The 144179-nt window shown below is 36.5% G+C and overlaps 12 protein-coding genes and 1 non-coding gene across 20 annotated transcripts in view; 7 read left to right on the forward strand and 6 right to left on the reverse strand.

The window, feature by feature from the left end:
• LOC131946627 (ribonuclease P protein subunit p40) overlaps positions 1–375 on the reverse strand; it is a 4148-nt gene extending 3773 nt beyond the window's left edge. The window contains exon 1 of the mRNA XM_059307556.1: positions 225–375. Within this exon, the coding sequence (XP_059163539.1) occupies positions 225–338 (114 nt within the window). The 5' untranslated portion in view covers positions 339–375. The remainder of the gene's footprint in view (positions 1–224) is intronic.
• A 1909-nt stretch (positions 376–2284) lies between these two features.
• On the reverse strand, positions 2285–9362 carry LOC131946638 (DNA-directed RNA polymerase II subunit RPB3). The gene is made up of 8 exons (XM_059307578.1): positions 9123–9362; positions 7458–7507; positions 7160–7281; positions 6674–6802; positions 3403–3451; positions 3045–3213; positions 2857–2894; positions 2285–2569 (listed from the first exon to the last, which is right to left on the reverse strand). Exons 1-8 carry the CDS (start codon positions 9206–9208, stop codon positions 2388–2390), a joined length of 825 nt encoding a protein of 274 aa, XP_059163561.1. The 5' UTR covers positions 9209–9362; the 3' UTR covers positions 2285–2387.
• A 462-nt stretch (positions 9363–9824) lies between these two features.
• On the forward strand, positions 9825–13952 carry LOC131946614 (regulation of nuclear pre-mRNA domain-containing protein 1B). Of its 2 annotated transcripts, none has more exons than XM_059307524.1 (8): positions 9825–10039; positions 10893–11022; positions 11243–11355; positions 11574–11657; positions 11971–12059; positions 12176–12302; positions 12860–13035; positions 13501–13621. In XM_059307524.1, the coding sequence occupies exons 1-8, from the start codon at positions 9889–9891 to the stop codon at positions 13510–13512; spliced, it is 882 nt and encodes a 293-aa protein (XP_059163507.1). In that variant the 5' UTR covers positions 9825–9888; the 3' UTR covers positions 13513–13621. The 2 variants fall into 2 exon arrangements, with proteins under 2 accessions (XP_059163507.1, XP_059163506.1); XM_059307523.1 differs by having other exon boundaries at positions 9826–10039; positions 13558–13952.
• A 2350-nt stretch (positions 13953–16302) lies between these two features.
• LOC131946643 (U1 spliceosomal RNA) lies at positions 16303–16466 on the reverse strand. The gene has a single exon (XR_009387734.1). It is a non-coding gene; the product is annotated as a U1 spliceosomal RNA (small nuclear RNA).
• Positions 16467–17167: 701 nt separating this feature from the next.
• Positions 17168–31721, forward strand: LOC131946618 (NEDD4-binding protein 1). 4 transcript variants are annotated; one of them, XM_059307531.1, is made up of 10 exons: positions 17168–17186; positions 22878–23168; positions 23495–23683; positions 25122–25278; positions 25862–26353; positions 27440–27659; positions 28668–28901; positions 29259–29366; positions 29610–29735; positions 29876–31721. In XM_059307531.1, the coding sequence occupies exons 2-10, from the start codon at positions 22980–22982 to the stop codon at positions 30135–30137; spliced, it is 1977 nt and encodes a 658-aa protein (XP_059163514.1). In that variant the 5' UTR covers positions 17168–17186; positions 22878–22979; the 3' UTR covers positions 30138–31721. The 4 variants fall into 4 exon arrangements, with proteins under 4 accessions (XP_059163514.1, XP_059163513.1, XP_059163512.1 ...); XM_059307530.1 differs by lacking the exon at positions 17168–17186 and adding an exon at positions 19157–19255; XM_059307529.1 differs by lacking the exon at positions 17168–17186 and adding an exon at positions 20870–20969.
• A 1475-nt stretch (positions 31722–33196) lies between these two features.
• LOC131946619 (solute carrier family 35 member C2) lies at positions 33197–44543 on the reverse strand. Of its 3 annotated transcripts, none has more exons than XM_059307535.1 (11): positions 44494–44543; positions 41799–41912; positions 38405–38603; positions 37740–37890; positions 37142–37205; positions 36926–36998; positions 36415–36583; positions 35501–35584; positions 34480–34655; positions 33970–34093; positions 33197–33764 (listed from the first exon to the last, which is right to left on the reverse strand). In XM_059307535.1, the coding sequence occupies exons 2-11, from the start codon at positions 41888–41890 to the stop codon at positions 33646–33648; spliced, it is 1251 nt and encodes a 416-aa protein (XP_059163518.1). In that variant the 5' UTR covers positions 41891–41912; positions 44494–44543; the 3' UTR covers positions 33197–33645. The 3 variants fall into 3 exon arrangements, with proteins under 3 accessions (XP_059163518.1, XP_059163519.1, XP_059163517.1); XM_059307536.1 differs by having other exon boundaries at positions 41799–41896; positions 44363–44526; XM_059307534.1 differs by having other exon boundaries at positions 44363–44526.
• Positions 44544–44825: 282 nt separating this feature from the next.
• Positions 44826–50781, forward strand: LOC131946613 (uncharacterized). Its single transcript, XM_059307522.1, has 8 exons — positions 44826–44941; positions 47434–47568; positions 47889–47972; positions 48246–48375; positions 48783–48972; positions 49231–49279; positions 49396–49598; positions 50296–50781. Exons 1-8 carry the CDS (start codon positions 44843–44845, stop codon positions 50603–50605), a joined length of 1200 nt encoding a protein of 399 aa, XP_059163505.1. The 5' UTR covers positions 44826–44842; the 3' UTR covers positions 50606–50781.
• Positions 50782–51613: 832 nt separating this feature from the next.
• Positions 51614–66336, reverse strand: LOC131946637 (integrator complex subunit 8). Its single transcript, XM_059307577.1, has 20 exons — positions 66242–66336; positions 62945–63094; positions 62597–62710; positions 62363–62465; positions 61788–61934; positions 61225–61290; positions 60900–60960; positions 60414–60590; positions 60004–60096; positions 59041–59187; positions 58769–58860; positions 58416–58548; positions 58164–58228; positions 56502–56695; positions 55473–55609; positions 54897–55019; positions 54268–54469; positions 53766–53875; positions 52957–53062; positions 51614–52567 (listed from the first exon to the last, which is right to left on the reverse strand). Exons 2-20 carry the CDS (start codon positions 63066–63068, stop codon positions 51798–51800), a joined length of 2964 nt encoding a protein of 987 aa, XP_059163560.1. The 5' UTR covers positions 63069–63094; positions 66242–66336; the 3' UTR covers positions 51614–51797.
• Positions 66337–75501: 9165 nt separating this feature from the next.
• On the forward strand, positions 75502–82413 carry LOC131946634 (neuroguidin-A). Its single transcript, XM_059307570.1, has 12 exons — positions 75502–75717; positions 79222–79359; positions 79594–79678; positions 79894–79946; positions 80413–80506; positions 80961–81085; positions 81364–81419; positions 81529–81577; positions 81739–81819; positions 81955–81993; positions 82182–82200; positions 82300–82413. Exons 1-12 carry the CDS (start codon positions 75538–75540, stop codon positions 82323–82325), a joined length of 945 nt encoding a protein of 314 aa, XP_059163553.1. The 5' UTR covers positions 75502–75537; the 3' UTR covers positions 82326–82413.
• Positions 82414–82608: 195 nt separating this feature from the next.
• Positions 82609–122818, reverse strand: LOC131946632 (protein spire homolog 1). The gene is made up of 15 exons (XM_059307568.1): positions 122425–122818; positions 119200–119285; positions 104198–104407; positions 102617–102742; positions 102169–102231; positions 101106–101264; positions 100282–100371; positions 93992–94109; positions 93371–93468; positions 91824–91923; positions 87773–88902; positions 86211–86348; positions 85779–85880; positions 85231–85331; positions 82609–84696 (listed from the first exon to the last, which is right to left on the reverse strand). The coding sequence occupies exons 1-15, from the start codon at positions 122666–122668 to the stop codon at positions 84357–84359; spliced, it is 3105 nt and encodes a 1034-aa protein (XP_059163551.1). The 5' UTR covers positions 122669–122818; the 3' UTR covers positions 82609–84356.
• Positions 122819–122936: 118 nt separating this feature from the next.
• Positions 122937–131733, forward strand: LOC131946616 (beta-1,3-galactosyltransferase 5-like). 2 transcript variants are annotated; one of them, XM_059307527.1, is made up of 3 exons: positions 122937–123083; positions 124238–125185; positions 131348–131733. In XM_059307527.1, exons 2-3 carry the CDS (start codon positions 124240–124242, stop codon positions 131728–131730), a joined length of 1329 nt encoding a protein of 442 aa, XP_059163510.1. In that variant the 5' UTR covers positions 122937–123083; positions 124238–124239; the 3' UTR covers positions 131731–131733. The 2 variants fall into 2 exon arrangements, with proteins under 2 accessions (XP_059163510.1, XP_059163511.1); XM_059307528.1 differs by lacking the exon at positions 131348–131733 and adding an exon at positions 127364–127757.
• A 1637-nt stretch (positions 131734–133370) lies between these two features.
• LOC131946639 (beta-1,3-galactosyltransferase 5-like) lies at positions 133371–136602 on the forward strand. Its single transcript, XM_059307579.1, has 4 exons — positions 133371–133700; positions 134352–135210; positions 135933–136242; positions 136368–136602. The coding sequence occupies exons 1-4, from the start codon at positions 133695–133697 to the stop codon at positions 136600–136602; spliced, it is 1410 nt and encodes a 469-aa protein (XP_059163562.1). The 5' UTR covers positions 133371–133694.
• A 2006-nt stretch (positions 136603–138608) lies between these two features.
• Positions 138609–144179, forward strand: part of LOC131946640 (beta-1,3-glucan-binding protein-like) — a 9281-nt gene continuing 3710 nt past the window's right edge. The window contains exons 1-7 of the mRNA XM_059307580.1: positions 138609–138729; positions 140518–140647; positions 141127–141207; positions 142014–142142; positions 142730–142854; positions 143381–143455; positions 143706–143772. Coding sequence (XP_059163563.1) covers positions 140536–140647; positions 141127–141207; positions 142014–142142; positions 142730–142854; positions 143381–143455; positions 143706–143772 — 589 coding nt within the window. The 5' untranslated portion in view covers positions 138609–138729; positions 140518–140535. The remainder of the gene's footprint in view (positions 138730–140517; positions 140648–141126; positions 141208–142013; positions 142143–142729; positions 142855–143380; positions 143456–143705; positions 143773–144179) is intronic.

The following is a 144179-nucleotide window of genomic DNA, read 5'->3' on the forward strand; positions in this document are numbered from 1 at the left end:
CTACTGTCAAAACAATGTTTTATCCTAGTATTATTAAAAATAAAGATAACAAAATAATATTGAAAATATACTATATATATATATAACAATAATTAATCTAAATTGGGGTGACACCAAACAAAAAATGCTTAATTGTTGGAGGGGGTTGGATGACACTAACTTTATAGCCAGTTCTTAGTACATTTTTAACAGATTTTAGTGATCATAACATAATCAACACTTACAGCGTGATTAAAATAATGTTTTCGAATTTTCGAAACATCTTTTTGTTTCTCTGAAGCTTTGCTTAGTGTGTGTGATTCGAAAACGAAAGGAGAACTGAGCGGAGCCAATGCCATTTTTGTTTTTCCCGGAAAATAGTTTGCTAGATTTCTAGTTTTTCTTTGATCATGCTATTTATCGAATTCAACAGTTTACTTTCGTGTTACATTGCCCGGAAAATGTGCGCTAGGTACCTCATTATAACGATTCGGTAAAAAGATGATAAAAAAGATTGAAAGCAGGCACTCTTAATTTATAAGTCTAGATGTATTGACCTCTTGAACTGATAATCTTTTAGGTAGTAGTGCGATGTCTTAAAGTTTAGCAGAGTCTCAGAAACTAAAAACAGATCAAGAAATGGTCTGCAAAAGAATAATTACAACCCATTAAAGCACAAGGACTGCCCAACCCCATTTTTACGCTCCTGAGTCGCCCTGTATTTTAAAAAAATGTCAGTGGATCGAATTTCGGTTGTCATTTGGGGTCAATGCGTGTTTCTTGAGTTCTTGTTGTGTCACAAACGGGTTAGACCGGGATTCTTAGCAAGTCATTAAAGATTTATTTATTTTAAATCACGAGTGGTCTTTTTGACCAACAGCCACCATACTTTCTGCCCAACGCCATCTTCAATGCCTCATCTAGTGTTAAACCCGTTCATTCTTTTCTTCCTACAGCCTGGGCTTTTGTTTTCTTTTTAACGATCGTCAGGAGTTCAGTTTTAAATTATACAGGCTTTAAACCATTCAAAAGAATATTTATTAAAATAAAATGTAATTATTTTTTCAAAAGCTGTATGACGTAATCAACTAAGGTAGCTACTCTCTAAACTTAACAGAATTTAATTTTTTTGTGTGCTGTCAAAATATTTTTAAAATCGTAGTTTTAAAACTAATATGAGTGAAACATATTAAAAAGAAAACATTAATTATTGTATTGTGGAACCACTTTTAGACTTAGATCTAGACGTCATGAATATAGAAAATGAGGTAATGCTTTACCTTTTTCTATTTTTTTTTAAATTGCTTTTTTTTCTCTACATTTTAATTTATGATTGCATTTACAACACAGGTCTCAATAAAATACTCGATCTCTATGATGACAGAGTTCAGACAAGATTTTGGAAAAACATCGATGTTTTGAGAAAAATTCAACTGCAATTTCGAAGGGAGTCGTAGACTGAGGTGTTACGTCATTTTAGGGGGGGGGGGTTGTCTGGCTATTAGTGACGATGTGTGTTCGGAGGGGATGGGGGGAGGTAACAGTCGTCAAAAAAAAGCGTGACGTCATTTATGGATGACCCTAAGTTTTTTTTTCTATTTCAGTTTTTGGGGTTCTAAATTTCAAAAACAAGAGTTAATTTGGGGTTTTGTTTAAGGGAGATACAACGACAGAAAATTTGGAAACTGCTTGCTTAGAATTTTTTTTTAGGCATGTATTCGACTAAGCAGAAATAAGCCTAACAGTTCTTACACCCTCCTTCACTGCACTGCTAGTTATAAGTTAATACAAGTCAGTTATGTACTATGTAGTACTATAGTTATAACTTATAAAAAAGATTATACACATGAAATGCAACAACACATTGATACTTTTTCAAAAATGTATATCAAAAGATTTAATTGACCAGAACCATCTAGATTCTAGTCTAAATCTTGTGTCAAGCAATTCAAAATTAACTAGCAAATCATTTGGAAAATTTTAATCTAGTATTTACTAAGTAACAAGGAATACCCATCATTTTGGATAACTGATTTGGCCAGATTTCTCAAAATGGCACACAAATACACGTGACCAAATTTCTCTTTAAGTAAACAATAACTTTGGTTTCAATGAAGATTGCTGATGAACATCACTTTGAAAGAGCTTATGAAGGCTTTAAAAAAATATAATTAGAATCCAGGGTAGTACAATTATGTAAAACTTGTCAAATTCATAAATAAGGAATGTTGTGTTTTAGTTTTAATTGTTTTGCATTTGCTTAGGTCTTTCAAAAATGATTTTTTAAAATAAAGTTTAACTTTGAAAACACTTATGTACAAAAAAACAACACCTTTGTTGGATGAATATACATTTAATGACCATAAAACATAAAAAACAAGCTGGCTTAATGAGGTGAAGATGTGTAACTATGGGATAGCCAAAGCATCAGAGCTGATTTCATGACTGAGATGCGTTTGTAAGTCACTGAGTTTCTTCTTTAAGATGCTTAGGCTGGAGAACAGGATGGTCTCTGGTTTCAGAGTTCCAATGGACTCAATGTTAAAGAAAAACTTGTTTGGTTTGCCGTTCAGGTCAAAAGGTGCTTCAGCTGAAACAAATGGGACACTGCTGGGTTAGACAAACAGCTTTACTCTAAACATGATTTTTATAATTGATATTAAAAGTCGTAATTTTATTAAATTGTTATTTAAAACCAAATATAATGCAATTTTTTTTAATCAACAAAATTTTAATGGTCCAAAGTAGGTGTAAATACTGTTCTGGCATGTTGAATGATAAAAAAAAAACACTGATGTTTATGAAGCGTTTATTTACAAAAAATTAATGTTAATAAGTAATAATTATTTAAGATTTAGAATTTAAAAAATTATTTACTCTGATCTTCTGATAGTTCTGTAAATTCACTTTTTGGCCTGTGGAAAAGGAATAAAAAATTAATGAGAAAATATTAGTGAGTTATAAAAAGCTCTAAAAATGTAATATTGCTATGACATTATCAGCAATGCTTGCAAAAGTTACAACAGCAGTTTAGAACATACAAGTTTACTTGTAATACAACTGACCATTCTTCTGGCTTAGGATATGTGGTGTGCCTGAGTGCATTGTCTGGGTCATATTCAAATGAGACACCTGCAGTTGGGTTCCACTTAGCATGTTCCTTAGCAAACCCCTTTCTGGCATATGCTTTTATTTTTAGCTCCTGACCCTTCCGCAGTTTGGCAATAAGAATATCTAAAAAAATAGCAAACATGAAATCAAATAGTTGCTCATAATTTTAATATACATTAGTAACAGGAACAGAAAAATTAAAATACTTACTAGGCAGTTTTTTTCTACAACATGTAGAATACAAACGCTTTGGTAATGTTTTTAAAACATTTTAACATATGTAAACTCATTTAATAATATTCCAATACTTACCATCTGTTTCTTCATATTCATTGGCTTCTTGGCGAGATCTTGAAGTCACCTAGAAGAAATGACATAAAAAAATGTTTAACATCAGAAAGATCCAACATTACAATTTTAATGTTTTAATTCTGTTGATTCTAAGCTCGTAAAATACTACAAACATAACATTTAGTTTTTAAAATACTAATCGTTTAACTCATTCACGATCTTCACATTTAAAAAACTATTTAGAAACAAACATTTTAATGATGTGAATACTTAACTTAAGTGATTAAAAATACATAAATCAAATATTTACAAAAGGTTAGTAAGTATTAATTGAAACATCAATTTTAAATGAATTTTAAACTGAAATATAATAATCAGCAGCGTAATGACTCTGCATCACTGATCAATCGCATACAAAGAAGAAAGCCAGGCTGTTTTAGAAGATTTGACCCTATCAGTAAACAAGAAGTTTTCAGCTTCAGCCATGTATGCCCCTCACTGATGGAACTCTGTAGAAAAACCATCTTACAACATATCCCAATGTCTCAGATTCACCAGGTAAACTGTTGGCATAACCATGTCACAGAAAAAAAATTATTCACACACTACCTAAGTCTGGGGCGAGGGGGGGGGGGGAACATAAGTGAGGTTAGTAAGTAAGTGTGACATCCCACTTTTTAAACAAGTAATATTTTAAAACTGAATATTACCAGTACTTATTATTACTTATTATGCACTTTCTAGACAAAGCTACTCTTTCAAGTGTTGTAGCTAGAAGTAGCAAAAAATTATTTTATTCTTTACACAACTATTATCTGAGACCTGATTTAGAGAAGAAATTAGTAAAATACTGAATCTAAATTAAATCATCAACAAGAACTTCCCAGATTAGTGGGTGTAGGTAGTTGGAATAAGAAGGTCATAACATTATGTATTCCTTTTGACATTGTAAGAACAAAGTAGTTTATCATAGAATTGGGTAAACAGTAACAGATAAAAACCACTGGATTAAACTTCATGTAAAATAGTATGCAAGCTTTTATAAAACTTTCATACATTTTATAAATCTCATTCACAGGCAAGCACAATGATCAACCTTCCCCCACTTTTGGCAAAGAATACTTGTTCTTTAAAGATAGATGATTTTATCATAAATCCCCTGAAAGTTGATAAGGATGACATGAAGAATGATTGCTACAAAGCTTGTGCTGTATTTTCAAGATCTGAAGTTTTATTGCTTATAAAGACAGGTAAGGACTAGATTTTTACCATGGTAGAAAAGTTTAATATAAAATGTAAGTTCATAGCCTTGAAGCTAACTAAACAATCTAAAAAAATTAATACTATGTTATTTTAAAGAAGCTAGTAAATTGTGTTTAATCTTATTAACTCATTTGTAATTTTTTAAAAATACAAACTTGCTTGTCCGTAACATTTTTACTTCAGAAACATTAACAGAAACTCCTGTGAATTTGTTAACAAGTTTCCAAGACCATGGATTCATGTGTTATGTATTGGACCCTGTTATATCACTTGATAAGATGTTGAATGAAATAAAAAAGTTAAATGGTGTACAAATCAGCCCTATGTTTGCTTGGCAGGTAAGAATGGCAGGTTGATCATTAAGTCATTTGGGATCCACAGTCTAAAACCGTGGCCTAGAGGTAGAGCGCTAGACTGCTAAATCAAAAGTCTCAAGTTCGAATCCGGGTTCAAGTCTGTGGAATGTCCCTGAGTCCAAAAGGCTCTGATGGTTACCTTACTCACTTTAGGTTAAGTAGTGCTGACCATATTATCCTTTCATATGCCGAGGTCAAGAAACATTTGGACTCTTCTTCATAGGCCTAAAGGATCACTAAGTATAAAACATCTAAAAGTCTAGAATAAGTTGATTCAAAACATTTTATGAAAGTAAAGCTCAGTTCTTCACATAACTTTAAGTTAAATTTCTTCATGCAATTTTAAAATTTATCTAAAAAAAACATTGCTTTTTTCTATTAGATTATTAGCACAGTCACCCACCATATTTTGACAAATGTTCAAGAGACCAACTGGCACCTCAAAATGAACACGATTAAAGTATCCACAGAAATATCCAAAATTTACATGGATATTCAACATGCAGGGAGCAGCCCTATTGGATGCTCAGCTCCTCCAGAGTTGAGCAGCTCACAGCAGATAATACCAGAAAAACTACATATCTGGCAACTAGGTGAGCAAGGCTATTGGAGCTAGTTTTCAGACGTTGCTTGTTAAATAAGGAACACTTTTAGTTGAAAAGCAATCTTCTTCTTCTTCTTCGTTCTTAATTTTAAGTGTTGGAAGGGGTCGAGCCTTATCTGCCAGAGGGGTTGAACTCGAGACTTTTTCGAATTTATCAACCATGAGCTTTTGCCGACTCGACCACGCCGCCATCACAATTAAGGATACGTGTCAACTGGTTATGCGCCATTGACTCCAATTTCAGCCTGCTTTTCTTTTTGGATTTGCTTCCATAGCCTTTGTCCAACCAACCAAGAACAAACTACAAGCCAGCAGTTGTTTGGTTTTGGAGTTGTCTCTCCTAGAAGAGTGGCTGTCCCCAGCTAACGAGCCTCATCTGCCCAAGGGTTTGAACTCGAGACTTTTCGCTTTAGCAACCATGAGCTTTACCGACTCGACCATGCCGACCCCCAGAAAGCAATCAAAACACAATCATTGGATTATAAAGTTGACTTGAGTGAATGTGATAATTTATAGATACAGCATCTTTTTCTTAAATAAGAGAATATAATACATTTTATCACAGTGCCAGTAGGACAATGCAGCATCATTTCTATTTTCGTCTATTTTTCCCTGTAGTGTTTTTTACAAGTACCAGATATTGAAATCTGTGACAGATATGCTATCTGTAATCATTTAATGTAGATGTTATATCTTATATTTCAGGAACTCTCTTACAAGAAATGTTACCAATTCTATCAAACAGACTCTATCCACGTGGGTCAGAGAATGAGGGATGTGAAAGGAAGTTACTATCAACCATAATACAAGACTGCTTAAATCCTAATCCTAACTTAAGACCTTCAGCAAAAACTGTTTATAAACTTGCAAAGGAAAAACTGTGTTTGCATAGCCCAAATAGCCAAGGCACCTAATGAACCTAAAAACAATTTTAATTATTTATGCAAACTTGACTAAACTATTTATATTACTGAAATAATGAAAACACATTTTTTTAAAAATGATTTAAGCTTTCACCCACAGCACATTTTGTTCTGTTACATCTGATTCACCAATGTGATTTACTTACTGGGATGACCTTGGGGTTACTAGGGAGAAGATCAGCACTAGTAACATGACGCGTCTGGTCATCTGTACATTTGACATCCAATGAAAACTCTACTGCACAGTCTGAGCAAAACTCTTCACAGGTGCAGTCCTATTGGATGAGAATGGATAATATATCTATACATATTTAATACAAAAAAAACCCCCTATGCTTGAGAGATGATTATAAGCTGTAACTGGATTTGAAAATCATTAGGAATATTTTGCAATAAGGGACTTTAATGTATGTCATTGTTTTGTTTATACAGCCAAAAAGTTAGACAGCATGTTTACATTTACAATGTTGTGATTATTATCTTTACAAATGTAAGTTAAGTTTACCATTTCAATTTGGGTTATAAAAAATATGATGTTAATAAGATATTGAGATATATGAGTAATAATTATTTTCATGTGTTTTTTTTTTTTTGAGTTTGTACAGTTATGAAATGTTTAGAAAATAACTTACTCTTGAATAATTCAACTTTTCCACAACCTCTTCACTGGTAAGAGGAATAAGACCTAATCTATGGGAAATAAACTCATCAAAAAGTACTGTTGAGTTAGCCTCAATTTGAACCCAATCAATTGCTGTAAAGGAAATAAAAGTAGGTCCATTATATAATTTGAATAACATATTAATAATAAACTACACAATAAATTAAAAATGTAAGAATTGTGATTAGAATAATTAGATTTAAAAAAAACACCTTTCCTTATGCCTGGCCTACATAATGAAAAAAGGTATTTTTGTAACAATACAATACCTATGGTTGGAACTTCAGATATGCAAACTCTTCTTACAGCATTAGCTACGCTGGAAATAAAACAGGAAAAAAATTAAAAGCCAGCAAAAGTTATTAGGCCTACAATGAATGAAAATTATGCTAAGTTTAAATATTATGCAATCACGGTTAGCAAGAACTAATTAAGAGACATGAAACTGAAACATCAAAACTACCAATACCAAATCAAAACATTAAGGCCTAATACTAATTGATATTTATGTAAACAATTTTATCACAATAAATCACTATAGGCCTAACTCTAGATACTAGATACTGTAGTATTGCTCGCTGACCAAACTGAAAGCGGGATGGTTGCTAACAAACAACATTATCATTATGAGAAGTTGTTATTCAGATATTTTAAAGAGGGTTCCTACAACAGAGTGAATCTATAATTCCAGGAGTTTTTCAGCAGAAAAACAGAAATTCTAGGACAATTTTAAATCGCAACAACAACTCACCACCCGTACTGAACGGAATGAAATCTCAGAAAAAAGTAAAAGAAAGAATTTTATAAGTTTAAAGTTTAGGTTTTAACTTATAATCTAGAGTAAAGTTCCATGCGCTGTTAAAACACTGGTGTGGCCATCGCCTGTTTATCGCTTCGTATAATATTTGTTTGGATGTTTTATACGAAACTACCAATATCTGCTGTAAACATGTCCATTTCTAAATTTATCCAAGTCAAATTCTTTTGTTTTCTCCTTCTGGAAGTCAAAGTTTTTAATTCTTAAAGTTTCGAGGTATGACGTAGTAGGCGATTCTAGTTCCCCCTATGAAAAACACTAGGTCCCGGATGAGATGGATAAAACCAACCAATCAAAGCTTTTTATAACTAGGTTAACTATAAATAGTTTCTACAATATGTGCGGGACACTGTACATACGATAGATAAGGCTAATAAGCAACCTGTGAGGTGAATAGGGGTGGCCGATTAGGGTGGTTTCACATCGCTGCGTAACCAAGGACTTGAGCTAGACTTGCCTAGTTCTAGATGCTCTATATTTCAAGCTAAGCCTAGAATCTGTATAATTTCTATTTTTTTCTGTTGTTTTAAATTATGTCGATCATCTACTTCTTCTGAATCTAGTTTGTGTCTCTACATACAAACATATCTAAGCAAATGTTACATTATGTCTTGTTAGTGATTGTTACGTCCCTTTGTTATGATTATTATAGTTGCGTCCCTTGAGTCATCACTGGGTCAATTTTTAATGTGTCGTTAATAAATTTAATTAATATGTTTTTATTTGGTTTTGCAATCTATTAATTAATAATACAATCAACAACGCGTTTAAAAGTGTAAAATATTTATTTTAGTTATTACAATTGGATTAAAACGTATAAAATACGATCGTTATGCTAGCCGGTTCAGGTGTCCGCAGGGAAAAAAAAGGGGAAAAAAATATTGCAAGTAGAACGTCACTAAACCATTAATATCTCAAATTCTATGCGTAGGAATATAAAATGATTGATACATATTAAGAGTAGAATGGCAGAGGAATAATATTATAGTACTTTGGGTTTGTTTCTGTGTTAAACGGTTACAAAATAGCGCCCGATGAAAGTCGGGAGTTCGCTATGTGTGATCGGCTGTGGAACTTCACTCTAACTCTAGCTGAAGTAAGTTTTACCGACTTTTACCTCAAATCAGTGTCCTCAATTATAAATTTAATGTTTTCGTCCGTAAGTAGAGAAAGTGAAACAGTTGGCTGGTTAGCATAAGGCATACTGAAGTTGTTTTTTTTTTAGATCTAATCTAGATCTACAAGATTTTCAAAAATAAAACGTAAACAACTTGATCTAGGCCTAGGAATCTAGAAGTCAACAAGCATCAGATTTAAGTAAGAACCATCACTCTCTTGTTCATAAACCAAAGGTGTGTCGATTTTAAAAGAGCCATAATTATTTTACATTTTAAAATATTTTTTTCCATTTTATTGTACTTCAATTTTTTTCAAATTTTGTATTTTATATGTATGATGATTTTTCATAATAATTGTTTTAATTGTAAACAATCTAGATCTAGATCTACAGCTTAAAAATAATTATTATTCTGTTAGCTCCTAAAAAAAAACACCGCTTGAAGAAAACCGAATTTCTTTGAGGGATAAGAGCGTGCAATTACTGCGCAAAAAGATACACATTTCGAAAATAATGTCTATAAATTATAAGGCCTAACAAAGTAACGTGGTTGATAGATGAAATTTTTAAAATTAGAAACATTTCTATTGTGAAAATAATGCTATTAAATGTGTTTTTTTTAAATTAAAATTAGAACTGTTAATTAAAGAGAATTTTTTAAATGAACACATTCAAAATTATTATTAGTATGGCGTACTCGCTTTTCTCGATTTAATGATTAAGGGAAACTCGATCCCTGAAAAGATCAGTGCTGTATGTGACAGAGATGTCTTCGTTTTCTGATTCAAATTTAGCAAAAAAATTCAGTGAATTAAATAATACGCAGCAAAGCATCCAAACACTTTCTTTGTGGCTTATTCACCATAAAAAACATTCGAAAACTATAGTTCAAATATGGTACAGAGAGCTTGAAAAAGGTAGGCCTGAGACTGAGTCAAATTTAATTCTTGCTCGTGTGTAGTGGTAGTGTGTTACTCACTGTGACACTGTTGTGTAGAGTTATAAGAGTCCTAGCGCTAGTTTAGTTACAGTTAGTAGAATCTAGCTAGAGTCTAGTAGAATCTGATAGTAGATTTAGAATCTAGATTCTAGTAGCTAGATCTAGAAATAGAATTTATTTAAGATCTAGAACACTATTCACTCTAAGACTCTAAGTCAGTCTAAGTTAAAAAGTACTAAGTTAAGTAAGACTTTAGTAAGTACTCTAAGGCAAGGTCTAAGAGTAAGACCTAAGACACTAAGTCAACACAATCGAAAGAAGTTATCAGTTATTATGAGTTATCAGCATATTTTTATTTTGGTCGTAGTAAAAAGTAAAAATCTAGATTCTAGGCCTACTTGAAATAATATTTGTTTCAGTTCAGCACTTACAACCTAGAATCTACTACTAGTACTAGTACTAGTGCAGTTAATTTTTGCAGAAATAAACTATTTATTATATTATAATTATTAATTATCTGATGATTTACTCATTTAGTCATTAGTGCCTAGATAAATAGTATGAAAAGGATTTGGTTTGGTTACATGTAGATCTAGTTATCAGTAAATCCATTTTAAACATCTTTCAGTCAGTCATTCTTGTCATGTTTGAAAAAAATTTCATGGTTAATGCCTGTACTATTCTATGAGAACATCAAGAAAAATTTAAAACAGATCTGTGCTAAAGATGACATTACCATAATTTAATTAAATAGGCCTACTTGAATCGATGTATTAATTTGTGTTAATTGGCCTATCTCTGAAGATTTAAAAAAAAAATTGTTTCTACAGCAAAACCCAGCAAGCGTTTGACCTTTGTCTACCTTGCTAATGATGTCATACAGAATAGTAAAAGAAAAGGTCCAGAATTTACTAAAGACTTCGCTCACATACTACCTGATGCTTTCACCCAAGCTGCCAAGTAAGTTTTGATTTTAATAGGTTTTTAAAGCAGTTCATAACTGATACGTCAAACTAGTTTCTCTAACAATTTAATTGCTTTACTTTTCCATAATAATTAGATGACATTTAATTCTCAATATTTGAAGCTAATTTTAGGTATTTAAGCAAATATTAATGTTTGTTTAAACTTTGCCATTTATGATTTATCAGAGCAAAATTGTGTTGCTTTCTTTTTTAAGAGAGGCAGATGATAAAATGAAAGCTTCGCTTGTCAGAGTTATAAATATTTGGAAAGAAAGAGGAGTCTATGATAAATCATTTATCAAAAAGTTAAAGCAGTGTACAGCATCTGGTAAAAGGTTTTCTTATATTTGAGTTACATAATTAATTAACTCATTCCCTATGTTTACAAAATATGCTTGTCAAATTGTGTATGGACATGTAAATAACTTTAAAATATAACTCCAATTCTGGACATATATTATTGCCTACATAAAAAAATGGAAGATCTTGCAATTTTTAACATTGTTCTTCAGCTGATCAATATTCATTTTCATACATTTTCAACAGGAACATCAACTTCTAATGTACCCTCACAGCCAAGTTCAAGGCACCATCCAAAGCCTGTAAAACAAGAAACTCCAGCGAGGCAAGGTAAATGAAGCTACTGAAACATTGGAATTTAGTAAAAACAAATAGAAAATCTAGAGGTTGTTTTTTTTGTATGTGTCGATCTTTCATCATTGCACAGATTCCAACAAAACCATTTGTGTATCACTCAACCAGATCCCTTCCTGTATGTGTGGAAGTAACTCTACACTTGTAAAACATGTTTTTAAATCAACTCTATGTTGGTTTAAGTTGAATTCCATTGTAACTTTTAAAAGTGAACTTTACTGGGTTTGTTTCTTCCAAGATTTACTACTTTGGACTTGTTGGAGATTGTTTTCTTTTTTTTTTTTTTCAGAGCCAAAGAAGGTGAAAAAAAATGAGCCAGAGTTTTCTTTGAGACAAGAAGTCGAGGCTATGGGTGTCAAACTCCCAGAAAATGTTGATGTAAGTCATCTCCTCATGTTCATGTATCAAGCTTTCTTTATAAGTCAGCTGAAATAAATTGACACTGGATCAAAGTTGTTTAACAAAATATTCTATTTATCTCCTTTTTCCAACAGGCAGAAGATCTTGTTCAGAGATTGTCAGACCTGGAAAACTCCGCCTCCTGTGATGCCTCTGTTAGAGAAAGAATTGCTGCTCTACCACCTGAAGTTTCAGATATCAGCCATTTAGAAAAAGTGCAAGGTACTAGAATTCTTTCAAATATTGCTTTTACTTTTTAAAACTCACTCCAGACAAAAGCATCGTCTAGTATGGGATCCTGCAGGATAGGTCTATTTTATTAAAAATAAAAAATATTTTAAAACTTGAAGTATTATAAACAGTGGGCATTATTTTAGTTCTAATTGTAAATTACATGATGCTATTCTGGTAAAGATTTAGTTATATTTTCTATGCTGTTTTTACAATAAAATAATATCGAGGATATAGAGGACAAATGCAGTATGTCCAAATAAACAATCTCGATTAAAATGAGTTTATAAATCTCATTTCAATACTAAAATAGTGCAAAATATTATGTTTTAACATTCATAAAATATTAGCATTCTACTTTTCTGGCATTGTACATGAGTGTTCTGGTAGCTTGTATTATTTACGATATAAGTATAAATGTACATTAATTTCACAAAAAAAGTGGACATGCTGCGTTTGTCCTCTATACCCTCGATATGTGCAATACAAATTATATTTATATTTAATTATATATCAAATAAAAGTATTTATAAAACATTCTGTTACAGATCGTGAATCTGCTGACAGACTATCTGAAAAGGTGGATGAGGCAGCTTTGCTTCTTAATGAATATAACCGGAGACTTGTAGCAGAGCTGGAAGAAAGAAAAAAAGTAGCTCGCATGTTGCGGTCTTTTATCTTGTCTCAACAACAACAGGTGAAAGAAACAGAGAAAAATCTTCAGGTAATTTTTGTGGCAAATGCGATATATACCAGCATTTGTGATGTTTTAATTTTATTTTTATATAATTAATCCATTACTAGCCATTATTAAGGTTCTCCTTTAATATTTTTAAAATAGTTCATTAGTTTTTTTATAAATGTTTCAAATAGTAAGCATCATTTTTTTTTTTAAATTGTCTTGATTAATGCTAGTATTGCTAGGCAAAAATGGATGGTATATTATTTTGAAATCTGACTGTAAAGAGTTAAAATCATGTGATTTCCTGTTTCCAATCTCACTTTCTATATCTAATACATCTTTTCACTACCCTCTTCAAGGCATCATACATTACTAATGACTAACAACAAATATATTCATTTCTCATAATTACACTACTATTGTAGAAAAGTAAAGTAATTAACTAACTACAACACCCTTCTTACCTAGTCTTAAATATCTTCACATACCCTCCCCACCACCACATAGAAACTACAGTGACAGAAAACACCACCTTCTGATGTAATCCATGGTCTGAACTTGCAGGACTTTAAAGAGAAACTGGACAAAGTGACCAATGTCCGGCAAGAGCTTATGTCCCACATTCAAAACCTTCCAGACTTGACCCTGCTGCCTGATGTGACCGGAGGCCTGGCACCCCTACCCTCAGCCGGTGACCTGTTTTCTCTACAAAATTTATGAGCGGCACCCTGAGGCAGGGCCATGTGTTGTGTGAGGATGGGATTTGGATTTAAATTACCTCTGCGTGTTGAGCAAATCTGTTTGAGTAACACTCACAGTCATACTTTCAGTTTGTATGAGTTTGTTAAACAATTCTGATGATTGTTAGATGATTTGAATGTTTTAAAAGATTGTACATAGTAAAATTAGTATGTAACATGTGTTGACATTAAACATTGCAAGTTTTTTTTTTTCCCTTTGAAAAATGACTTGTTTTTATTGTACGAAGGTTGTGAGTCAGATGAAATGTAAACAAAACACAGCAGCTGCTGGTTGGTTTATATTTCATATCAAAAAGTATTAATTACTTCTTTTAGGAAAACCAGAAATAAATATTTGTTTAAAAAAAAATATATTGGTTAAGTGAAATCTCCTGATTACAAAAACTAGAAAAAAAAATTTAGTTGAAAAAGTATACTGGTTTGATCAAATTTGGTATTGCTCAAAACCAGGTTCACTAAAGAGATGTGGCTGTTGCACTCAGCTTACAAGATGACCAAATCTGTAACAAGAGATATAATTACAACATTGATGCCATCCCTCATTATTTCTGGAACTCCACACAGTTTTGTACTACAAAACATTTAGATGTATACAGTTATCCTAGAGCAAATCACAGCATTATTTATAAAATTGTTACATCGTTGTTTAAAATAATTGCAAAGCCGTAGTATATTAAGGTAGAAACGTCCTCGGTGTCAAAATATTCAGGATAAAATATTTTGTAAAAAGCTTCAATTTTGTTTAACTTTAATAGCTAATAGAAAATTAGTATTTATTCGCTTTTTTAGTGAAATTAACTAGTGAAACTAGTTCTTATAACTTAATAAAAAATGCTTGTATTTTCTACTTTTAGAAGGGCGTGTTGATGCTGTAGTTTCTTTCCAAGCACATTCTTCTTAAGTTGACATCAAATATTTTGTTTTATACCCTATTAATTTAAATTTGCTAAAATTCCAGTACAAAAATCATTCTACTTGAGTGTCATCTGCCCTAAATTATTAACTTTATTCTTTTATCCAATGTAGCTACCTAGTTAGCTCCCTTTTGTTGTGGACAAGGGTAAGGGGTCGTCCATAAATGACGTCACACTCGCAGGGGGGAGGTGGGTTCGTAATTTCGTGAAGGTGTGTGATGAAGGGGGGGGGGGGGGTCAGATGGTGCGACGTCACACTTTGGCACTATAAAAAAGCAATGTTAGAAAACGAATTTTAGACGTTATTTCGCGTTTTAGAAAACTGTTTTAATAAATTGTAATAGGAATTGATTAAAATACTCTATTTTGACAGAATTCAGACAAGATTTTGGAAAAATATCGATGTTTTAAAAAAATGTAACTGCAATTTTGAGGGAGGTTGTAGGCTGAGGTTGACGTCATTTTAGAGGGGGGGGGGGGGGGTCTGGCTTTTTGTGATGATGTGTGACGGAGGGGGGGGGGGGGGCGAGGTAAAAAATCGTTTTAAAAGCGTGACGTCAATTATGGATAACCCTTATATCAAATTTGTAGTGACGACTTTAGTTTTAATAATAATTATTATGCCTATAGAAATCTCCAAGGCTCCATTATTTAGAAACGCGCCATATGACAACGTTTACAGTTTATGTACTATTAATTTTTGTCTCAGACTGCCTTGGCCTTGACCATACACCTTTGCTTGTTTTATGGTATCGGTTTTTGTCTTGATCCCGTGCTTTTCTGATGCAGAGTAGCATATGTGGGTATTACTATTAGGCTAGGCTAAAAGTGTTGAGCTAGGAACATCCATTGATTTCTCCTTGCGCTATAAGTGACAGTCACGTGCCCTTTTCTTTCTTTATTCGACGGTAAAGGTAACAAGGACCGAATTCATTACTTCCCTTTATAATAAGTCTTTTATTATTTGTATTGACTCGCCTTAAATCCGCCAAAGGTCACGAATCGACCCACACATACATGCTTTAACCACCTTGGCTTGATCGATAACAGTCAGGGTAGGAAGCCCCCCCCCCCCCCCCCCACACACACACACACGTGCTTCTTTCATCTTGTAACTAAATCATGAGATAACCGAAGCCGATGACAGTTTTACGATAGAAGTTAATTCTTTATTTCTTATCGGTTGAGTTTGAGTATTTTTCGACTAGTCTTCTACGTGATATGTATTGAGAGTATTTATCTCACAGATAAGGGCACCCTGGTGGATTTTGGCAGGGGCCAGTGTCCTTCATAAATTAATTGTACGGCGTCACAAAGCTCCCATATTTTCCTTTAAATAACCGTAATTCTAACGAAAATTAATGTTTTAAAAATAATCGTTGGATCTTAAAAATACTAAATTTATGCTACGGCAAAGAAAACAACGCTTTGTCTCCGTTTCTGTTATATTTGTTGCCCTACACGTCCCAGAACCATGTAGTATCCTGGTATGCGTGGACTGCTTTTGCCGTCCAGACGATGGCTTGCTTAGAAATAGAAAGGGTCCGTAGTGCAGTGGGGAATACTGAGTACCTTACTGATAAATGAAGGAGCATAATGTTAACTCCGTTTCCCCAATCTTTTATTTTAAGAATCAGGGGATAGCGCGAACGCAGTCCCCCCTACGAAAAAATTACGCACCCGAGTCACCCACATTTGGGGTGATCGCAGGGGTCAACCCACACGAAGTGCAATGTGCAGGCCTCGCCCTGGGAGGACCTCCTTGCTGATCAAGGTGCCTCCTGTGCCAGGTAAGTATGCCTCAGCTCAGCACGATATCCTTCACTTCAAAAAGTTCTTTTTAAAAGATTAATGCGTGATATTTTATGCATATTTTAAAGTTAAATTAGAAGACAATAGCAAAGTAGTCATTGTTTCATTATTCTAAAAAGTGTATTATTTTAAAATTAGTTTTAGAAAAGAAAAGTACATTAATTTTGAAAAGCTAAAATAACTTTTAATATTTTATTACATGTAAGCTACTGCCATGAGTTGCTTCCTTTAGCTGCTAAATTCTAACTGTAATTACTTCCCTTTACAACATTAAGGTGTTTTTAAAATGTTTTACATTTTTATATTTATTTAAATTTCGAATAAACAAATGTAAACCTAATGCTTTCTTATTGTGTGTTTTTGTTCTAAAACGAGTAATTCGTGTATTTACGTTAAAGCATGTGCCACAGCGGGTTGGTAGACACTGGCAATGTTTGTACCGCCCGTGTCAGGCAACTCAGTTTGATATACCCCCCACCACCCCTCCCTTACCTTTCTTGTTCCGGCTTAGAAGTAAACAATACACAATACCTACGTGTTTGAGGTTAATACTATTAAAATATGTTGGATAATTATAACAAATTTTGCACATGTTTATATAATTAATAATTTTAATGCTATTTTACTTTTTTAAATAGGCTACTTTATATATGCAGGGTGAGCCGCGGTGAACCTAGGGGTGCGGTGATGGCTTATCACTTTATCAGTAGGTCTACCATTTTTCTTGTGTACATATAATTATAGACCTGCCTATGGGTGGGCACAAGTAGTCCACTACCTTCAGTCACTGCGGCCTTGGACTGGTCGGTCTGTTGTCCAAGTGTCCAGCTGGTGTGTAGTAGTGTGTAGTTGGGGCACTAGAGGTAGAAACTAGAAGTTCACCCGAGCTTGTTTACTAGTCTACCGTTTGTCAGATGAGATGTGTTATGAATATCTAAGGGAGATGAATTTTAGTTAACCTAGATATTTTCTAGCGTTATTTTTAGTTAAGGCTATACACAAATATTTCAATAACATACAATAAAAACATTTATACTAGACTCGTCGACTATAATAGACTACGTAAATAATAAAAACGTTATAGAAATGCTAATCTTATAATTATATAATTGTATTTTTTTTCCAAGCAAAATTGATTATCTTTAGACGATGACTAATTTTACACTCGCTTTGTGCCGTCGTTGATATAATAGTGTAGGATCGGCTGTTGTACCACACCCCTCGCGCGCCGTCTCCAAAGGCTATATATAATTTAATGTGAGACAGCTGTCATTGTGAGGGTCCATTGTGGTGTGTGTGTGGGGGGGGGGGGTAGGGGCAAAACATCCCCCTGTTTATGACACTGCCTATGACACTTAGTATGAATGCTGTGTTTATCAACGATGCCACATACGTTGTAGCAAGTTGTATCATAATAGGCCTACCGCGTTTGTCCGACTGTCAACAAAAGCAGTTAATTATTTTACGCGACAATTCACTAACATCGTTAAGAGTCAGGCATTATACACTGTCGTATTAGATTTTTAAAAAAAAAGCAGAATAAAAAAGACGTGAAGAACGATGGTAATGTTTTCCTAACTCGTACAGTTCTGTTTTCTCTCTAGCTAATGTTTTAAGAAATCATCACTGCAAAATTTAAAATTATTTTAAGTTTACAATACTGGAGCAGTTTGTAAATCACCAATTATTTTTTTATACATCCCCTACGTTAAAGTAGGTCTACAAAATGTAGGATAGGGCCTACCACCCGATGCCAAGTTACATTTCCAATTTCGTCGTCAGTGGCGTAGCCAGGATCGTCTCAAGGGGGGGGGGGGTCCAATTTTTACCCGGGGACAAACTTTCGATTTGCACCCCCCCCCCCCTCAAACTTTCGATTTGCACCCCCCCCCTCAAACTTTCGATGTGCACACCCCCCTCATACTTTTTCTATATACCGAGGGGTCTATGGGGGGGGGGGGGTTATGACCCCCCCTAACCCCACCCCCCCCTGCCTACGCCACTGTTCGTCGTTATGGACTTTCTTCGGGGGGGGGGGGGGTGGACACTGTTAAAAGTATATATTTTCTATATAAATTATATAAATTTCATATCGTTCGGGGGGGGGGGGGGGGGCGGTAGAATTTTTTCGGGGGCCTGGAAAAAACTCTGTGCCAGTGTCGTTTTCTCTCTTGTCGTGTGTCGATGTATGGTTAACTTAAGTCACACCGCTGGGAGTGAACATTATCGCTAGGTATATTACCGTAAATCGCCTAATCACTAAAATTGACTAATCCTACCCTGGGTTGGTTGCAGTTTCGCTATACAAACACACCCCGCGTTTCTAGGCTTAATCCCCCCCCCCCTTTCCCCCCTCGCTCACTTGACAGACTCTAGCCCCACCTACTAGCCTACACTGACACACTGGTCAGTGTGTGTTTGTGATGCGTTGTTTGATTGTTCAACACGACGTCACATTTTGACGTATCCTTGCGCTGAGTTTGTCCTTGGGTCAGTTTTGTGACCTAAATCCAAAGCTCCTGCCGTGGTCTTTTGGCGTTTAAATGGGACTGGTGTTACCAAAGCTCATAGGTATCCATTAGTTGAATCGGTGAAATCGTACTACAAATTAGTTGCTTATTTTACAACAGGAGTTTCCTTACTCATGAAGAGTAACTGTATGCTAGCCATCAGCTAAGATCAACTACTACTAGATTCTAGATCTAGACTAGATCTAATGCCTAAAAGAAACTATGAATGAGTGGAGACATTAGTCAACCTTCTGTGACATACGAGGTACAACTTGATTTAGTTTTACAATGCTAAAACGAGTAGGCTATATTTTATTTAATCAAAATGTTTCGAATTTATATTACAAGTATTAATAAGCCTACAGCTTTCAAAGTAGTGTGTGGGGCGTTTCTATGTGAGAGCTCTTTATACAAGGGAACAATTTTACTCAGTTACGTAAATTTATAAACTTGTAATAATTTTTTTTTTAAATGACCATCCATAAATGATGTGAGGCGGTGCAGTTTTTTTTTTTTTAAATTTTATTGAGGTGTCCACCCTTCTCAACACCCAACTAATCCATTTTCCAGTTCATTACTAATATGCCCTATAATTATAGTTTCTGTTACATCTCTTTGGTTTTGTTTTCTTAAGATTTTGTTTGATTTCTAAATTTATTTTTAGCCACTGTAAGGCCTGCACCAAAAGTTTATGAAGTTGGGAGTGGCAGGCATACCGACATTCTAACTTTCGAGGAAAAGGGTTGGGTGGAGGGGGTGTTTAAAAGTGAATAGGCCTAGATCAGGGGTCGGCAACCTTTTGAAGCGGAAGAGCCAAAAGTTACAATTTTCAAAATTTCCCTGGTTTTAAAGAGCCACTAATTTTTTTTTTTATTTAAAATATTTTTTTTTTATTAAGATTATTAGTATTTGTGCAAGGAGCTGGAGAGCCGCATCTTGATATCAAAAGAGCCGCATGCGGCTCGCGAGCCGCAGGTTGCCGACCCCTGGCCTAGATTCTAGTTATTTTTCTTTAAGCCCCTTCTACTTCTAAAAATTACTAGATCTAGTTCAAACAGTGGCGTAGCGAGGTCGGGTGTCACCCGGTGCGGCACTTAATGGTGTCACCCCCCCCCCCCAGAGGCATAGAGACCCTTCCCAGGGACAAACTTTCAAATTTTCGATTTGCACCCCCCCCCCCCCTCAAACTTTCGATTTGCACCCCCCCCCCCTCAAGTTTTCGATTTGCACCCCCCCCCCTCAAACTTTCGATTTGCACCCCCCCCCCTCGAGTTTTCGATTTGCACCCCCCCCCCCTCCTCAAACTTTCGATTTTGCACCCCCCCCCTCGAGTTTTTCTCTATATATTTTGCTATTTTTTACCTTGGTGTCACCCCCCTAAATGGTGTCACCCGGTGCGGTCCGCACCCCCCCGCCCCCCCCCTCGCTACGCCCCTGAGTTCAAATAATATAAATTGGAATACTAACTTGTAACGCTCTGGTTTAGTGGAGCATAAAATAAATAAGTATCTGAAAGTAGCAAATTGAATTATGTAGTTGATACTAAACGATATTTAGATAAGTTTCAAAGTTGTGTGGTGTCATTGTCATTGATTGATTGTGTTTCATTAATGATGACCTGCGTGGAAAAATGAAGCTGCCATACATTCATTTTTTAGTTTGCAAGATTTAGTTGGCAAGATTTTTGTTTCCTATTATGTTGTATATTTTATTATAGATTAAACGTACTTAAATGTGATACATTTTAGAATAATTTAATAAAATAAAAAGTTTATCAAGGCCTTTCAGAATAGTAAAATAATTCAGGATACTAGGCAACTAGAATCCGGAAACGGCTATTGTTAACCGGAACTAACCTTTAGGGAAATCCCCATTTTATCATCATGTTTACAACTCACTTTGACTTTTCTTACAAGGCCTGGTTATTTTTAAAATGATTACAACTGCTTAGCTCGAGTCCTACTGGTCTATTATAACTGGTAGGCTTATTTTGTTTTATTTGCAAAGTTTAGAAATTCATTATTAGATTAATCGAAACTTGAATCAAGCTTTACAACTGTAATTTATGCCTTCAGATTTCACTTTCCAGATATCGTTTTTTTAAAAACAAAAAGACATTAGTTTCAGTTTCAGTGAGTCAAACTGCTGTAGACTCAGTGTAGAGACAACTAATAATTAATAATTACTAGTAATTTCTACTAATTAGTGGAGTATTATATTAAATTATTCAATGTATAGGCCAATTGGTATGGTAGGCTTTTTGATGAGAATTACAGAATGATTTTTTTATTAAAAATGTATCAATAATAGCTAGAACACTAGTAAACTAAGCTAATTTAGCATATTTTAACTTTCTGTGCAAAGTCATTATTACTGAAAAAAATTCCAAAGTCAGGTCAGCCTGTGGCACCCTCCACTGAACGTGACAGAAGGAAAAAAAAACTTCACCCGTGACCTTCATTAAAACAGAATTTGCTTTTTTATTTTTTTTATTTTTGGTAAACATGTGCTTAATCTTACCCAATAAGTGATAAAAATTTGAAAATTAATTTTAATTACAGTTGTAAAGTAAGATAAACAGCTTAATAAACACATGCTTTCTTGAGGGGGTGTGGCCCGGGTGTGGCACATCGCAATTATAACTTTATATTTCTGTGTTTTATGACTATATTTGTTCACAATCAGCATGCTATGTTTTTAAAATTGATAAAGGGTAAGTATACCAAGTTACAAAATCTGCAATCTAACTAATAATTCATACTTTCAATTTAAAAAATAATAAAAACAATCATCAACGAAGAAAGCGTAAACATTCTATTTTTAGGTGTGACATAAAAAACAGTCATAAATCTAGCCAAATGATTGGATTCTTACGCGGCACACATTTTCCCGCGCCTCGTTTTCACCAAACAAGAATATAATAAAATGGCATTATTACTTACAGCATGAAAAACATTGTTGTCAGCCTAATTATATTAAACAATTCTATTTTTATTTGATAGTAAAGATGTTATAAAAATTGGGTCTAATAAAAAAGTTATTGGATAACGCACCTGCTTTAGTTTATTCGACTTGAAACGCAAGCTAAGTAAGCGTGACTTTCTCTCGACGGCCTCGTTAAATACAAATAAAGAAATTAGGTCAAAAGTACATCTGGGAATTCTTAAATAACAGACTGAAATAGAAACGGATAGTTCCGATGTCTAAAATTAACGATGGCCTCGTTATTATTAGTTTTATCCCTCTACCGTTTAGTGAAAGCGAAACTGGTCGCCATTTTGAGTAAGCGCATGAGCCGTGAGATGCCACAAAAATGACAAACCCGGAAGCGTTGAACCGAACGGCCTAGGTATGGTATTAATAATTAATTACTATTAGCCACTATTAGGTATATTATAAAATATTATAAATATAAGTAGGCCTACTGATGTCTGACAATAGTCAATAGAGTTTAATAGACTCTTCCTTTACTTGCCTTATCATTGATAAGTTATCAATGTAGGTAACAACTAATACTCTAATACTACCATGATACTAGTTACTAGGCTAGTTACTCAAAGTTACTGAGTAGTTAGTAAGTTACTAAACTTGCTAAACTAATATGACACTTTGACTAAAAGTGTTAGTAAAAGTTACTAGGCCTAATGTACTTAAATGTACTGTAATGTTTTCCTAAGGTTTTTGTTTTGGTAATATTTTAATAAAATATGCTCAACTGGATGTGAACATGAAGCATCAAATAAATTACACTAAAATGGAGTTTTACATTGTAGTCTGAGGTTCAGCTAATTTGTATATAGTATATAGTAAAATGCTAAATAGGCCTAATAAAAACTTAAAATTGTATACACTATTCATTAAATGTTGTTACATTTCTTTCTGTTCAGCTACAGATTGTGTGGAACATGTTTGACAAAGACCTAAGACATAAAAAATAATCTAAAGATTCAAATTTTGTTGACAACATAACGTGGTGTCACTTAAAAGAAATGCAAACAACAGTTGAATTTGTCATTGATGATGCAAAATCAGCACTGCTTGGAGAAAATAAGCAGAAAATTGAAGTTAAATTTAACGTCACTATTGTATTGAATAAGATCTTCAATGAAAGTAATGGTAAAGGTGCAAAACGATGGATTTGTATCAGTGGCTTAGAGGAAGACATCATCAATGCAAAAGTAAGTTTATAAACACAAATTTTGAGCTTAAAACCTCATTCCACTGCATAACTATATATTAATCCAAAGTAATTAAAAGAATATCAGCATTTAGTCTTAAAATGTAAGTATTAACATATGTAAATTTAGCATTAAAAATTAAAGTTAACATTTCATAATGGAATGAGCTTTACCTAAATGAACTGTGTAATCTATATTAAGTTAACTAGTTGTTATTTCTTGCCAACACTTTTCTTTTTTTTCCTGTTATTTTTTATCCTTTAGCATCCAGAAAGGGAAGAAAGCAAATTATCATTGCATTAACCCATTTTGGTTTACATTTTCAGGAGTATACACTCAACTTCATCTCACCAGGGGAAGTCATTCATCTAAAAAACATAATTGGCCACCCATTGTTCACTGCTACAAAAAGTAATGAAATTGAAAAAGTGTCATTAGCTGTTTTGAAAGAAAATAAGGATGGCAGTCTCACAATCAGTGGATCTGATATGGCCGTCACTGTAGCCCAGTCCTTAGTAAGCTTTTGGATTATTTTATTAGACAGTGCAGAGAATTATCCCCCTACCCCCTCTTGACTTACTTGACTTATTCCTCTTTGCTCCTTATGAAGCATAGGGCCTCCACCATTTCCTTCCATTTCTTCCTATCCTCGGCTACTAATTTTGACATCTCCCAAGACATCCCTGTTGGCTTCAGTTCTTCAAGAAGACTCCGCCTCCAGGTCTGTCTTGGGCGCCCTCTCTTCCGCTTTCCCTGGGGGTTCCACTCAAGCGCTTGGCGTGTAACATTTGTGTGAGCCTTTCGCAGTGTGTGACCCACCCAGCACCACTTCCTCCTTCTTATTTGCACACCTATAGGCTCCTGCCTAGCTTTCCTCCATAGTTCCAAGTTCGGCACTTTGTCCTGCCATCTCAGTTTCAGTATCTGTCTAAGGTATCTATTCATGAAGGTCTGTATCTTTGCTGTGCTTGCCTTGGAGACTCTCCATGTCTCTGCTCCATACAGCAGAACTGCCTTGACATTAGAGTTAAATATCCTAATTTTTGTGTTAATGGAGATGGCCGAACTTTTCCATATGGGTCGCAGGACTGTGAAAGCGCAGCGGGCTCTATTAACTCTAGCACGTATGTCCTCCTCTGTGCCTCCCGTTTTGCTGATCTTGCTGCCAAGGTAGACAAACTCTTGCACATCATTTACCTGTCTTCCGTCTATTGACACTGGAGCCTCCTGTTTATTGTTAATTCTCATCATTTCCGTCTTTTCTTTGTTGATCTTCAGACCTACGCGCTGCGAGATGGCTCCTAATGCATCAACTTTTTCTTGCATGTCCTGTAGCCTGTGCGAGAGTACCCTACCCCCTCAAAAGTTAATATTTTTGTACACAAAAATATTCAACCATTATTCTAAATTATTTAAAACTATCTTTTCTTTGAATAAACTTATTATAAAAAATACAATTTTAATTAGACAACTGCTTCTTCAAAACTTTGTGAAAATTAGCCTGTTAATTAAATACACCTTAAGGTTTCTATTTCACAAAAATATTAGTTGGGTTATATATACATTGCTCCAGTCAAATAAAAAAAATCACAACACAACACTGACTCTACAGCATAAAATGTTGCCCATTATATAATAGACCAAACAATTTAACATTAGCTTTTTGCTAATGAATTTTTGTCTTTATTTCTACCTCCACATATTAAATAAATGCGTAATGTATAAAAGAAATGAACTTAACTTCATCTGCCCCATGTGTCCTTGGCACAAAGGGGTAAAGATGATGATAAAATATGAAAGTAATTTCTACTAGACAACTAAACACAAAACAGAAAAATATTACGGAGGAGGACAGAAATTGTAATGTTAAAAAAGTATTTAAAAAACCTAACCATTTTACTTTATTTCCTAAAATTTTAAAAGCCTAACACTGAATTTTCTTTAATTTTTTAGATTGATGAAATGTTTAGTCAAGTTATAGATCCAGAAGCTGACTACCTACCAGATGAAACAGCTGATGACATAAACTTGCCCACAGATAAAAACAACTCATCCTTCATTGCAATAACAACGGGGACACCTACTAAAATTGATTGCTTTAAGTCATCAGGTAAGGGGATGCTACTAGTTTTCTTTAAATGTAAATGTGCTGTAAATTAATTTAAATTACTGTCAGTATTATTTTATGTAGATGTGCTAGCTGAAGAATTACTCTAGATAGCACCCATATTGTGATAACTTACCAAAGAAATATCACATAATAGTATATTTGGTCATGGTCCAAGCACACATTGACATCAGATGGTTCATAGTAATGCAAAGAAAAAACACAAGTTGTTGAACATGCTATTCTGTTTTTTCATTCTTGAGAAGGGATTTCCCATTTTATGAACCATATGGCCCATTAACTCTTACTTTTGCTTGTTTTTATTTCTTGATTTGCCCCCATAGCCTGTACTTCATCTGCCCTATGAGCTTACTTGTCTTAACCATTTGCTAATTTAAAAGCAAAATCTACTAGATATCAAATGTGCATTTAAAAAAAAATTAACTTTTGAAATTTTATTCCTGCTGAATATCATTCATTGGTAATCTAATAATTAACCTTAATTAATTGAGTAGCTTATCTAGTATGCCTAGATAAAAAAAAACCAAAATAACAATCTTGAAACCAAGAAGTATTTGTATTTCAGGACAACATGGTTGTGAAGACCTTGCACGATGTGTGTATGCCTCAGGCTCATCACTGCATCCATCTGGGTATGGAACCTCAAGTAAAACTTACGCCGCTAACCCTCAGATTTTAAACGATAAAGGAGATTGGACGCACACTGACCAGCAGGTGACTGGGGAGCTGTGGATGGACACATCAGACTCACAGCCGAGTTGTAAACAGAGGGAATATTTGATCAACCTGGCGACCACGATACATTACTCACCTCAAGACATTGAAATGGCCTTGGCCAAATACAACATGGACGATGTTATTCGACCTGCTGACTTTTTAAAAACTGTGAGGGACATAAAAGCTAGCAGACATGGTGGAGGATACACACTGACGCAGCCCGCTGTTTCTAGTGACCCTGCCTTACCCGGGCAGGGAAATCAACCAATCCCAATTGACGCTGATGTCAGTACAATTATTATTTCTGATGATGAGCCTGAGGAGATTGAAGCTCCTAAAGGTACTTCAAGTTTTGTGTACCATTAGTACTCTCCACTGATGTAGTACTTTCCACTAGTGTAGTACTCTCCACTGATGTAGTACTTTCCACTAGTGTAGTACTCTCCACTGATGTAGTACTTTCCACTAGTGTAGTACTTTCCACTGGTGTAGTACTTTCCACTGGTGTAGTACTTTCCACTGGTGTAGTACTTTCCACTGGCGTAGTACTTTCCACTGGTATAGTACTTTCCACTGGCGTAGTACTTTCCACTGGTATAGTTCTTTCCACTAGTGTAGTACTTTCTACTGGTGTAGTACTTTCCACTGGTGTAGTACTTTCCACGGGCGTAGTACTTTCTACTGGTGTAGTACTTTCCACTGGTGTAGTTCTTTCCACTGGTGTAGTACTTTCCACTGGCGTAGTACTTTTCACTGGTGTAGTACTTTCCACTGGTGAAGTACTTTTCACTGGTGTAGTACTTTCCACTAATGTAGTACTTTCCACTGGTGTATTACTTTTCACTGGTGTATTACTTTTCACTGGTGTATTACTTTTCACTGGTGTATTACTTTTCACTGGTGTATTACTTTTCACTGGTGTATTACTTTTCACTGGTGTATTACTTTTCACTGGTGTATTACTTTTCACTGGTGTATTACTTTCCACTGGTTTAATACCATCGACTGTTGTTTTATACCATCGACTGTTGTTTTATACCATCCACTGTTGTAGTAGTACTTTCCACTGTTGCAGTACTTTCCAATGTTGCAGTACTTTCCACTGTTGCAGTACTTTCCACTGTTGCAGGACTTTCCACTGTTGCAGTACTTTCCACTGTTGCAGTTTCTAGACCTGTTCTGTGTCTTAACTGTAAGTCTATCAAGGACTGCCTGTTCCCCTGTGGAGGATCTTTCTGAAGTCATCCTATAAACATTGCTTTATTCATCATTCACTTCCTTTCTTTTTTAACTTTCATAGAAATTTTAATTTAGTTCTGTGATCTACAGCTGTTTATGCTTACTTAGTAATTTAACACAGGCATAAAACAATGTTAGTGTACAGAGTTTTTATTATGGTCCAATGTTGAAAATTATTTTTTTACAGTCTTTGCAAAAAATGTCGGAAACCCAATTCAGTTGAGCGCAGGAGACCAGGGCAGCAGTTCATCCAAGACGTTGGTCCCCAGAGTTGGTCCGGTGGATGCTCCAATGGAGATTGGGACATGGAATGCAGGGTTACTGCCACAGGACAGATCGGAGAATGCAGGAGCACAACATGATGACCTGAGATACATCGTCATTGATGGTAGCAATGTGGCCATGGCGTGAGTTGCACTTGTTTATGGTGTGGTTGAAGTTGTCATTTTTTTTAAGAAGGGGAGTCTTGTGATGTGAATGAATATGGTTTTTGTTTAGGAATCATTTTCCTTTAATACCTGTCTGCAAAGCCTTCAACTCTTTACTATCCTATACATAGGAGCCATTCCGGCTGGTCGGGGTGAATAATCAATTTTTGAGCCCACCCCTCATTTATATATAGTTATTCACATTGGCAAAAAAAGCTCTACCCCCATTTGAAAGGCCAGGGTCGCATTTTACCATTCACTGTTCCTTAAGAGATTTTTTTTTTGTTGACGCACAATTTGATGTAAAAAAAAAACAGTTAAATATGTCCATAAATATGCCCAGAGCCGCCTGCCACCAAATGTCACCTAGGGGTGGGTACTAGACCATGTTCACATAAATGCAGTGTATCTGACTTCACCCTGCAGGTGAAATCACTCCAGCTGCCTAAGGGAACCTTCAAAATTTACAACCAATTTAACTGTGACTCCCGTAATGTGGTTTATGTCATACAATGCAGGCAATGCTACATCTTTTATATTTGACTAACAGGGAAACAACTGTCTGACAGGGTCAAACAACACCTTATCATAGCGTAAAAAAACAACTGCTGCCTTGTAGTTTGTTCTTGGTTGGACAAAGGCTATGGAAGCAAATCCAAAAAGAAAAGCAGGCTGAAATCAAACTCAATGCTATTGTGTTGAAGGGAATCCCTTCCAAACACTAGAATTAAGAACGAAAAAGAAGATGAAATAAGAGTAAACATAATATTAAAACCGACTTTTTTGTGACCGCTGTTCATTTTTGCAATGTGGTCCATACCAAGTTTTGGCACTGGAACACTAGATGGTTTAAATGAGCAGGTATCTTTCATTTCACTAAAGGCCATTGTGATGATTGATATACCTGTTGTAGTCATGATAACAAAAATAATGCTTACTGTGCATGTTTCTGCCATAGTGACAAGATGTTAACAATTCTTGTTTCAGTCATGGCGACAATAAAAGATATTCCGTGCCAGGCCTTGAGATTTGCATAAACTATTTTAGAAAGAGAGGTCACACCAGAATTACAGCATTTGTGCCAGAGTCACGCCGCTATACTCAAAACCAGACAGAGATAATTGGGAAACAACTTTTAGAAAAATTAAACAGAGAAGGTTATGTAAAGTTTACTCCAAGTCGTCGTTTTAATGGACAAGTTATCAACAGTTATGACGACAGGTCAGTTAGTTTTTTGTACTTTATGCCCTGTCTGCTGAGAGAGTTAAAAGGAATTGAGTTATCCGTCATATTTATTTTAAATGGGACATTAAACTAGATCACAACATTAGAAAAAGCATACACAGTATTAAAAAGTTAGTTCTAGCATGGTAGACATTTAATTAGTAAACACCTTTTTTTTTCAAAAGAGCCAATGTTTTTGATAATTCAACTTTTTACCTACGGGTACACAAATGTAGTTTTTTATTGTTAAAACATTAATGAAATTTAAACTCGCCTGCAACACCCTAATACTGGTTTACATTTATTTCTGCATGCAGATAACATTTCATATCTTTTTGTTATTCTCATTCTTAGATATATTTTGAATCTTGCTGAAAAAGAGGATGGTATTGTTGTATCCAATGATCAATTCAGGGATTTGTGCCAGGAGCGGGAGAGTTATTATAATATAATAGCCAACAGGTTGACCATTTTTTCTCTTTACGAAGACAATTTTTCATATAACATTAAATTTAGAAATTGTAAAGAAGATTGCTATATAAATTCTTATTTTCAACCTTTGTCATATAGTTTATATTGAAGTTTGAAAAAAAAAATTTTTGTTGTACATAGTTCAATGATTTAGTGAGATTATGGATTAATTACATCTGTATTAACATAAGTTGACCGTACACTGTCCTAATGTTGAAACCATGTTTTTTGTAGGTTGCTGCCCTTTATGTTCGTGGGTGACCACTTCATGCCCCCAGATGACCCACTCGGCAAACATGGTCCAAATTTAGACCAGTTTTTAAGAATTTCCCATGAAACTGTACCATACTTTACAATGCAGTGAGTATTAGCCTCATCGCTATCTCTCTGAAATACTTTTTAAAATTAAATTGTTATACAAATACATTAGATAAAAATTATTTAGGCAAACATTAGCCATTTTATTATTTATTTTGTTTTGCAAACATTTTAATTCACAGATATCCTACCCATCCTCCTAATCGTGATAAAAAATTTGACAGATATAAAAGAAATGCAAGGCATAATGTAGGCAACAAAATGAGATGGCAGAGCCAAGACCATCCAGTCCGGAGTCACCTAGACACAGAGATCCTATACAGGAAACTTGTTGAGCTTTTCCCTGAACCATTCCAGAGGCCTCAGATTGAGACTATTTTGGCTAACCACAAGGATGAGACGGACTTGAATCGTCTGACAAACTATGTTATTAACAGTTTCTGATTTCAATTCTTACAGTGCAGAGATGTGACTCAGTTTTTTTAAAGACAATTTTTGAAGAAAAAAAGCCAAAATATGAAACATCCAATTTTAAAATAAAAGCAAGTTTACAACTTAGATAAATAAATGTATGCTAAATGAAGCAGGAAAATGCAGATGTGCATTAATTTTTAAAATCAAAATATTCATTTTCATTGACACTCTATGTTAACGCCCTTGAACTTATTACTTCATTCAAATACATTGTTTTACTGGTAAAAATTAAACTGAAACTACCACATAAAAGCATGAAAATTTAAATTTTACAATTTTTTTTAAAGGAATTAGGATATAGTCGTAAGAGTTAAATTGAATGGTACACTAAATTAGCAGTTTATTTTTATGCAAGTAAGTAAATAGGTAAGATTTTTATTAATGCACTATGATATACTAAAATTCTTGTTCTTCTTTTGGAAGACTTTTTACATCTCTGACAGTGAAACTGTTGTAAATAGTTGTATCACAGGGGTTTAATATGTATAAATTAACAAAGTATTTTCAAAAAATGTAAATTATCCAGATAATATGAAGCTATTTTGTAGCTTTTTAAAAAAAAACGTGTATGGTATTGAGTAGTTACACCATAAATGCAGTTAATTTAAAGAAACTTTTTCCTGCCCTACCATTACATATTGGTAGATGCTACATGGCACTGTGTTTTGTAGGTTGACATGTTATTCATCATCTAACAAAATTGTTACCATCTATGTGACATGTGGATCTTTTCTGTTGGTTAAAATTCTATTTTAATTAATAGATTAGAATAAGAAATAGCATTGTAAATCTGGTAGTCATATATTTTCTTTTTTTTTTTTTTGACAAGTTCTTGTCATGTCAGCGTGTGCGATGAAAAAAAAAACCTATTAATGTTGATTTTTTTTTGGCAGCTTTGGTCTATCTCTATATTTTTTTTAACTATGTTTTATACTTATCCTGTTTTATAAATATTCCTAACAAAATCTTTTTTGTCATGTCAAATGTGTGATCCTTTAATCTGAACAGAAAAAAAAAAAGTTTGTATTGGCTCAGTCATCTTTTCTACATCTTTGAAGCTGTAGTTGATCAACAATTGATTAGATATTTGATAAATAATAACAGTACATTAAACAAACACTATTTGAAATTATTTTTAAAAAATAATTACTTTATCCAGGTATCTTTAATAAAATTCTTGTGGATATATCATCACTATATATGGTTTGATATCAAACATCTTCAACCAAACCATGGCATTGGCTTTTTTTAAAAAGTCAAAGCCTGAATCATTTCTATATGAGTGACACAGAATTATGCTTTGGATATTGTTAAAATGATCACAATTAATCTAAAAAAAAGATCACACAAAGAAAACTAAAATGTACACTCAACGTATGTAATGTAAAAAAAAAAAACAACTAATATTTGTCAGTTTGAGATTTTATGTGTTATTAAAAAAAGTGTCCTAGTCGTATTAAAATGAAACAAATTTTTACAATGTACAAAGATTAAATTTTGTGACTTGGTTATAAGTGAATTAATTGGTTACAATAAAATATGTTGGATACTTTCTGTTCGTTTTTAAGAATTACTTTTTAAGCACAGTTGCTGGCATTTCTGACATTGTTAAATAAAATAAAAAGAAGTGATGTAGAACAAGTGTCATGATAGATCCAGTTGTGAGAACCACCAGCTACACAGGCTGGAGGTGTGTCAAGATATCAACTGAAAGATGTACCAGGGTAAAGTAAAAACTGTGATGAATATTTAAAAGATAAAATATGGGTGGTAGAAATAAACATTAATTTAAAATCCAAGGATGGTAGAAGAATTAAGTTGTATGACATCCAAACTGAAATGAGAGGATTTTTGTCACTTCCACCAAAGCAATGTGTAAAAAAAAAACGAAAGAAAATATATGCCATACAAAACTGTATACCATTCTTTTACAAAAACAAATCCATATAGGACAATAATGTTATTTACAATTACAACAAATTTTAGCAAAAAAAATTCAAACTAATGCATGACAGTAGTTGGAAGAGGAGTGGAGTTTACCATCACAATTTTAAGGCTTTAAATGTAAGTAAAAAAAAAACATTTTGGCATATCACAACACACATCATGTGGTGATAAAATATATTACAATAATGTACAGTCAAATTAGAACATAATCTGTTAATAATAAATTTATCAGCTCAGCTAATAATTATGACCATTTTGCAAAGGAGGAAACATGTTTTTTTTTATTTTTAAAAATTCTTTAGTCTTGTTTTTCATACATGTACACCACATACTCAGCATATTTTCTGGTACAGTAAAGATAGCTATAATTCATCAATTAGTATACAGATAGTATCATGAGTAGGCTGACTTTTTCTTAAAAAGAAAAATAGACGTGCTTTTTTCACAAATTAAAAAAAAAAACTCAAAAAAATATTCCTTTGAGGAGAGAGATAATACTGTCCATTTTGAACGTTAGGGAAATTAAATGCTAGGAATAAACACAAAGCATTCATTTGAAAACACACTCTCATTTCAATGCAAGCTTGGACATTTTGCTAGCCAATTTTGTATTAAAACTAAATGATCGCTTGTATTTGGCGCACCATCCAGAGAACAGTGGTCGTTTGGTAACATTACAATGAAATATGGGTTTTGGTTAGAGAATTATTACTTTAAGCAAGTTTCTCAACTTCTATTTAATTTGTGCTGTTGCTTATCACACTGAAGAGATGAGCAAACGAGGAATGCAAGGGTATATTGTGTTGCCAATAGTTCCCCTTAAGGGTTGAGTGGCTAGTACAATACTTAGTCTTACTTCCCCTGGTTGTAGTAGACACCTTAAGGTTGAGAGGCTTGTACTTTGTCTTACTTCCCCTTACTTAGAAATCAGACACCTTACAGGGTGGAATAGACACAGTTATGTCCTTCATATTCAATCAGGGAATCGAACCTAAGACACTCAGGTTAACAATAATTTATGTAACAACGCTATCACACCACATTGACTTTTACCCTTCCATCATACAGCACAGACTCTACTGTTATAAACGCTGAGCATTTATTTATGAAAGAAACAATATATTTATAAGCATCAATAAACTGTATCATACTTGTATAATTACAGGAATGTATTTGTTATATAAAAAAAACACATAATTTTAAGAATTTCTTATAAATTTCAAACATCTGTACATTTTAACTGAGCAAGCAATGATCAGTGGAACACATCAAAAATTCATTTTTCTTCACATGTTAATCATGTAATTAAAAGTCCTACAAAAAATATAATTCCTATTTTGTTGTAAGTATAAATACAAAATACTTTTTAAAAGGTATAGTTATTGTGGCGGGAGAAAGTCTTAACACATTCAAAGAATTTTCTGGTTATTTTCAACAGAACAGTTTTAAAAACTAAAAGACAGCGCAAGAAGGAAAAATGTGCATAGAACATTAACTAAATATCACAAGGCCCACAACCATACATTTATTTCTATCTTCCTCTTCGAAAGAGTTCCATTTCATCGCTGTCAGATACATCAACTGCCTCCCCTCCTTTGGACAACATTTTCATAGACTCAACAGTAACAGTTTTTTCTTTTTCTTCTTTAGCTGCAGATTATGTAAAACATATAATTATAGACAGAAAGTGTACATAAGTTGATGTTTATTTATGTATTTAGTCTCTCAGTAGAATATTTCTGAACAGCTTTAACACTAACAACATACTATATTGAAATGCATAACTAAATCCAAAAACTTCAAAGGTATAACGGAAGATTTTAACAGGTAAGTATTGAAGGAATATATTACTCACAAACAACAGCCTTGCTGATGACATGGACTGTAATCCCTGCTACACAAACAACAAGACCAACACCATTCAACAGAGTTATCTTATCATGCGTGATGAGTATGGCCAAACCCAAAATACAAATTTCCTAAAAAAAATATAAAACATTTTTCTGTAATAACAATTGCAAGTATAATAAAAACATTCACCAACTTTTGAGTTGGAATTGTTTTATATGTAGCATAACTAAGCTTAAAGTAATATAACCTACTTCAGATGATGGAAAATTATTGAGTACCTTATAAACAAACATGGAATGTGAACTGTTAATGATAAATATTATTTTTGGTCTTCCACATTTAAACTTTTCTGTAACATTAAATTTAAAAAATTTCTTTTTTCTTTTTTAAGAGTTTGTCAAATAAAACACTATCACTGAATTTGTAGTAAAAGTTTAAAAACACTAGCCTTGAAATGTGCATGGAATTGTCCTGTCCTTACCTTAAAAATTCCAGAAATTGATAACGTCCCTACCTTAAAAATTCCAGAAATTGATAACGTGAGGCTTGAGGTGTGGGCCAGCAACAGGAACTCACTGAACTCCAGCATGAAGCCCAATGTGGCCCCCACCAACACATAACCAACTGTAGACAGCAACACTGTCCACTGTGTGAACCTGAAGTAGTGCTCACTCGTGGATATCACCTGTACTGAGGAAATATAGTTTCAATGGTCAGTGGATATCACCTGTACTGAGGAAATATAGTTTCAATGGTCAGTGGATATCACCTGTACTGAGGAAATATAGTTTCAATGGTCAGTGGATATCACCTGTACTGAGGAAATATAGTTTCAATGGTCAGTGGATATCACCTGTACTGAGGAAATACAGCTTCGATGGTCAATTATGGCCATGGATAATATGAATTAAAAAAAATGAAATGATATGTAAGGGTTACATATTTTTAATTATGGACATGACTAATACTGACATAACATTTAATTAAGGACTTGGCCTCTACTTATGTAAGGGTGAATTTTGACATAAGGGGTCATCCATAAATGACGTCAAGCTTTTTTTGACAATTTTTACCTCCCCCCCTCCGTTACAAAAAGCCAGACCCCCCCCCTAAAATGACGTCACACCTCAGCCTACAACCCCCCTCAAAATTGCAGTTGAAATTTTTTTTAAACATCGATATTTTTCCAAAATCTTGTCTGAACTCTGTCAAAATAGAGTATTTTAATTAATTCCTATTACAATTTATTAAAACAGTTTTCTAAAGCGCAAAATAACGTCTAAAATTTGTTTTCTTACATTGCTTTTTGATAATGCAAAAGTGTGACGTCGCACCATCTGAACCCCCCCCCCCCCCATCACACACCATCACAAAATTCCGGACCCCCCCTCCCCCCTACGAGTGTGACGTCATTTATGGACGACCCCTAACCTGCTTAAAATTTAAAAAATAACAACATAAAACTATGTTTTTATTTCTACAAAGAAATATTACTACTATTTTTTTAAATTAAAAATTGGGGTTTTGTCCCTTACATTCAATCCCAGCAGAGAGTGGTAACAAGGTTAGCATCATCCAAGGCTGTATATGATACATCATGTCAATAGGATTGTGAAGTCCTACACAATATTAAAACACAAAAAAAACATTAACTCTATATGTAGAACATCACAGAAATATCATTCTTTTAAAAAAGTGCTAGTTAACATACATATTACAATGTAAGAAGGATAAATTAAGTTGGAAATTAACATATACGAGCCGACCCGCGGCATATCATACGCCACTATTTAGTTGTTTTATTTTCTACTTTTCAGTAATTCATAATTTGTGAATTCGACAGCACCAATGCTGCCACTGAAAATATTTGCTTTAAATCACTATCAGTAGGCCGTTAAGAACAATACTACCCCCACCCTACTTTCCCCCAACCCCTACCCTACACCCCACCGTGAAAGCACCCTCCTCTTAGTTACCTCCCCTAAGTTTAAAATCATTTCAAACTAAATTATCTGCCCCTAATAGCTGTCACTAAACCTGGCTCTACGATTGTAATGTAAACAGAGCTCACCAGACCATGTAGGGGTGGGGTGGTAGGGAGCGCGCTTACACCTTGTTTTCTAGCGTCTCCCAGAAGAGAATTATATATATAGATATTACAATATAATAAGGAAAAATTAAGGTGATTTGCTGACTGCTTTAAATAAAATCATTTTAACAATTCCAACATCAGGTACTGCAGTTAAATATATTTTCATTCATGCCAGAATTCTGACATGGATTATTAGGATGGCTAAGAGCCTAACCAGCTTTAAAGAGTACCCAACAAAAATTGAAAAAAAAAAAATTGTCCAGCGACACAATTCCTTAGCATGTATAGCCCTGATAATTAAAGGTATTTTTAAAAATACAAAGTAAAGAAAAATGCCACATCCACCCTTGACCTCACCCATTTCATGTTTCTGAAGTAACACCTGGGCTAAAGTCCACCTGAGCCCAGATAACACAGAGGCTGTCATGACCAGTATAAAACCTTGCAGGTTAAACTGCGTAGAGTGATAGGTAAAGAGGAAGAGCCCGGTGAAGATGAGCAGGACAACAACCACCAAACTGAACCTCTGGGGAATTTGAAATAGAGTTGTTAATAACATCTTGTATGTTTGCATTGTTATGTTCAACTATTTTTATAAAGAACATTGGTTATAAAAAAAATTATCCAATTATTATGTTACATATTTTTAATGGGAAGTAGCTTGTGAATATAAAAAAAAACCAAAGTTGCTTATTTTCAACTATTTGTTAAAAAAAATGTTAACATGAAAAATGCATGTTAATATAAATATACCATACATTAGTTTTATAATTTAAAATTTTTAAATTACTTTTATGCCAAAAAAAAACTAAACTAAGATAACACAATAAATTAGACTATTGGTTTTTTAATATTTTATTGTACTTACAAACTTCTCAAGCCTAAAGACAAGAGAAAAAAATAAAATGAAGACCACTGCAGTTGACTTTGACATGGTGTATCTGAAGAAAGAAAAAACATAAGCCTTGTTATATTCAAAGACATCGTCAATTTCAATGGGTTCTAAAATAATTTAAAAAAAAAAACAGTGCATGGTATGAAAAAAAAAATCTTTTTTTTTTTAAGCAGAAGAAAATTTACCTACAGAGAAACTGAGATCATCTCAAAACTCCAGTTTGACAAACCAATATCAAGTGCTCCAACAGCACCTGTGGTTTAAGCAAATGAACTAAGTTAAATTTTACCTTTAATAGAGTTAGGAAAAAAATTCTTGCTGTATTGAAGAGTACTGTAAAAACCTTAATTTATAGCTAAGCAAATAATATCACTACAACATCTTAAAGTACAGTAAATTATTAGCAATATGTATAGGCAGTGGCAGACTTCCAGTGCAGATTTCAAAGAAAAATATGCCATTATAATTGGGGAAACAAAATGGGAAAAAAAATACAGATGATAAAAAATCAATCCACACCTTTGTAATATAATAAATGTAAAAAAAAGTTTCAATTTTATCTTAAGATTCAATTACATCTAAAAAAAAACTTTTTATAAAGTTAAATTATTTATACCATACTATTTAATATAATTAAACACAAAATACTTGTAAACTGTCTGAATTTTGAATGTATCTTAGATAACCAAGCCTGTCGTTTATATCATTAGCATAGCCCCTTAGTTATAATGAAATGACTATAATCATAATGACCAACTAAACACAAGGAGTAAACAAGCAAACAAACCAGCCAACGCCACTCGCTTCAGGTAGACTGGCCATGGCAAGACTATCCGGGGTTCTTTGGTTTTACATTCTAGAAACTGGCGAATGATAGTGGCCAACCAGAACTTAAATAACAAATGACACATGGTAATTGACAGTGCCAAGTGGCCATGCTGTGGATGAAAACAAAAAAAAAACAACAACATGAAAATGAAATTGAAAAATCCTACACCACACACAATCAAAAAGAGATATTACTAGAGAGTTTAAATGTTGACAAGATAGAATAGGGATAAAATATTTTTAACTTTCATTTTGGAATAAATCAATTAAATTATATATTTTCAGCCAGGCAATATCACATCATATATGACTACAGAAACAAACAAATGGACTTAAATACATCTGCAATGTAAATAAACGCTTAGGTCAGAAAGGATACATCTAGAAATGGCACACCCATGAGATGTAAATTCTGTTGTTTTTTTTTAATGCCGAATTTTAAGTATCAAAATTTAAAAACCATCAAAATAAAAAGGAAAAAATTTAATTTCCTTTTTTTTTCAAGATTGTAAAAACAAGGTAACCAACCATAAACAAATCAAAACTTGCAAGATTTTTCTCCTCTTGTTTTTCTTTCAAACCTACATATATATTTTCTATAAAAAGAAAAAAAATGTAACCAACCTTAAACATGTGCTGGTTGTAGAATGTAAGGCCTATGGAAAACACATAATAAAAACTGACTAAAGCTAGAGTCTTGGTGGCTGCAGCAAAAAACAATTTTGAGCAAATGGAGGCCTTGACCCTCTTCTCTTGCCTGATGACATCCTGCAGAAGGTGGTCGGGGGATGGCAGGAGGCTGTCCAATTTCTTATTGTTCCGCCTGGAGAATTTAGATAAGCTGAATGATTATTCAGAACTACTATGTTCTTTAGAGGGCAGTATGGAATAACAGTGATGATTTTATTTTATTTTAAGCCAGTATCACTCTCATGATTAAGGTTAGGATGATGACATCAAAACAAAAACTTTTGATTTAACCCTTAGGTGAACAGAAAACTAGTTTTTTTTTTAAATGACTAGTTACTCTTTGTTTTGTGAAAGTTAATACATAATATTTACTAAATAAAATGTTCTTTTTTAGTGTTAGCTTTTAAAAAAAGTAAAAAAAAAAAGTGCTCTTAAAAGATTTTATAGTTAATAAGGCATAATAATTCATGTATATTATATCATATTTTTAAGAGATAATGCAATTGGCTATTACATTGTCACAGAATCAGAGAAACATTATTTCATCTGCTTGGAGGGTAGCTAAGTTTAAGCAGCTAATAAGATATAAATCTTTAATAGAAGACAACATTGACATGTAACATTTAGACAGTATATTAAAAAAATTATTAAATCATCTAATGACAACATAATTAACTGGACAAAATACACCATATGAAAATAATCAGAAAATAAAAAGCTGCAAACATTCAAATTGTTTTCTAAGATTGCGTATTATTTTATTTTACTTCTCTGACACATCAAAGTTTTAAACTGTTAGCAGAAAAATGCTTAATATGTTAAATACCAATCTATGTTCCAAATAGACCCACTATATGAGTTAGCAGAACTTAATGGAAGATTTGTTTAAGTTTAAAATTAAGTATCCGTTAAAGTTTTAATTAGGTATCACAAACAGTATTATTTAGCAAATGTGTTAAATGGTATAAAATCAGAGAAGTTAAATTTTTATGTTTTTCTTGGTTAAATGAATTTAAAAAAAAAAAGAGAAATATGCTTAGCAATTTTTAAATTACATTTTCAAGCTCTGTGGTCTATACATGAATATACGTTATCAACATTATAACAGCAAAAACCAGGGGTGCCACTCATTTTTTAAGTGAATCCTGAAAATGAATCCCAAAATTTTACCAATCCTGAAACTAAAATTTGAAATTTTTGAAACCCTGAAACTTAATTCCGCGCGGAATTTCAAAATAAAATGGACTATTATTTCATTATTTTCTGAGACATTTGATTCATATTATGTTCAATTTACATTCCTTTAAAATGGATTTATTTTCTTTGTAACAAGCTTCAAATAAAATTTTATCTTTAAAGGATTGTGCTTACAATAAAATTAGTTTACAATGTTAGTCCCATCTCTAGGCCTACCCCATAATGTGCTATTGAACTTCCCTCTCTTCCCTCTCCCCCCCCCCCCCCCCCCCCCCAGCCAGCTTTTATAACATAACTATTTAATTTTTTAGAACTTCCTAGCTTGAGTTAAAGTGTGTAGTCAGCCAACTGTTAAGTAACAAATGTTTTGCTAACCTCTATGTCTTGTTATTGAATGATAAGCCCACTATATGCAGACCCTTAATAAGATTGTCACTGTATTAAAATACAGGGTTGACTTACTGTAGCTATTCAAGGCTTTAATTATTAGCAGCCACAACAAAAACCTTAAACCCTGTTTTGCCAATCAACCACCAATGGGGTCATCCATAAATGATGTCACGCTTTATTGACGATTTTTACCTCCCACCTCCCCTCGGTCACATATCGTCACAAAAAGCCAGACCCCGCCCTCTAAAATGACGTCACACCTCAGCCTACACCCCCCTCCCCTAAAAATTGCAGTCGAATGTTTCTTAAAATACGATATTTTTCCAAAAATCTTGCTTGACCTCTGTCAACATAAGAGTATTTTAATCAATTCTCAATTCCTATTACACTTTATTGAAACAATATTCTAAAACGCGAAATAACGGCTAAAATTCGTTTTCTAACATAGCTTTTGGTTAATGCAAAAGTGTGATGTCACACCATCTGAACCCCTCCCCCTCATGACAAAATTACGGACCCCCTTCCCCCTACGAGTGTGACGTCATTTATGAACGACCCCAATGCCCCCACCTTTGATATACATGATGACGTGAAGAAATATCGTGGAAGTTTTAAGTTCATGTCGCGGAATAACAGAATTAAGTTAATTTTAAAAATGATTTTAGAAGTAACTACGCTAGTAATACGTCAGAGATGTAGCCGCCCGACTAAGTGAAAAGCTGATTTTTTTTTACAAGCGGTTGTGAGGGGGCAGTGATAGCGGCTATTTTCTCAGACGCGGTACTTCAAGGTTTTTTAAACATTTCAATGACGTTTTACCAAAGTAAAAAAAAAAAAAATTAGATGTAGACCCTGCTAGATTGTGTAACTAAATTATAGCAGGCCTACATATTTTGTTTAATGATATAAAACGATGCAGTTCTAGTTTTTTTTCTTGAATCTAGAAGAAGTCCCTTATTAAAAAAATAACCACGTTAAAATTAAACAGCGCTTGTATTCGTAGAACTGCCTCGACCGAGAGACACGACTCAGACTGTGCTTGCGTGGTCTCGTGACGTAGGTCTTACGGTCAGCGCGACCTTGAAGAAGCGGGTAAGAGGTGGTAAAAAAGTGATGACATCACGTAAATAATGCGAGTTTTACCCCCAACCCATATGGTCATAAATAGCCAGACAACCACACCACGAATGACATCAAAAAGTTCCGTCTACAGCCTCACCCATCTGATACAGCCCATTTGTATTTGGTCCTTGGCGCACGCGTGAGATTGTTGCTGACGTCATTTACTATTCATTTTTTTCGGAAAAGGTCATTAGCGGGAGTGTTGACGATAAAAACGATTTTTACAATGCCAAAATTTTCAAGCTTAAAACGATCTAAATTTTTTTTTTAAACTGCAAACCCGGAAATTTTCAAACTCAAATCTTGCGAATCCGGAAAGGGAAAAAAATATGATTCTCGAATCCGGAAATCCGGGATATCCCGGAAAAGTGGCACCCCTGGCAAAAACTATACCAACCAACACCTTAGCTCTTGTGTGATCCAGTGCTCTTAAATAGTTTCCTCAATAGAAAGTATACAATAATTTAATGTAATTTCTACTGTTTGCAAAAGCCATAATTCGAAACCAACAGGGGAAAAAAAACCAGGATATTAAAATCATGCAAAAAATGCACAATTAATGACAAATTATCTTCCAGTATTTCATGCTTGCCATGCACTTTTGTGATGGAACTCTTACCCCATTGGAAACCTCCACAATTTTTTGCTCAAAATACTTTGAACATTTTTCCTGTTATAAAATTGTCTCCATGACTTTTTGCCAGCTGACATTATAGCCTACAGATGGAAAAAGCTGAAATAGAAAGTTTGCATTAAATTTTTTTTGCACCAGAATCAGAGCTGCAGATTCTCAGTCTGAGAGTCAGAGATAGCTTAAACGGTCTAAATGTGTAGGAGATATAGAGAATAGATCAATGTACCTCAACTAATCAATGGATTTTGTTGGAGACTATTAAAGGTTCATGGAATGTTGAGTCAAAAACAACATGTGTGCATACATTATTGTACAGCTATTTGCTTTGAACCAATGTATAGTTTCCAAAAATTGGAAAAGCTGAAATATGTATTTACTTACTAGTTATGTGGATTTTTTATACACTTTAATAATTTGTGTTTCCATTATCATAAAAAAATCATAGAGGGTCATATGAAATCTATTTCTTATTTTAAAATTGTTTAAAAGCTAATCTGATGTTGTAAAAATGTAGCTGTATATTTCTTACGAGCCGACCCGTGACATAGCATACGCCACTTTTTAGTTGTTTTATTTTCTACTGTCAGTAATTCATAATTTGTGAATTCGACAGTACCAACGCTGACACTGAAAATATTTCTTTAAAACACTATAAGTAGCTCGTTAAGGACATAACCCCCCCCCATCCCCCCCCCCCCCCCAGTTTAAAATCGTTTCAAACTAAATTATCTGCCCCTAATAGCCGTCACTAAACCCGATGGTAGGGAGCGCGTTTACAGCTTGTTTTCTAGCGTCTCCCAGAAGAGAATTATATATATATATATATATATATATATATATATATATATATATATATATATATATATATATATATATACTGTTATGGTAATTAGCGTCATGTCAGTTCTTTAATTCAGTTCTTGTCTTTAAAAAATGCAATTATGCATTGCTCTGCAGCTCTGTTAAGAAATATGACAATAATGGAAGATAAAGCATTGTGTTAAAAAAAACTAAAATGGTAGGAAGCTTGATTTTTATATAATGGCCATTCCTAAATTACAGTAGAAAAAGACATGAATTAATAAATAAGGATTATTTTAAAATTATCATATTGCTCTGATTAAAACAATAGCAATGTTGTTATAGAGATTTTAATAATAAAGCTTAATAAAATTTTGATACAGGCCTAGGCACTAAATAATACATAGAGGAATGGCCATTTATAAAAGATTAAAAACATTTATAATGAAAACAGAAATGTTAAAATGGTAAGCATATATACACTGGGTTAGTCAAGCCAAGCTGAACTTTATTAAACATATTATAACAACATACTGGGGTCGTAGATAAATAACATCACGTTTTTGATTATTTGTACCCAACTTCTCAAAAATGACATAATACCCCCAATGTAATGGTATTTTTTAACAATATTAATTTAACTGTGTCAAAATCAGATATATTCTTTACATTGATGAATTGTTATTATAGTTTACAAAAAGTTTAACAAAAATTTGATGTCAGGAATTTTTTTTTTTTTAATGGCAAAAGAGTGGCAACAAACTTTTTGATCAACCCTCTCCACCCCCCCCCCCCCCCCCCCCAAAATCACAAAAGTCAGAACCCCCACTTTTCCCCTAGAAATGTGATGCCATTTATGGACAACCCCTTTGAAAGAGAGAAAGAAATGTTGGTGAATAATCACATCACCACATAATAGTGCATTTGCCTACTTGATGATTTGAGCGTTAAAAGCTATCTAGGGAGGTTTTTTTTTTAAAGTTTAGTGTATTTTTATAGCATAGGTCTACTCTTATATTAATTATAGCTGACACAATACACAAGATGTCCCAATTATTATTTTGTAATTGTTAGGCCTATATAAAAAATACTACCCCCCCCCCTCCCCCTCATGATCTTGTTTCAACTCATCATCTCACAGAAGGAAGCAAATAATATTTCTAACAAGGATGATATAAATCAATTAGAAATTATTAGGTAGATTTAAAAATAATTCCAATCCTGGGGGAAATAATTATGTTTGAGAATGAGGACAGTGAGACAATCCTACTCATTCGATTATTTTCTTTAATACTAATAATAGATTCCTCTTTTAGAGATGTAGAAGATCTTATCTTTAATTTTTTAGGCCTAATTTTAGCCAGACTAGTAGTAAATCTAGGTCCTGACTAGCACTGCCTAGCGCCTGAGTCTAGAGAGTGTCTAGTCTAGCTACTAACTAGCTAGAGCTAGACTCAAGAGTAGAGATTTAGAATCTAATAGTAAATTAGATCAGAGATCTAGAACTAGACTTTTAAGACTAGATCTGCTAGATAGTGTAGTACTAGTAGATAGTGCTAGATCTAAATAGTGAAATGTAGAACTAGATCTAGACTCTCTAGACTAGGACTAGGGTCTAGTCTTAGGTCTGGCTAGACCTTAGAAGAAGTTCAGAAGTAGGTAGAGTTAGACTAAGAGTAGAGTGAGTCTCTAGATCTAGAAATCTAGGCTACTTTTTTATTATTCATTTGTAAATTTTGGTGACATACTTTTTAAATGAAACTTAACTTAAAATCATTGCACTTGGAGATTTTATTTATGTAAAGGAAATATAGATCTATAATCTGTTAGCATTATGTCCATATGTTTGACGTGGAGACATAGGTGTTAGTAAAATTACTTTAAGTTTCAGTCATTGCCATAAGCGACTGCTTACAGCGGATAACAAATTTGTTGGACGTGTTTCCTGCATTAATAAAGCGCAATTCATATGAAGCAGCTGCAGGAAATAAGGGTAATAAGATAGAGTTTTGTAAATTTGTAAGACTTTTAAATATGGATTGGACTACATTAGACCAAATTATCAGATAATAATTGTATATAAACGGTTAATAACTTTAATCAAAACATTGTTTTAAGCCTAAGCAAAACAGCTTTTAATTTTAAAGCCTGATTGAGCGCGTAGAAAGCGCAAAGTGTATGCACATCGCTGTAAAGTCGGAAGTTGGTAGTAGGCTTGGTAAAAAAATATGGCGAACGTAAACAACTGTATCACTGAAGCAAGAAAAGCAAATGAAGAAAGTGATAAAGAAGTAGAGCATGCTTTGGCACAGTTTCTGAAGTCTGATGTATGTCAATCACTTTTGTCATGCTTAATTGTATGCCCGCTTGATACGAATGAAATTATGTAATAAATAATAATAAAACCAAGTCAAGTTGAAGTTGCAAGTACTCAGTCAGTAGTCATCAGTAGTGACAGTAGACTCTGAGAGTCTGAGTTCAGTCAGACTGATTAATAAAAAATTAATAATTAGGCCTAATATATTAATTATTAATATTAGGGCCTAATTAATAAAAATAATATTATTGACAGATTAATATTATTAATAAATAAATAATAAAACAATTAAAACTTGATAGGCCCTGAGATTTGTCTAGCTCGGCCTAGGCTAGGGCTCGGCTAGGCTTCGACTAGTGTAGTAGTGGGTACCACCAAAGAGTTGAAATTTTTAAAATATTTGGTAGTGGTAAAAATATGGCTAGCCTCAACACTCGAATCAACAGTCATTTTAATTTGTCGGGTCATCTATAAATATTAAATAACATCCTACACCAATTGGAGATGGGGGGGGGGGGGGGGGGTATAATTTTGATGGGGGAGAGAATTCAGACAGTTCAGAGTTAGTCCAGATTGAATGGCGTTACACTAATGATGACTTTTGCATTCCTAAAAAGTTATGTTAGAAACTGAATTATTGCATGTTGTGTATTTTTGTAAATTGAAATTGATTAATATACTTAATGCTGACTGAGTTCAGTCAATTACATAGGAAGAAATAGTTGCTTAAACAAAAATTAAACAGCAGTTTTAGGAGGCTGTAGGCTGAGTTGTGATGTCATTTTAGATGGGTAGGGGGGGGGGGTGGGTCTGGCCTTTTGTTACTATGTGTGACGGAGGGGAGTGGGGTAGTAAACAAGTTATTAAAAAGTCTAGTGACAATTTAAGCGCAATTTCCTTATGTTATCTAAAAATAGCTCTGTCGTAGCGTAAAGCACACACGGGAACAAAGCCAGGTCACATGAATCCTCCTCCTTCGCCTGCGTTTCGCGCAGTTCGCTGCTAAGCCAGCCCGCGCAGTTCGCTGCTAGCCAGGTCACATATCCAGGTCACATGATTTACCCTCATTCTCCTTCGCCTTCCACTGCCGATTTTGCTATATAGTACTGTAATGTATTATGTATAATGTAATTTTTAAAAAAAAATTTTGTGACCGAAAAGGATATTTTTGAAAACTTTCTTTGGCAATATTGTTCTAAATTATGGCAGGAATCGATTGGTAAATGTTTCAAGTCGCTAAGTGGTCTGGTTGCCGAGATATGGGCAGAAAATCGGAATTTTTTTGAGGTTTTTTGGCTTTTCCGGGAAATCCAGGAAGGAATTCCGGGAATTTTTTTTGGCCCACAATCATCCTTGGAACTTGCTTAACATATTTGCTTTTGGAACTAGTCCTCGATATTGCTTCGTTGAGGAGGAGATACGACTTAAAGCTGCGGACATTCCCAGAAATGACAAGTTAATAAACGCAATTCTCCAGAATGGAAATTGCGCTAAAAAGTCATAGGAATCGTGATCTCATAGATGTATGAATTGGATGACCCCTAATTAATAGGTCAATTAGTTAATTATGAGATTATACATTTTAATTTCATAGGCTTATATGATTGTATTATGTATTGCAGCAGTAAAAAGTTATATTTTAAAAATTACATTTATCTTTTAATAAATTACTAATTAGTAGGCCTAATGTATGAGATTATACATTTCATATATTATATGACTCTGTTGCAGCATTTAAAAAAAATTACATTTATCTTTTAATAAGTAGATACTGCTATTTAAAAAACCTTATATACTTATTGAAATGTAGCAATAAAAATAAATCACAGATGTAATTGACCATGAAAGATATTGTTGCTGCATGCTTTCCCTTGAAATAATAAGGTAGTAATGATATTAATGGTAGAGGACTGTGTTGTCAGAAGCTCTGCTTTAATGAGATTATTTACTATTTAAGTCTCTTCAAACCCAGATTACAGGGATTTATTGAAACTTTTTTAATATACAGTGTAAAAGACACTTATAGTAAAATGTTTAATATTAACAGCACTTGGCTTAACATTTAAAGGGAATTTTTTCACAACAGAAGTTATAAATTGACCTAATTACTAATTTGTTTTGACACTTTATCTAATCAGTCTCATCTTAATGATACTTAAAAACATTTTAAAAATGTCTTTATTTTGTTTTGGTTATAATATAGCAACAAAAAGATCCTAATTGTTTTACTTTTTACCAAACACTATTTACTTATCTCTCATTGAATACAAAATGTACAAAAAATAGTGTTTGCATTTTTCAAAATTCAAATGTTTAATTAATGCAGCAAAACAATTATTCAGAGCATTACTGAAGATCACAAGTAAATTAAACTCATTGTCAGTTGCTGATTAATACCAATTCATTGTATCAAATTTCATTAGGGATTTTTCTTCTTATATTAACTAAAAATGTGTGGCTTTTTTCATAGTAAACTAAAAAATTGTTGTTTTTCATTTTCAGTATGAAAATTGTATGATGTGTACTGGATTTTATGGTGGCAACTTTGGACAGCCAGTTTGCAGTACATGTCATCTCTTTTTGTTTTCGTCTCAGCTGAAAGAGGAGGGGGATGATGGAGACAGAGTCTATAATCAGGTAAACACAAGCGGGGCATGGGCTATTTAGTGTTTACATCATATTGCATTTGTTTCAAATAAACTTTTTAAATGGATATTGTTTTTTAATTATAATAAACTTTTTATGTTCACATTCTTAGCTTTCTTTTGAAAAAAAAACCGAATACAATTGAAATTGTTAGTAAAAGAATAATGAATATCGCAGCTAATTAACTTTTAATTAATTTAAAAATGGAACTTTATATATGTATAAAAAAATTAATGTATATAAAACATGAGGGCTAAAGATGTAAGCATCTTGTTCATATAGTTAGTAAACAGATACAATATTTCATGTAGAAAGTTGATTCTGATGACTCTGGAACAGAAGAGCCAGGAGTGGAGACAGATTTTTATGCTAGTCGAGATATTCAGGAGAGAGAGGTTTGACTCATTACATTTTTTTAATCATAAAAATTCTTGTAGTTTTAGTTGGTGAGACAGCAAAAAATCTTCTAAAAATGTATTATAGTTATAGTTTATTATTGTCTTTTTTTTTCAGTTTTAAATTTTATGTTTTGTTTTAGTAGTTTAGTATAGTTAAAGAAACTGGTTCCATTTGTCAACTACGATTCTTTGTTGTAAATTTTTTTTTTAAATTAATGACATTATGAAATGAAATTATTTGTTTACATTCATTTATTACTTAATATTCAGGTTTATCACCAAGCTAAGAGGCCAGCCCGACATAAACCTGATAAATTAACTGAAAGAATAAATGCTTTGACTTCACCCCGAGAAATTGACCGCATCCCTGCTGGGTTGATTGACTCACTACCACCTGAAGGTAAAATCTAGATTTACTTGTAGTCATTTTGCCCCTTTTTGGTTATTTTGAGTTCTTCATTCTTAAAGCGTTATTAATGTGGATTTAATTGTTGAAATATATTTTGAAAAACTGAAAAATAGTTATCTTGTTATAGCTTTTTTGATAAGCCTAAAAACACAATTCTAGAATAAACCAAAAAAATCTAAAATAAAATCTGCTTATTAAAGGATTACTTTAAAAAGATATTTTAAGTAATTTATGCAGATATAAAATCTGGATGAAATCTCTTTTCAGTTTTGTTGCTTGTGTTTAAAAATCTGGAAGAAATCTCTTTTCAGTTTTGTTGCTTGTGTTTAAAATCTGGATGAAATCTCTTTTCAGTTTTGTTACTTGTGTTTAAAAATCTGGATGAAATCTCTTTTCAGTTTTGTTGCTTGTGTTTAAAAATCTGGATGACATATCGCTCTGGGTGGCTGGCAATGTCTGCACCAGGTGGAGACAGATACTGGACGGGGAAATTTCCCAGTCAAAATGGAAACACTTCATTCAGCTCCGCTGGCCATTGTTTCAACTCCAGTACAAAGTTCGCTGCTGGAAAACAATTTACAGCCAGTTGTAAGTATTATAATTTTGTGCTTTCTACTCACTGGTTTGTGTAGCCTCATTTACCCCCTTTCCTGGTCTAGATTTCCTCATTCTATTCAGTGTTTAACACAATCATATTTGATATTTAATCTCATCGTTTGTGATTACATAATTTTTCTCAGTGTTTTATTAATGACTTTTGTACTACTCTTTTTCTTCAGCATGTTATTTTTATTATTTGGGTTAAAAACAAAGTATGTTTAAGTTGCTTATCTTTCTTTTGTCCAGGCTGCTGAGCTCCCCATGTCGATATTGTTTAGAGAGTATGATGCTGCAGGTAAATAGACAACTAACACTACAGTTTTTAAAAGTCTTTTTGTCCAGCTCTGTTACATGTTGGCATTTCTATGCTTACATTTCTGATGTAGTTTTATCTTTCGTCTTTGTTTATAGAGCACTCCACCCATAGAAGAAAACTCCTGGAGGCATCGTAGACTACGCAGTGAGTTAAAGACTTTAAAAACTGATCCGCCTGAGGGCATTCAAGCTACGCCTTTAGATCGTCATTGTTGTCACTGGCAAGCCTCTATAACAGGTCCTCAGGGTAGTCCCTATGAAGGAGGATTGTTTCTTTTGTATCTTCAAATTCCACAAAGGTTGGTATTTTACTCATTTGTTTAAATATGATATAATTTAAATTGAAGGGGTAAAATTTATCATAAGTTCCTGTAAAACAGATTGTGACTCAAGAATATTGGCCCTTAATAAAGGAAAACAACTTGCTGTGTTGTTTTTTTTTAAAAGGGAAGGAACTTCCAATGGTTTTTATTAAGGGAAGCAACTGTCAGGGATGTGACCAGACCAGGAAAAAAATTAGGAAATTTTCTTCGGACAAGAACTCAATATGTTTTATCTATTTTTTATCGCAGTTAAAACAGTCTCACGCCATTACTGTTCTAATTAATCATTTAATATAGCTAATATTATAAATAAAAGTAGTTTATGTTACTCTAAAATAACTTTGAAAGTCATGTCTATTTGCAATTTAATGTTTACCTTAAAACAACTTTTAAAAAAAATTCTTCATTCAAATACAAATATATGGAATGCGCAAGTTGGTCGTTTCCGTAGAGGTCATTTGTGTTTTTTTTCCTAATTTTTAAAACTTCGGCAAAAATCGAAGATCAGCAGGAAAATTCGTCAAAAATGAAATCAGCGGAGGAAAATTGCAGCTGAAGCGGAAAAATCGGATTTCTGCTAAAATTCGGAAAAGTCACATCCCTGAACTGTGTAATCTGAAAGAATAAACTCTTGGTGTGTTGATTTTCATTCTTTTATATCATTCTCCCTCAGCTATCCCATGAGACCACCCAAAGTCAGGTTCATCACCAAAATTTTCCACCCAAACATTTCTCGTCACGGAGATGTGGGCCTAGACTCCATCCATCACAACTGGAGCCTAGCTCTGACCATCTCCAAAGTGTTAATCAGCATTCAGTCACTTCTCACAGACCCGTATTGCAATATCTGCATGGAACCAGCCATAGGGAGGCTTTTCAAACACAACAGAAACCAGTTTGACAGAATGGCCAGGCTCTGTACGTGGAAATTTGCAATGCATGACTACGTCATGGCCTTTCCAATAGACCCAAACAGTGTTTAAGTTATTGTTCCTATTTGAAAAATTCGAAATAGGGAGTATTGTTTTAAAATGGGGACTGATTTAACATGTGATTTATTAAATTAATTAAAACATGGCACCATACGTGTAAAGCTATTTTAAAAACTTTTAAAAACAAAATATTTCTTGAATGCAAATAAAATGTGTCAACATCTTTTTTTGTGATTTTATTGCTTAAACTAACTTAATAACGTGGGGACCAGAAGCTGAACTAATTATATTGCATATTGTTAGACAGAGTAAAAAAATTAATGTTTTATTCTTCCGAACAATTTCTTTTTGAAAAGATAATATTGTTTATGCACTATGTCCATAAAAGTGAGTAGGTTTTGCTTTACACGTAAACTATTTTCTTCCATCTTTGCATACAATTTTTAAAGAAATAACCAGAACATAAAATAAATTATTGATAAAATGAACGCTTGTTGATCAAAATATTATTAAATTTACATCTCCTTTTTTTTCTGATTAAGCATTGAGTTCTTATTATAAGATGCTGATCTAAAAAATATGTCTGCTCATATAAAAACTTTAAGCCAGCAATTAAGTGAAGACAAAGCTGAAGAGGAAAATATTTACTTTTGTTTAGCCCATGTGGTACCAAATGCAGTCATGAAGTTTGGGTAAATAACTAAATTAGTAAATATGGTCATTTTAATATAGTGCTTTGACTGGTCCATTAGATGCTGGACTACAGCAAACTCTTGTCCATCATCATGACACAAATTGAAGTCCTTGCCAGCAAATAACTCAAATGTACTAGAGTACAATTCCAAATCAAGCATACCTTGTATTTGGCATGGACTTGCATAGATGACATGCTTTTTTTCAATCATGGAGATATTTTGCAAGGACGTTGTATCCTATCTTACTCCAAGGATCAAAATTATCTTCACCTCTCAGTTCTCAAATTATTCAGATGCAGCAATCAAAATATTAGAAAAAAGGTGTTGCAAAAAAGTGTAAAACCAAGTGTTAATAATTACAAATTTTATTTTCATTTTAAAACAATAATACAAAAAAAACAAGGTGAAATTAACAATCATTGATGGCTGTGTCTAAGAACACAATACATTTCTCAATTATAAACAAATGCTAGGTGTAAAATACTCCTCAGGTGTGGAAATATTTTTACAATAAAATTTAAGATTTTTTTTATAGCCCTTTGAATTGATTATCCTAAATACTGTTTGGCCAAAGCTCGTAAAAATTTAGTTTTTCTAATATGCACAGCTCGCCTTTGTATCTGATCAGGGTTATTAGAATTGAGGTCCATTTGCGTGAGCGCCTGCATAGCTGTCTGGCGCTTTTCCACCTCACCCTTCCTTGTGTGCAGGTGGACAAGAAACTCTAGAATACTCACATCCCATATACAGCAGTAGTAAGCGTCCATTGCATCGTAGACATTTCTCTCATGCAAGGCCTTGAAGGCGGTGTTGTAGTCTACTTCCTCGAGGAACTGGCACAGAACAGCTACCTGTGTGTGGCACTGCAGGTACGAACAGCACTTTATCATCCGGCGGAACACGACATCATCGTATATTGAACGGGGAACGGGGCAGGTGAAAAAGTCTGTCGCAACAACCCCCGCCTCCAGATAGAATTTCAAAGCCATAGAAAACTGGTCCTGGATGAAATGTAGATCTGCTTTTATGCGCAACCAGGAGGGCTGTGTGGGATCCACCAGCAAACTGTAAGAGAGCAGGATCTTTAAACTTTCCTCCACCACTCCTGCTGTTAGAGATGACTGTATAGCGGCTGGCCAGAGGTAAATGTAATCAGTGACCAGTTCGCTGGATGACAGGAGCGTGTACAGCTTACAGAACAAGGAAATCAGAACGGAAAGAGCACACTGGTCTTTCATTTTATGCATGAAGTTGTTGAGTTCATTTTTTGAGAGGATTCCCCACTGTTGTCTGGAATCATGTTGCCGCTTCCCATTTCCTGACACAAGATAAGAACATAGAGTGAGGAAATCTTTCTGAGATAATGGCCACAGTTTGATAATTGAAGCTTTAAATTAGATTTTAAGTGTATAGAATGGTTTATTTGGTGCATACATAACAAGAATATGATTACAATAATTACATCAGTAATAATAATAAAGTATCTTCCATGTTTTTGTTCTGTGATAAAAATGAAAAAATGCTTTTACATCCTTAAAATCATTACAACATACTAGTTGAGAGTATTATAGCTAACATGACAATCTCTTCAAAGGCTGTGGTCAAAGAGCTATTAATTATTCTGCCTTTTAGATCTAAAAGGGAAGTGTTTTAATGACTCGTGACTGCTAACATTAGCCAGGTTTTCTTCTAAGATGTCTCACTAACCTGCTTGATAAATGACTAAAACAGCATCCCATAAGTCCCTGGCTTGTTTTCTGACATTTTTCTTTTCTTGGATATCTCGAATCAAAAGACCCAGCAGATGTGAAAACTGGGTAGAAATAGTTTAGAACAATTAGCTAAAATCTATCAGGGCTGAACTAAAATTTGACTTAATAAAATAACATAAATGCTGTTGAAATATCATTGTTGAAAGACAAATGATAAGTTGTAATCAGGGTGTTATGAAACTGCATGGTGATGTCTAAAGCACAAGATTACTATGCCAAGACTTCCAAGTTTGATTCATGGCCTTGAGTGTTAAGTTGTGATAGGTACTTGAGCTAAGTGGGTGAAAGTAATAGGGGCTGGGTATGTTGCTTACTACCCAACCCCAAAAAAAAAACAGGGTAATTTACAATATTTACTGAAGAGGCGGTTTATTAAAATAATTGCTCTTGCAAGAAATACTTAAATTTTAAAATTATATAAGATAGATACGTTAGAGTGATGGGACGCATTCTCGGGTGGTAGAGCAAATAACTGCTAGCACAAAAGTCTCAAATTCAAATCTGGATTCATATAACATCTTTGAGTCCACCCAGCTATGATGGGTACCTGAATCACATTAGGGAAAGTAAAGCCAGCAGGGCATAGTGCTGACCACATTATCCCTTCATGTGCCAAGGTCAGAAAACAGGTGAGATTAACTCTACTTCAATGGAACTTTAATTTTTTTATATGTAAGAGTTTTTTGTATTATAAAAAAAGACTATTAATAGTTACTAACAGCATTGCTGGACAAAGTTATTTACCTCAACAAAACCATTTCCTGTGTTGCTACAGTCAGATAGATACTGCCATTCTCCAGAGTTACATAAAAAAGCTGTACACTCTTCTATTATTTCTCTACTTGGCTGAAGATCTGGAGAATAATTTATAAACAATGCCCATTCACAATCACACATGAAATTTATTTTGAAAAACAATATAAACATATGAGTCCCCTTAGAACTTCAGTCTGCACATATGCAGAATTCAGGTATATCAGTTTAATGGATTGTACACATATTAAAAAAAGAAATTACTTTATACTGCAGGAATTTTTTTTAAACAAGCTAAAATTTCTCCCTTATGTTAGAAAACATTCTAAATCTTTAATAACATGACAACATAGTCCCAACCTACACCCAGCAAATATACATTTATAATACAATCCCTTAACCCAACCACATGAAATACTACACACTGATGACTCCCATAACCCTTGACCTAGCCACCTACCAATACAAAAAGATCACATGAACTTTGACCCACCTTGACCCAGCCTGATGGCTGTGAGACACTGCTTACACTGCACCACCAGCTCCTGCACATTCATCTGTGGCCTGTCATTCAGCTTGTACTGATGCAGCTGGGTAAACAACATTTGCCACCTGACATGCTTGGCGGCCATTATGGATGTATTGGCCAGGATGGACTCAGCCACTGGCAGGAGCTGCAGAGCTCTGTCATAAATCTGTGGTTCATTACATTAAAAAAAACTTTTATGTTGGGATGAGTTCATGCTGTTTGGTAATATAATTTTAAATTATCGTATAATTATAAATTAACTCTACTAAATATGAAAGTCGCCAACCTTTGATCTTTTTTCAAAAAATTATTATATAATTATATATTAGCTCTACTAAATGAGTAAAAGTCTTTCAAGTAGCCAACCCTTGGACTTTACAAAACAAAACATAACCTTGTCATATGTTCTCAAATACAATTAAACATCCAAGGATTAGAAAATAATTTTAAAACAGTTAATCTTTTATAGTTAAACCCTTAAAAAAAATTTAAAAATTTCTGTTTTAAAAGCACACTCTATTAAACACTGCACACCCCTTGTTGACTTAAAAAGAGCATCTTAATTAAAAAGTGATTAAAAAACTTAGTATTACCTTCAGTTCAATGCAGTGTTTGGCTTTGGCAATCAGAAGATAAACATAGATTTGATCAAATTCTTTCAGCTTATCTGAACAAGCTAGATCCAGGACTTGTTTTAACTCTTTGGGTACTTTCCACTGTGGAATAGACAAGCACATTTAGGACATGAAAACAATAGTATATTAAATTATTTGCATTTATATAACATCTTTCCTATGGATTTTTAGGTCTGAAAGGGGAACTTTACTTATTTTTTTACTCATTTGAGTGGAAAAAATATAACAGATTTACAACAGAATAAATTGCATGTATTTGTATTTAGGAGCAACACAAGCACATTTCATTGAGCTGGTTAAAACTCTCCAAGAGATTATGGTACATAATTCATTTATTCCCTTTGTGGCAAAAAGAGGGATATTGTTGTATTAAATAGTTAAAAAATATAACAGCATGACATACTAATGCTATTCAAGATAATTATTTGTTCTGTCTCAAGGTGTTATTCTAAAAAAATAATAACAATAGTGTAGTTAGCAGTGCTAGTTTTATCGAGGAAGACAAATGTGGTTAGAAAAATTCTGACAGCCTACCTTGTCATTGAGAGAAAGAATTTGAGCAGCATTGAGTCGCCTGTGTTCATAGAGCTCAGTGAGAATGTCTTTGATTACCCTGGGGTCATACACAGAGAGCAGCTGGCCTTCAACGTCACTCATGTTGTATGATGACTCTATGTTGTAAATAAAAATAACATTTTACTTGATCGAAAAAAATTAACCATAATGTTGTTAATGGGATGGCGTAGTTGAATGGTAGAGCATCCAACAGCTAGCCCTAAAGTCTTGATTTTGATTCTGAGTTCAAATCCATAAAACGTCCTTGAGTTCACTCAGGTCTGATGGTTACTGACTCATGTTAGGGAAAGTAAAGGCAGCTGTATGCGCTAGGTTCAAAGAATGGCCGAACGCCCCCCACGATCAAGCTGGGTACCAGGCGGTAGGACGACGTCCCGCGTCTGGTGGGTGGGGAAGGAAAGCCCGGTGAGAGCCGACGGAAGTAGTGACCGATGTGTGGGAAAATCTTCTGGTCGGAGTTTGCTACACTGAGGCCTGCCTGGCTAATGGAAGTCAACCTTCTGAGCCGGTTTCGTATAAGGAAGGAAGGTCATAGTGCTGTCACTTTATCCCTCCATACAAACTCCAATAATTTGCCCCATGGACCATCAGGTTCAAAAGGGAACTTTACTTTTACTTATGTTGTTAATAAAGCAATATTAGTGACTAATGTTTAAAATGCTGTACCATGTAACTAAACTTTTTTAAAAAGTCATTATTTATTGATAGCCAAATCTGGCAGATTTTTGAAAAATTACACTATTTATTTATTTTGCTAATATAACATTACTGAACAAAATTAAATTGTGTTGCATATAAATAAACCATCTAAATTGTAAAAAAATCATTAGTGTTTTACTGAACCAGTTGTTTATTGATTTTTTATTTAATGTACTATGAACCCAATGTCAACAAAAAAAAAAACAGCCCCGCTGTCCTTAAATGGACCATAATATTTTCTTATACATGTAAAAACAAAACAAAAAAAACACCAATTATGTATCCCACCTCGAGTATTCGGATTGATGCTGGTCATAGATGCTGGGTCATCCATGGCTATCTCTAACAAGTAGGAATTGTTCCTGACATCTTCATCAACTGACAGCTCTGCCACCTCAGCTGCATCAAAATAACTGACCAGCTCGGAGGTCAAGACTTGGCGGGAGAATCTGCTATCTGGAGGTAGAAGTTCTATGACATTCCTGTTGATAAAATAAGTTTTTCTTTCTGACACTGTGATTCAATAAACTGTTGTTTGATCATTTAAATAAGTTGTGCTAAATAGGAAGACTGTATGTTTGAGTGAAAGAGTGCACTGTTAAACTCAAGTGGACAGGAAGGGGGGTGGGGGTCCTGTCCTCCCCATATGTTGCATTTAACATCATAATGTTTAAATGCTACAACAGCACTAAATGTAGTCTGCATACAAAAACATATAATTGAAAGGTAGTGAGTGTGTATAAAAACAGCCCAGCCGATGAGTCACTTATATTATCTAAATCTGTAAAATAGAAAATGGGAGGGCCATGAACCTGAGGTGGCCTTATTGTAATGATGCCTTTGTTTACTTTTAAAATATATCTTATCATACAAGGCATAAATGCTAAATACACTGATTTTGGTTGATACAAAGAGAATTACTTAATATAAATCAACTACTCATCCTATATTTTCAGCTGACACATTTTACTTTATTTTTTTAATTTATTTATATTATTTTAATTTATTTTATTGGTCTTTTATTATTTCTTTCGTCCATCATAAAATTAAGCAGTGCGTGCCAGCATGTTATGCGCCATACTAGATGGCCCGTTGACTCCGACTTCAGCCTGCTTTTCTTTCTGGATTTGCTTCCATAGCCTTTGATCACCCAAGAACAAACTACAAGGCAGTAGCTGTTTGATTTTGGAGTTGTCTCTCCTAGATGGGTTGCTGTCCCCAGCTAACGAGCCCCATCTGCCCGGGTTTGGAGTTATAGCGCCCCATGCTCGCCGTTGAAGTCATTTCCTTGGATTTATGAGATGTTTTTTATTAGATATCCTATGAATGTACTCCAGGAATGTACTCTGTATGGCCAGGCAAGAGTCAGACACTGGCCCCAGCCCACCCCACTCAGGGAAAAATTATATGGGACACCTGACAAACTGGAAACCACAGTCCGGTTTGTCCACGAAGTTGGACTTGTCGTCTGAATCCTCCACCATATTCAAAATTTAAGAACGAAGAAGAAGAAAGGTCTTTTATTCTAAAATTAATATTTAACAACAGATATTACAAAAGAATAAATCACTATATCAATAATTAGCATCACAAGGTACACATACTCAATACATATTACTGAATTAGTATAAATTTTGGAAACTATAAATGGAAGACTACTTGCATTAAATACTAATACAAAAGATGTTGAAAAACTGGAAACAAATCAAAATAATTTTTATCATCTTTTATAAGTTTTAGTCTCTGGGTATTGAAAATCTTGATGTGCCACAGAGAACAAGAAAACATAACTCATCAGAGTTACAATATTATTTTAGTACCAGTTAGCCTTCCTATACAACTTAGGAATTGGCTCGGAAGAAGGTGACTGCATCAAGACAGGATACTTATCTAATCAATGTACTACTTAAATAAGTGCATAGAAAAACTACAAATGTAAGCTGAACTTACCAAACAAAACACTTTAAGTTTGACTTTTGGTTAGCAGTTGATCCTCTAAGCACATCTTTTAGAAGCTAAAAAAATATTTTGTACAGTTCCATGAATATGAAACAATGTGTAACAATAGACTTTCCTGATATTGTATAAAGAATATAAGATATTTGACTAAATCTTCTGTCATCTGAGATACAATATGATGCAATAAAACAAACATAATATTTAATGCTTGTATTTGTATCATGTAGTACAGTGTATAATCACCTGAATAGTGAAAGCCAAAACATCTTGCTGAGCATTTTTCAGTGTTTCCAAGATAGGTGAGACGAGAGCTTTACCTTGTAAAGCTGACCTGATCACATTAGACAGGTAAACTCTGATGTGGAGGTCAGACAACCTAATAAAAGAACATTAAATATATTTTTTTTTAAATCAATTTTAATATTTTGACTAGCGTCCTGTCTTGACAAGCGGTATAATATGATACACAAAGCTGTTGACTGACAAAATTATATTCTTATCTACAGGCAGCGCTAAGTACAAATGTACAGGCAGGGCTAAGTTAACTGTAGAGGCAGGGCAAACTGTACAAGTAGAGAAACAACAAGTATTCTCACCCTTTTTTAAAAATCTCATCCTGCAGATTCCCACGGTACGCCATGTCCAATTCTTGTTTAAGATTGTCTTCATTCAGGATCTCAACAATTCCCTTAAAAAAAAGGTATGGTGTTAAACAACAGAAATGCACACAGGACAAAAAAGCCTTCAAAATCATGCACAAACAGCAAATCACTAAGACCAATACAATCTTATATGTGATACAACATAACAGCCCAGACCCAGGTTACGTGTCTCATGTTGATATTACTGAAACACACAAACAACTGACTTGGAAATTTCTCCTCCTAGCCAGCTCAGCCCTGTCAAACAAGGACGTAGTTTTCAGGTCGGCTGTGACACCTAGCAGACTGCTGCAGCTGGTCATGTAGCCGTGGAGCCTCTTCAGATCAATGTAACAGTAGACTGGATCTGTAAGCTGCAAATTGCATTAGATTAGGGTGGATGTTAAAGAGTTTCATTAGCTTAGTGATGACGTTAAAAGTTTCATTAGATTAGCATGGATGGATGTTAAAAGTTTCATTAGATTAGCGTGGATGTTAAAAGTTTCATTAGATTAGCATGGATGGATGTTAAAGTTTCATTAGATTAGTGTGGATGTTAAAAGTTTCATAAGATTAGCATGGATGTTAAGAGTTTCATTAGCTTAGTGTGGATGTTAAGTCAAAATATATCAATAAGGACAGTAGCTACTGCTGCAAATAATCTCAAGGTGTTTAACCAGCCTTGATAGAACCTGACTTTAGGAGAAAGTAAAGACAAAAGGACATTGTAGAGGCAGCACAAGGTTCTGTTTTGTAATCAATATTACCTTGGACAGAAAATTTATTGAATTTCATTTAATGTTAGACAATTTCTTTTTCACAGATAATATTTATTTGGATGTTTGTAAAAAAAAAAAACATCTTGCCACAAACTGTAAAAAATTCTTTCTACTGGTAAACATATTTCCATATGCTTATATAGTCAAATCAAAGGGACGGCATGGCCTAGAAGTAAAGTGTTAAGACTGCTAACCCGAAAGTCTTGAGTTCAAATCTAAGTTCAAGTCAGTAGAGTCTACCTGACTCTACCCAGCTCTAATGGATACCTAACTCACGTTAGGGAAAGTAAAAGTGTTCACAGAAACAGGTGACCTCTACTTCACTTTTCCCATGGACTATGTGGTTCGAAAAGGGAACTATACAGTCAAATCAGTGAAGAGCATTCTGAAAGATTATTTGATCCCACTGACCTGGTTGTACAGAATGTTGGACAGTCTGAACTTCTCATAAGATTTCCTGTAATCAGACTTGTAGAAATACACCGCTCCAATATCAAAGCAGATCTGTGGATCAAGTCATTTCAGTTCTTTTACATTTATCTACATTATGTGGGTCACTTAATTATGCTAATATAGATAGAGATGAATAAACAGAGATCTAATTTTTTAAAAACTAAAGGTATACAGTTGAACAAGTCAAAGAAATATATTTATAACCAGAAAGATAATAATTTGAAAAAAAGCAATAAATCAATGCTTACAAATGAATTTATGATTACAATATGATGAGTTAACATACAAAAATTAAAAAAATGACAATGTAACAGGAGAGAAAGAAGGCCTAACAAGAAATTTTTTTAACAGCAAGTCTCTACTAGTACCTGGCATATCATCTCCTCAGCTACCACCTGTTTAGTGTTCCCCCAGTTCAGCTGTTCATCTCTGTCCTCTTGTGGCAACTGAAAACAATCTGATGTGGGCATCTGGGCTCTGGTTGAGTCCAAGACATTCAGGCAATTTTCTAACAAGATGATGGATGCCTCCAGCTCCTCTTTAAACTGAATAAAAAATTGTGTTGCAGAATATGGCAGTAGCTTCTGGTCTATATACAATTGGTATTAAGACAAATATCAATAAAAACATATGGAAAATAATTGTTAGATTTAAGTCCATAGAAACTTAAATTTCTACAATTGAAAGAAAATTGCTTTTCAGTAGTACCGTATCAAATTGCAAAAAAAAAAAAATTTAATTATATAGGCCTAATCAGTATATTTTAAAAATAAATTTTGTTTTTACAACATTGTAAAAAATTATGTATTTTTAAACGGTATTACAAGTGCATAATATTCTAAAGGAAATATTACCTTTCTAATAATTGTATCGGTAGCTTGCGCCATTACAATATTTGGATCTATTTGACCAGGTCTGTAGAAGTTAATAAAATTAGTACGGAAAATACTTCAAGGTATAAAACTCAGAAAATACTTCAAGGTATAAAATAAACCAAAAACATATTTGGCATTAAAAGTTCATTCTGAGGTGGGAATATAAAATCTAAAAATTGTTTTTAGTTTAAAGGAAAAAAATAAGAACAAGAATGATTTAGGAAACTGCAATACAGGAAGCTAAATTATAAAATAACTGTTGGATCAATGCTGTAATGTAACCAATAACAGGATGTACACTTACAAGGCCATGTAGCTCTGTTTGGTGGGTTTGCTGGGGAAACTGTCTCTTACAACACTCCTCACACACCTGTGATACAAATTGTCAAGAGAATGTCAGTGTTATTGAAACAATTAGTTAAAGCTATGGTCCTTTATAGTGAATTGGGCTCAGTCACACATCAACTATAAACTCAAAAGTTGTACATTATGTTTCTTAGCCAACATTGAATTGCATCTTTCTTACTAATCACAGTATATGATATTCAAATTAATTTATAGACTTGAAAAATCAAATATGCTGATTTATAAGTGCCCTATAATGTTCAAATGGTCAATTCTGTAGGATGTCCCTAAGTTTAGCCAGCTCTGGTGGGTATCTGACTCATGTTAGGGAAAGTGAAAGTGGATTGGCTTGCGTTGACAATGCTATCGCTTTATGTCGAATTAAAAGAGATGAACTCTACTTCACCTCTTATATTAACAGTCAGGTCTAAACAGGTATCTATGATGTTCTGGTTTCAACACTTATACAGCTAAGTTATTTGTAAGATGCATTGAGCCAATAAAATAAGGTTTGAGTCTTACCATCGGTGAAACAAATGGACAACAAACAACCCCAGTGGAGACAAGGTGCTCACATCAAGGTCAGGGTTGTGGATATTATCAATCACGCTAGGGACACAAGTTTGTAGCAGTAGTATCAGCAGAGCCTGGAGGATTGGCGTTGGGATGCTGGAGTTAAAATACATGAGCAACAGTTTTAGTGAAACAACGTTATTGTGCAATATATATAGTTCAGTTAAAATAGTAGTAGTTGTTTTAGCCAATGGAAATATAAAAAGCGATACTAGACAAATGGTGCTGAATGACTATTTGTTTTTACTTCACAGCATAACTCTAAATCAAAGTTTCTACAAAAAATCTGTTAAATTCAATCCTGAGCCTTCTCTCCAAATGTCCACTGTGGTATTCCATTAATTAAAATAAATTCATGATAGGCTACTGTGTACAGCATAACTATGAATATTAGTTTAACAAAATCTATATTGTTATTTTAATAATAACATCATATTTTATATTATAACTTTTAAAATTAATTTATTAAAATGGCTATATTAAATGTCATTTAACTTATTCAAATAAGTTACATATTGACATACCTTTTCTCCATATTAATAAGATTCCATTTTAGATGGCAGCCTACTTTCAGCGCAAGGAGACGAAGTGCTCTAACCTTTTTTGTAGGCTCAATTACTTTTGATTCTACAATTGAACACAATAGTTTTTAGAAACTTACATTTAATTTGAAAAAAAAAAAAACTTTTTAATATTCAATCATGTTATTTTCAAAATATAAAAACCAAAACTTAAACAAGTATGGAAAAAAGACTTGCCTTCATTTTTGTTTACAGATAAAGGAGAAATGTTGTTGGATGCCTGAACAACTGCAGCCATTTCTATTTCAGCTTGTTGCAAGAATTGAATTATCAGCTGACACGGAGTTGGGTCTGGAATTACATTTATCATAAATTCTATTGTAGCTGAAGTATCTCATACCTTGTTAATTGTTATATTAAAATTACTATTAATTTCAAAGGAATTTCTATGTATATACATTTAAGGTTTTTTGTTCTTATCACTGCCTCATCCCACACCCTAAAAGTGTGGTGGAAAGATACAATTTTTCTATGATAGATGAGATGTAATATTTGTTTTTAAGAATGATTTAGCAAAATAATTACCTGGGTTTTCTTGACTCAAATGCTCCTTTAGCAGTTTCTCATTCAAAATAAATTCAAACCAAGCTATATTTGGTAATGATGTTGGAGTCATTGATTGACTCCCTTTTGGAATTTGGGCATCCATTATAAACTGTGGTACAACTTAGGATTCTAGAATTTAAAAAAGTTATAAAAAGGTTGCAGTAAAAAAAATGTAATTTTTTATATCTGAACTAAATTTTTATATTTAAATGAAAGCAGTATTTCATTAAAGAAGAAAAAGCTAAGTCTAACAAGATTAACAGAATAGGCTTATAATATATAATTTATAAATGCTTATTTATTTACTGAAGGAACCATAGTCAATTTGACTTTCTTCTTCTTCGTTCTTAATTGTAATGTTGGAAGGGATTTCCTCCAATACAATTAAGGATTATGTGTTAACTTGTTATGTGCCATATGAGCACAGTCTGATTTCAGACTGCTTTTCTTTCTGGATTTGCTTCCAACCAAGAACAAACTACAAGGCAGCAGTTGTTTGATTTTGGAGTTTTTCTCTCCTAGATGCGTTGTGCCCCCAGAGGCAGCTAATGAACCTCATCTGCCTGGGGGCTCAAACTCTGTACTTTTGGGTTTAACAACCAAGAGCTTTACCAACCCAACCACACCAACCCCTGTCAATCACTGTGACTGATTTTGTCAATATTTTAAAATAACCTTAAAATATTAAAAATAAATATAAACTTAAAACTATAGGCCAAATTATCTTTCTTGTTATCTTACTTAACTTAAACTTAAGTTCTAAGTCTAAAGCCTAAAGTTAAACAGTAAACTAAACAGCGGAGTGTAAACCTTGTAGGTTCAACCAAGAAGGGAAGATCTGCATGGGTAGGGATCAGACCAAAGCTAACACCCTGGTCCTCCAGGTTGGGGGTTGAAACATAAGGCTAGCAACCTTATATCGTAAAAAATATACCGCTACAGAAACTGCAAGTACACAAACCCAACACCAACTTGGTCGAGGAGGTTCCTCTCTAAAGGGAGCAGCCCAAAACCAAGTCAGCTGGAAATGTGTAGTTGCAGCCTTTTGCTCCCCAGGGGCCACAAAGGAATGATGATGATGATGTAGGCTTAGTAAATGTAACTAAGAGTAATGGGTGAATGAGTCACTAATTAATGACTTATGTAATGAATTATAAATGTAGACCCTAATAATGATTTAATTAAAGGGTAATCTATCGTTTTAGGTACATAAAATCGCCCGCGACTAGTAATGTGAAAAACAGGCGACTCCTTAAATTTTAATAATTATTTCACGTTTTGAGGAGGATTTTATGTTTTGAAAAATACAAAAATGTTTCCCTGTTTCATTTAGCCTATGTACCTGTTTTTAAACAATTGAATTAAAACTTTTCAATAATAAATGAAAACTAGCGATGTTTACAACAGATGCAACATTGCCTATTTACTATAACTATAATAGCCATCTTGTTGAAGTTTTTTTTATAAACTTATAGCGCGAGATTCAGGGGAAGCCACTCTAACTTACAGATGGCCGCTTTTTATATAGCAAATCCTGCTCGCAAACACTGCTGTTTAAAGTTAATTTCTTGCCTATATTGATATATTATTATTATAATTATATTTAGCCATTGATTTAGGTTTAGGGCAATGCTAGCCGGAAAAAGATGCGCATGCGCAATGGAGAGAAACTACTACTTGCCATCGCGGAGATGTTTTTGATGGTACTGTGCATGCGTGTGTTTACAACAGCAGAACCCTAACACCAACCCTAATCCTATCCCTAACCCTAGGTCACTGCGCATCAAACCCTAGCCATAGGTCACTGCGCATGCGCAGAGCTATCTTTTGCAGACTAAGTGGAGACGTTGGGGAGAAAAATCTTCTTCCGAGTAGTCACTTCGTTAGGTTTATTAAATTATTATTATTCATATATATCTTTATTAGGTAATCTATCGTTTTGGGTACGTAAAATCGCCCGCGGCTATTAATGTACGAAAACGTTACCTCATTGTCAAGGCTGTAATAGAAGTATATTGTGATATGTTTGTGTCAAATATTATAGATAAATGAATAATAAACCTAAATCAATGGCTAAATATATCAATATAGGCCAGAAATTAACTTTAAACAGCTGTGTCTGCAAGCAAGATTTGCTATATAAACAGCAGCCATTTGTAAAATAGAGTGACTTCCGCCTGAATCTTGCGCTATATGTCTATAAAAATAAAACTTTAACAAGATGGCTGCTATAGTAAATGAGCGTGGTTGCATCTGTTGGAAATATCGCTGGTGTTCATTTATTACTGAAAAGTTTTAATTCAATTGTTTAAAAACAGGTACATAAATGAAACAAGGAAACATTTTTGTATTTTTCAAAACATAAATCCTCCTCAAAATGTGAAATAATTATTAAAATGTAAGGAGTCACCTGTTTTTCACATTACTAGTCGCGGCCGATTTTACGTACCTAAAACGATAGATTACCCTTTATTATTATTATCTACTACTAGGCCTATAAGTATAATAATATCTACTAAAATTTTAAGCCTAAACAATGAGGTAACTTCTTCGTATATCACTAGATCTAACTAGCCGCGGGCGATTGTACGTACCAAAACTTCTTCTGTCTTCTGAACTTCATGTTTTTTGGGTAATCTATCGTTTTGGGTACGTAAAATCGCCCGCGGCTATTAATGTACGAAAACGTTACCTCATTGTCAAGGCTGTAATAGAAGTATATTGTGATATGTTTGTGTCAAATATTATAGATAAATGAATAATAAACCTAAATCAATGGCTAAATATATCAATATAGGCCCGAAATTAACTTTAAACAGCAGTGTCTGCAAGCAAGATTTGCTATATAAACAGCAGCCATTTGTAAAATAGAGTGACTTCCGCCTGAATCTTGCGCTATAAGTCTATAAAAATAAAACTTTAACAAGATGGCTGCTATAGTAAATGAGCGTGGTTGCATCTGTTGGAAATATCGCTGGTGTTCATTTATTACTGAAAAGTTTTAATTCAATTGTTTTTAAAAACAGGTACACAAATGAAACAAGGAAACATTTTTGTATTTTTCAAAACATAAATCCTCCTCAAAATGTGAAATAATTATTAAAATGTAAGGAGTCACCTGTTTTTCACATTACTAGTCGCGGCCGATTTTACGTACCTAAAACGATAGATTACCTTTTTTGTGCCCCATGAACATGGACGGCAGGCTTCAAACTTCAAGAATCAAATGACAAAAGCCGGCCGAAAACTATAACTAATATATACTATAACACTTACCCCACCACAGGAATACACAATGAAAATAATTAATTATCCTCTAGATCTACTACTACTAAATTATTATTAGTAGTAGACTAGTAATTTGTAGCCCAGCAAAATCTTAACTATAACAACAATATCACTAGGCTAGATTGTTTTAAATTAAAAACGGCCATACTATTTATCGAAAACTTTAAAATCTATCTGCAACATGCAGAAATGAATATCTTTATTCAAGTGCATTAAAATTTAAATATATGTTATATAAGACAGATCTAGATCTACAAGTTAGTGTTAAATGAGCAGAAGTAATAGTAATTTATCATGAATAATTAATCCAAATCTATCAAGGATATTTTTATTAGTAGTATACAAATTTTCGTCTCGGTGTCACGCCCCCCCCCCCCCCCCCAATCCAACCGGTGGTGTAAACTTGTATTTAAAAGTCCATTTAACTCTAGCTGTTAATTAAACTGGAATATTTTTTATTTTATTTTCCATTTTTGCTATTATATCACTCCCCCCACCCCAAAGCGATGTCACTCGGTGCAGTTCGTGTCGGCCCGCACCCCCCATTGTGGCACCTCTGCCTATAGGTCATTATGTCTAAAAGGGGAGCTTCACTTTTTATGATAAAAGATAAGCACCCAACAGAGCAGATTAAAATAAAGTACAATTAATCACTAGTGAGACTCTTAATCAAAATCATTAATGTGATTAATGAGCTTAATATAGAAGAACAAAGAATTAATCTTTTACAAAATCAAGACAAAAGTTGAAGGCCAATATTGACGCAAGCAGAGAGAAATGAGTAAGGGCATAATGTGCTGTGAAAAACGACGATTAAACTTAGCTGGTCGCTTAGATTGTCTTAGTGAAGCAGTACGAACAGAATCTTTGGAAACGATGGGCCCTATATAAATATTGCACTATATCAAAACAAAAATATCGTTCGATCAAAAAGCTGTGTTGACTTCCTACTAGTAATATAATACTTGAAAATTTACAACAAATCATTTTTCCTAGAAAGCATGTTCTTAGTAATGTGCCTATGTGCAGTGGCGTCGCTAGGTTGGGTGTCACCCGGTGCGACAACTCATGGTGTAACCCCCCCCCCCCCATCCCCAGAAAAGTATATATATATATATATATATATATATATATATATATATATATATATATATATATATATATATATATATATATATATATATATATATATATAGCTGTGATTGCTTATTAATTCATGGGGAAAAAGCAACGTTTTCAATGCAAGTTATTATATTTTGATGTCACCCCATCCCCGGTCACTGATTGACTTATTAGGTAGGCCTATTCAAAATACTCAACACATTTTTTTCTTATGTTCATTTTGCAGTTAGTGTCACACCAACCCCTCCCCGGTGATAATTTTAAAATGTGCACGGTTATGTATTTCTATATTCAGTTATTAATACATGTGGATTAACTCTTATTAATCATTATTTGAACTGCCAAACGAATATTTCTTCTATATATTTTGCTATTTTTCGCCATTGTGTCACCCCCTTAATTAGTGTCGCCTGGTGCTGTCTGCACCACCCGCGCCCGCCTCGCGACGCCTCTGCCTATGTGTTTGGCTTAAATTATCTAAGTTTTTCAAACGTACAAGCTTCCCCTGATTAGCGTTATCAATTTGTAGCTCTCTCCAAAAGAAAGATTGAAATTATTGGTATTACAACACTTTTTAAAAAAACCCAATGAAAACATTAAACTTATTTAATTTGGTTTCATACTAGTCTATTACTTCTGTCTTTTCTTTGTTGACCTTTTCTTGCAGTTGCAGCCGCTGTGAGAGTAGGGCAAGATCATCCGCGAACTCCAGATCCTCTAGTTTCTCAGTGAGTGTCTTATGTATACCTTTACCAAAACTGGCATAGGCTGTGGGCGTCACCACAGGGAACAGAAGGGGCGACAATAGACATTCTTGTCTAACACATTCAGCATTTCTTCCAGGCATCTCTTCGGGGGGAGGGGGGGGGGGGGTAGCAGAAATAAACTGGGGCTTGCTATTCTGTTGTACAATGATGCTAAAGGATGGCCCTCTGGTCTATACAATATCTTTCCTTCCTAAACCCTGCTTTTTTATCTCTTAGCAAAAGGCCAACTGCTTCCTTCATTCTGTCTTAGATGACTATGGTAATGACTTTACATGGGATGGACAACAAGGTAATACCCCTACATTTTCCACACTGATGTAAATCACAGCTCTTTGGCAACTTCTCCGAGTTGAGTAATTTATTGTTGCTTTGTTACTTCTCCACATTACTTGAATGCCTTTTCTTAGACGTTGACTGTCCCCTATGAATGCCATTCTTAAAATTTTTAAGGCCTTGAGAATTAACTGCCTGGTGATTCCCTCAGTATTACTGTTAGAGGGTAAGACGTTTGCTCCAGGTCTGGTGGGTCTTGTGGTGTTGGGTGTTGAGGTCGACTTTCGTTCGAGTTGGTCTTCTACTTGTTTATACTGGCCGCAGAGGCGTAGCGACACTTCCCGGCGCCCGGGGACAAACTTTTCGATTTGCACCCCCCTCGAGATTTCGATTTGCACCCCCCCCCCCCTCAAACTTTCGATTTGCACCCCCCTCAACCTTTCAATTTATTTTTCCAACCCATTTTGGCGCCCCCTAAGGTCGGCGCCCGGGGACATATGTCCCCCCCCCCCCTCGCTACGCTACTGACTGGCCGCTATTTTTTGAAGTCGGCTTTCATTCACTGCTTACTGGCGAAAGTGTACCAAAACACAACACTCCATAGTTTCTAGCGTGTTTATTCGTCTCCTTTACATTCTTGCAATCAACCGTACACCCCGTCGTCCTATCAGCTGTACATAATCTCCACCAACCAACTAACTCAGGGGTCGGCAACCTGCGGCTCGCGAGCCGCATGCGGCTCTTTTGACGTCCAGATGCGGCTCTCCAGCTCCTTGCACAAATAGTAACGGTTAGATCTAGATCTAGATCTATATAATTCATTTTTACTGGATGGTGGGGTACGACGTTACCCTGCGTTCAGTGGGATGGAAGATAAGCCTGGTGAGAACCAAAGAATAGAAGCGAACGATGCAAGTTATTTAAACTAATATTATTTCATATTTGAAGCTATTCATTTAAAATAACAAATCCACTTTATTTAGCCTACCTAATCCTAATCAAATACCGAATATTGAACTAAAAATGTTGCGGCTCTTTAAAAACTGGGTAAAGTTTGTAAATTGTAACTTTTGGCTCTTGCATTTCAAAAGGTTGCCGACCCCTGAACTAACCACATACCGCCCCCTCACAATCGTTCACAAAGTTTCTTCCAGGCATCTCTTCGGGGGGGGGGGGGGGGCAAAGCCCCCCCCCGAAATTTTTTTACCGCCCCCCCCCCCGAACGGAATTGAATTTATATAATTTATATAGAAAATATATACTTTTAACAGTGTCATCCCCCCCCCCCCCGAAGAAAGTCTACCGCCCCCCCCCCCCCGAAAATTTCAAGTGCCCCCCCCCCCCCCCGGAGAAAAAAGTCTGGAAGAAACACTGAATTCGTTCACTCCCCTTAATCCACGCACACACAGAGCTCGACCTTGGGGAAACAAAACATAACACACCCCGAGGTTAACTCAACTCGCGCACACTCTCCTAAGTTCTAGACTGTAATAGATTGAAATAATTGTGAGGTCAAGGGAACTCACTCTTCTGTATTAGTATTATATTTATATTGTTATCTTGAGTGATGTCCCTTGCATGTTGTTATGTATATAAGTCTCTCGCCACTTCCCTCTCTCCCTCTCTTACCAACATGGCGTCTGTACATAATAAAGATTGTTAACAACCAACGCGGCTTCTCGTCAGTCATTACAATCCACTTCATTTGGCGACGAAGGATAAACATCTACTAGAAAGAGCACCTACTTACGCAAAAAAGAGGTTTGCTAGAGCTTATTAGCTAATTATTTCTAGAATTATGGCGCTGTATGGCCAAATAAAAGAATTTGATGCGAATGATGAAATCATTCAAGATTACCTAGAGAGGTTAAGCTTTTACCTAGAAGCTAACGACGTGACGATAGAAGCCAAAAAGAGAGCTGTTTTGTTAACAGTCATAGGGCCTCAACAATTCAGGCTACTAAAGGACTTATGCGCACCAGCTAGTCCAGATACCAAGAGCTTTAACGAGCTGAGCAAATTGCTAACAGACCACCATGCGCCTACCCCATCAAAGTTTCTATGTCGAGCTAGATTTGACAGTAGGACTCGTCAACCAAACGAGTCAATATCAGAATATGTTGCTGCTTTATGTCATCTAAGTAGATTTTGTGAATTCGGCGACACGCTGTCTGATAGACTATGTGAAAAGTTTGTGACAGGTGTAAACAGCCCTGATATTCAAAGAAAGTTGCTGCTCGAGTCAGATCTAAAATTAGAAAAAGCAATACAACTTGCAACTTCAATCCAGCAGTCATCAGATGCGGCGAAATCTCTAACGCCTTCAGGGATCCATGCAGTAAACAGCAGGTTAGTCAATAAACATCAACCCCATCAGAGCATTCCAACTTATGCTAAACAGCCTGCTCGTTCAAATCCTAGATCTAAATCTAGTAATAATTATCAAAAATGTCATCGATGCAAAGGTCCCCATGCATCTCATCGGTGCAAGTTCAAGTCTGCAACTTGTTATAAGTGCGGTAAGCAAGGTCACATTGCCAAGGCCTGCTTCGCAAAGTCTTCGTCTGTTGCTAAATCTAGCCAGTCAAGACAGTACCGCAACCAAAAGCAGCACTATGTTAACTCTCACCAAGACTACCTAACCCAACCAATGAACCACTCTACCTGTGAAAATGCTCAAACTGATTCGCAGCCGGATTTCAACCTATTCTCTGTGAAATCAATAAGTCATGCTCCCATCAATGTACTAGTTAATATCAACGGTAAGAGCATCAGCTTCCAACTTGACACTGGAGCATCTCTAACAGTCATAACAAAGAAAGAGTTTGACGCTGTCACAGGAGGATCAGTGCCTCTACAGCCGTGTCACAAGTGTCTAACAACATACACTGGTGACAATGTTCCGGTAATAGGAGAGTGTATGGTTCATGTAAGTTATAATGGTCAAAGTGTTAAACTTCCTCTTCTTGTGGTTGAAGGAAATGGACCGCCATTACTAGGTAGGAACTGGTTAAGTGATCTTAAGTTAAATTGGGAGAGTATTTGTTCATTGAAGAATGTAAAAGAATCTAGTCTTACTTCACTAGATAAAGTTATATCTGAAAATAAATGTGTTTTTAGTAATCCAGGATTACTAAATGATAGAACAGTGAAGTTAAGCATTAAAGATACAAATCCAAGATACTGCAAAGCTAGAGTTCCACCTTATGCAATGAGGAATAAAATTGAAAATGAGCTAAGTAGATTGGAATCTAATGGCATTATAAAGAAGGTAGACTATTCCGATTGGGCGACACCCATTGTGCCAGTGTTAAAGAAGGATGGTTCTATAAGAATTTGTGGAGATTATAAAACTACACTGAATAAGCAAATAGAGCTAAATAGGTACCCTATACCTAACATTGAGGAAATTTCTTTGAATTTGGCAGGAGGAGACAAATTCACTGAATTAGACTTTAGTCATGCTTACACTCAACTAGAACTGCATCCAGATTCAAAAGTCTATACGACAATAAACACACATAAAGGACTCTACCAATATGAAAGACTATGTTTTGGCATATCATCTAGCCCTGGAATTTTCCAAGCTGTCATGGACAGTATTTTTAAGGATATTCCAAATGTTTGTGTGTACTTTGACAATGTGTACATAACTGGTAAGAATGACACTGAACATCTTAAAACACTTGATAAAGTCTTGAAAATTGTTGGTGAAAAAGGTTTAAAGATAAACAAAGATAAATGTCAATTCATGTTGACAGAAAGTAGTTTTCTTGGTTATATATTAAGCAAGCAAGGTATCAGACCTCAACCTGAGAAAACAAAAGCCATTAAAGAAGCACCCAAACCTGAAAATACCCAACAACTAAGAGCTTTTTTGGGCTTGATAAATTACTATGCAAAGTTCATAGGGAATCTGTCTGGTAAACTATCACCACTGTACAAGCTGCTACAGAAAAATGCAACTTGGCACTGGGGTAAACAACAAGAAGCTGCTTTTAATACAGCAAAAGAGGCTTTGTCTACTGACACCTTACTAACTCACTATGACCCAGGGAAAAGACTTATATTAACATGTGATGCTTCACCAGATGGTGTAGGAGCAGTCTTGTCCCACATGGATGAGAAGGGTGACAGACCCATTGCTTTTGCCAGTAGATCTTTGAACCAGGCTGAGAAAAATTATTCTCAGTTAGATAGGGAAGGCTTAGGCATCATTTTTGGTGTTAAGAAATTTCATAAGTTTCTGTTTGGTAGGAAGTTCACCATCTTTACAGATCATAAACCATTGCTAGGTTTATTTGGAGAAAACAAAACCCTACCTGAGCATGCCTCACCAAGAATTCAAAGATGGGCTATCACACTAACTGCATACAATTATGAATTGAAATACAAACCTGGATCTGAGAATAGTGCAGATAGTCTTAGTAGATTACCTTTAAAAAACCAAAGCCTGAGCTATGTACCAGAAGATGTATTTGTTCTCTTCACTATCATGGATAACTCCAATATAAATGTGAATGATATTAAGAGAGAAACACAAAAGATGAGTGCTTAATAAAAGTATATGAGCACTGTATGAATGGTTGGCCTGAAGAGTCTGTGAATGATGACTTAAGGCCATATAAAATAAGAAATAAAACCCTTTGTGAAGATAATATAAAAGATGGAGAAGATGCAGTCCATTACCAGTCAGAGTTGCCTAAACAAGGTACTTGTAACTTGATAAATGATTATGGTGATATGGCAATTTCAAATGTTTTAAAGAGAATACATTAGTAAGAAGGAATGTGATCATCAAACAACTTTGCTAACATCATTAGCACTTACAGAAACTAAAAGGGTAACATCAAAAGAAAAGAGCAAAGATTTTTGCCATTGAATACACCCACTTCAAATACTGGATCACAGTTGCAAAGTGATATTGTCCAGGATATTACTTTTAAACAGTATGTTTGGTTACGAAAAAGCACTATCAGATTACCTGAGGAAATTGATCAATCAAAGAAATCTATGCCAGTTAAGGATCTGAATAATAGCATAATACTTTCAGATGCCAATTAAAAAATTAAATCATGACAAACATTCATTGAAAGAGAATTTGGTGTTAATGAGAATGTGTATCTAAGAAATTATGGGAGAAAGGAAAAATGGATACCAGGTCAAATTGTTCAATGTACAGGACCTGTGTCTTATAAAGTTAAAAATAACTTGTGCAGATAATAAGTGTGAATCTGTCAATCCCACCAAATCTGATCAGTTCACACCAACTCAGTTTGTTTCACAACCAAGTTCTGTTGATATGAGTGAACCAAGTTGTCTGGAGTCAGAAAATGTAAATTCTGGAGTTAATGATTTAAATCCTAGACCTCCTGAGATAGAGAATCCAGATGGTCAGAATATTGAGTCACCAAATCAAAAGCCACTGAGAAGGTCAAGCAGGACAATCAAAGTCCCAAATAAGTTAGACCTATGATTCTAAAGGTCAAAAGGACTTTGACATTATTGTTTTGTATTTTGATTATGTTGTGGCATATTGTGCATTGTTTGTAAGGATGTAATCTACCATAGTGTTCATGTTACAATATAATTGGTGATTTCAGGATACTATCAATTGTTCTATTGAGAGATGTGTTATTGTGTTCTAAGGGTAAAGGGATGTAATAGATTGAAATAATTGTGAGGTCAAGGGAACTCACTCTTCTGTATTAGTATTATATTTATATTGTTATCTTGAGTGATGTCCCTTGCATGTTGTTATGTATATAAGTCTCTCGCCACTTCCCTCTCTCCCTCTCTTACCAACATGGCGTCTGTACATAATAAAGATTGTTAACAACCAACGCGGCTTCTCGTCAGTCATTACAATCCACTTCATAGACTATTCTAACTTCCAGATGACCAGTAACACTGTTAGTACATTCTGGAAGTGCTCTCAATCGTTCCCAATCGTTCTTCAATTGACTTTAGAAATTTGCCATTTTTGTCCATCACCGGCCTAAATTTGTACATATAAATATAATACAAACTTATAAAATTTATATTTGAATTTTTGTTTCAACTTTAAAGTTAAATAATACATTAAGGGGTCATCCATAAATGACGTCAAGCTATTTTTTTGACGATTTTACCTCCCCCTCCCCTCCATCACACTTCGTTACAAAAAGCCTGACCCGCCCCCTAAAATGACATCACGCCTCAACCTACAACCCCCCCCCCCCTCAAAATTGCAGTTGAATTTTTCTTAAAACATCGACGTTTCTCCAAAATCTGAACTCTGTCAACATAAAGTATTGAAATAAATTTCTATTACAATCTATTAAAACAGTTTTTTAAAACGCGAAATAACGGCTAAAATTAGTTTTCTAGCATTGCTTTTTTATAATGCAAAAGTGGGACGTCCACACTATCTGACCCCCGCCCCTAATCACACACCAACTAAGAGCGTAACGTCATTAATTGATTTAATTTCTTAGTCGTAGGTCATAATACTTTTAATTTTATTCAGTATCTAATGTAGGGACTTTTGCAGACCCTAAATTTATCTTTTCATTATTTCGTTTTCTGACATTCGTTGGCCCTAGACGCAGTTATAAAGTGTTTCTTTCAGGCATCTCTTCTTCCCCCCCCCCCACCCCCGAAGCACGTCTACTGTCCCGTCCCCCCAAACGAAGTAGAATTTATATAGGAAATATTTAATATATACTTTTTCCAGTGTCCAGCCCCCCGTACAGTGTTTCTTCTTGACTTTTTTCTCCGGTGGTAGGGGTACTTGATATTTTCGGGGGGGGGGGGGGGTTCTACAATTTTCGGGGAGGGGGTGGACATTAGTAAAAGTGTATGTTTACTTTATAAATTCCATCTCGTTGGGGGGAGGGGACGATAGACTTTCTTCGGTAGACTTTCTACTCTGCCCCCGTAGAAAAAAAAAGAAACACCTATTGTGCCTAATGAATAAGACGGTCTTTTTACAACCTACTGACCCTTTGGCTTTAGCCTACCCCACTCAAGTAGTTTACTATGAACCGAGACATTTTTTTGTCGATATTTTTACTGCTAGAACTACACACACTATAGGTGTCAAGATTCTATAAATAGCCTATACATACGGTTTACGATCGCATGCTTTCCAAACAAATGAAACATTTAAACATGAATGAAAATATCGATAAAGATCTCCCAGAAGCTTTTTCTGTGTTGAGGGAAATAAAGAAAAGTAGCGGAGAATGCCTCCTACTTGTGCGTGGACTAATAGGAAAGATTAAATCCAATGGCATTTCGGATGGCTCATCTCACCTGCAGGTAGGCTACTCCACTCCAGTCAGTCAGTTGGGTAATCTATCGTTTTGGGTACGTAAAATCGCCCGCGGCTATTAATGTACGAAAACGTTACCTCATTGTCAAGGCTGTAATAGAAGTATATTGTGATATGTTTGTGTCAAATATTATAGATAAATGAATAATAAACCTAAATCAATGGCTAAATATATCGGTAATCTATCGTTTTGGGTACGTAAAATCGCCCGCGGCTATTTATGTACGAAAACGTTACCTCATTGTCAAGGCTTTAATAGAGGTATATTGTCATACTTTTGTGTCAAATATTATAGATAAATGAATAATAAACCTAAATCAATGACTAAATATATCGATATAGGCCAGAAATTAACTTTAAACAGCAGTGTCTGAGAGCAAGATTTGCTATATAAACAGCAGCCATTTGTAAAATAGAGTGGCTTCCCCCTGAATCTGGCGCTAAAGGCTTATAAAAATAAAACTTAGACAAGATGGCTGCTATCGTAAATGAGCATGGTTGCATCTGTTAGAAACATCGCTAGTATTCATTTATTACGGAAAAGTTTTAATTCAATTGTTTAAAAACAGGTACATAAATGAATCAAGGAAACATTTTTGAATTTTTTAAAACATAAATCCTCCTCAAAATGTGAAATAATTATTAAAATTTAAGGAGTCACCTGTTTTTCACATTACAAATCGCGGGCGATTTTACGTACCCAAAACGATAGATTACCAATATATCAATATAGGCCAGAAATTAACTTTAAACAGCTGTGTCTGCAAGCAAGATTTGCTATATAAACAGCAGCCATTTGTAATATAGAGTGACTTCCGCCTGAATCTTGCGCTATGTCTATAAAAAAAAACTTTAACAAGATGGCTGCTATAGTAAATGAGCGTGGTTGCATCTGTTGGAAATATCGCTGGTGTTCATTTATTACTGAAAAGTTTTAATTCAATTGTTTAAAAACAGTTACATAAATGTACAAGGAAACATTTTTGTATTTTTCAAAACATAAATCCTCCTCAAAATGTGAAATAATTATTAAAATGTAAGGAGTCACCTGTTTTTCACATTACTAGTCGCGGCCGATTTTACGTACCTAAAACGATAGATTACCGTCAGTTGTCATCACAGACTCACTGACTGAGGAGTCTACCGGGGCAGTACCTGGGCATAACAACATTCAACATGACATATTTCAATTTCAATAAAACACTCATCTACTCTATACATAACTTCATTAACTTGTAACTTCATAAGGCTAGATCTGTAGTAGTCTTCAGTACAGTACATGACATCTCAGTACAGAGAGTAAAGAGAGAAGTAGCCGTCAGTTGATGAATTGAATCATAAAATTCTTAAATAATTTCAATATTACTAGATCTAGATCTAGATTCTATATCTACTATCTAGATCTATATAGGCTTTTCGATTGGTCAAGTCTAGTTCTCGCGGTTTCGTGGCTACCGTGTTTTGGGCGGCCATATAAAATATCGAATCATTTCTTTCTCATGAAGTACATGATAGTTAAAACTAAGGATTGTATCGTAATCGGATAGATTTTTACTCGAAACTGCCCATGTATTTACGGGGCGAATAATTAACATTTTAATAATGGCAGCTTGACCTAATTTCTATATTTGTCTTTAACGAGGCCATCGAGAGAAAGTCACGCTTACGTAGTTTGCATTTCAAGTCGAATTAACTAAAGCAGGTGCATTCTACAATAACTTTATTATAAGATACAATTTGTATAACATCTTTACTATCAAATAAAAATAGAATTGTTTAATATAATTAGGGTGAAAACAATGCTTTTGAGGGTGTAAGTAATTATGCCATTTTATTATATTCTTGTTTGGTGAAAACGAGGCGCGGGAAAATGTGTGCCGCGCAAGAATCCAATCATTTGGCTAGATTTATGACTGTTTTTTATGTCACACCTAAAAATAGAATGTTTACGCTTTCTTCGTTGATGATCGTTTTTATTATTTTTTAAATTGAAACTATATTTTGTAACTTGGTATACTTACCCTTTATCAATTTTAAAAACATAGCATGCTGATTGTGAACAAATATAGTCATAAAACACAGAAATATAAAGTTATAATTGTGATGTGCCACACCCCCTCAAGAAAGCATGTGTTTATTAAGCTGTTTATCTCACTTTACAACAGTAATTAAAATTAATTTTCAAATTTTTATCACTTATTGGGTAAGATTAAGCACATGTTTACTAAAAATAAAAAACAAACAAAAGCAAATTCTGTTTTAATGAAGGTCACGGGTCAAGTTTTTTTTTTTTCAGTCAAGTTCAGTGGAGGGTGCCACAGGTTGACCTGACTTTGGAATTTTTTTCAGTAATAATGACTTTGCACAGAAAGTTAAAATATGCTAAATTAGCTTAGTTTACTAGTGTTCTAGCTATTATTGATACATTTTTAATAAAAAAAATCATTCTGTAATTCTCATCAAAAAGCCTATTCTATATATTTAATTAGGCCTAATATGTAAAAATTTAAGATAGCCGTCATTCAAAATATTAAATTCAATAGAGAATACACTCTCAGTAAACTTGAGTAAACAAAATAAAAACTATTTGAATAGGATAATGAGTAATTTTATTATTTCAATTAGCCTATTTGTAGGCCTACATGAATTATCGCCAATATTTCAACTTAGATCTGATTTTTCAGAATAATAATTTTTCATAATAATAATGATTTTGAATTTTGATGTCATCGATACGTGATAATGAGACTAACATTACCACCTCATTTATTTGTCTAATCTTAAAAGGGGCAGAGCCCACTCCCTTTTGCCAAAGAACATCAGAACATCTACCCCCCCCCCCCCCCCCCCCCCCACAAACAAAATACAATTTATATACTATACTATAGAAAATATATAATTTTACCAGTGTGAGCCCCCCCCCCCGCCCAAATGTATAGTGCCCCCTAAGAAAAAAATGTTTGAAAGAAACACTATCTTTATAATTGAGGTTTAGCAGCCAAAAAGTAGGAAACAGGTCTATATTAATATAGAAGTAGCATCTACCATTAGTCTGTATGATCTATTGACCAGTGTTTTCGGGGGTGGGGGTGGACTAAATTTTCTGGGGAGGGGGCGGACACTGGTAAAAGTATATATTTACTATAAAAATTATATTTTGTTGAATGCGACGGTAGACGTACTCCAAAGTGGGGAGGGGGGGGGGGGGGGGGGGGGGCTCTGGCATTTAAAATGCAGATTCTGGATAAAAATCTGTTTTCAATGACATTTTTCGTTTCCTGTTGAATTTGAAGTTGAGGTAGTGATTTTGGTTTCGGTTTAGAGGAAAGAGGTATCAACCTAGTCCCCGTTGTATTTCTCCCTCAACGGGCCATTTATCTAGTATATATAATATAAGGGGAAGTTACTTTGATGTTGTGGGCGATTATGGTAAAATTTATTTGTGAAATCAGGTTTTATTATTTTTGGATAATTTCCTGTGCTCTTTTCAGGGTATAAGTTTTCTGGACCTTAAAAACCAACTAATGGCCAGTTACATGGCCAACCTTGGTTTGCTTATGGACAAAAAGACAAGTGGAAAAAGTGTGCAGCATGACCCAAGCATAGACAGGCTTATTGAGATCAGAACTGTAAGTCCACTGCAATTTGTCTCACTAAAAGTCTAAGCAGCTGTAACCCAAAGAGTTAGTGGCTGTACTATGTCCATTTGTAGTGTAACATATATATATGGGTTATTAACACAATTTTTAAAGGAATTTAAAATAAATGTTTAAGTAACTAGTGCAAATTGAAGTTGTGTCACAAACTTATTTATTTTGTTTTCATTGATATAGCAGTTAAACAAATTTTTGTTTTGTTTTCAGGTGTTGGAGAAAATGCGTCCAATTGAACATAAATTAAAATACCAAATCAATAAAGTTATCACAGCATACAAAGAGTGTAAATTGGGTAATATTGATTGTACAAAAGTTTTGTAGATTTGTGTTTTATCACTCATTTTAAGAGTACAGTAAAGCTCCATGTTATCAACACAACCCAGGTGTCTTAAAGTAAAATTATGCCTCACTGATAATGTTGGGATTTTATTTTGCTATTGCACCCAAAGATATTATCTGTGGTCAAATTTTATTGTAGGATTATTCATTTTTTTAAAAATCTTATAGATCCATCAGACCCTAGGAAGTTCAGGCCTAATTTTGGAGCATTTACTAACATGGTAAGGATTTTATTGAACACATTTTAATAAATTAAGCAGAGAAAAATAAACACAGTAGCACAGTGAGCATCAGGTACAAAGCAAACTTTGTATTGTAATTTGTTTGGGGGTCATACAGATCCACTTTAAGTTTAACATCAATACATTTTAATACATGCAAAATATTTTAATTCAACTACTAGTGCTTTTTTTTTTTTGAAAGAAAAGCAGCTCAATGATAAATTAAGTCATGATATTTATATTTATACAAAACAAAACATAAATTTAATTACCATATTGTAAATAAGTTTGAGATAACTATTATATTTTTGTATGTATCCACATCAGGATTGGGGAAGGGGATGTGTTTTAAATATTTATAAATTTAATTTTTCTTTAAGTTATTTGCTGTATTGACAGCGTTGAAAATCTACTTTAAAATGTTTTTTCAATGCTTTTCACATGTGTACCTTTTATTTTGTGTTAGCCGGAGGAGGCTGACAGTGATGCAGCCGAGGAGCAGGAAAAGGTAGAGAAGCCAAAGCTTTATGTTGCACCCAAAATGGCACCTGTTCATTACTGTAAGTAATGTCCTTTTATCTCACTGTTGTCCATATGTCATTGTTATTTCTGTAAGTAATGTCATTTTATCTCACTGTTGTCCATATGTCATTGTTATTTCTGTAAATAATGTCATTTTATCTCACTGTTGTCCATACTTCATTATGCGATCACTTACTGGTTTCACTGTTTTTTTTATGTCTGTTTATTGTGCTGACAGCTAAAGTTGCATATTTTTCATTATGTTTTGTCTCATACTGGTTTTACTATTGCTTTTTTATTTCTGTTTATTATTCTTATAGCTAATGTGTCCTTTTATTTGACAATTGTTTATACTTTTGGTTATCATAGTAGTTTTTTCTTTCTTTTTTAATTACAATTAAAAAAATATTTCATGCTGTTGGTTAATTGTTGTTGCTTATTTTTTTACTTATTTTATTACCTTAAAGAATTAAACATTTTTCTTTTAATCAGCTGATGATGAAACAATGGAGGAGAGGGAGAAGAAAATGGTTGAGAAAAAAACAAAGCGAGCTTTGAGCTCGGCCATGATTCGTGAGATGAGGGAACAGTACACAGATGCACCCATAGAGATTGTTGTAAGTTGTTAACACCATAAGCATCCATGATTTTACTTCAGAAACAACTGATAGCACAGTAATAATTATATGATCAAACTCGATAGATAATGCATGTCATATCTTTATATAGATCTAGTTGCTAAATTTATTAACAGCAAAATAGTAGGAAAAATACTGGAAGTGTATCTGTTATAGAGGACCACTTCTCTAGCCATATTTAAGAAAAACTCCCAGTGATAATTAAAAAAATAATAAATAATACTAACACCCTTGTTACACAATTTCATATCTTTTAGGAATCGCATGATCTTCACAGAATTTTGGAGAATCGTAAAATGAAAGAAAAAACAGAGTAAGTATCATCAGTTGTATAAGAAACAAAATGGGTTTCTTAACCATACGAATTATTATAAGATCGACACCGATACAGAGGGCTCATTTATGTTATCTTTTGTTTACAGATATGAAGAAGATAATTTTGTCAGGCTTACAGTGTCGAAGAAAGAAATGGTAGGCCAAATTTTTTTTTTTGGTGCATACATACTATACAAAGTAAATATCTTTAAAACTTGTATTTATGCTAAGTGAAGGTTTTATGTCTGTTGAACTAATATCAAGAACATTGTCTTTTAAAATTTTCTATTGTGAGTAACGTATTCTATTAATTCCAGGCTGGAAGAAGAAAGTTGGGTACCATGTCTGCACTCGGAGCGTTGGCTGACTTTGATGACTTTGGAGAGGGAGAAACTATGGTATGCTAATGATGGCACTAAAATGCCACACATGTACATTAATTTGTATTTTAGGGATTGAAAGTATTTATTTCTCATTATTTACTTTATTTTAAAATGTTTACCAGTGCTAAAAGTATTGCTTTATTTATCTAGGATGGTTCATCTAAGAAAAAGCGAAAGATATCTCAGAAGGTAAAATGTTTTTTAATGTTTTATTGTTTGTGCACATTCTGAATTAAATAAGTGTGTGATACTATTATTTTACAATTCTGTTATCAGATAATATATATTTATCAATTTTCTCTTAGTTTTAATATAAAGTTTGGTAATGATGATTTTAAAAAGTATTGCTTTAATTTACCTTCTCTTTCTATTTACAGAAACACAAAGGAAAGAAAGGTAACTACTATTTCAGTCTAGTTTTTCTTAATTTTAAAAAAATAAGACATACATTGAAAGACTAAATAAAATATATTCTGTCTTATTTTTTTAATCTAGGTAACAACAAAAGGAGGAGGAGATAAGAAAAATAAAATTGTTCGATCTTTTCAGCCCAAGTCTTTGTTGGCTTTATTATTGTGTTGTCCAAATAGTACATTAATAAATTAAAGAAATAATCCATTATTCAAAAAAGAGCCTTGTGCTTGGTTTTCCAAGGCGCAATCATCTATTAATGGGACTGCTATCAATCAAGTCAGACTTTAGCAATTCTCAGGTTTTGTCATTCTTTGGTTGCAGAGAAAGCCGTCCACATATTTATTTTCCACCATGCCAGTTATATAAACCATAAAACAAGTCAAACACCAGTTTGGGCTACATGATCTTTATTACAATTAGTCAACAACTAATTACACAACAAATTCTAACCATCTACTTCACTGAAGTACAGCCAGGTAGATAGCGATAGGTTGGTGCCCATCAAGGCACAGGACACAACCAACTGGTACAAACAATGCTCAACAAAATATTTTCATGGACAACTTGTACACATGGCACCCACACACAGCTGGAGAGTAGCAAGCAAATTAAAACCAAGTTAAATCTAGTAAGAGATGTTTCATCTAACATTTACCAAATTACTTCAAATTAAAAAAAAACATGGCTGCATGTGAATGATATACAATCCACACATACTTATAGATATATATCCATGCAAAATTAGACATTTAATTCTTCATTTCTAAAAAAATTAAAATAAATTTACTTGCTTATTTAAATACCAAAACCTACACGAAACAGCACACAAGTACTAAAGACTTACACATGCAACAGATTGAACTCAACAGCCCTGTTAGTTAACAGCCACAAAGACTACATATTGGAATGGAAACAACAGTATGAAACATCTGTACAATACTTAACTAGGAAAGGGGGGGGGGAAGGTAAAATATCAAGGTGACCATCTGTATATCCTATTAAATTACTTATACTTTGTGTAGTAACACTAGGAGTTTATAAATTACTTTACATAGTACATTACGTAGTAATACCACAGGGAGGTAGCACATTTTCACTGTAATGTAGCACATTAGAATTAGATGGCATATATCAATACAAATCTCAGTTAAGGAAAAGGTAACATCAAAATGAATTGATCATACCTCATTTAAAATATACAGATGGTCTGATGTAAAAGAATGCTTGTAGTTGGAATGTCAAACATTCATTCCTTTTTTCACTCATTATTCACTAGCTGGTCATGTATAAATTATTCACAACATGATAAATGTTAAAAATAATTTCAGTTTCTCTAGATAAATGCATATCACCCGTGCTCAAAATAAGTTATATAGGAATAGAAATCTGGAAGTAGAAATAAAAATCGGAACAAATTATTGCTGATACTAATGAGATAAAATACGAAAACATTAAAATATTGGTCCTGATGGCATAATACTAACATTAATACCTTCGAGTATTCTACTTTTTCATTTCACATATAATTGCTCGAGGCAATCACTCAATTATGCACAAATGATGCAGTGTTAAATTGGAATCGATGATTAAAACCTTCAAACAGGAGTTGCTCACATCCCATTACACTTTACAGTTGAGCTAGTTAAAAATAAACTACACTGTAAAAGACAGTTGTCTCCCTTGATTAAAATAATTGAAAGAATGGAACATTTACAACATGATTTCTGTGATGTACTTAGGATGTGTACGTGGAATTTATACTCCCTTGTGGGGAGGTACGTTTATTGTTTGTCATTGTGAGGTTCAGACGTGGAGAAGGAATGTTCAGACTTTGTATGTCATTTCAGATGTGAAGGAATGGTTTATATACTTATATAGTGCGTTGTTTTGAGGATCAGACACAATGCGGGAAGTATGAGATGCGTCGCCACTGTGTGGAGTCCACTTGATGAAATTTAGATGACAGGTCGTTTCACAAACAATTTAGTTGCTCATAGTTCAGGTGTAACCATGTATTTACCATTAGTTAAATTGATTACTGGAGACAAATCCATTGAAAACAAACCAGCATAGGCGAGAAGTACTACTAGTATGTATGCTGGTTGTATGTGTGATGTGTTCCAGGTATGGAATGTGGTTTAGAGGCCTGACTTGGGCTTGCAGTTTCCCGCAGAGGTATGTGATGCAGACAACTTGGCCAGAGACGATCTCGACGCCCTGATGATCTCTGTCACCATACCCTTACAGTCACAGCAGATGGCCATCAGGGGGCCTTTCATTGTGGTTTTGGTCGATTTGTGGCCAGGTACGAGCACAGACTGGGACCTTTCAATTGTTCGAATGTTTGTCACATCAAACTGGGCTAGGCAGGTTTCAGATTTGGGATCCTGGCTGTGATGGTCGTCCAAGGAGGGAATGATGTGTTTTCTGCTTGGGCTGGTATCCCTTGTTGGCGGAACTGAGCAGGGTGGAGGATTTCTGGAACACAAGAATAACGAGCCAATTAACAATTGTAAATGTTTATTGAACTACATTTGAAAATTTTTATTTTTTACATTTATTTTGGAACTACATATATAGTTTTTATACAAGTAAAAATATTTTGTCAACCAATTTTTTTCCTTTTTTTAAAAAAATACATTTTTTTTTGTTAAATGTAATTATTAAACCAATAAGTGGTTGATGGGAAAAACAAATCTTTCGTAAAACAAATAGTTTTTTAGGTACTCATCAGTTAGCCGTACTCATTTATTCATATAGCTACTTCAACCCTATAGCTAACCCTAAAGGTTAATGTGTTGGTTTAAGCACTCAAAAAAAAAGGTTTTCCCAGTTTATTTTCACTATTTTCCACCACTTACTTCTCTATAGTAAAAAAACCAATGGTATCAATACAAATATGCTAAAAGGATTACAATAACTTTGAGAAACAATCACATCTGTGCAATTGGATGAAGTGAAGATTCTCATGCCTGTTCTGAGCTAGGAAACATCAACATGGTCATGACCTACCTGATCATGTTCTGAATAAACTCTTCAGTTTCTAGAGAAAGTGGAGCTGGGCTTAGTGTATATACAGGTATGTTTCTGAAGTGATCTGTTGGAATATTCATCTGCACAAAACAATCAAAGATAAATATTTATTAAGATGTATAAACTATTCATTTTCTTAACAATGTGATGTACATGTTGTCACACCATTGAAAAATATTGTAAATGTGGATGGTAGTTGTTATAGTTATACAAAATACAAATAAATAAAACAATTCACTTTGTGTACAGTATATGTTTGAAGCAGGTGGTATATGTGAATGGGTTTTTTGTGTGTAGATATACAAATAAACACAACAATTCACTGTGTGCACAGTGTGATGTAAACAGCAGGTTGAAACAGGTGGGAAGTATGTGTGGGAGTTAAGCAAAGAGAAAGGTTTTAAGTCTAGTCACAAGCTTAACTGGGCCAACATTGTCACATAAGTACAGGAGGTGTCTCTCAAACATGCTGAGTGTTAGCTTGGACTTGGCAAGACAAAAGAAAGAGAAAAAAAACATCCGGCTACCTTTCTCACACACTTGGAACAGACAGTCCTTTTACAAAGTTTACATTTCGTCCCCCATTCACCAAACAATGTAAACCGACTTGTCTTGCACGTAAAACACAACTGGAAGGAAAAAGAAAACTTTATAAATGCACTCCTCAATTTAAAAAAAAAACAATCAACAAGACAAGTAACTGGCCAGTTTAATTCTCAATAATTCTAAACTTTACTATTAATACTGATTGTTCATTTACTAAATTTACTAATTACTAAATTGCAGTTTTTTTTAACAGTTCAAGTAAATCTCTTCACATTATTTCTTCCTCAAGTCTGTAACAAACTAGTAATATATAACTAGTGAGGATAATTTAAATTTTTTTTCCTTAGCATCCTGATCACAGTTTTTTATTGACTCCACTGACAATTTTTGTAACTCCAGCAACCTTGACCTACTTTATTTTTAGAGACTTGTTGGTACAATTCTGGATGAGAGATGAGAGATTCCAGTTCTGCTTTTGTTAAAACCTCCCTTATATGGGTCACTTCTTCCAAAGTCAGACTCAAGCACTCTACAGGGTTCTGCCAATCTTTCTGGAAACCAAGGAAAATTAACTCATGATCAAGTGAACTACACTGGGATTACCCAACATCCATAACACAACTGTTTAAATGTAAAATAATCAGCAGTTGCCAACACACTTTCAATGTGAAATTGTAATTTTAAAAAAAAATTCTCAGAATAGGAGAAAAAAAACAAATACGCTGCACACCTATTTGATGAAGTAGGCTAGTCTAAAAGATGAATATAAGCTAAAAGGTGAAAACACAACTAAAAACAAATAATACAGAGGGTAAACAGTTTTCTACAGCAAGGAATTGTAAGGAATAAATATTTAGTTATTTATGTATTGGGTAAAGTGTAAGGGAACCTAAAAATGTCATCACAAGTAGTAGCGAATACATACTTCGTCGGCCATAAATAGTTTCTATATATGCTGGTACAAGAATATCTTTAAAAAAACAATTTACTTCCATGATGACACAGATTTCATATAACCTACACAAGAAGGGGGAGAGGATGGTTGGAAAGTGATGTTTCTTACAATTTTACATTCGATTAAGTAGGGTACAAATCTTTTATATACCTAAAACCATTTTATGAGATAGAATTAGGTTTTAATCAGCATTGTATCACATTTAAAGTTGCTCATGAGATCTTTTAACTATTAACCAACAATAAACCAATTTAATTTTATCTAGTTTTAGACCAATAGAATGCAAACTTGTATGTTTTTTTAAAAACTGAACTCGATTTTTATAAAAAGCCTGTTAGAAGTCCACTAGAAAGTAAGACAACCATAAGAACTAAGGTGTGAGATCAAAACCATGCACAAACATTAGTCATTAGAAAAAAACAAAAAACAGTATTGAATGACCAAATTTAAAAATTATTCACAACACTATGCGCAATCATCAGGCATTAAAAGAAAAAAGGAACTTGTATTCCAATAGCTGTCATAAACAATGTAAACCAATGAATTTCCAAATTTAAAAAAAAAAAAAAGAAGAGATAATTGGTGGTACCACTTAGGATTTCTAGTAAAAATCGATATGTAAATAAAACATGTAAAAAAAAAACAGAAATAAAAAGATATGCAACAGCTGTTTTAGTCAATTAAAACAAATGGTGGAGAGAAAGAAGAGGACACAGTAGGGTTGTACATCTATGTAATGTAAATAGTTAATTTTAAAAAATGTAAACATTTTTGCCTTCTATTTTTCTAAAACTTGATGACTAATGGTTCAATACTATTGCTTTGTAATGAAAGTCAGATTAAAAGAGATAAAAAATTCTCAGCTTTGTATGACTTTGCTGATAAGAAAGGTTTCTATTGATTCTGGTCTTCAAGACTACAATCTATTAAGTGACAAGATAAGAGAGCTGTAGCCAATAAATACTGTCAAGACAAAGTTTTGAACAGTCAGTTCAGACAAAAAGAAAAATCTCTACTTACAGGGAGGGTGATGTTGCTGTGTTTCTTTGGATCGTGAAGGACTGGTATTTTTTTCAGAGATTGCGTGCTCGGAGTTTCTTTCTTATTTGCCGGCTCGGGCTCACCTACATCCATTCTGAGTTTTGTCTTTTCCCGGCTCCAACCGGGTTGTTCCAGGGTGCGCCACCTGTCAAGCCTGGCTTCCTCCGCCTTCAGCCTGAGCTGCAGCGCGTCTTCCGAGTCTGTGGATTGTTTCTGTGTGGAGTTGCTTTTCCTGGAGGACAGTTCCTCCTCTTGCAGCGTCCTCCACCTGGATATCCTTTCTTCGTCCAACGAGGATCTGGTTGGTCGAGTCAGCACACCTTTAGGCGTTGTGTAGATACTGGCTTGGCTATCCAGGGAAAGCCGACGGTATAAAACATCCTCCTCCGTTTCAGGGATCGGCTGGGCTATTTCATCCGGGATAGGGTTAACCTGTTTTTTACTAGCCAGTCGATCTTCCCTGGCCCGGGGTTGTCTCCACCTGGCTGCTTGGCTTACTTTTGATTGGTTGGCCATAGGGCTGTAGTGCGGCGACTGGCTGGACGCGCCCACGTCCAACGCAGACTGCGACTTGTCTTGTCGGATAGGGTGAGGGTTAAAAACAGGCACGGACATGCTCGTTGATGTCAAACATGCACTAGAAATAAGCGGAGAGTGAGAGATTTGTCTGCCCATGGCGGAGCGCGCACGTCCTTTACAAGGGGGCGATGGGTTTGGGGGAGGAGCATGCTCTTGACTCCAAGACTTCTTCCTGGAGGGGAGTTGTTTAGGCGGGGACTCTGGCCCGACATCCTCAGGTATGACGCTGAGTCCAGTGGGCAGAGAGGTCAACGACCGCCTGTGCTCTAAGGAAGACTTACGGGAATTCCGCTGGGAGGTCAGGTCATGCTCTGACACACAAGTTCTAGTTAGTTGGCCATGCAAAGAAAAATCGTGAGAGAAATGGCTCTCTCGGACTGGCGACGGCTCCTCCTCCTCCTCGAGGGGAGGTAGCTCTTGCAGGGATACCTTTCCTTCCAGGGCCGACTCGCACACCATGATTGTGTGCCTCCTCTGAAGTCTGTTGGGGCGAGCATTGCTTGAGTCCCTCAGCAGCACATCCTTGGTAACTGCCAAATTAAAAAATAGTCATATAACATTTAATACTAGCTTTTAAAAAAAAAAAAATTAAACAAAAAAAACCAAACAAAAAACCAATCCACTGCTTAATAATAACATAGCAAGCAGAGTAAGAAGCACTCGAGAGAAAGTGAAAAAAGACAACTATTTCATAGATCAAAGTAGTAAAGTAAATCAAGTTCCCTTTCAAACCTGATGGTCTATGAGGTAAGTGAAGTAGAGTTCACCTGTTTCTGATACCTCAGCATATGAAGGGATACTATGGTTTGCACTATTTCCAGCCAACTTCACTTTCCCTAACATGAGTTAGGTACCCATCAGAACTAGGTGGACTCGAGGAAGCTCTACTGACTTGAACCCGGATTCGAACTCGAGACTTTCGGGCAATGTTCCCTCTAAGGACCAAGAGTGTGTGTGCAAAAAATATGTTGTGTGCGCGGTGCTAAAAATGACTTGGGCAAGTTAATATGTATTTTTAGTCTTGCAATTAAGCATAATAATGAAGGCATGCATTTTGATAAATTAATAGTATAATGTGTGTGACTAATGAAACGTGTGCAATTAAATGGAGATACGAATACCATCAAAATAAAAATAAAAAACTAATAAAAACTTTCAGAGTTATACTCAGACAACAAGTTATATGGTCGACTTACTATGTTAAAGTAAGACAGTCATATGGTAATAATGCTAATACCATAACGGTAATACAAACACAATAGTTTAACATATGCAACATTTAATAAAGCTGACTTAAAAACAAATATTAGCTAACCATTCAGGGGCATTTATTGCAATTTCTCGCTTCTAACCTTGCATTGCTTCCACACCTTATATGCTTTGTTTAAATCTACATCCTCTCCAGCATTTAGATATAATTTAATTTGCATTAGATTCTCCAAATGTGTGGCTTCAAGTCTATTTCGTACTTGCACTTTTATTATGTTAATAAGCCTAAAACCTTGTTCGTAATCAGCACTGCATGCTTGGTACAATAATGTCACTTAACTTTGCCAGTGAGCTAAATTTTGTTCTTTGTTTTGACAAATCTTGCATATTCAGTTATATAATTTACAGAAACAGATTTGAGTTTTTCACTTTATCGAAATTTGAAGTCGTTGTATTGGGTGGTAATTAACTGATCATTTGTTGTACATAACCCGTCTTTGTACTTTACGCATAGTTCTTTGATATCTTTGACGCCAAACTCAAATGCACATTTTTTTAAACCTGTAGAATAAAAAAAGATGACCAAAACTGCAGTTCATCTCCTGGAAACCTAACATTTAAATGGTCGCAGACTGATTGTATGTACTGTGTGGTTTGCCTTGTGTCGATTCTTTCGTTTAACTCACACTTTTCTTGGTTTTAATGTTCAGTGTAGTGCTGTGTTACGGCTGTCTCCAGAGCTAAGGCATCACTTACAGTATGCTGAGTTATTCCACTAAAAACGGTTTAGTAGAATACAGAATTGACTGGACGAAATTTAAAATAAAGGATTAGCATTTTATGTTCTGTTATGCCAGTACTTTCATCAACTATAAGCGTGTGGAATGATGCTGCTCGAAGTTCTGTCAGTGTGTTCTTTACAACATCGTTGATTACTTGAACAAACTCAAAGGCGTATTTCTTACTACGCCAACTGTCTGGTATAGAAACATACTTCCCCATGTGGTTATGAATCAGTTGTACCGACAGCATGGAGGCGTTCATCCTTATGGTAAGAAGAACATTATCCGTTAGGATTCGAACTTGATTCTCGCTTGACCGCTGGCGCTCGTTTTGCTCAATTAGTTTTCCTCACTCTGTGTAAGTTTCAACCAGCAGACGTTTAAGGTCAGTTCCATGTGAGCGGTTGTACGAAATCGCAACATTTCCTACGTAAACACGAGACAATAGATGACGTTTTCAGTAGTCAAGCGCCCATGATTCCCAGAGCTTCCCTGTGACCAATTCGTTGCTCTTGTTGGTTTTGTTACAAGTAGTAGCAGCACAGAACTTACACTTCAGTCCAATCTCATCTGAATATTCATAGATGCTTTCTAATTCAACCGAAACATTCTTTGATCTGGCGTATCGGTTGTTACTTTAACTTTGAGCCATTCCAGTTTAAACGAATCTATCGCTTTTTTTTGTGCCACATTGTTGTACTGCTTGTTACACACATTTTCTATTCAACATTTTCAAATAGCACAGGGTAGTAAACTTTTATTCCTTATTTACCAAACCAGTTTGTTATCACTGAAACAGTTCGATCCAGGTGCACGTAATAATCCCAAGAATTGGATATACAGTATATAAATCCTTAAACCAAACAGTGTAAAAACACATCCACCTTTAGTAAAGTAGATTTTGCATCTGACTTGGGCAAACCGTCATAGTATCAAGGAGGTGGGTGGGGTTGGGAGATGGGGGAGGGCAGTGACAATAGAAAATAAAACCTTGCATGGTCAGCTAGTAGCCGCTACCTTTCCGCTACGGTCAGTAAACCATTAAATCAAGCATAGGGAGGGTCACCCAGACATCACATCGGAACCCGCCCCACTCAATTTAGAGTGAAGTCATTAACTAGACCTGTGGTATGACAACCGAGGTCACTCCCCCCCCCCCCCAGTCAATGATAGCTGTGGTTTATGCCCCAAAACACAAAGACTGTTCGTTTAACAAAACAGGTACTAAAATTGTCGCTTAATTCAAACCACTGGCCACATTTTTTTAGTGAATCAGGCTCGCCCGACGTTTTGATAATCTGTGCGCGGGGTCAGAAAATGTCTGCGCGGCACATTTGAAAGTACTGCGCGGCCGCGCAGCCGCGCAGCTTAGAGGGAACACTGCTTTCGGGTTAGAAGTCGATCTCTCTACAGCTAGGCCACTCTGTCACACACCAAAGTTGACGTCACATGATAGTTACCTGCTCTTTGCCAAGAGATGGGAGGTGTCATGGTGGGTGACAGCTGGGGCAGGGATCCAGTCAATGAACAACGGCTGCTCTCATCATCATCGGAAGATTCCTGAAAGTGTTTGCATTCAGTGTCAAAATTGTAAGCAATTTCTTCTATAAGTTAATGCTAAGCTTTTAGGCTGTTTGATAAAGCCATATAAAAAAATTGTAACCAATTTCTTATAAACGTTAATGCTAAGTTTTTAGGCTGTTAGAAATAGCCCAATTAAAAAAATTGTAAACAATTTCTTTTACAAGTTAATGCTAAGTAGTTAGGCTGAACTAAGTAATTAGGCTGAGCTAAGTAATTAGGCTGAGCTAAGTAATTAGGCTGAGCTAAGTAATTAGGCTGTTTGATAAAGCCCAGTAAATAAATCATGTTTACAACCTGTACAATATCACTGGGTCAGTGAGTCCAATTAACTCTGATTAAAGCCGATTAGCTTGCGCCCCCCCCCCCCCCCCCAACCACTAAAGTGATAATAATAATTTAAAAACCCTCCATAAGCTGTCAGTCAAAACAACCATCAATGTGTTCTGTCCTGTAAGCTTATTTATTGTAAGCTTTATTTATTCTATCTATTTATTATTCCACCCCCCCCCCCCCCCCCCCCCCCATAAACTCAGCTGAACATAAACAGTGCAAATGGTATAGTTTTATATCACTGGTCATAAATGCCATCCCCTCCAACCCCACCCCTATCTTCATAAAAAAACAACAACAATGTGTTAGACATTTAAATGCCACCTGTCTTAACAACTATCTCTAAGGGTCTCTAGGACCCCCCCTCCCCCCCTTCAACGAATCACCATGTCGCAATAAAAGATATCTTTACAGCCCTTGTATAAGACATGCCTCATGAGCTATCAAAAGCCCAAACGGCCCCCCTTATATAAGACATGCCTCATGAAGTATCAAAAGCCCAAACGGCCCCCCTTATATAAGACATGCCTCATGAGCTATCAAAAGCCCAAACGGCCCCCCTTATATAAGACATGCCTCATGAAGTATCAAAAGCCCAAACGGCCCCCCTTATATAAGACATGCCTCATGAAATATCAAAAGCCCAAACGGCCCCCCTTATATAAGACATGCCTCATGAAGTATCAAAAGCCCAAACGGCCCCCCTTATATAAGACATGCCTCATGAGCTATCAAAAGCCCAAACGGCCCCCCTTATATAAGACATGCCTCATGAAGTATCAAAAGCCCAAACGGCCCCCCTTATATAAGACATGCCTCATGAAATATCAAAAGCCCAAACGGCCCCCCTTATATAAGACATGCCTCATGAAGTATCAAAAGCCCAAACGGCCCCCCTTATATAAGACATGCCTCATGAAATATCAAAAGCCCAAACGGCCCCCCTTATATAAGACATGCCTCATGAAATATCAAAAGCCCGAACGGCCCCCCTTATATAAGACATGCCTCATGAGCTATCAAAAGCCCAAACGGCCCCCCTTATATAAGACATGCCTCATGAAGTATCAAAAGCCCAAACGTTCCCCCATACCTCAAAACTGTTATCCTTCAAGAGGTTTAGATCTGGTTTGATGACACGCTTGACTGGGTGTTCCAGGTCATCGTTGAGAATGGAGCCACTGGTTTCAACTGTGGCACATGCAAGAGGAGTAATTAGGCCTAGTTCTATAATACACCTCATAATTAAGACAATTTATGTTCTAGACTGTGCAGTTAAATATATAAACTAAAATGATGAATGTGTAGTTAAAATGACCAATAATATATAAACTAAGGGAGCCAATAAGAATGATCCAGTAAATTAAAGTATCCATTGAAACTGGTTCAGTCTAATGACCAATAGCAGTAGCCCCACATACAAAAGTAACCAATGAAACTGGCTTAATATACTGCCCAATGAAAATGACCTTAAATACAAAAAGTAACCAATGAAACTGGCACAATATACTGCCCAATGAGAATGACCTTTACATACAAAAGTAACCAATGAAACTGGCTTAATATACTGCCCAATGAGAATGACCTTTACATACAAAAGTAACCAATGAAACTGGCACAATATCATAATAAATGAAAATGTGGATGATAGACAGGGTTGATAAAAGACATCATGAAAATGACCCCACATACAAAAGTGACTATCACAACTCACCTAACAACTTTCCACCTTTGACAGGCTTTAGCTTAGGCCTTGCCCTAATCTCCTTGAGCAGGTTTTCATAGGGGTCAGGTGGAGATGGGGGTTTAGGGTTCAACTTGCGCTCATCAACCTGAGAAAGAAAGTTATTTCGATATTTATCATACACAAAACATGATATTTCAACATTTATCATATACATAACATGATACCCCACATTGACGTTTCGTTCATGATTATGTTGGAACTATATATCTTTCTATCATTGACAACATTTAAAAAAAATTTCATAAGCTTGCACAGTGCACTTATATTTAAAGAGGCAAGTATCAAAGTCTCGGTTATTAGGCTAAATTAAGTTGGATGCCATATACAAAACAACACCTGACTTTGCCAACCATAAAACTATCAGTGATAACACTGCCAATACCACATACTTAAATATGAGAACTGTCACTATGAAAAAAATTTGATGTAATAAGTCTACCCCCTCACCTACCATATCAAAACTCAATGACATTTTTATTACAGAAAAGTAAACACTGGGTTTGACTACTTCTGAAAATGCTTATGTTTATATATATATATATATATATATATATATATATATATATATATATATATATATATATATATATATATATATATATATATATTCATTCATTCACAAACATTTAATTTGTCAAGTCTCGCACTAGAGAACACTAATCTACATAGCACATTTGACAATAAAAATACTAGACTCTAGATCTAGCTGGTAACAACATCTGATTTTTTTCCTTGACCTTATACTAAACGAAATATAATTTGTCTTTCTTAGCACACAGTATAACCAGACATTAACTGAGACAACTATCCTTTTAATTAACACAGTGCAGAGTTCGAACTTAAATTTGATGTCCATGGTTGCACAAAGTACTAGATCTACTGTCATATCCACATTGTGTTTCCTAACACTATCACTGCAGGCTGCCTGTACCTGCTATCACCACCACAGATTTCTAACACTTCCTTTGTACACACACAAAGCACTCCGACAACAACGTATTTCTACAACATCACAACCAGCAGTGTCAAACTTAAAATTCACTGCCTAAAAATACAACACAAATCACGATTCTCACCGCCAATAACTCACGTTATTAATAAGATAATAATTCCTCAAATAAAGCAGTAAGACTTAAGATGGGAACAGAAAAAAAAAAATAATATCGTAAGAAATTTTTGGAGCCACCCAAAATTCTGAGGCCAAGACCCGACCAGCCTCCTACGGGAAAAATAAAGATGTGCAGGGACATAACTCTTCTGGAAGCAGACGACGCACCGAGCCCTTCCTTAAGTCTGGCCTAAGACAAATCGATACGGCTGTCCTATATTTAGAACTGACTGCCGTCTACTGATGCTAATTATAGCGCCACAACAACAGATTCCAAAGATGGCGCTTGTAATAATGATCAAAGTACAATAATAGCTGATTGTTGACGAAAATAAACTCTCATTAGGACCGGTGCTAGTTATAGGGTCAAAACAAAATGGCGCATATAATAATAATAATTAAAAAAAAATTATACTCAGTTTGGTAATGGAGTGCAAAACAAAAATTTCGCCTTATGATTATGCTATAACGAATGACAGAACATATTAGAATGTTAAAGCTAAAGAGCTTGGATTCTTCACAAAAAAAAAGCTGCCAGAATTAGATTTCACTGTCGGCTTCTGCGACCATAGTCCAACCAGTAACTCGTTTTGAAATAATGGAGGCTTTAGTATGCGGCAAAAAAATAATACCCCCCCCCCTCCACGTGACAAATCTTTTTTTTAAAAAAATCCCTCACTCCCATATTTTTATCCCCCCACCCCAATATAATTAGTGACAAATCTAATTGGGTTGGGAGAATAAGAAGTAAGAGGGAGGGGGGGGGGTCTCCTTCACCTTTCCAAAAATAAGCCTGACTTTACCACCCTGGTCAAGGTTTTATAACACTACCCTGGTCTAAAGAAATGTTTGGATACACCAATTATTGTCAGTGGTCGACAAAATGGTTACAAAAATATACGCACGGGATTGATGATAGCATTGATGAAAGTGTGGATGATAGACAGGACTGATGAAAGTGTGGATGATAGACAGGGTTGATGAAAGTGTGGATGGTTGACAGGGTTGATGGAAGTGTGGATGATAGACAGGATTGATAAAAGACAAGGTTGATGAAAGAATTGATAAAAGACAAGGTTGATGAAAGGATTGATGAAAAACGGGATAAAACAAAAACCTGGGGTGACCTGAAATTATTTTCGTCACTTTATGGCGTGTGACATTTAGAACACGCCCTTCCACCCCCTCCACCAAAGGTGTCTGAATGATTTCTGCTCCTACTGTCTTGCGCAATGTAATTAATCGGCTCGGTATTCTACCTGGCTCACCCCAAGTTTTCACACTGACCTAACAGGACCTCACACGCGACATACACATGACCTAACACATGACCTAACACACATAACCAACATATTACCTAACACACACAACCTACACATGAAATAACACACGCGACCTACACATGACCTAACAAAACCTACACATGACCTAACACACAACATACACATGACCTAACGCAACCTAAATATGATATAACACACAACCTACATAGACCCTACACACGAGCTAACAAACTAACCTACACATGACGTAAAACACACAAAAAAAACCACTTGACCTACAACCTTCACATGACCTAACACACGACCTACCACAAGGAAAACGCCCGCATCCCGGCGCAAAAGTCCTTTCCTCTCCAAGCCGAGAATGACCTGGGCCACAAAGATGGTGGGCGTGCTGGGGTCCGCCATGTTGTGGTCAACAGACCAGACAAGAGAACAACACGGCCCACACGACGGCTTGGGCACGCGCTACACACTGAGTAATTAATTGCTTGGCGCTAATTAATACCCAACGGTAATTACTCCACTTCTACCCCGAAAATCGCAGATGACGTCACAAGGGTGATGAAGCACTACGGAATGTGCTATTAGTGTGTGTAGTATAGCAAGGGGTAACCCCACCCAGTATTTTCACACTTTTAGACAATCCCACCCAGTAATTTCACATTCAGACAATCCCACCCAATATTTTCACACATTCAGACAATTCCACCCAATATTTTCAAACATTTAGACAATTCCACCCAATAATTTCACACATTCAGACATTCCCACCCAATATTTTCACACATTCAGACATTCCCACCCAATATTTTCACACATTTAGACAATTCCACCCAATAATTTCACACATTCAGACATTCCCACCCAATATTTTCACACATTCAGACATTCCCACCCAATATTTTCACACATTCAGACATTACTACAGAATCAGCGTTTCTATCAGCCGCCCCCCCCCCCTCCCCCACCCGAATAAAAAAATACAGAAAATAAATATAATCTGCCCCACCCCTCCAACCACCTCGTAGAAAAAAAAGTCTGGGAAAAAAGCTGCATCTATTTTCACTTTGCGCTAAATTTTGTACCAAACACTCAACGATATAATCCCGTACGTCCATCTCCAAACACTTGTTTTAATAAAAATATTTGGGGTCCGCGGCGCATGACAAATGCATGCCTAAGTCAATGACGTTTGTATATTATTGCTCGTTAAGTTAATAGACATGAGACTATATTGTGCAAAAGCCTCATCCCCCATACACACCCAAAGAAACAGAAAACTGGGGGAACTGTGTAACAAATGACGACACAGCAGTCTGGGATTTCACAGCCAAGGTACGCAACTCCGCATCTAACACAGGATACGCTACTCCGCATATAAAGCAGACGGCAGCCAAACTTCATTTGCATAAACAGGAAACCTTTTTTTTTCAACATCCGTCTAGAACTCCAGATGCTTAATACAACTGGAACATTTTTACATATAGATGTTTTATTCTAGATGTTTGTAGATAACTAGACAATATTTGCTGCCGCAAGGTTAAGACAGATATTTTCCGGATAAGCCCCGCCAAAATAAAGCTATCCCCCCCCCTACCCTCCCGCCACCAAAAAAATAAATAATAAAAAGAATAAAAATAAGGACAACATGAAACGTACTTTTTTTTAAAACCCAACCCTAACCCCAGAGGAGTTAATTTTTATGGCGTGCGTCTAGACATCAGAAATAGTCAAGGTTGCGTGCGTGTATTAAATTGGAGCTGGCAAAAAGTGGCGGGGCTTAACTTTTCTACCGTGCACTTTTTGCATTAGTGGTGGGGACAATCTAGGGGGAAACAACAATAAAAATCAAAGAAATAAACCTCGGAGTTAATATTTCAAATAACTAAGTCGGGAAGTAACGACTATGTTTTTGTAACTGTTATTGCTGAAATAATTATTTAACATGACCTTAATCCTCTTACTGACAGCCAAAGGGTAACGGGTAAAAAAAAATAATCGATAAGAAACTGGATTTTTTAAGTCGGCTCACGACTTTAATGTACTGATTCCATTGGGCTACTGGACATACTGCTGATCAAAATACCTAATATTGTGCTGGTTAAATGAATAATTTACACTACCGTTTTTCAAATAATAAAAAACAAAAACAATTGTTATTGAGCAAGTTCATTAGGTCGTTATTGACTACAACAATGTAAGTGATGGTATCGACAGCAATATAACACTAGCATCATTAGTTGAAATAGCTCCTAGCAGTGAACATTTGGATTTACATTTGTGATGAATAGGATAAGAAATGTATTAGCTTGTTGGGAATGTTAATTTTAACAAACGAGGAGATAAACGACAACAACAACAAACCTAAAACAAGGAGCAAATAAATCATGGTTTCATGGCAAGGCCAACGTCGTTATTATAAATCATGTGTGTCAGATTCGGTGATTAATATCAAGTTTTTAACCAGAGAACCTATGTAGTATGTAAGCAACTCACTCAGCTTAAACCATAAGAGCTAAAGACACAAATCATGGGCTAAAGGACACACCTCATGGGCTAAAGAAACACCTCATGGGCTAAAGACACACTTCATGGGCTAAAGACACACTTCATGGGCTAAAGACACACTTCATGGACTAAAGACACACCTCATGGGCTAAAGTCATACCTATGATCTAAAACACAGGTGTGTTAAGTGTGCTCTAAAACACAAATGTGTTATGTGTGCTCTAAAACATGGGTGTGCTCTAAAACACAGATGTGTTATATGTGCTCTAAAACATGTTTGTTTTAAGTGTGCCATAAACAACAGATGTGTACAGAGTGCTCTAAAACACAGGTTCATTGAGTGTGCTCTAAAATCTATCAGCTGACATGCCAACATTGAAAACAATATGTCTACAATGGGTATCACAAATCAGGCACCTGATTTTTGCCTAACAAATCTTAAGCCTGCCACTACACCTAAGCCCAACTCGTAACAGTGTTATCTAATTTTAAACATAACACTAAACCATAACCAAGCCATAAAAGCTTAACACTATTCTTTAACAACTTAACCTAAACTTTCCACAACAAATTGCATAAAACTTAAAAACCCAACACTTCAAACAAACCAAACACCACACACTAATTAAAAAAACCCTACCTATAAAGAGACTTATACTGACACTCCTAATAGATATCTAGTAAACAATCAACACACCCCACAAATTCACATATAAATGCTAATGATCACTTGTCTTCAATGGCTGACAATCACCCAGTTAATTTACACTCCAAATAGAAAATAAATGAGAATTCTGTACACCAATGAATCTAAATATTCCTTTACAACTAAGAAAATAACACATTAATCTTGACACAATGTCGTGCCTCCAATATATCAAGTTAGCAGTAAAAAAAAATTGATTCTATTTCACTTCTACACTGGATGGTATTTCACTGACTGCATGCATCAGGAATGTTACCAACACAAGTAAAGAGAACTGTGGTAGAGGTCATTGGTCCAACTGGACTAGCTGGCACACACTGACCACTTACACTATGGCCCTATTAAGTCAGCTAATACAAATGGTTGACCAAGAGAAAATAGCATGGGGGAAAAAAACACGTTGTGGAATGTATAACTGACAAGCACAGTCAAACTGACCAGTCTAATGACATGGTCAAACTGACCAGTCTAATGACATGGTCAAACTGACCAGTCTAATGACATTGTCAAACTGACCAGTCTAATGACATGGTCAAACTGACAAGTCTAATGACATGGTCAAACTGACAAGTCTAATGACATGGTCAAACTGACCAGTCTAATGACATGGTCAAATTGACCAGCCAACCACCCACACAGCCAAACTGACCTTTTTCAAAGGTGGCCTTGACCTGATGAAGTCCAGTATGAAGGCATGAGCATCATTCTTCACCTTGTGTGGCAGCTCACCATTGTTTGTCTGTGGGGTTAGAGTTCAATTCATTGTTACAGTTTTTAACCTGAGACTAACTGAACTAGATGCAGCTCACCATTGTTTGTCTGTGGGGTTAGAGTTCAATTCATTGTTACAGTTTTTAACCTGAGACTAACTGAACTAGATGCAGCTCACCATTGTTTGTCTGTGGGGTTAGAGTTCAATTCATTGTTACAGTTTTTAACCTGAGACTAACTGAACTAGACACAGCCTTAATAGAGGATGAATAGGACAAACTAGAAATTTCATGTTGTACTACTAAGTAGTACATCTAGAAAAATATAAACTGTAGGATCATTATGACTCGAAAAAACTTTCACATTGAGCTGTGACATGATAACAACAGCCTTTCAGAGTTTAGGTCCTGCCTGGGTTTGAGATCGTAGGGTGTCCAGGTACCTGACCCACATTAGGAAAGGCAGCTGACCACACTATCCCTTCATATGCTGTGGTCACAGAAACACGTGAATTCTACTGCATCTGCCTTATGTACCACCAGGTTTGAAAGAGTAACTCCACTTTTGTTTTACTAGGATGCAATGACACCCTTTAAGCCTATTATAACTAGATAAAGCTTTAAATGAATGTAAGTTAAACTGGACCATGGAACCAAAATATTTATAACTCTTTTTTTTTTAGATCAGGCAACAAAATCATTTTTTTTTAAATGCCCTAAATCTGCCCTAGAACATACAGGTGAAAGTCGTACGCCAGCTCACCGTAATTTTATTGAGGGTGTATCTGCGAGACCGTATGTCCTCAAGCAACATCTCAAATGGGGTGAGCTCGTACTCCAGGGGCTGTAGATTGACGTGCTCCACCTTCTTCAGGCGCACCCCCTGCCGCAGGGATCTGGTGACCTGTACCCACAGGCAAGCCTAAGGGAGAGGGAAAAATTTCATTCTTTAGATACGGCAGGAAGGATAGCCAAGTGCTGTAGATGTAGACAAACTAGCCATGTGCTGAAGACACAACTAGCTAGCTACATGCTGCAGTTAGTGACTGAGAAAAGACACAAGTAATTAGCTACATTCTAGACAGATACGCCACTTGCTTTAGACTTACAAGCAACTGGGATTTATGCTTTAAACTTTAATTACCATTGCGCTGTAGAGTTCAATATTGACCTTTACATTTCAACTAATAAGTGATGTGCTATAGACTTGAAGTTAAATGAATTTATGTTACAGACCTTACATCAACACATAGAAACAATTTTATTTTGTTTTTCAACTTTGTACAGTATTTTTATTCCTTCTTTGTTTGTTTGCTTTTCAAATTAAAACTTTTCCAATAAAATATTCAGGTTCTCCCTCCCCCACACTCCCCATTCATGTAATTCTTTAGGTCTATCATTGAATAGTTGGGGCCTCTCTTCAACGATCTTGATGGGCAATTGATGAGGTCCAAGGGGAAATAATCCCAGTCTGCCATTGTGCTGGCCACACAATCCCTCCATATAAATAGCCAAGATTAAAGGACTGGGTCGTTTACATTTGAAATCAGACAATAAACCTTATACACATGGTGTCTAGTAAATAAACATATTGGATAGGTTCTTGGTTCCATTACTTTGAAATTTTGCTAATTTGGCTGTAGACCTCACACTGTGCCTGGATAATAAACAACACTTCAAGCGGTCAACCTCTCTGCCCACACAAGCACTTACCCAATGTCCCCCACACACCAAGCACTTACACAATCTCCCCACACAACAAGCACTTACACAATCTCCCCACACAACAAGCACTTACCCAATCTCCCCACACAACAAACACTTACCCAATCAGCTCGCTGTAACTCATCTAGCCTCATGGTATCTTCATTTTGATCTTCTGTGAGTCTCTGAAGTAAGTAAAAACATTTCTGATGGTATATTCTCACCTAATTAAGGTCAAAGTAATAAAATAATCTAATCTAAATACAGTAAATTATGTTTTTTTTTATGAAAATCAAGTCAAAACCAAATTATATCTTTGCTTAAGTGGTGTGTTTTTTTGTAAAATGTGCTTTACTTTTATATAAGTAAAAATGTGTTCAATTTATTTAACATTTAAATGGTGAAACTCTTTTTAAAATACATGTAATGAAAAAAAAAGCATGCACAAAATGAGAAAAGAAATAGTAAAATTTGTTTATGATAGGATTTAAATCTATATTTCAATACTTTTTTAATTCCCTATACTAGAGAGTACAATGTAGAAACATGAATTGAGACCATGTGACTGACCTCTTTGTGGGTGGAAATCTTCTCCAGGAAAGTGAAGAGCTCCCCAGCTTCAGTGGCCAGCGCACGACACACAGCTTTGTAATGGTGCTGCGCATCCTGTTTGCTGGATAGGTGGCGCTTGCAGATCTGATCATTACACAGTTTTTAAATTCAGATATCAATAGAGCTGTTTGTAACTGCCTTTATAAAGTTATGCATATAGATTTTGCGTATGCCAATAGGGCAGTTGTTTTTGAATAACTTGCGTTCTAAAAATGCTAATTTTTGGCTTTGCATAAAATTATAGCTTATGTGAAATAAGTCGTATATGAAGAGAATTAGGTAATGAGCTAAAATAAAAACCTTCAACGTGTAAAAAACTGAAAACTTAGACCAAAGCCTACAATGTCTAAAGAATGGTGTGATATGGTAGAAGCCCTTATGTTTTAAGAATAATTCTCTAAAATAGAAGCCCACATGTCTGAAGCAGAGGCGTAGAGAGGGGGGGTGGGTGCGGACCGCACCGGGTGACACCATTTAGGGGGGTGACACCAAGGCAAAAAATAGCAAAATATATAGAGAAAAACTTAAAGGGGGGGGGGGGGTGTGCAAATCAAAAGTTTGAGGGGGCGGTGCAAATCGAAAATTTTTCCACGGGAAGGTCGCTACGCCTCTGGGGGTGACACCATTAAGTACCGCACCGGGTGACACCCGACCTCGCTACGCCACTGGTCTGAAGAATGATGTGCTAAGATAGAATTATTCTCTAAAATAGAAGCCTACAATGTCTAAAGAAAAATTCTCTAAAACAGAAGCCTACATCTCTAAAGAAGAATTCTCTAAAATAGAAGCCCAAATCTCTAAAAAAAAACAACAAAACAATTCTCTAAAATAGAAGCCTACAATGTCTAAAGAAGCTTTTAAGATTTTCCATTTTCTCTACATTCTGACGAGTCTCGCCAAGACATGTCATGTCAGTCAATAAAACCTCCCCCCCCCCCCCCCCGCTATAGATGGAGGTTCACCTGTCTGCCTACACCAAGCAGCTTATTGATCGGTGTGTGCGTGAGTGTGTGGTTCAGTGAGAGTGTGTGTGTATTATATTAGCGGCTGACTGCTAATATTTATTGATTGCACGCTATCTATTTTTTAAATCAACATCGTTAAAACTCAAGTGTCAAATAACTCGGGGGACTGCCATCTGCACATTGATTGGCTCGGCATTTAAAAGCTTTTAAAACAGCTGGCTATTTACGTGGTCTCAGGAGACAGACCCTGCGCAAAATCACAACCCAATGAATGGAAACCTGGAGATGATGGACTGGTCTAATGAATGAAAAATGCTTAGAGTATCAAATTAACAGAGACTTAAGATCTATGATAGATGGTAGTCCTGTTCTGAAGCTAAAGCAACTACTAGAGTTACTATCTAACATTAGAACTAGTATTGCTATCTGGTACCTATTTATAAATAGGTGAATGAGAATCCAATAAGTACATTCACTACAAGCAGGCTAATAACTGACTAATAGATCTATAGACTGCAAGCAGGAAATTAAATGTTCAATAGTTATCTATTCTATTCAGAGACTACGCAGCTACCTGTAGTACGTCCTGTATGGAGCACCTATGGTCCAGATCAGCATCCTTCTCTATCCCCTCATCGTCAGCGTTCTGAGACTCGAGTGACGTGTCAGCATTGGTCATGGTGGCAATCAGGGACTCCAGCTCGTGGCTCAGCTGCCTCTCATCTGCTGGGTCGATGCCGTAGTCCAGAGCTTCAAAGATGCTGGTACCCAGAGCCTGGACAGCCTGGGGACAGAGAGAACCGCTAGGTACTTTAGTAATAGACAGAGACAACTGCGCTAGGTACTTTAGTAATAGACAAAGACAACGGCGCTAGGTACTTTAGTAATAGACAGAGACAACTGCGCTAGGTACTTTAGTAATAGACATAGACAATGGCGCTAGGTACTTTAGTAATAGACAAAGACAACGGCGCTAGGTACTTTAGTAATAGACAGAGACAACTGCGCTAGGTACTTTAGTAATAGACAAAGACAACGGCGCTAGGTACTTTAGTAATAGACAGAGACAACTGCGCTAGGTACTTTAGTAATAGACATAGACAATGGCGCTAGGTACTTTAGTAATAGACAAAGACAACGGCGCTAGGTACTTTAGTAATAGACAGAGACAACTGCGCTAGGTACTTTAGTAATAGACATAGACCTGGCGCAAGGTACTTAAGTATCAGAGAAGGGGCATTATCTAAACATTTTAGTACCAATTGTACCACGTGAATATGTTCATATTTGCTAGATATTTAGGGGTTGGCGTGGTCGAGTCGGTAAAGCTCATGGCTGCTAAACCGAAAAATTCTCGAGTTCAAACCCTCAGGCAGATGAGGCTCGTTTCCACTCTTCTAGGAGAGACAACTCCAAAATCAAACAACTGCTGCCTTGTAGTTTGTTCTTGGATGGACAAAGGCTATGGAAGCAAATCCAAAAAGAAAAGCAGGCTGAAATCGGAGTCAATGGCCTCAATGGCGCATAACCAGTTGACACGTAATCCTTAATTGTGTTGGAGGCGTGGTCGAGTCGGCAAAAAGGTCATGGTTGAAAAATTCGAAAAAAGTCTCGAGTTCAAACCCTCTGGCAGATAAGGCTCAATCCCTCCCAACACTAAAAATTAAGAACGAAGAAGAAAAAGAAGCTAGATATTTTAATTACTTACAGAAACAACATGACCTTATTTAAAAGAAAATGTTAGTAACAGGGACAACACTAGAATCATATAAAGGAGGAAGTTGAACACAGCTTAAGGACTACACAGTTCCAGCAACAAGACTGAAGTATAGCAGAAGAAAACTCCATCTTATTTGTGATACACTCTCATTTAGCATTTAGACTATTTTATTCACTGGACAATTAAGTGTATCTTATAAACAACATTGGGGACGACGTGGTCGGATGGTAAAGCTTACAACTGCTAACTCAAAAGTCTTGAGTTCGGATCCCGGGCTCTAGTCTGTGGGACGTCCTTGAGCCCACCCAACTCTTATGGGTACCTAATTCATGTTTGGGAAACAAAGACAGCTGAGCATAGTGCCGAGAACAACATTTCTCATATGCCGAGGTCATTGAAACAGATGAACTCTACTTCATCTGCCTCATGTGTTTTTGGCATGAACAGGAAAAGATGACGATATGATCAATTAGCCGACACATTATTCGCAAAACCCTTTAGCACAAAACAAACAACACAATGCTATTAGCAAAATACGGTCTAGAGCAGTGGTTCTTAACCTGGGTTCGATTAAACCCCAGGGGTTCGGTGAGTAAGTCTCAGGGGTTCGACAAAGGTCAAGACACACACACACACACAACTTATATGATTCACGATGGGATTTTATCAGTGCAGACTATAGAACTTCTAAGAAGGGTTAGGTGAATCGGCGTAAGAAACTAGTGGATTTCGGTACCACCAAAAAGGTTAAGAACCACTGGTCTGGAGTATCTGTGAGCCGCTTTAGTGTCATAGTTATGGGGACAACATTACAGATCAGAGTCGTCAAGAGTTGGAAGAAGACAACATCTGAATGTGAAGCACACCATAAATCTCGATGTACTGTAGAACTACAGGGACCGATGGGTGGATTAGAAAAACATCACACATACCAGTCTCTGTAGTATCATCTATGTAACCAATCAGTTACCAAAAATGGAAACTGCCCCCCCCCCTCCCCCATCGCAATCTCGATATGTACACACGTTGTAGGATAAAGTACTTGATGAGGCGACACTCCCCTCCTCTCCCCCGCCCGTGGTCCGGTTATTTTGGGCATGTTTCATTTGTATCTTGTCACTTGGGCCTGCGTTATACAGGCCCTAATCTTTTACAATGGTGTACACAAACTCTTACAAGGGTGTACACAAACTCTTACAAGGGTGTACACAAACTCTTACAATGGTGTACACAAACTCTTACACGTTCTGTTTTTTTTCTTGTTACAACAGAACAACAACCTGCATTCTTCAGTCTACCTTAAAGTACATTTTAAAACTCGAACTCGAACCACATTTCATACGAACACGAACCCAACCACCAAATATCATGGCACACAAAAAACCTGAACCTGACGCATGTTAACTTTAGCGCTCAACAACCCGAACCACAATTCATACGAGCCCGCACAGACAACCCGAACCCAACCTATCTAAAGCCAAAACAGAGAGCAACCCGAACAACCCCAACACTAGTTTACAACCGATGACAATCTTCTGATAACTAGTATAGCTGCTAATGATAGGCTGAGGGCTTAGTAAGTGCCAGGACAGGGTGCGGGGATGAGGTGGTGATACCGGCCGTAAACTGTACGAGTATGTGTACGGTCAATCGATCCGTATTCAACAACAACAAGAGAGCTTATACATAACCGAAACCAGCCAACCATTCAAATATCAACCCTCATTAAGCACCCACGCTAATCTCAACCATCATTAACCACCCACGCTAATCCCAACCCTCAATAGGCACCCACGCTAATCCCAACTCTCATTAACACCCACCCTAATCCCAACCCTATTCAATCACACACCCTAATCCTCATCAACCACTCACCTTAATCCCAACCCTCATCAACCACTCACCCTAATCCCAATCTTCATTAACCACACATCCTAATCCCAATCCTCATTAACCACCTACCCTAGTCATAACCACCCAACCCTCATTAACCCCAAAAAGCAATGGGGCGTGGCCCGACCATTAGCGACACACGTTAACAACGGCACCTGGTGACGAGGGCGGCGGGTGTATTGGGTAACACCACAGCCACTCGACCACCTCCCTCCAGAAGACAACAACACACATCCCCACCCCGCCCCCCTCGTCATATCTAACCACTCGACCACCTCCCTCCACACGACAACAACACACAACATTCCCACCCTGTGGGTTAACAGCACGCTCGTCATATCTAGCCACTCGACCACCTCCCTCCACACGACAACACACACCATCCCCACCCCGCCTCGTGAGTTAACGTCATATCTAACCACTCGACCACCTCCCTCCACACGGCAACAACACACAACATCCCCCACACCGTGGGTTAACAGCACGCTCATCATATCTAGCCACTCAACCACCTCCCTCCACATGACAACAACACACAAAATGCCGCCCCACCCCAGCACACACATCGTGTGGTCCCATCTAGCCACTCGACCACCTCCCTCCACATGACAACAACACACAAAATCCCGCCCCACCCCAGCACACACATCGTGTGGTCCCATCTAGCCACTCGACCACGTCCCTCCACACGGCAACAACACACAACATCCCCACCCCTACCGTACGCTAGTCATATCTAACCCCTCGACCACGTCCCTCCACACGGCAACAACACACAACACCCCGCCCCACCCCACATCAGCACACACATCGTGTCGCGCGATCTGGCACCTGACATGAAGCGCGACACGTGTCGCCCGATAGACCAGAGCTGGCGGGGTCCATTAAATAAGACAATACGTCATTCACACCTGGTTCAATCACCCACCTATGTGATCAGTTATAAAACTAATAACTTCTGCTTGGGTGGCCAGTAATAGTGTGTGTGTGGGCGGGGGGGGGGCATATACAACACGTAGCTCACCAGTCCGCCATAGAGTTTGAGATACACCCAGCACTATAGAATTCCCGACTTAAGTAGGAGATATTAATAGGCCAAACAGTTCCTTCTCTAAGCAAACTCTACTGTAACAATTTAAAAAAAATACCAGCCCCCCCCCCCCCTCCCCGTCACAATAAAACGGTTAAGCAATGACACCGCCTATAAATTAACAATAACAAAACATGTGTAAACAAAGCAGTGATATCTTTGTCAAAAGTACCTAACAGTGACCCTTCCCCCTCCCAATTATAAGATTACCAAACAGTGACCCACTCCCAATTATAATATTACCAAATGACGACTCGTCTCAAAATATCTAAAAAATATTCACATTTTCTAAAAACTCTCTTAAAGTATTACGAAAACTTGGAACCCAATACAAATAATGTGACTCAGATTCTTTTTTACCCAATTAGAGTTCATCAAACTACATTGTCTAACAAGTCTAATAACGTGATCCAGATTTTTTTTCACCCGGAGGGGCATTTTGACGTCTTCTATGGGCTCGTGGTAACCGAAAGCCATTCCCAAATAGCAACACTAATGACATTACCCGGCATTGATACCGTTATGGGTAGCCAACTCCTAACCCGGCACTTCTAAACGTGAGTAACGTACTTGAGTTACGCGAGACCCCGTATTGTCACCCCCCCTCCCCGACCCATCCCTCTACGACTTCTCAAAAGCCCGACCACCTGAGCCGAATTTGCTGGCGTTCCCCCGCCAGTTAGTAAGTCGACGGTAAACATTGTAGCGACCACTCACACGTGTTTGACCAGGGGCTTGTTGTAGCTAGCGGCCACCACCACCACGACCACCACCGTCGCCGCGGCGTCCCTAGCGACGACCTTGGTGGTGGTGGTGGCCCGCCAATCAACATGTTTGACCACGCTGATCCTCAAGCGGAAGTCTCAATCTGGGCAAACAGCGCGCTGGGCATAGCTCGGCAACTGGTCAACGATGAACGGAGGAGAGAGGGGGAAACAAAAAAAAAAAGGGGGGGGGGTGTAACTGGCCAGACTTTCTCCATTCTTACACCTCAAGGGATGCTTGTCATTTTATTTTATTACGCTATTGTTAGAACGCCCAACATTTTAGACAATCATTTCCAAACATTTTTTTTTCTTCTGAGAAAAAAGCGAAAAGAATAATCAAAGCGTAAACAAGCAACAGTGTAAGAAATTTCAGAAATGTTTGTTTATTTTGAAACACAGAAATGAACGTAATAACTTAAATCGATAATTTGTTGTTATTATTAGCGGCTTCTATCCTTTTAGTTCATTATTCCAAACCAGGTTTATTCGAGTCGGATTGGAAGGGAATCCCACGTTTATCAACATAAAGAGATCGGCGATCCTTGTTTTAATTTTAAAAAAACGTGACTCAAAAAATAAAATCGGTATTGTTGCTTCGGTTAGCGGACAATGTCATTTCAAATATAATTTAACATTGCAAGTAGTAGCATTATACACAAGCTGTAGAAAGAAACGGATATTTGTGTTAAACCCCCCCAAAAATATAGAAATAAAATGAATAACAATAAGGGATAATTTGAAACGGTAAATTGTGCGGCTATTGTTAGAGCACATTATCCTATAAGGCTGTTATTTCAGCTCAATTTATCTGAGCACCGTACAAATAAAATCATATCGAAAGCCATTAGCCACTGTAATTCCCGTTAAGCTTCAGAAAGGACAAACAAAAGCTGTTTTATAATTCGAATCGATAATTTTATCGTTGTTATTGTTGGCGGATGATCCTTTTAGATTTTAGAATATTTTAGACAATTATTTCGAGCAAGTTTCAAGCGAATTAAGGAAGGGCGTGCGCTTTCCTGTTTGAGTTACGCCCCCCCCCCCCCCTTCCTTCTCCACATAACACAGACATAACAAAAGAAATTCGATACTTGGAATAGGTATAGCCAATAAGGATACTTAATCTACACCAAACCCTATGAATCAACTGAAGAATCCTCCAGTTTCGTTTTCAGACTTACAATAAGACGAAAAAAAAAAAAAACAATGGAAAAGACGTGGATGTATCAATAGAACCGACGTAGGACCGTGAGAGTAGCAATTTAAACCCCGCCCCATGACGGTAGCCGGGGCGTCGATTGTTGGGGGCACGACCTAGCGGGGGTATATGATGTGCTGGGACGTGTTGATGTCAAGGTTTGGGGAAATAAGTTAACGAAATCTTATTTTAATGTTACAGAATACAGAACTCTAGGCACGGCCTAGCTGGGCTATACGAAGTCAAGACATGTTGATGTAGGGGTTTGGAGAAATAAGTTAACAAAATCTGATTTTAATGCTACAGAACTCTAGGCACGACCTAGCGGGGGTATACGTCGTCAATGTTTGGGAGAAATAAGTTAGCGAAATCTGATTTTAATGTTACAGAACTCTAGGCACGGCGTGTTGATGTCAAGGTTTGGGAAAAAAAGTTGATGAAATCTGATTTCAATACTACAAAATACAGAACTCTAGGCACGACCTAGCTGGGCTATAGAATAAATTGAAACGTGATTGTGGTATGGATAATGATTTAACCGAGTTCAATAAAAATATATCGGATCTTTTTTTAAACTACAATAAAGTGAACTGGATGAAAGAGAAATTTAAATTGGTCCGTTAATGTTTACTTTCCAGCCCAGGGCGAATTCTTTTTCGATGACCGAAAATTTTTTTTTCTGTTTTTTTTTTTTTTTTAAATCCGGTTTTCCAGAAAATCAAATCGATATGCATGGAGGCTTAGTTTCCATTTAAAACACAAATAAATGTCATTGTTGACACGTGCAAATACATCGTTCAATCACAACAAGACAGGGAGGTGTGTTTACAACAATAGCTATTCTGCTAACTACAAGGGCGAGGGGGAGGGGGGATAAACTTCAGTTCATATTTCCAACATCAAAAGTAATATACCAAGTAGAATTTTTTTTAAATCTTTGAAATATTTTAAGCTATTTATACCTGAGTTAAGACCCCCCCCCCCCCCAATCACAAACCACAATGGACCAACGTTGAAATATTTAAAGTTATTTCTTTCTCGCTAAGGATACCCCCCCCCCCCCCCACATGACAAACCAATAGTTCAACCATATGGATTTATAGAGAAAAAAAAAATCGTTCAACTGCCAAAGCCTACTCGATAAATACTTAATGGTGATTGACGAAGGATCTACTACTGTTCTTGTCGCCTGTTTGAATAATAAAAAAAAAATACACCATGTAGCCCCACAGGGCTACAGTACTGTGTGTTCAGTGATCTCTGGGGTTTAGCGCTGAAACAATTCCCCGGGCTTTAAACAAAAAAAAAAAAAACTCGTACCGCAGGTGGTTCAACATTCTTCAGCTATATCATACCTCCACACGCGTGACTTGGCGTTTTTATGACGCCTACATCAACCGTATAGCTAAATCTTGTCACCCTACCCCCTTTCATAAACACGAAACATAATTTACAGGAACTGTCTAGAATAAAAAAAACGCAACCCTCCCCACCAATTCGTTACAGTAAAATATGAGTATATTACATTATGTAAATACAGCAAGTCATGTATGACGCCGGGGTCAGACCTGTCCGATCATAGAATCAGTCAGAGAGCTATGGCTAATTGGCTGGTGGCGGTGTGGTGTCGGGTTTAAAAAGTACGTTAGTGTGGCTATGCTAAACCTAAGGGATCACATCCACCGTCAACAAACACGGGGCTCCAGCGGGCACGTCCACAGCAGGGCTCGGACTATGTTTTCTACTTTTGTATCAAGGAGAATATTTCAGCGATGTTCTTGGGCTCGCGAACCAAGTCCAGATCAAATAGCGTTGACATGAGTCCGTAGAGGGGTGGGGTAGAATGGGGTGGTCATGAAGCTTGTGGTAAGGCGGGGTGGACTCACGAGCACACACGGTTATATCGACTTCAGAATGTACTGAGGGGCTCTGAGGATGCCGGGATAAAGGACATTACCCCCAAGACAATTACACCCACGTCATCTCCCCTAGTACATTATCCTCTACACGTAAAAAAAAATGCAGGACATAACCTCCACCCCCCACCGGTCAGTTAGAGAAAGAGATACTGAGAGAGTTATGTTATGGGGTTAGGGATAGAGTTAGGGATATAATGCTGGATATGGATAAGATATGATTGGGGTAGGAAGCTGGATAGCTAATAAGTTTACTAAAGAGGGGTCTATTTTCCCAGGGGGGGGGGAAGTCTTACACCCGAGGATGTTCCTACACCCTAATGCAGATTTCCAAGATAAAAACAAACATTTTACGTATATTTGTTTAAACCCATCCATAAATATTTATTACTGGTCGACTCGTTAAATCCGTGCTTGTTCCTTCCGTCTGAAAGTTATTAAGCTGCCAAGGCAGTCTGTCATACCTCTCCCTACAAAGACATTCGGCGTTTGAATTCCACCAAGAGCGACACTATTACCATTGGTCAATGCAAGTAGAAGACATAAATTCCACAAGTAAACCCTTAACGACAAACAAGTAATACCTTAATTCCCACAACTAAAACCCTTAAGTCACAGAAGTAGTATCAAATACACCGTACGTAAACTATCAGTTGAAACACAGTAGTATCAAATACACCGTACGTAAACTATCAGTTCAAACACACCTTCAAGTCACCTCTAGACGTAAAAAACACATAAACCCTCAATAATTATCGCCTATCGCAGGACTGCGGGAAACTATGCCAGTAAACCTAAATAAAAATAAAACCCACAATTAGATAACAAAAACATCTCACTATATAAACTATGACCCCCCCCCACAGTTGTCCTATATCAACTATTCCAACCATCCCATCATATTTATCTTACATCAGACTCCCCCACCCCACCCCATAAGTAATGCTCGATCAACCATTCCCAACCCGTACTCAAGAACTACCCCAGCCTAAAATCCAATCGTCCCATTGATGTTTTAATTAAAAGACACCCGGCTCATGATACTCGGGTAGCACGTTAAACAAAGCCCCCCTACACTGTAATTACTCTACCTATACTCTAATCACCGTATATCCCCCCACAGCACTGCATCGATTTTTTTATATTTTATTAAACACCGAAAACAGACTCTAGAAAAAAAAAATCAATGCGCCACCGCAAGAGAATTTAGTTGAAAGATTACAACATAAACACAAGATAGACAGGCCCGTGCCTCAGTGTGCCTAGATGTGTTGAGACAAAAGGACAATAAAAGGTAAACAGGATTTTAATTTACGACCGATATGAGGAATTTAAAGACAAGGGACGTGGGCTGCATACTGCTCTGTACAAACTTGTTTTTGTAGTATTTAGTGCGGGGGGGGGGGGGGGGGGGGGGGGAAAGAGGTTGAAGATTAGGGTGGGGGAAAGGAAGATTACATGAAATCACTAGATAGTGGTTACATAGAATGCAGACGATTTTATTAGAGGGAGAAAAAAAAAGGGGGGGGGGGGGGGAATTCAAGATAGATAAAGAGTTCTCGGGGTTCATGGTCTGATATATTGTTCTAACAACCTAAAACAAATTTAAAAAAAAAAACTTTTTATTTAATTTAACAAATAATAATTTATTAGGTCGATAAAAAATGTCTGATTAAAAAAAAAAGGATCTGAGTCATGTCTTAAAAGAAAATCGTTCTTTTATACCATAGTAATTTATACGTCACACGGACGAATGTTCAAGGGATCTGGGACAGAGGCGTAGCGACCCATTCCAGCGCCCGGGGCGACATTTAACTTTTGCGCCCCCCCCCCCCCATTTATGGTAATTAAAAATGGCAAAAAGAGCTCCCCATACGCTATTCCAGGGGTCTCCAAACTTTTCAGCCCGAGGGCCGCATTAACTATCAAATTTCGGTTCGGGGGCCAGTTTCTTCCAGACCTGTTTTTGACTTTTTTCTGGGCAAAGTTCCTCAGCCATCACCAACAAACGATTTTTCCGTGGACAAAAAGATCTCCGCGGGCCGGATGAGATGACTTCGCGGGCCGCATCCGGCCCGCGGGCCGTAGTTTGGAGACCCCTGCGCTATTCGAAATGGCTGGAAGCTTTTCATCCTTCACTGTTCTTGAACCATTATTTTTGGGATCACACGATTTAGAAATGGTTGAATAAATCCGCAAAGCTAAGAAGCAGTTTATTTTCTTATTCTTAATCTCGGCCGAGTATAATTCAATAATGCAGCTCAGTAAGTGATATATATATATATATATTTTTCTACCCTGGTTGGCGCCCCGGGTTGGCCGCCCCACCCGACCTCCCCTAGCTACGCCTTCGATCTAGGGTCACATGGACGTTAAAACAGTCCGACGAATGTCGGGGCGGCCACCCCACCCGCCCTCCCATAGCTACGCCTCTGATCTAGGGGGGGGGGGGGTGTCACAGGCCCATTAAAACAAACAGACGAACGTCCCAGGCATCTGTCACAATCAAAATGACACGAAGTAAGAGAACACCCCGACAAAGCCTGTCAAGCTGAAGAAATACAAAAATAGGTTTTGGCAGTTCTCCACAATTACCCAACACAACTCCACGTCACACACACACCACAATAACAAAAAAAAATAAAATCTGCAACTACACAATGAGACCTTACAACTCGACAAACAGCATACATGCTTATGTATGTAAGTCTGTATAAAACAAACGAGAGAGATGTGAGATCAGGCTTTCGCTTTTTTTCCCACGACACCAAAACATACCCGTGGCGTTGTCGTCAAATATCAAACACAGCGTGTACACACACACAGTATTGAATTACACCAATAGATATTGCGATGGGTTTGAACCCCCCCCCCCCCACCCAGTTATTTCGGTTTGAACGTTGATCAAGGCCTGCGACAAATACCACATTAACACCCTGGATCGGTTACACCAAAAACAACAACTAAAAACCACATCAAACAGGTGTCGTCATCATCAAACCCCCCCCCCCCCCCCCAGTTTGTTTATCACAATGTCGTAGTTATTGGTCTGTTTCAAACAACCAATCGCCTCTATAAGGCATGTATCTTACTGTTTTATATTATCACTATAGAGCACGTTTCTAGCTGTTTTAGACTATAGTCATTGTGTTGGCATAACCTCTATACACAGGGTATCATCTCTATACAGCATGTCTCTATATAACGTGTATCACCTTCAAACAGCAGGTATCACCTCTTTATAACATGTATCGCCTTTAGGCAGCATGTATCACCTCTATATAACATTTATCACCTTTATACAGAAGATATCACCTCTATATAACATGTATCACCTCTATACAGCAAGTATCACATATATTACATGTATCGCCTTTAGACAGCATGTCTCTATATAACATGTATTACCTTTAGAAAGCATGTATCACCTCTTTATTACATTTATCACCTTTAGACAGCATTATCACCTCTTTAATACATGTATCACCTTTATACAGCATGTATCACCTCTATATAACATGTATCACCTTTATACAGAGAATATCACCTCTATATAACATGTATCACCTCTATACAGCAAGTATCACATATATTACATGTATCACCATTAGACAGCATGTCTCTATATAACATGTATCACCTTTAGACAGCATGTATCACCTCTGTATAACATGTATCACCTTTAGACAGCATGTATCACCTCTGTATAACATGTATCACCTTTAGACAGCATGTATCACCTCTGTATAACATGTATCACCTTTAGACAGCATGTATCACCTCTGTATAACATGTATCACCTTTAGACAGCATGTATCACCTCTGTATAACAGGTATCATCTTTAGACAGCATGTATCACCTCTGTATAACATGTATCACCTCTGTATAACATGTATCACCTTTAGACAGCATGTATCACCTCTATACAACATGTACCACCTTTAGACAGCATGTATCACCTCTATACAGCATGTATCACCTCTGTATAACATGTATCACCTCTGTATAACATGTATCACCTTTAGACAGCATGTATCACCTCTATACAACATGTACCACCTTTAGACAGCATGTATCACCTCTATACAGCATGTATCACCTCTAACAGTCCCACACGCAGAAAGCCACCGGACCCCGACGACCCCTGCGCCGATACAAGTTTGAAGTTCCGTCACGCCTGACTGACGATGCAAGCCACGCATGGCTTGGTATTCCGACCCTTTCAAACATGCTACCAGAATGGGTGGATCTTTTTAAATTTTCCCACGGTCCGTTAACGCCAGTGGTTGGGGGTAGCCCTGGGGGGGGGGGGGAGGTGAGTCATCTATGGGGGCGGGCTAGTGAGGGCATGCTGTGGACAGGGTCGTTACGTCATTGTACAAGTAATGATATCGTAACGAAAAAGGTGTTAGGTCAATGTACGGATGGGGTTAGGTCATTTTAAGGATGAGGTTAGGTCAATGTAAGGATGGTGTTAGGTCAGTGTAAGGACGGGGTTAGGTCACTGAAAGGATGGGGTTAGGTCACTGTGGGATGAGGTTAGGCCACTGTAAGGATGGGGTTAGGTCACTCTAAGGATGTGGTTAGGTCACTGTAAGGATGTGGTTAGGTCACTGTAAGGATAGGGTTAGGTCACTGTAAGGATAGGGTTAGGTCACTATGTGGTCAAGCTGGTTAGGTCACTACATGACTTTACATATTGGAACTGATTCCATTGCAATTACATGGTGGTAAAGGTCAATGTATTACGTAGGGTAGTTAGACCTATATGTCATGATATATTACAATTACATCAATGTATATAGGTGAAGGGGGGGGGGCTATGTCCTAATATTATTGGAGTTCATGTCATTGTTATACACAGCGTGGTTGTCTAATTATATCTATATCTCTCTACTGGCTATATATGGTGTTTCTTGCTTAAGCAGAATTAATGATGTCACTATGTGTACAGACTTGGGCTAAATCTAACACAACAACAGCTGTAACAACATTAGGATGACCACAACAATGGACTCACCCACCAACAGACCCCCACATGGTAAAAAGGCAACAAGACAAACACAAACCCCAGCAAAAGACAACTGGGATCAAGATGAAGAAAGGGAATCAAAAGCTGGGGGAACTTAGCATGGGAGAGCCAGGGATGACACCAGGGGATTTTGTGCCTGGCTCGGCTGGGACAATGCTAGCTGGGACAATGCTAGCAGAGACACAACCCATGTAATTGGAAGGTTACAACTGTAGAGGCTTGGTGGGCCTTTCAAATGGTCACCAGTGTTAACAAAATCTATTGAACTAACATAATGTTAACACAATCTATTGATTCAACATTATCATAATGATTATGTTAACAAAATCTAGTGATTTAACACATTGTTAACAAAATCTATGGATTCAACATATGTTAACAAACTCCATAGATCCGCACAAGATCTACAAACTCTACCCAAAACATTGTGAACAAAATCCAATCATTTAACCTTGTTAGTAATATCATTTACAACTTGATATAAAATATTTGAATCCTCTATTTCCTGTAAATAATTGTTTTTTAAATTGAAAGTAACGTAATTAGTAGCATTAGGGCAAGAATTATATCAGCGGAATGATAAAAGTGTAAGGGTAAAGACTAGGATTTAGGTAATGGTCATGTATAATTAGACATTACCAAGTAGTTGTAACTTCAAGCCGCTATGAAGAAATTATCAGCCACGAACTAAAAACAAATACAACTTGTAATCTAAGTCTGCTATGAAGAAATTATCAGTGACGAACTAAAATCGGATACAAACTTATTGTAAATAGTGAAAGCAAAAAGAATACTTAAATAAGGAGCACAAAAACAAAACAAAACCAATAGACATTTTTTTTTCAGTTTTTACAATAAAAGAAGATTTATGACCAAACATCAAAGGAAGTATAAAAATATACTTCAATGAAGGGAAAGTGAAAGGCGGTGTTGTTAGGAAAATACAATTTGAATTAAGAGGGGTATTTTTAGCAGGTTAAATATTAGTATCTAAGTCAATGAATGGTAACATATCTTGCTGGGGTGAAACAGTGTGGGAAGGTGGCATACAGCAAACAGATCAGTATTCTCATTTAGATCAGGTTCAACAAGTACTGTACAAATATATAAAGCCCCCAGAACTAAGATCAAAAAGATCTAAATGTAATTTAAATATCACAGATGTTTATCTCATAATTGTGTATGTCATTATTGGAATCATAGTTGAAATCTATAGTTCACATATAACTATTAACTAATCAGAAAATAGTAGGTTTTGATATTAATGAGTATTTTACTAATGACAGAGGTGAAATAATACAAATTTTACTCACAACTTAATTAAGACTAAAGCAATTAAAGAATGCCCGTGATTGTGTAAAATAACAACAACCAAACTTGGATGAACAAAGAGTGGACTACACTTACAGACCAAACAGCCATATAGTCAAGTGATCAGGGTTACCAGATGGCCTTATGGGCGAGTAAGTTTCCCTTTCAAACCTGACGGTCTATGGGGCAAGTGAAGTAGAGTTCACTTGTTTCTGTGACCCAGCCGCCGTTACTCTCCTTAATGTGAGTTAGGTACCCATCAGAGTTGGGTGGACTCAGGGACGTTCTACTGAGTTGAACCCGGATTCGAACCGAGACTTAAGGGTTAGCAATCCAGCTCTCTACCGCTAGACCACTCCGTCCCATATGGGCGAGTAATTAGAGTTTTTTTATCTATGAGTATAACAAAAGAGCCACATTCACACTCTAACTTCACCAAACTTAAAAAAAGGGTATTCATCAGAGCTGAGTGGACTCAGTTATGCACTTGACCAAGAGAACTCATGACTTTTGGGTTAGTAGCAGAGTGCTCTACCACACGTTCTCAGAAATAATGTTAGAGGTAAGAAGCAAAAAAAAAAAAAAATCAAACTCTGGGTGTAAAGATTTGAACCACGACCCAGGTCAACAAAACCACAAGCAACTCACATCAGTCTCAGTAGCAATAACACGACCTCTCTTCTTGCAAACAGCATAGGACGAGCTTGGCGATGTGATGTGAGGCTGGTTCTGATCTGTGACAAACAGGGAAAGTTTGGTTAGAAACAACATGTTCCAACAGTAAGTACAGAAATATGTTAAACTTACAAACAGGGAAAGTTTGGTTAGAAACAACATGTTCCAACAGTAAGTACAGAAATATGTTAAACTTACAAACAGGGAAAGTTTGGTTAGAAACAACATGTTCCAACAGTAAGTACAGAAATATGTTAAACCAAATACAATGGAACAGACAGTGTCACTCTAAACAGCTCAGAATGATACCCATCTTTAGTGTTTGATTCAGATATTTTTCTAAATGGGGTGGGAGGGGGGGGGGGGACACTAAAAAATCTCAAAGGGGCGACAATGGTTAAATTGTTTTCTGTATTGTTGTATATAAAATATATTATGTTCAATTTTGTTAGGTGGACTTCAGGTAACACAGCCCCACCCCCCTGCCATTAAGAGATCCTTGATAGAAGCTCTGCTCTTATTAATTAATCACGACCATAACCTGGGATATCATATCTTATGTATGGAACTAAATATTTTTAATTTAAACACGCATACATACTATTTCTGGTAGTGAAAATGTGAATCTGACAGTGTAAAAACATGATAAGAATATTGTTATAAACGAAGACAAAAATACATATACATACAAACAACATTGGTCAAAATTTAAAAAAAATGCTTTAAATCAATAAAATACTAAATCAAAATGGTAAGTAATGGAAGGAGAAGGCCATACTAAAGTGACTAAACACTAAATCTAGATTTGATTTTTTTTTAACCTAATAAAATATTCAATCACCACTTCAAGAACAGCTTATCTGAACAGAAAAGCAGTAGGTGTGAATTGGAATGTGGGGTATGAATTCACAGAGTACATTCTTGGGGAGAAAAAAAATGGCCCACACCAATAGGCTCAACCAAGCGTGAAAGAACAATCAGCTTTGTAGTGCCATATTTTTGCAACAACTGGCTATAGAAGAAAGGCAAGCTGTGCTTCTACAGAGAGCCAACAGGCTGATGGTGACAATATGTGCTTGTAACACAGGATAAATATAGACTAGTTTTGTTAAAAACCAAACCAAATAATTAAGGAAACAAAACAAAAAATGCTACTGATTTACATACAAGCTGAAATACATAGAGTTCTAAGTTAAAGAAGTTTTCTATTACTTTATAGTAAACAATAGTTTACTAACAATAACATACATACGAGTTGACATACACAGAAGTCTAATTTAAAGAAGTTTTCAGTTACTTAATAGTAAACAATAGTTCACTATTGGCCTACACAAATCTTTAAGACAATTTAACAGGATATGGTTACTGCAAGCGCTAGCATAAATCTAAATAGCTAATGTTTTGATTAATCACTTGCCCTGTTATAAGGCCTAGATTTAACTATGTTAATTGTTGGTATTGCTTGCTAACATTACTTAAACTTAAGTACTCATGTTTGCTTTTAAACTAAATTAAACCCATTTTATAATAATTTATTAATACAATTTAAAATAGGCAAATTGTTCAATGCATAATTTTAATTAAATAGGCCTATACATTTCTTGAGTTCAACAAAACAAAAACTGGAAGTTATGATAAGCCTTAAAAAGCGTCACTAATTAAATAGGCTATACTAAATAAAAACCAAGTAACATGGCGATTAAAAAAAAAGATTGGAAATACTAAATATACAATATAAAGAAAACAATGTAGGCAATTTCAAATATTCTAACACTACAAAACAAGAAGGACAAATAGATCTATTGTGCCTACATGTAGAAATGTTAACTGTATTAATAGGGTAATTAGTTTTATTATGATCATTTTTCTACTTTAGCCTGTATCAGTTTTTAGTGGCATAAAGTGATTAATTAATTAGGTCTAAGGTCAGAGTGAGGTCTAGGTTAAATTAAAATTAGGTTTATGCCATGATACCAGCAAAACAAAGATTTCAATCTAGATATGTCCTATAGATTAGGCCTTAGTCATATTCTAAAAGTTGCTCAATACAATAGTCATAAGAACAATAATTTTTTAAGTAGAGGATTTAAAAAAAAAAAATGAATATTTTAGAGAGAAATGGATGTTTAGGAAAAAATTCAAATGCTATTTGGACGGGGGAGTTGTTAAAATTGTCCCAAAAAAACGTGAATCATATATGGATGATTGGATGCCCCTAAATTAATTTATATGCATCAGCCAATTAAGTTTAAGCCCTACAATATTACTAGATAGTAGACTGGGATTCTCGGTGTACTTACACTTACACTACAGGATTTAGGCCTACTATTACAGTTCACTACTTAACTTACTTATTTCAATGTAGGCCTATGCCCTATTAATTAGCCTAGACCTAGTAGGCTAATTGTAATTATGCCTAATTAAATTACTAAAATTATACAAAACAAACTCAGACTAGAGAACATGTAGTCTTATCATTCTATGACCTAAAGATCTAATTTATAACTAGATCTAGTAGTAGTGGGCCTTATACCCTTTTTAAAATAAGACAGCGTTAAAAATGTTTAGTCCAAGACCTAGATGAGATCTAGTAAGTAAACTTAAGTAGAGCAAGACATAAGGTTCTTTAGAATTTTAGGGTGATTGAAGATACCGACCAACTATATAAATTTTACTTCTTCCAAAAGTAGGTGTGTTAGGTTAATAGTAGTATTGTAATCTCGACTAGTTTTATCGTTATAAGTAAGGGTTAGGTGTATGGTAGGACTTGCAAGCCATGTGTGTATTTTAGTTAACTACCGATAACCTAACACCCCTTTTTTAAAGAAGATTCTATTATCGGATACCGGTATAAAAAATCCCCCAATTTTTAGAATGAAGGCCTAGCCTAGAGTAGAGTCTAGACTATAAAAATTTAGACTAGCCTTAGATTTAAAAACTGTTAGGCCTAGCTAGGCCTATTCTTATTAAGTTATTAGCCTACAATTACTCTAGCTAGTAATAGGCCTACTAATAGTAGTAATAGTAATAATAATAGAGTCTAGATTGGCCTAGATCTAGATCTGAATCATTCATAAAATAAGTCAATGCAAACATGAATTAGCAAAACAAAACAAATCAATAATGACAATGGTAGACTTTTAAAAAAGTTTAACTTTAAAGTCAAGTCTAATGATGGGTTTTTTTTTTCTTACTTACAGCTGGGTGGTCCTTTACCAGAACCATTTGGATCTGTGGGTCCCTTTCTAAGAAATACATCACCATGTCTACTGAGCCATATGCTATGAATCCCTGAATCATAAATATCCTGAAAATACTCCTGTTGTTGTGGTGTATTTCGAGACAAAAAAAGGGCACATTGGTAACACACAGCCCAGGCTTGCTCTTCATTGATCGGATTATTAAACACTTTCAAAATATCCACAAATGGTAAAAGCTCCATTTTGGTGAATTGTATAAGCGAAAAAAACCTAACATTGAATTTTAATTAGTTATTGATTACGACATCTGTCCCTAACTTATCACATTCCCCCCGGGTGCTTCGCTACTTCGTGACTAGACCGTCGCGAAAGAAGCGGCTGAACTATGTCAGTAACTCCACAACCCGGAAGTCTGCTCTTTTGAAAATCTTTATTTTCAAAGGAGGGTAACTCCTTAAAACTTCTTCAAAAAGGAAATAGCAATATTTATATCCCCTTTTAACTGAGTGTAAACATTTCTCCAGTCTAGTTGATCAAACATTAGGCGTTTGTTATTATTTTTGTTAATATTGATGCAGCTTGCCTAAAATATGGGTAACATCAACAAAGGATAATAAATGTTTGATTTTAATTACTTAGAACACATATAAGTTTGAGGTAAAGTTGGTTAAGCTCTGAACTTGAAAACAAAATTTGAATGTATTCTATATTCTATTTATTTAAATGAAATAAATGTGACGTGTGTCACTGTGAACTAGTTAATCTTAATATTCTTAATCTCATATAATCCGTTAGCAAAGCGCGACACCATTTAAACCATTTTAAGGGTAATTCCCTCCCCTCTCCCGCATTGAGTTTATTAAATTTGTTTTTTTTAAACCTTGTAAAATATGAAGTTTCGTATTGTTTTTTCTGATAGTTACGAAATTTGTCAACGATCTGTTAATCTAAAATACTTAAAAATATTCCAACCTCAAAGGGTGGTATTGCTTTCAGTTTCGCTAACCTTAACCCCCACCCTCCCCCAACAGGGTGGGTACAGCTAACCATGATTTATTTCAGTCATTCTCCCTAGGAGGGGGGTGGGGGGGAGGGGTACTTGAAACTTCCGAGGGAAGGGGCAGACACTAATTAAATTTATATTTTACATTTCTTCTTCTTATGCGTTCTTAATTGAGTTTATGTGGATGAACTGGACGGTGGTCTCCAGATCAGCGGGTGCCCCATATAATTTTTCCTAGAGTGAGGTTAGGTGTCATCCATAAATAATGTCACGCTTTTTTTGACGATTTTTACCCCCCCCCACCTCCGTCACACATCGTAACAAAAAGCCAGACCCCCCCTCTAAAATGACATCACACCTCACCCTACAACCCACCCCCCTCAAAATTGCAGTTGAATTTTGTTTTAAACATCGGTATTTTTCCAAAATCTTGTCTGAGCTCTGTCAACAAAGAGCATTTAAATCAATTCCTATTACAATTTATTTAAACCGTTTTCAAAAACGCGAAATAACGGCTAAAATCGTTTCCTAATATTGGTTTTTTTATATTGTAAAAGTGTGACGTCACATCTGAACCCCCCCCCCCCCCTCTCCCTCATCACACACCGTCACAGAAATACGGACCCCCTCCCCCTTACGGGTGTGACGTCATTTATGGACGATATATATATATATATATATATATATATATATATATATATATATATATATATATATATATATATATATATATATATATATATATATATATATATATATATATATATATATATATATATATATATATATTTAAAAAAATTGAGTCTAGGCATGAGGTTCTCACGAGGCTTGCTGAAGATTCAGGTTCAGCAACTCTATCTCTACCTCCTGATCATGAGCACGACCTTCTTGATTTCCCTCCACATCGTCCAGTACCACCGACTCCAGGGCAAGTACGTCTGCAAAGCTCTCCCGACCTACCCCATGAAAATACAACGCCCCCCTTCAACCTCCAGGGCGAGGCACGACCGGGACGTCTGCTTCGGCGAGCCCAAGCTGACCAAATGGGCCGACTGTCCGCAGTGCTACCGAGCCACGGTGCACAACTTGACCAAAGAGCTACACAGAGTCCCGCGGAACATCACCCTTTTCCCAAGAGGACCGCCGGCGTTTTTTCACCCGAAAAAGACGAAACAGCAGGATTTGATCTACAACGTTCTGATCGCACCGGAGTCTGTGTGTTCTAAAACCTGCCCGTATCTAGTCGCCGTCGTTCCTTCGGTGATAGACGACCAGGCCCAGCGTATCGCCATCCGCTCCACATGGGGCAGCGTGGCCAAAACCCATCTCTGGCCGTTCGCCCACGTCAACGCCGACGTGGAGCTTATCTTCGTGTTGGGTCACCAGAACAAGTACACCGAGGCGCCCGAGTCGAGTCTTGCCCAAGACATGAAGCTCGCCCAAGACGAAGCCGCGCTGTACCGGGACATCCTGTTCCTGGACATGCAGGACTCTTACTACAACCTGACCCTTAAAGTCATGTCCAGTTTACACTGGGTCCGCATACACTGCCCGGGGGCGAAGTTTGTCCTGAAGATCGACGTGGACACCTTCGTCAACATCCCGCTGCTGCTGGACCTGCTGCTGTTCAACGAGGAGCGTCTAGAGATGTCGGTGCTGGGCTACGCGTACGTGCAGAACAGCGCTTTCCGCACGGGCAAGTGGATGATCAGCCCCGAGGTCTGGCCGCCGCCCTTCTACCCGGTCTATGCGTCAGGTAAATATAGAATTACGGGATACCTTCCTTTGTACGACCAGAGTTCTAGACCAGAGGCGTAGCGACGGGGGGGGGGGGGGGGGGGGGGGGGTGGAAGAAAGCGGGGTACATATATACCCGGGCGCCGACCCTAGGGTAGCCAAAATAAGCTCATTTTAGCTGCTATTTTGAATTATAAATAAAAATATACATCGGGGAGGGTGCCAAATTGAAAGTTTGTTCCCCCGGGCGCCGGGAGGGGTCGCTACGCCTCTGCTCTAGACCGGTGCTTCTTAACCTTTTGGATGTACCAAATTCCACTAGTTTCATCTGCGCATTCACCATACCCTTCTTAATAGTTCTATAGTCCGCACTGACAAATTCCTATCGTGAAACAAATAAAGTCGGGTGTGTGTCTTGACCTCTGTCGAACCCCGAGAATGACTCATGACCACTGTGGTTCAATCAAACCCAGGTTAAGAACCACTGCTCTACAGGCTGCAATTGTTCCAACTTCACCTATTTATAAAAGTCTTAACCCAAAATTTGCTACACCTGCAATCAGGTTAAGAAAATGACACGGGAATGAGGACTGCAGATTTTTGGTTGGCGGCCCATGCAACCCCCCCCCCCTCTCCCGGGGGGTGACGGGCAGCGTTGACGATGATGAACCCAAAATTAACTGTGACAATATTCACTTATATCACCAAACCACTGTTCGCTAATTCTAATCGAAACTTAATTATGTATCATATTTAAATATATTTAACGGTTTTACCCAAACATCCTAGCCTAATCTACACTAGCCTTTACCGAAACCGCAAATTAATTATGTATCGAAACACTTGATTGCTTGCCTTGACTGAGGAACAAAGCCATAATCATGCGGAATCACGCCGGTCTTTAGCCTTATATCAAGCAGTCTCAGTTTCTGTTAAAGATTAAACACGTCTTTCATTATTTAAACAATGGGTACAGGTCAAAGTTTCTTCCAGGCGTCTCTTCGGGGGGGGGGGGGGGGGCCTCCCCAAAGAAAGTCCTATCGCCCCCCCCCCCCCCCCGAACGAGATGGAATTTATATAGTAAACATATAATTACATATACTTTTACTAGTGTCCGCCCTCCCCCCGGAAAATGTAGACCCCCCCCCCCCCCCGAAAATATCTCCTTTTCGTCAGCCAATTGAAACATATTGGGGCTAGTTTTGTACCCGTGTCAATAGGATTTGGTGCAAGTCTTTTTGTTCGCGCGTGAAAAATAACGGTCATTAACGGCTTAAGTGGACCATTACTAGATAATGGCGTAGCGAAAACGAAGTGGGTGATATACGATTCTTCTTTTTATGTATAGGCTATTCACTATAGTGAAATAATTGATAGCCTGCCTTTTCTAAGTAGTTTTATAAAGATGTATGTGTATGTGCGCGCTTGTTGATCTATAACAGGGGTTCCCAACCTTTTTTTTACTCTAGAGCACATTCTAAAATATCAGTAGGCTGGCGGGCACCACCTATTTTAAATCGACAAACTCCTTCCAGAGTCGTAGCGACCCTTCCCGTCACCCGGGGACAAAACTTTCGATTTGCACCCCCCCCCCCCCCCTCAAACTTTCGATTTCCATTCCCTTCAACCTTTCAATAATGATTATGAACAAAATTCTGTCTCTGTCGAATAGTGAGAGGCGGGCACATACAAATCGTTCGGCGGGCGCCATGGCGCCCGCGGGCACGGGGTTGGGAACCCCTGATCTATAACAATCTTTTTGTGTTTATGTACGCGCTTGTAGTTTTATAAAGATAGGTTTGTATGTGTGTGTTTATGTGTGTGTGTGTGTTCGTGCACGCGCTTGTAGTTCTATAAAGATATAGGTTACTTTTTTGTGTGTATGTGCGCGCGCTTGTTAATATGGCTGAGAACCCGAAAATTCGATCTACACCATTTTCCCTTCTCTGATAAAGTGTGACGTGGGTGGTGTAATTTCATGTTTTCTTAACCTTTATAACACAAAGATTTGTTTTTAACGGTTTAAAAAAAAAATTACCGGCTCTTTTCGTTATGATTACGTGATAATAATACTAAAATCTACAAAATGAACGGCTTTTTAAAAAGTTTTAATATTATCAGTTCATCGCTATCGTAGAATAAAACGTGAGTACATTATTTAACGTAGCCTAATTCCATTCCCCAACACATTTCGCAGGGACCAGCTTCGTCCTCTCCTCGTCCCTGCTGGGGAGCCTGGCTGAGGCGTATGAATACATTCCCGCCAACTGGACCTACAGCTCCCTGCCCGTGTACTTGCGCGACTGTTACATCACAGGGGTGCTGGCGGACGCGCTGAGCGTCGAGACCCACACCCTCCCGGGGTTCCTCCCCGACAAGCCCCATTGGCCGCGGTGCGCCATGATACACGATCGAATCCTGATGGGTCAGACCGATTTTTTTAAAACCTGGAGGGCTTTTTATCGGTTCTACGGAGGCTGCTGGAAAATTTACACGGAATGAACTTTTTTATCTCCCCATTTTATTTGGAAATTTCATTTTATAAGCTTAAATATATGCTACATAATGAACTATTTTATAATGAGTATTGTGATAAATATAGAAATGCAACGATACAATCTAGATGGCCTTTTTTGTTGTTTGTATTCTCTTATAGCAGTGGCGTAGCCAGGATCGTCTCAAGGGGGGGTTTCCAATTTTTACCCGGGGACAAACTTTCGATTTGCACCCCCCCCCTCAAACTTTCGTTTTGCACCCCCCCACCCCCCTCAAACTTTCGATTTGCACCCCCCCCCCTCAAACTTTCGATTTGCACCCCCCTCATACTTTTTATATATACCGAGGGGTCTATGGGGGGGGGGTTATGACCCCCCTAACCCCCCCCCCCTGCCTACGCCACTGTCTTATAGTGTAAAACCACGGATTTTAACATTTTATCTTTTATATCTTTTACTAGCCGTCCCGGCCAGGCCCTGCTCTGGCTTCTGTGAAAAACCTTTCTGTTAAAGACCATTACCTGTGTGTTTAGTAATCATCATAAACCCGGCATTGCACACCCAAACCCAAACCAAAACAACAAAACGCAAACATAACGCTAACACAATTACAAATACAAACGAAAACAAAAACCTAACAACTAACCCAACCACAACCACAAACACCAATACGAACACAAAGAAAAAAACAAACGAAAAAGCAAACGAAAACAAACCAAATCCAAAAGCAAAACCAACCACAAACCCAAAGAAAAAAACACAAACGAAAAAACAAACGAAAACAAACCAAATACAAACGCAAAACCAACCACAAACACAAATACAAACACAAATGCAAAGAAGATAAAACACAAACGAAAACGAAAAAAGAAAGAACAAAAACGAACCAAATCAAAACGCAACCACTAACGCAAACTCAACCTAAACACAAAGAAAACACTAACGCGAACATAAACGCACAGTGCTCAGAGTCTAGCCCGGGGCGGAATCGCCTGTTTCAGCTTAATAAACGACTCTAGTACCCCAACTTATTCATAGTCTTTTGCACTCACTTTAATGAACGTAGGCGCCAAACCGAACACGGGAGGCCCGGGACCCCAAATAGCACCCTGTCTGGGCGCCAGAGGACGCACCATGACGTCACCGCCTAATTGAACTTAGTAAACGACTATAGTACATAACTTATTCATAGTCTTTTGAACTCACGCGAACGTATATACCTTAGCGTACACCGGAAGGCCCGGGGCGCAAAATAGCACCCTGTCGGGGTGCCGGAGGACGCCCGGATTTGATTCACTTAAAGACTATAGTAACCTTTCTTACCCATAGTCTATCGCACTGTTAAAAACAAAACTATGCAGCATAGCGCTCACATGATAGCCCAGGGTGCCAAATCGAACCGTGCAAGGGCGCCGGCGGACGCGCCTGTTTCAATTTAGTGAACAAAAATGATAATACTCCAAGCTTATCCGTAAATGGAAAGAAATAAACATATAGGATTTGTAGGACCTGGCTTATTAAATGTTATTGATTTAAAAAAAAATATTGAACAGTATGTTCAGTGTATAGAATAAATAAAAGGCAGTGTTAAAAATACCTAACGACATTGCACTTAATCAATCCCCGCTAATTATGTAATTTTTTTTTTTTTCTTAACACCAAAAACAAAGTAATAAAATGTAAATTCTTTCTTCTTAAGAATTTTTTTTATTAAAGGGAAGTAACTGTGCAGTCAATACATTTCCGACACAATTTTAGAAATTTTATAAACGTCGATACACTTTTTAAAAATTTTATGTCGCGTTCATAATTGAAAATTATTCTTCTAAGTAAATAGAGTGAAAATTTTTTTTAAAGACTTTCAATGGTAATATTTTTTGACTCGTACATTTAGACTGTGAGCACGATAAAAAATCTAACACTTAAATCCATAGAACTGTCAACGACAAACTTTTTTTTTGCCACACGTTACAGAACTGAGCTTTATATATTAGATACGCGAGTTTATGAATTCGATCTTGACTTAAGTATTTCAAAATTTCATCCACGCCAGGAAGTGTGAAGTAAAAATCTGTAATTTTAAAGTGCTACGTGGATTTGGTGTTTCACCACTAAGCTACAGAAAGTCGTAACAAAAAAGCAGAGATTGCATAATATATACGGAATGTCAGGGTCACCCAGTGTTTCTTTCAGACTTTTTTCTGAGGCGGGGGTGTGGGGGGGACGACTTGAAACTTTCGGAGTAATAAAAGTATATTTTTATATAAATTCTATTTAATTCCGCGGAGGGGTGGAAGGCGGTGCCTCGCCGACCCCTAAAGAGATGCCTGAAAGAAACTCTGATGTCCCCAAGTCTGGATTTATCATGGCCCTCTTCACACTGTGGGATGTTTGTAGAGAAGTCTCTACCAAAATGCCTTTAGTAAAAACATACATACATTAAAAATAGACACATTATTTTATTAGCTGCTTCAACAAATATCGAATCAACGGGACAAAAACTCAGCAATTGTCTCGGGTGTCGGTAAACAAATAACAAACTAACACCGATTGTTCCCGCAAAAACAAATTTATAGTAATTATACTAGGGCTGATTTAAAAAATAATAATTCTGAACGGAAACATTTCACCACAGAAAAGAATAAAAAAGAATATTTAGTCTTCGACATGATTTCTCTTTTAATATGAGTCATTTCTTTCATTCCGCTCTGCACTTCGGTACAAAGGGACCGTGCACATAATATATGACACCAATGGGTGATTGGGGTTTTTGTTACAGGTGACCACGTTTACATTTGCGACATGCATTCTATACATGTCTATAATATAAAAAAACAACTCGCAACATGTAAGTATACACGTTCCGTGGGGAAAATTGTGTTTAAAAAACATAAACTTGTTGAAATTTATTTTCTAGACATCTATACATGTCGCAAGTGTGAACGCAGTGTAAAATAGGACCGAGGCTCAAAGCAGTGTTAGTTAGCACTTCCTTTATTCTTTTATCTTGACGTATTATCTTATTTTCAACACAATTTAACTTAAATTGTGTTAAAATTTAATTTTGTCTTGATTCTTTCCTGGTGTCCTAAAGCTTCTTTATAGTATCGGTGGTAAAATATACCTCTTCAGACCTCGCTATCCATTGGGCAGATCAAGTAGTGTTCATAGTTTCTTAACCTCGGCATATGAAGGGATGGTGTGGTCAGCACTATGCCCAGCCACCTTTACTTTCCCTTACATGAGTTATGTACCCATCAGAGCTGAGTGGACTCAGTGACGTCCTACAGCTACAAGTCCGAACCTAGTTCCGAACTCACGACCTTCAGGCTAGCAGTCAAACGCTGTATACTTCGACTGCGCCTTGTAAGGAGTAGTGGTTTATGTAAATAGATGTAAATTTTATAATGCTACACGGGGTGGGTGAAAAAAAAAGTTATTCAATTTTCGTGCTATATCTACGTATACTAAAAGGGGTGGTGGTTTATGTACATTTATGTAAATTTTACAATGCTACTCGGGATGGTTAAAAAAAAGTTATTCAATTTTTTCGTGTTATATCTACGTATAAAGGGTGGCGGTTTATGTAAATTGATGTAAATTTTAAAATGCTACTCGGGATGGGTAAAAAAAAAGTTATTCAATTTTCGTGTTATACCTACGTGCACGATCCCTTCTCTCTCCAGGCTGCTCCTACGTCATCTCCCTACCCGCCCTGTCCGCCATCTTGGACATGAGCCCCTACGTCCCCTTGCTCCACTTCGAGGACGCCTACATCACCGGCATCCTCCGGCGTCTCCTGGACATCCCGCTGTACGTCTTCGACACCACCGTCTTCACCCACACACTCGACACCGAGTGGACGCGCTGCCACTTCCTCAACGGCAGCAAGGTCACCGGCACGGGGGTCGGCTACGTCTACAAGCTGACCAACATGTGGGCCAGCTTCCTGCACGACGACGGCCAGTGCCTCAGGTACCACCTCATCACCCTGCCCTGCGAGTGCAGCGACGACGAGAGCAAGCTCGCCGGGGATAAGGGGCTGGTGGACTTTCACGTTCAGCGGTAGGCTGTCAAGGCGGTCTAGTGGTAGGGGGGGGGGGGGGGTGGGAAGCTGTGGCGGGTCCATTGTATCATTTCTCCAAACCTTATATTTATATTTTTTTCAAGTATATGTATAAAAGTTTATATATATATATATATATATATATATATATATATATATATATATATATATATATATATATATATATATATATATATATATATATATATATATATATATATATATATTTATATATAGTTATATATAGTTATATATAGTTTTATATATAGTTTTATATATATAGTTATATATATATATATATATATAGTTATATATAGTTGTATATATATAATTTTATATATATTTACATACAGGTATATAGACCTAAATAATATTTATATACACAATATGTGTTTCTATGTAGTATGTACTTATGTGTATGTATCAGTGTGTGTATGTGTGCGCGCGTTGCGTGCGTGCATGTATGACTGTACGTGTGCTTGTATTCATCAGAACTGAACAAAATGGAAGAAAGAGCTGAAAATTTAGTTAAGCCTCCAGTAACAAACTGCGTATATGTGGTTATGTGTTAATTAAACAAAATAAATACGCACAAAAAAGTGACTTTGTTTGTAGTAGATCTGTGTATCTGATTAATTTGTGTCAAGCTTGATTAATGCTTCAGAGGTGTCTATTATAGACATGGAGAAGTGCAAGGCAGAAGTCCATGACAGGGTAATTAAGAAGGAGGAAGTGGCGCTGGGTGGGACACACACTGCGAAAGACTCACTCTAATATGACACGCCAGGCGCTTGTGTGGAACCTCCAGGAAAGGCGAAAGAGAGGGCGCTAAAGACAGACATCGAGGCGGAGTCTTCTGGAAGAATTAAAGACAGCGAGGATGTCTAGGGAGTTTGTAAAATTCCACAGCCGGGAACAGGAAAATTTTTTTTTTAAAGGCATCACTCCATGGGGGCACTACCCCCCCCCCCCCACCCCTCCCAGCGATTCTACTGCTCACCTACTCGAGAAATAGAATAAAATATATAGAAAGTATAGTAGACAGAGTTTCTTCCAGGCATCTCTTCGGGGGGGGGGGGACCCCCCGAAAATTTTTTACCGCCCCCCCCCCCCCCGAACGAAATGAAATTTATATAATTTATATAGAAAATATATACTTTTAACAGTGTCCGCCCCCCCGAAGAAAGTTTACCGCCCCCCCCCCCCCCCCCGAAGATTTCAAGTGCCCCCCCGGAGAAAAAAGTGTGGAAGAAACACTGATAGTAGACTTAAAACCAGTGTCCCAATACCAATATATTTTTAAAAATAAATTCGCCCCATGAACTTTTATACAGGTGCACAGTGTAATGCAGCTCTACAATGCAACATCGATTGGATGTCATCTTAAATTTTATTCCCATGCCTTGAATTTGAAATTGTTCACAGCGCAGCGGGTTTTACCGGAATGCATTTTCACGCGACAGGAAGTTTAGAAGTCTTGTTCACTGTGGTTTCAAAAAACTTAATTTTTTTTACAAAACAAACTATTTAAAAAATATATATATTTAATTAAATGAAAAGTAACATAGTTTCATAAGTACAGTAGTTTAATTTTGAGGAGAAACTGTTACACCCATGTCTGATTGGATAAAATATTTTAAAAAATGTAGATCACTGTGTCATAATTTAGGTCGTTTGTTACTTTTCAATGGCGAATAGGTCTAGAAAGCTAGATCTAGTCTAGATTATTAGGCCCTATTCCTTTTATTTTAAGACAATACAGTTCACAGAGTTTTTATAAAATTTCGATAGAAAAGACGTAGACGATGGACAGATAAAGTTAGACAACACAGTCAAAAATTAAGGTTTCAATGTTTAGATTAAGCTTCAATTTGTTAGGTTAGGGTTAGCGTTTGGACTAAAATGGCGACACCAGCGTTCAATCGATGACTTAGTGTGGCAATGGTTGAGAAGTACTCACATTTTTTATGAAGGTAAGGCGCATTTTATTTTGTTACTGTATCGATAATCTAACATGGTAGCCGCTGATACATTAGCATTAAGTGTGGTGTTGATTTATAGCTATACGTCTTTACCGTTAGATTTCATGCGTTGTTATCCGTCTTTAATATTTTGTGATGTAAAGTTATCCTAATTTAGCATTCATTTCAGGTATAGTTACCCGTCTTTTTATTAATGTTCATATGTAGTCATCGTCTATAACATTGATGTTGATGTGTAATTATCATCTATAACATTGACGTTGATATGTAGTTATCGTCTGTAACATTGACGTTGATATGTAGTTATCGTCTATAACATTGATGTTGATGATCCGTATATAATTGACGGCAATTCGACGATAGTCCCAAAACCAACTGCCTGAATTGCCGATTTCCTATGAATACATAATTTAACGGGTATTGAATATGATAGCACAGTGTTGATAAATGTGATCATGCCTGTTTCAGATGTTGATAAATGTGAGTCTGTTTCAGATGTTGATAAATGTGACCGTACCTGTTTCAGATGTTGATAAATGTGACCGTACCTGTTTCAGATGTTGATAGATGTGACCCTGTTTCAGATGTTGATACATGTGAGTCTGTTTCAGATGTTGATAAATGTGACCCTGTCTGTTTCAGATGTTGATCCGGGTGACACGAAGTCACGTGATGATACCGGTGAAGGTGTTCTACCTGTGTCTGCTGACCCTAGCGCTCACGCTGTACCTCCTGCGGGACCATATATCCCTAACCCTGGGTTGCGCAGACACGCCCACATTCGACCCACGGGCTACTGACACGACTCTTCACCATGCGCAGGATGGCGTCGCAGAACAACACATCTTCAACATCTCACGTGACTTGAAGCGCGTCCCCCGGGACGTGACCCGCCACCCGCGCGGCCCGGGGGAGTACTTCACCCCACGGGAACACCGCCAGCAGAAGATCATCGACACCGTTCTCCTCGCCCCATGGGCCCTCTGCGTGACGTCACATCCGTTTCTCATCGCCGTCCAGCTCTCCCTAGCGTCCATGACAACCGAGCGGGAAGCCGTACGGACTACATGGGCCAGCGCGGCCAAGACGAAAATCTGGCCACACGAGATGATGAACGCCGAGGTGGGGGTGGTGTTCGTTTTAGGACGGGAACCCAACGCCACGGAAACTTGGGGGGCGCTGCGTACCGAGGCTGATAAACACGGCGACATCCTCCTCCTGGACATGACGGACAACTACACCAACCTGACGCTGAAAATTGTATCCGGGTTCACCTGGCTGAGTCAGAATTGTCCGGGGACGGATTTTTTCCTCAAAGTGGACATGGACACGTTCGTCAACCTGCCAGTGCTGGTGGATCTTCTCATCCATAACCGTCTGCGGCTTCAGTACGCCGTGGTGGGGCACATGTACACCGACGCCCGGAGGGTGCACCGGACCGGGCGGTGGGCGGTGGACCGGAAGCTCTACCCGCTGGCTATCTACCCGCCGTATGCTTCAGGTAATCAAAACTTATTTTTCATTAGATAGGTAACAGGTGGAGATAGCCCACTATTCATAGATCAAACTGTTTGTAAGACAAGAGCATACTCTAACAAAGACGGTTTGGGAGCAATGCTCATCAAGCACTTGGTAAGACCAAGAATATATTTCAACAAAGATGGTTAGGATTAGCACTTGGAATCAATGCTTCAAACATGGCTGTCTGGCACCATCCAACAAAAAGAGTTTCCACATTACTTTTTATTTTCCATTCAACTACACACATTTTTAATTTATAAGGTAAAGTAAAGTTTCCCTTTCAAACCTGCCGGTTTATGGGGCAAGTGAAATAGAGTTCACTTGTTTCTAATTTATAAGGTGCATAGCAAAATCTACAAGCTTAGGCTGAAAAGTACATATTTTAAAATATTCACTGATATGGCTGACATATACATATCTAAATAAATAAACATGAAATATGATTTTATATATATATATATATATATATATATATATATATATATATATATATATATATATATATATATATATATATATATATATATATATATATATATATATATATGTATGTATTTTTTGTAAATTTGTGTATGTATATATTTGTATATATAAATATGTAGGCATATATATATATATATATATATATATATATATATATATATATATATATATATATATTTATTTATATATATATATATATATATATAGTGTTTTCTGTAGGGTGTGCCTACATTGTCTCTGTCAAAGCTTTGACGGCCATGACGGGTCTGGCGCCCTACGTCCCCATGCTCCCCATAGAAGACGCCCACGTCACCGGCGTACTGGCCCGGCACATCGACGCCCACCTGTACGGGCACCCCACCGTGTTCACCCACTTTAAGGACTTTTATTGGCAGCGGTGCCAGATGCTGCTCAAGACGAAGCTGGTTGGCACGCACGTGGACTCGGCGAGCATGTACGAGATCTGGGGGGCCGTACTCACGCGCAACCGCACGTGCTTCCCCGTCGACCGCTCCGAGCAGTATGAATTGTATTTGCCGCTCATCGAAAGTCCAGAATAGCAGCTGTTGCATTGTCTCAAAAGTCTAGAATAGCAGCTGTTCCATTGTCCAAAAAGTCTAGAATAGCAGCTGTTCCACTGTCTCAATAGTCTAGAATAGCAGCTGTTGCATTGTCTCAAAAGTCTAGAATAGCAGCTGTTCCATTGTCCAAAAAGTCTAGAATAGCAGCTGTTCCACTGTCTCAAAAGTCCAGAATAGCAGCTGTTCCATTGTCTCAAAAGTCTAGAATAGCAGCTGTTCCATTGTCCAAAAAGTCCAGAATAGCAGCTGTTCCACTGTCTCAAAAGTCTAGAATAGCAGCTGTTCCATTGTACAAATGTCCAGAATAGCAGCTGTTCCATTGTCCAAAAAGTCTAGAATAGCAGCTGTTTTATTGTCCTTAGTCCAAAATACCTGCCATCAGTTCATACATTCCCACCCATCAGAAGCCGAGAATAAACAACTGGTAAACAGCAAGAAAATCTACGCCGCTGTCGAAATAAAATTAAACGACAATAACTATGTACTAATTACAACATTGAAAACAACTGTGAGTTTGTTCATGTTTATCCTTTCTTGAGTTATTTGAGTAGAACTTAAGTTTATAAAATATCCTTTATCATGGGGTGGGGGAGGTAGAACATTCTAAAAAACCGTGCGCTACAGTTATGACATAATAACTGTTTGTTGATTTTTATACATCCACCAGATATAAAAATAAAACTCACTCATTATGTACTCTCGCACTACCCCACCCACCCCTTCATCTGTTTTTTTTTGCATCATGTTTTTCACCCGACGTTTATTTTATTTAATTTTTATTTTTTTTTACATTTTGTTAATTTATATACTCTTTTTTTCCATTTTAAACAATTTTTTTCATTTAAATTTTTAGCTGAAATAGTTTCTTAATTATTTTTTTTTTATTTTCAATAAAAATATTTAACAAAGCTGCATCCGTGTATATACACACTACCAATAATTTAACATTAAAACGTTAAAAAGTGGTTTATGTTTCATAACAAAAAACTACAACTGATGGTATATTGGAGCTATTTAATGACACTCACTTAACTCATTTATGAAACTCTCTGCAAGGTGGGAAAATCAACTGGGGTGGCATTTTAGGGGTTGAAACGGATTAATGGCATTTCAATTAAATTCAATGGAGAAAATTGCTTGGAGATACGAGCAATTTGACATACAAGCAATGTTACGGAATTAAACTCGTGTCTCGGGGTACCACTGTACTTTAATTAAGATGTTCAAACGATTAAGCTTTATCTGAGAAACAGTAGTTTTAATTACACCAAACACTATTTTCAAGACTAAACGTGTCTAATTTAATGTTTTTCCCCATCAAACATTGTGGGAGAAAAAATTCAGTTCAAGTCTAAATTAGCTTACATTTATCTGATAAAAATAAAATATTTTTTTCTTTTAAATCAAAACCGTGTTTCAGAAAAACGCAATCAAAAGTCTCCAGCAAAAAATAATTGTGTCTACAACTACAAGTACTGCAAGTTCCATGTCTTGAAACTAGGCCTTGTTCCGTGAGAGAGCTCGTGTTTGGCAACATATTTTATCCGATTATTTTTGGCAGAAATGTTTTTTTAAATAAATATAATTAAAGTAATATTTAGAATTATTTTTTTAAAGTTTGGATTTCTAGTTTTGATGGGGGGGGGGGGGTATTTGCTAGCAAATTACGCTACTGAGATTAACTAAACTTGTAAAATTTTGGCTTATAAATTCGTGGATTTAAGAAGTTTGACCAGCGAATAACATTTGATATTTACTAAGAAATTTAACAAAGTAAAGTAGTCTGATTGCATGCTCTATAAATTTTAACTTTAAACAGGGTAAAATAACTTTAATACGTGGAATATAAATGTTAACATAAACAAAGTAAAATAACTTGATCGCATGGACTATAAATGTTAACTTAAACAGAGTAAAGTAACTTGATTGCATGCTCTATAAATGTTAACTTATATAAACTATTCATATATATAACTATTCATGTTACAGCGATGGTTTTAAATATTGGGTTGAGATTGAAGTAGAAATGTAAACTGGATCTGACATTTGTGAAATATACTGAGACTAAATTAAATTCTCAACTTGCCACATTTTGAAATGTACTAAGTTTAAAATCTTAACTGGTCACGACATTTTGAATGTACTGGGATTAAATTAAAATCTTTACTGGACACACCATTTTTAAAATGTACTAAGATTAAATTAAATTTTAACCGGTAAAGACATTTTGAAAAGTTCTACGATTTAAAAAAATCTCAACTGGTCACGACATTTAGAAGTACTTGTCAGAGATCAATTAGTACTCAAGAACCGGCGTCCTTATCTGCCAACAGCAGAAGTAGAGCAACAGGTATGGGGCAGGCGTCGTTCTGGTATAGGCAGACGTCACTTGTAGTTTGTCGTTTGGTGGGACAGTCACCAGAACATTTCGTTTGGTGAGTTCTTCCGCTTCGTATGTGGTGACCTTTTTGTGTTTAGTTGAATGTGGTTATACTAGCTGTTTAATATTATGTTAATAGTGTGTGATTATACTAGCTGTTTAATATTTTGTTAATAGTGTGTGATTATACTAGCTGTTTAATATTATACTAGGCATGCTGCCCAGCTTCGCTTAGGCTTTCGAAAACATTGAGAATTTGCATGCTTAATTAATTCGCCCGAGGGTCGGTCTACGACCTCAAGAGTTATGAAGAGGTTTAATCCGTGGACATTTTTTTTCGATTTATAGCTCATATAAGGTACCGGTCAGTCGAGGTCAGTTTTGACCCCCTCATCGTAGACTTTTCGGCCAACCGGCCCCCGTGTTCTGTCGCCCCAAGGCAAGATCCTGCCAAATTTGAAGCGCCTGCGGCGCCGGGAAGTGCCCTATCGGACACCCGACAATTTAGATCTAGATCTAGATTCCTAAAAGAATTTTTTTTTAAGTTTAGCCCGAGCATAATAAAAATAAATACATTAACCAAGTTGACTTGGTGTGTCTCGAACCCGCACCACCTGCGTGGTTTAATGTACACTAACATCTTCGCTATTTAGGCAGATGACGTCAATAGTTAATGTATAAGCAATAGTGACGTCACAGTTTTATGCGTTCTTTTTCACATATATTAATGCTTTTCCGGTTGCATAAATAATACTGTTTCTCTACATTCGAATACGCCTTAAATTTTTATTTTTCTTCTTTAAATAAAATTGTGGTTATACATTTAAAACATCTAACATATTATTTTCAACAAAAGTCCGTAAAAAATTCTCGATATATCGCTGCCGATTCTGACGTGATGTCCGGCGAAAATTTTTTGCGGACAGAGAAAGAGAGAGAGAGAGAGAGAGATGTGCGCACACTGGGCTTTTATAAATTAGGATTAATAGTGTGTAATTATATAAATGTTTTTGGTATGCTAGGAGTACGTGTTTATGCTAGTTGTATGATTATATTGATAGTGTATTATTATACTATCGTTTTTGATGTACTAAAAGTAGCCTAAGTGATTATGCTTGGAGTATGAGATTGTACTATGTAATTATACTACACTAAGTCAAGGGCTATATTATTTGCGCAAGTCTTGGTTAGACTTGGTCAGATTTATTTTAGCTGCAGTTGTTAGTTTTTGTTGGTTGCCATTTTATCTGTAGCTGTTGGTAGAATTTGTTGTGTGCCATATTGTCTGTAGTTGTTGGTACAAATTATTTGTTGCGTGCCATTTTATCTGTAGTTGTTGGTACATTATTTGTTGGGTGCCATTTTTCGGGTAGTATTCTGAGGAATAGAATGTGCTGTGCAACTCTTGTGTCTACTGAAATTTCACTGAAACGAAATATTAGTGACGTTTTCGAATATCGTTATACGTTTAGTATAATCGGACAGTGCTTTTTCTAGACATTAATCTCCGGTGCGGGGGGGGGGGGGAGGACCAGAAATTCTTGTGGGGCGTACTCAAATTTTCGGGAATGGGGGGAAGGTTGGACACTTATAGAGTATATATTTTGTATATAATATTCTATTTCACTTTGCGGGGGGGGGGGGGGGGGGGTACATGCTTACGGCCATCGCCTCCCCCCCCAACCAACAGATGCATGAAAGAAACGCTGCAACCGGTTCTTCCTGTATTAGCTTTCTTGGCTTATGTTTTATCTTCCCTTTCCACTCTTATAAATTAAGGTAGTTAAAATATGTAAACAATTTTAAAATCTTTAACTTGAACTCTGCACTGGCCATCCAACAGGTTCTGGCATTGAGAAAAATGTTGTTTTTGATTGGTTTACTTGTTGCTGCTGGAGCAGTAGCAGCTGACGTGGGATCTGCCCACGTGATCATAAAGAACAGCCCACCGATTCTGTCTTTCAAACTCTCAGGTAGGTAGACGAAAACTTGACCATTATTAAACACTCCGTTTTTTTTTCTACGTTTAAAAAATTGTAAGAATTATAAAAGGAGAATGTAAAGAGGTGGAGTGAATTGGTGAATTGTTGAAAACAGCTATAAAAAAAAACAAAATACAACAACGATATTTTGACCATTAGTCTTTGTCAGTTGCTGAATATATGAGATTGAGACATTATTTGCTGGTTTTTCTTGTTGTTGATGTTTGTCCGTGTGTGTATGTGGGTGTTAAATTTCTAGATGCAAGTTTCGTTTTTTTACCTCAGTGTTGGTTGTTATACTAATTGGAAACTTAGCATCCTTCTTGATCAGTAAAAATATTTTTTCGGAAAACAAGTCTTTTATGTTTCAGAATAGACATGAACTTAACATTGTGAATGTAAGGTTGCAATAAATATAGCAGCTGGAACAATTTTTTTTAAACTTAAAGGATTTTTTTTCTTCTTCAAAGGTGGTGCAAGCGATGTCAATGACGTCACTTTTCATTACGTCATCAAGCACGTGGCCTACCAAGGACGCGGTGTTTCAACAAGTGAGTTGAATGTCAATGAGGCTAAATATGGTGGGGTGTGTGTGTGTGTGGGGGGGGGGGGGTGTGATTGGGTAATCGAGATTGTCGGTGCGAATATAAAAGATGGAGCATAATTATTCAATTGATTCATCTGATTCAATTGCCGCGGAGGAAATGTGTACACAGTACCTCAGGTCTACATTTCTCGCCAACTTATGCAGGGATTCCATTAGAGCTGAGTGGTGTTAGAGTTGCCCTGACGATAAAAAATCAGACTTCTTGTATACAGATTTTCAAACCTATGGCCCCCTATGTTGATCCCCATGTTAATCAATGGCACTGTGTATGCCCTCCACTCTTCATCTTTTCTACTGCAGCTAGCCTAGAATCTAGAGTTCTTGCCGTAAGCGTACCCTTAAGATCACAGTAATTATAGGCCGATTTAGTTGGGGAAAAAATTGGAAACATTTTGCTTGTTAAGGTTCGCTTGAAGCAAAAACAAATGTACTCCCGCCCTTCTAAGGTAGTGTGTCAGTCATCGTTTTTTTTTCTGGAGAAAGTGGTGTTTTGCACATTAAAAAAATCTCCGACAAAATCATTTAACACCGACGACATATACAAAGCTCAAATACAGAAATCAGCTAAGGTCTGGAATAGGGCTGGTAAGTAGGTCACCAACCAGTTCTATGACTCATGGTAGGTTTTATTGAGCCGTAGAACTGGTTGGTGACCTACTTACCAGCCCTTTTTCTTATGAGTAATATTCAATACAGTAAATCTATTTATGTTAAACACACAGTAAGATACTTTTTTTTTTCTCTGTGTAGCCGAAGGTTGGGTGTTCCAGGTTCGTGACGTCAGTCTAGACGGCGCCGACGCCATCACCGCCTATGCTGTTCTCTACGACAGCAACGGCAACATCCTGGAGACGACGCAGCGGTCGACACTCACTCTACGTAAGTTTTACAGCAGGGGTGGAGGGGGGGGGGGAGTTGGGGTGGGTGACAGTTACATTAGCACTGAGATAGGGATACTAATGGCTTAGAAAAAACACCACACTGTGTAATTTCAAACTTGAACAGTATTTCATGGTATCGATGTAAACGCGAATAGTAACCCTACATGAAAATTTAACACTAATTCTAAACCTAAAACGAACTGAAAGCTAAATTCGTATTGCGACATAGTTATTCAGCTCAATGGATATTTGTGATATATTAGTGCCACATTATTGCCGGGAGATGATGCTCGGCAACAGGGGACAGCAACCCAACCAGGAGAGACAACTCCAAAATTAAACAACTTCTGCCTTGTAGTTTGTTCTTGGTTGGACAAAGGCTCTGGAAGCAAACGCAAAAAGAAAAGCAGGCTGAAATCGGAGTCATCGGTCTATAACCAGTTGACACGTAATACTTAATGGTATTGGAGGAAATCACGTCCAACATTACCACAAGACCACATGACGTCCTCTAACTACCCGAGTACTGACGGTATTGTACACGACCTTGAACTTGCTCACCCTTCCCTTCTCGTCTGCTGCCAGACTCTCAAGGACCTGTTGCTCAGCTGTCGTCTGGTCGTCGTCTGCGGGCCGTGATATTCAGGGACGACTTCAACTCGTTCGACCGTTCCAAGTGGACCCACGAGGTGTCTATGTTCGGGGGCTATGTAAGTAGACTTTGTTCTCCGGTGGGGGGGGGGGGGGGGGGGGGGAAAGGCACTTGAAACTTTCGGTTGGGGGGGGGGAGGCGGACTTAAATTTCCGTGGGGGCGGACGGTGGACACTGGTAAAAGTATATATTCCGTATATAAATTCTATTTCATTCGTGGGAGGCGTGGGGTGTGGGGGGGGGGGGGACGTAGACATGCTTCGGGGAGGATGCCCCCCCCCCACACCCCTACTAGATTCCTGAAAAAAAAACACTGGACCATGTCCTAATAAGTCAGTATCCACCATCACATCTTCCAGTGCATAAAAAAATATCTTTTAATTAATACATCACTTTAAAAAATTTCACTATAAATTTCAGCTTCATAAATTTTAATGTATACTTCAGATAAAGAAATTAGATCGAAAGAACTGTTATTGTGATGTTAATAATTTTATTCATTTCAATTTTTTTACCCCCGAAAAGTTTGATTCTAATATAACAATGCAATACCCCCCTCCCCAACCATTTCTCCCTCTCCCCAGAACGGAGAGTTCCAGGTCTACACCAACGACCACAAAAATGTCTACATTAAAGACGGACATCTCTATCTGATGCCGGTAAGTGACGTCATACTACGGCTTTCATTCATCCGTTTATCATCATCGTATAATTTTTAATTTAAAAGTCCAATCATTTTTTTTGTTTTGTTTATCCAAACATGATTCTCTTTATGTTTTAACATTAAAAAGCGGTACTTTATTAAATTTAAATAATTTTTATTCAGGTGACGACGAGTGGTCAAAACGCAATTTTTAGGGATAATATATTTTAAAATAAAACTATTTTTTCCGTGTGTCATTTTTTCAGATACCAACAGTCAGTGACACCAGATTCGACGAGAACTTTCTACACAACGGACACATGGACATGCAAAGTGAGTGGTTGTCATAGATAGTTTGTTGGTCACAGCTTATGTGTCGAAGTATGGTGGACTTGCAGAGGCGTAGCGAGGGGGGGGGGGGGGACACATATGTCCCCGGGCGCCGACCTTAGGGGGAGGGGGGCGCCAAAATGGGTTGGAAAAACAAATTGAAAGGTTTGAGGGGGGGGGTGCAAATGAAAAGTTCGAGGGGGGAGGTGCAAATCGAAAATTTGAGGGGGGGGGGGGGGTGCAAATCAAAAGTTTGAAGTTTGAGGGGGGTGTGCAAATCAAAAGTTCGAGGGGGGTGCAAATTGAAAGTTTGTCCCCGGGCGCCGGGAAGGGTCGCGCTACGCCTCTGTGGACTTGATCTGTGGGTCGTGTGTATGTGTGTGTGTGTTTTGGTCGATTTTATTGCTGTT

This window comes from Physella acuta, unplaced genomic scaffold (genome assembly GCF_028476545.2).
Source record: "Physella acuta isolate Inbredline_101_S28 unplaced genomic scaffold, ASM2847654v3 ptg000566l, whole genome shotgun sequence".
Classification (NCBI taxonomy): domain Eukaryota; kingdom Metazoa; phylum Mollusca; class Gastropoda; family Physidae; genus Physella; species Physella acuta.

Bases quoted from the DNA above. Each gene is read 5' to 3' on its own strand.
- LOC131946638 (XM_059307578.1), bottom strand. From the start codon at position 9,208: ATGCCTTATGCTAACCAGCCAACTGTTTCACTTTCTCTACTTACGGAC. The intron at 6,803-7,159 runs GTAAGTTATTTT...CTCATCCAATAG, and splicing joins AAAAGTTGAATTATTCAAGA to GACTGCACCTGTGAAGAGTT. The intron at 3,452-6,673 runs GTAAGTAAATCA...CATTTCTTCTAG, and splicing joins GTAACCCCAAGGTCATCCCA to GTGACTTCAAGATCTCGCCA.
- LOC131946614 (XM_059307523.1), top strand. From the start codon at position 9,889: ATGTCTTCGTTTTCTGATTCAAATTTAGCAAAAAAATTCAGTGAATTA. The intron at 12,060-12,175 runs GTAAGTCATCTC...TTTTTCCAACAG, and splicing joins AACTCCCAGAAAATGTTGAT to GCAGAAGATCTTGTTCAGAG. The intron at 13,036-13,557 runs GTAATTTTTGTG...CTGAACTTGCAG, and splicing joins AAACAGAGAAAAATCTTCAG to GACTTTAAAGAGAAACTGGA.
- LOC131946618 (XM_059307531.1), top strand. From the start codon at position 22,980: ATGCAAACAACAGTTGAATTTGTCATTGATGATGCAAAATCAGCACTG. The intron at 23,169-23,494 runs GTAAGTTTATAA...TTACATTTTCAG, and splicing joins AAGACATCATCAATGCAAAA to GAGTATACACTCAACTTCAT. The intron at 26,354-27,439 runs GTACTTCAAGTT...ATTTTTTTACAG, and splicing joins GGAGATTGAAGCTCCTAAAG to TCTTTGCAAAAAATGTCGGA.
- LOC131946619 (XM_059307535.1), bottom strand. From the start codon at position 41,890: ATGTCAGCTGGCAAAAAGTCATGGAGACAATTTTATAACAGGAAAAAT. The intron at 37,891-38,404 runs GTTGGTTACATT...TTTCATCCACAG, and splicing joins ACAACCAGCACATGTTTAAG to CATGGCCACTTGGCACTGTC. The intron at 35,585-36,414 runs GTGAGGTCAAGG...AATATTGTGTAG, and splicing joins ACTTCAGAAACATGAAATGG to GACTTCACAATCCTATTGAC.
- LOC131946613 (XM_059307522.1), top strand. From the start codon at position 44,843: ATGGCGAACGTAAACAACTGTATCACTGAAGCAAGAAAAGCAAATGAA. The intron at 44,942-47,433 runs GTATGTCAATCA...TTTCATTTTCAG, and splicing joins CACAGTTTCTGAAGTCTGAT to TATGAAAATTGTATGATGTG. The intron at 48,376-48,782 runs GTAAAATCTAGA...ATCTCTTTTCAG, and splicing joins TGACTCACTACCACCTGAAG to TTTTGTTGCTTGTGTTTAAA.
- LOC131946637 (XM_059307577.1), bottom strand. From the start codon at position 63,068: ATGGATGCCCAAATTCCAAAAGGGAGTCAATCAATGACTCCAACATCA. The intron at 58,229-58,415 runs GTGATTATACAC...ATATTTTTTTAG, and splicing joins TTTTGGCTTTCACTATTCAG to CTTCTAAAAGATGTGCTTAG. The intron at 56,696-58,163 runs GTAAGTTCAGCT...TTTTATCAACAG, and splicing joins AACTTAAAGTGTTTTGTTTG to GAATGTCATAGAACTTCTAC.
- LOC131946634 (XM_059307570.1), top strand. From the start codon at position 75,538: ATGCTTTCCAAACAAATGAAACATTTAAACATGAATGAAAATATCGAT. The intron at 79,679-79,893 runs GTAATATTGATT...AAAATCTTATAG, and splicing joins ATACAAAGAGTGTAAATTGG to ATCCATCAGACCCTAGGAAG. The intron at 81,820-81,954 runs GTATGCTAATGA...TTATTTATCTAG, and splicing joins TTGGAGAGGGAGAAACTATG to GATGGTTCATCTAAGAAAAA.
- LOC131946632 (XM_059307568.1), bottom strand. From the start codon at position 122,668: ATGGAGCTTTTACCATTTGTGGATATTTTGAAAGTGTTTAATAATCCG. The intron at 101,265-102,168 runs GTAAGTGTTTGT...CCTCTCCCTTAG, and splicing joins AGTTACAGCGAGCTGATTGG to GCTTGCCTGTGGGTACAGGT. The intron at 88,903-91,823 runs GTAACTATCATG...TTAATTTGGCAG, and splicing joins CATCTCTTGGCAAAGAGCAG to TTACCAAGGATGTGCTGCTG.
- LOC131946616 (XM_059307527.1), top strand. From the start codon at position 124,240: ATGAGGTTCTCACGAGGCTTGCTGAAGATTCAGGTTCAGCAACTCTAT. The intron at 125,186-131,347 runs GTAAATATAGAA...TTCTCTCTCCAG, and splicing joins CTACCCGGTCTATGCGTCAG to GCTGCTCCTACGTCATCTCC.
- LOC131946639 (XM_059307579.1), top strand. The intron at 135,211-135,932 runs GTAATCAAAACT...TGTTTTCTGTAG, and splicing joins CTACCCGCCGTATGCTTCAG to GGTGTGCCTACATTGTCTCT. The intron at 136,243-136,367 runs GTATTTGCCGCT...TCAATAGTCTAG, and splicing joins CGCTCCGAGCAGTATGAATT to AATAGCAGCTGTTGCATTGT.